This window comes from Salmo salar, chromosome 09 (assembly GCF_965601325.2).
Source record: "Salmo salar chromosome 09, fSalSal1, whole genome shotgun sequence".
Classification (NCBI taxonomy): Eukaryota; Metazoa; Chordata; class Actinopteri; order Salmoniformes; family Salmonidae; genus Salmo; species Salmo salar.
In genome coordinates, this window is record NC_138299.1 from 113,916,892 (window position 1) to 114,061,070 (window position 144,179).

General features: G+C 42.7%; 1 protein-coding gene and 1 long non-coding RNA gene across 4 annotated transcripts; one reads left to right on the forward strand and one right to left on the reverse strand.

Moving 5' to 3' along the window:
• Positions 1-19,859: 19,859 nt before the first annotated feature.
• Positions 19,860-104,277, reverse strand: masp1 (MBL associated serine protease 1). Of its 3 annotated transcripts, XM_014213411.3 has the most exons (11): positions 104,119-104,277; positions 103,488-103,716; positions 94,831-95,008; positions 94,331-94,462; positions 76,457-76,653; positions 57,840-57,987; positions 56,906-57,027; positions 38,540-38,618; positions 34,769-34,906; positions 21,939-22,013; positions 19,860-21,700 (listed from the first exon to the last, which is right to left on the reverse strand). In XM_014213411.3, the coding sequence occupies exons 1-11, from the start codon at positions 104,142-104,144 to the stop codon at positions 20,817-20,819; spliced, it is 2,208 nt and encodes a 735-aa protein (XP_014068886.1). In that variant the 5' UTR covers positions 104,145-104,277; the 3' UTR covers positions 19,860-20,816. The 3 variants fall into 3 exon arrangements, with proteins under 3 accessions (XP_014068886.1, XP_014068887.1, XP_045580255.1); XM_014213412.3 differs by lacking the exon at positions 94,331-94,462; XM_045724299.1 differs by lacking the exons at positions 19,860-21,700; positions 21,939-22,013; positions 34,769-34,906 and adding an exon at positions 36,352-36,622.
• LOC123744699 (uncharacterized) lies at positions 64,139-65,967 on the forward strand. The gene is made up of 3 exons (XR_014378848.1): positions 64,139-64,605; positions 65,040-65,111; positions 65,303-65,967. It is a non-coding gene; the product is annotated as an uncharacterized LOC123744699 (long non-coding RNA).
• Positions 104,278-144,179: the final 39,902 nt, after the last annotated feature.

Genomic DNA, 144,179 nt, shown 5'->3' on the forward strand with positions numbered 1-144,179 from the left:
TCCGCCAACTTCGGGGTCACCTAAACTCAGAATTACTATTAGAAAAATTGGATTACCTTTGCTGTTCTTCGTCAGAATGCACTCCCCAGGACTTCTACTTCAACAACAAATGTTGTTTTGGTTCCAAATTATCCATAGTTATGTCCAAATACCTCCGTTTTGTTTGTGCGTTCAGGTCACTATCCGAAGGTTAACGCGCGAGCGCATTTCGTGACAAAAAAATTCAAAATATTCCATTTCCGTATTTAGAAGCATGTCAAACGCTGTTTAAAATCAATTTTTATGTTACTTTTCTCGTAAAATAGCGATAATATTCCAACCGGGCAATGTTGTATTCATTCAAAGACAAAGGGAAAAACATGGTGAGTTCTCGTGACTGCGCATCTCCAGTCTCACTGTCCCCAGGCTGACCACTTACAAACTCTGCTCCTATACTTTGCCCAGAGACTGCAGACACCCCATTCCACTTTCTGGCGGCTTTAGAGAGCCGATGGAAGCCTTAAAGTGTCACGTTACAGCACAGATGCTGTAATGTCGATAGATGCAACAGAAGGACTTTAGGGTGTTTTCTATCCAAATCTACTAATTATATGCATATTCTAGTTTCTGGGCAGGAGTAGTAACCAGATTAAATCGGGTACGTTTTTTTTTATCCGGCTGTGACAATACTGCCCCCTATCCCAAAGAAGTTAACACATGTAGCTAGCTAGCTAGCTAAACAATGAACCATAATCCCAGTTACTACCCTGCATGAATCTGCAGGTATTTAACCAACCAGGTTCAATGTTAGCTAGCTAACATTGGTCTATAACTAGCAAAGCAAATGGCTCTGAGATACAAATAATAAAATCATACACGCAACGTTAGCTAGCCAGCAAGCTAACTAACAGTACACTAACTTGAAATGAAACCTTTGTGTGAAAAATTTGAATCTTGTAATATCTGAATGTAGCTAGCTAGACTATCTTACCCATATACATCATTGATGGACGCATCTCCTGTCAGATGCCATGGTTGCCCTTAGTTAGATGTTATCCAGAGACAGGTGCTTTCTGCTTAGACATCATACTCAAATTCAATTGATTTCAAAACTCGGTCCTCCAGAAAGTGGAGAGCAAACATCTATGCAGTTTTATTACCCAATAAAGAAATGTACCGCTGCGTTAAACAGGATTACCTAGACATACTGACCAGCTCAAATAGACAGAAGCGTGCTATATGGCAGACAAATCCAAATTAATCTCTCGGCATGTCCAGCCTACTCATTATCTCAACCAATCATGGCTAGTGGGAAGGTTGCTGACTTTCTGAGGCTAAACCAACTAGGCTTGTAAATGATCTCTTAAGGATCATAACCTATTTTTCAATTTTCACCTAAAATGACATTCCCAAATCTAACTACCTGTAGCTCAGGACCTGAAGCAAGGATATGCATATTCTTGATACCATTTGAAAGGAAACACTTTGAAGTGTGTGGAAATGTGAGATAAATGTAGGAGAATATAACACATTAGATCTGGCTAAAGATAATACAAAGAAAAAAACATGCATTTTCAAAAAGAAATGTTCCATCTTTGAAATGCAAGAGAAAGGCCATTATGACTTAGGAGTCTAGGCACAACTTAGAGTTTGGCCACTAGATGGCAGCAGTGTATGTGCAAAGTTTTAGACTGATCCAATGAACCATTGTATTACTGTTCAATGTTATCAAGTCTGCCCAAATGTGCCAAATTGGTCAATTGATACATTTAAGTATATAACAACAGAGAATATACAAAAATGATATTGTAATAAAACATTTAAGTTCACACACTCCCAGGAGTGTCATAAATGATGGATAATTAGCTTTCCTACAGAAAACACTAACCGTCTAGCCAGACACAGCAGGGGTTCAAACTGTAGAACCCAGTTCCTACATTTGAATATAAATTGATTTTATCAAACAAAACTATGCATGATTTTATCTCTGGGGCCCTCAGGATGACACATCAGAGCAAGATTACTGAATGTAAGTACATTATTTACCTTCAGAGGTGAATTTATCAAACCAGTTGCCGTGATACATTTTTTGTTGTTGTGCACTCTCCTCAAACAATAGAATGGTCTTTTTTCACTGTAATAGCTACTGTAAATTGGACAGTGCAGTTAGATTAACAATAATTTGAGCTTTCTGCCCATGTCCTGGGAAATGTACCTTCCCACAGGGGGGACACTGATCCCATAGAGGTGTTAACAATTGTATTCATCGATGGCATACAAGTTTGTTATTAAGGCACATGAATGTACACGTTTTTTGAAGGCATTTCTGCCAAACAAATGCATTTTGATAAAAATAAAAAAAGCTTACCTCGGCTCTCCTGTGAAGTAGTGACCAGCGACATACGCCTAGTTTCCTGAAATGGGTCACAAATAAGCATCAACCAGTGGGTCTTGCGACGACTATATAGAGATGAACAGTTTACAGATGAGTATAGTGATGTGTCCTATAAGAAGCATTGGTGGCAAATCTGATGGCCGAATGGTAAAGAACATCTAGCAGCTTGAGAGCACCCTTACCTGCCGGTCAATAAATTACGTCTCCGTAATCTAGCATGGGTAGCATGGTCATCTTAATCAGGGTTAGTTTGGCAGCTGGGGTGAAAGAGGAGCTATTATGATAGAGGAAACCAAGTCTAGATTTAACAGCTTTGATATGTGCTGAGAGGAGGACAGTGTACCGTCTAGCCATACTCCCAAGTACTTGTATGAGGTGACTACCTCAAGCTCTAAACCCACAGAGTCAATCACACCAAACCACATGACCTTTTGTTTTGGAGGTGTTCAGAGCAAGGTCAAGGGCAGAGTTTATTTTAGTTAACCGACTTATAGTTAAATAAAGGTTAAGAACAAATTCTTATTTACAATGACTACCCAGGCCAAACCCTAACCTGGACGAAGCTGGGCCAATTGTGCGCTGCCTTATGGGACTCCCAATCATGGCTGGTTGTGATACAGCCTGGAATCAAACCAGTGTCTGTGGTGACGCCTCCAGCACTGAGATGCAGTGTCTTAGACCACTGCACACCTCAGGAGTTCGACAAAATCTTGTATACATGGATTTTGTGTTGTAGATATGTGGTAGTAGTGTAGGGGCCTGAGGGCATACACTAGACATGTTGTGAAATCTGTTGTGAATGCATTGTAATGTTTTTCAAATTGTATAACTGCCTTAATTTTTCTGGACCCCAGGAAGAGTAGCTTCTGCCTTGGCAGCAACTAATGGGGATCCATAATAAATGCAAATAGTCAGCCAAGAGCAAGGACAGACTGGTATCAACAATGTGTCCAAATGGCACCCTATATAGGGAATAGGGTGCAATTTGGGACATATCCAGGTATTACAAGGATTAGCTCACCACCGCATGCCTCAAGGTCTTCAAAAGGACAAGCTAGGAGACTGACTTACAGTTTAGAAATCACTGTCACTAAACTCTATTGAAAAATATATCACATAATCTACTGACGAAGGGATAACATGTCAAAAGGGTACTAACTGAATGGACCTCCAGTTACAAAGTGTAATCGCATAATCGCAAAGTGTAATAGCATAATTAATATCTTTAAGCGCTTCACAGTTACACAGTGAACATTAAAGGAGAACATAAAACACAGGTGACATTCTGCATCCCAAATGGCACATTAATCCATAAATATGGTGCACTACTTTTGACCAGGGTCAAAATTAGTGCACTATGTAGGGAATAGGGTGCCATTTGGGATAGACACTTGACGACAGGTAAAACAGGAGGCAAAAACAGTGTTGTCTTGCTAATCCGATCATTCTCAACTTTATAAATTGTTCTGCCCACTCTTATACAGCAATGTAACAAAGCAAGTATGGGGTGTAAAACCCCTCATGAACCTCTCATTTTAATACAATTTCCATATCTACTTATGGCCAACTAACACCTTGCGTGTGGGCTGATTTATTTGTGACCAACCGGGTATCGAACCCGTGTTGTCTGGAGGGATTCAAGACTGTTATCCCATTAAGCTAAGGCCTACAGTTTTTACAAAAAAAAATACTGCATCTGTGCTGTCTCCACTGACCACACTGTCTTCTAACGTATATGTTGAAAGGATCCGTGGGGAAAAACACGTTTCGACACCTCTTGGTGCAGAAACTGACTCAAGCAGATGTTACGATATCTTCTTACATTCAATCAGTAAACCTGATTGACTATTCTTTTCATGATTTCTAGCCAGCTGTCTCTGTGTGAGAAACTTCCCTCTTTGGAGTCATGCAATACTGTAGCTAAGATTAACTTCTCTTGTCCTTCTCAAAACGAAAGCTTCTATGTGCAGAGTGGACTCTACTTCCGATGATACATGTTCCGCTTTGAGGGGGACTGAAACCCCTTACACCGAAACTAACGGCATCAATCCCACCACTGACCTGATGACTCCCACTGGTGAAAACTGTGCGATATTGCAGAAAGATATCCTCGTCTCAGTTCGCAGGGCCTGGAACGGTTGCCACGTGGACGCTGTGGTAACTGGCAGGCCACGACAGCCACTAGAGATGAGCGTACTGTGGTGCGAAAAGTGCAAATCAATCCCAGAACAACAGCAAAGGACCTTGTGAAGATGCTTTTTACAAGGATAATATGTCAGGAATTGTGAAAAACGGTGTATATGAACTTCCAATTTCAACTGTACAACTGAGATGTCACTGAGGTGTCCCACACGGGTCATAAAAGAAGTCCAGTGGACTTTTCACCTCCAAAAACAAATGGTAACAATCATTCCTTGCCATGTGTAGTCTCAACTACAATACAACTAGTAAAATGCTCTAATCATGTGTTCCGGTAGGACAACATTACGGAATAAATTGGTAGAATAGCTAGTCCCCTTGGGTACCAGTACCAACAACAGTCAGTCCAGCAATAATCAGTAAGAAGGTTAGAGTACTAACAATTCGAATTGTCCTTGATAACAGCGACAGAGGAGGTAGTAGTCACTCAGATTGCAACACGTGGAAGGGAATCTCCAAAACGGTCTTCTGATGGTTAGCACACGTTCCACTAATGAATATAACCCTCCATTCAGGTGGAAAGTTATTAGATCAAACCGCGTACGACTGGTTCAGTGCTTAGAGTACTTGCGTTGTGAGGTTAGCTCCTACACCACAGGTCCCCTTGGCATTTGGCTTGAGATCTGCACCGATTCTTACTGAGACATAGTCATTGACACGGAAATTATCTGATGAAGTCAGACTCATTCTGAACATGTTGCAGCCTACCAGGGTATTTGGTTTTCTTTCCCTTGGCATGTGTGCTTGTGTAAGCATAAACCCACAAGTACAACGGAACATTTAATGAGGATTTATACTAGGACCACTTAAGGGTCAGTGAAAAATATCAGCCTTGGTAAATTTGGAAATTTACCCTGACCCCCCCTTTGACTCTACAGCTACATTAATCACCAGTTTCTCCCCACAGGTCCATAGGTCATCCCTGTACACTGTCCGAAGCTAGTGCCTTACAGTTGAACACTATCATGTAAACTCAGCAAAAAAATAAATCCCTTTTTCAGGACCCTGTCTTTCAAAGATTATTTGTAAAAATCCAAATAACTTCAAAGATCTTCATTGTAAAGGGTTTAACTTAACCTTAAGGGGCAGTATCCTGAATTCCAGATGACTGACGTGCCCAAAGTAAACTGCCTGTTACTCAGGCCCAGAAGCTAGGATATGCACATAATTGGATAGAAAACACTCTGAAGTTTCTAAAAAAATTAAAAAATGTAAAAACAAAATCTAGAAAATGTCTGTGTATAACAGAACTGATATGGCAGGCGAAAACCCGAGGAGAATCCATCCGGAAATTATTTTGAGGTCACAGGCCATTTCAATGTAAACCTATGGGATATTCAAAAGAATTCCTTCCAGATTTCAATTCCTATGGCTTCCCCTAGATGTCAATAGTCTTTAAAGGATTTCAGGCTTGTTTTTTGAAAAACGAACGAGTAGTTTTTCCAAGGTGTCTCTCATTAGAAAAGTAGTCTTGTTGAGTGCATGAATGAGGTGCTTTGTTATCTTCCCTATTGAACATACTATTCTCCATCTTAAATGTTACCATTTTATTTAGATATTAGAGTACCTGAGGATTAATTAGAAACATAGTTTGACTTGTTTGGACGAACTCTACTGGTAACTTTTTGGAATCGTTTGTATGCATGTTGAACGAGTGGATTACTGACTGAAGTGCGCCAACTAAACGGACATTTTTGGGATATAAAGGAGTTTTTTGAACTACCATGTGTTGTGTAGCTGGGACCCTTGGGATTGCAAACAGAGGAAGATCTTCAAAGGTAAGTGATTTTTATTTTATCGCTATTTGTGATTTTATGACGCTTGTGCTGGTTTGGAAAAGTATTTTGGTGTGGGGCGCTGTCCTAAGATAATTGCATGGTAAGCTTTCGCCATAAAGCCTTTTTGAAATCTGACAACGCGGTTGGATTAACAACCGCGTTAAGCATTTAAATGATGTATGACACTTGTATTTTCATGAATGTTTAATATTATGATTTTTGTATTGTGCGCGCTCTGCAATTTCACCGACTGTTGTGGTGGGATGCTAGCGGGACACCTAGCCCAAAGAGGTACTGTTTCCCATGCTTGTTCAGTGAAACATGAACATGCACCTGTGGAAAGGTCATTTTGACAATAACAGCTTACAGACGGTAGGCAATTAAGGTCACCGTTAGGAAACTTAGGACACTAAATAGGCCTTTCTACTGACTCTGAAAAACACCAAAAGAAAGATGCCCAGGGTCCCTGCTCATCTGCGTGAATGTGCCTTAGGCATGCTGCAAGGGGGCATGAGGCTTGTAGATGTGGCCAGGGCAATAAATTGCAATATCCATACTGAGACGCCTAAGACAGCGCTAGAGGGTGATAGGATGGACAGCTGATTGTCCTCGCAGTGGCAGACCATGTGTAACAACACCTGCACAGGATCGGTACATCCGAACATCACACCTGCGGGACAGGTACAGGATGGCAACAACTGCCCTGATGTTACACTAGGAACACACAATCCCTCTATCGGTGCTCAGACTGTCCACAATAGGCTGAGAGAGGCTGGACTGAGGGCTTGTTGTAAGGCAGGTCCTCACCAGACATCACCGGCAATGATCGCCTTTGGGCACAAACCCACCATCGCTGCACCAGAAAGGACTGGCAAAAAGTGCTCTTCACTGTCGAGTTGCGGTTTTGTCTCACCAGGGGTCACGGTTGGATTTTCGTTTATCGTCGGAGGAATGAGCGTTACAAAGAGGCCTGTACTCTGGAGCGAGATCAATTTGGCGGTGGAGGGTCCGTCATGGTCTAGGGCGGTGTGTCACAGCATCATCGGACTGAGCTTGTTGTCATTGCAGACAATCTCAACGCTGTGCATTACTGGGAATACATCCTCCTCCCTCATGTGGTACCCTTCCTGCAGGCTCATCCTGACATGACCCTCCAGCATGACAATGCCACCAGCCATACTGCTCGTTCTGTGCATGATTTTCAGCAAGACTGGAATGTCAGTGTTCTGCCATGGCCAGTGAAGAGTCTGGATCTCAATCCCATTGAGTACGTTTGGGACCTGTTGGATCAGAGGGTGAGGGCTAGGGTGAGACCCCCCAGAAATGTGCGGGAACTTTCTGGTGCCTTGGAAGAGTGGGGTAACATCTCACAGCAAGAACTGGCAAATCTGGTGCAGTCTGAGGAGGAGATGCGCTGCAGTACTTAATGCAGCTGGTGGCCACAGCAGATACTGACTGTTACTTTGGATTTTGACCCCCACTTTGTTCAGGGCCACATTCAATTTCTGTTAGTCACATGTCTGTGGAACTGGTTCAGGTTATGCGTCAGTTGTTGAATCTTATGTTCATACAAATATTTACACATGTTAACCTGTTAGGGACAGACGTTCCGCTAATCAATGGTATAGAGTGGCGCGAATTACAAATACCTCAAACGCAACTTCAATTTTTCAAACATATGACTATTTTAAAGACGACTCTCCTTTATCTAACCACATTGTCCGATTTCAAAAAGGCTTTACAACGAAAGAAAAACATTAGATTCTTATGAGAGTACCCTGCCAAAAATAATCACACAACCATTTTCAAAGCAAGCATATATGTCACAAAAACCAAAACCACAGGTAAATGCAGCACTAACCTTTGATCTTCATCAGATGACACTCCTAGGACATTGAACAAAACATGCATGTATTGTAGAACAATCTAGTTCATATTTATATCAAAAAACAGCTTTTTACATTAGCATGTGATGTTCAGAACTAGCATACCCACTGCAAACTTCCGGTGAATTTACTAAATTACTCACGATTAACGTAAACAAAATACATAATTATTTTAAGAATTAGATACAGAACTCCTTTTATGCAATCGCGGTGTCGGATTTTAAAATGGCTTTTCGGCGAAAGCACATTTTGCAATATTCTGAGTACATATCACGGCTAGCTATTTTGACACCCACCTAGTTTGGCACTCACCAAACTCAGATTTACTATAAGAAAAATTGGGTTACCTTTGCTGTTCTAGTTATATCCAAATAGCTCCGTTTTGTTCGTGCGTTCAGGTAACTATCCGAAGGGTGGCGCGTTTCGTGACAAAATTTCAAAATATTCCATTACCATACTTCGAAGCATGTCAAACGCTGTTTAAAATAAATCGCATACATTTTCTCATAAAATAGCGATAATATTCCAACCGGGCGACGTTGTATTAATTCAAAGGGAGAAAGAAAAACATGGAGTCGTCTCGTGCACTCCAGTGTCATTGTTCTCAGAAGGACCACTCACAAAAACCCCTGCTGTTTTTCGCCCAGAGACTGGAGAGCTCTCATTCCACTTTCTGGCGCCTTCTGAGAGCCAATGAAAGCCTTAAATGTCACGTTACAGCACAGATGCTGTATTTTGATTGATGCACTAGAAGGAGAACAAATTGTCAGACAGGGCACTTCCTGTATAGAATCTTCTCAGGTTTTGGCCTGTCATATGAGTTCTGTTATACTCAGACACCATTCAAACAGTTTTTGAAACTTTAGGGTGTTTTCTATCCAAATCTACTAATTATATGCATATTCTAGTTTCTGGGCAGGAGTAGTAACCAGATGAATTTTTTTTTTTTTTTTTTTTTTTTTTTTTTTTTTAATCCGGCTGTGAAAATACTGCCCCCTATCCCTAAAAGGTTAAGTTTGCTGAAAATAAACACAGTTGACAGTGAGAGGACGTTTCTTTTTTGCTGAGTTTATATTTTGTACATCTTTTGTTTTTATTCATTTTTGTTTGATTTTCTTTGACACTTAAGTTATAGAGCCACAAACAAGTTTGTGTTGTGCGTTAATAACGTCTAAGTTACTGCCTTGATCCACCAGCCTGGACAACCGGACAAAGGTGCGGAACTACTATCCACAACCAGGACATCCCCTGGCCATTCTTGTGGTGGTAGAAATCCTGTAAACCACCAGAGGGGGGACTGTTACGATGACCCACAAGACGGGATATCCGGTGGTAATTTTTATGGTGGGTTGCAACTTGCAGAATCCTTCCAAGAGTGAACCCACCAGAGGCGGACTGTCATGACTGTCCTGTGAGGATTCAATAGGTCAGAGCAGCTTGCCAATGGTTGACAATAACCAGACCTCTCTCACCCACAGAAGAGGGGAGGAGGGAGCTGGTGGGGGTTGACAGTTCACACCCTGTCGTAAATTAAAGGGGACTCTCTCTTTTCCCCTCCAGTAAAATCCACCAATGAATGTTCTTTGTTGTCAGTCGGTTAGGGAACCTTTTTCACATGTTTTAAGGGTGTATGTTTATTCTGTGTTAGTTAGCTAGTAAATAAATAATTCAACCAATTTGTGTAGTACTAAATCATGAGTAAGGCTGGGTATTTTGCAGATGCATGAAGTTACGACTGTTCAGAATGATAAGAGGTTATGATTTAATATGTTGACTGTTTTATGGATATGATAGGTAAAGACCTTCAGTTTAATTCGGGAGATGGTAACTCTTTAAACAACCACTCTCGTGGTGCCCCAAATTCCTAATAAATTAATCATGTAACAATTAACTCATATCGAGTAACAATTAGTTGATTCAATAAATAAGTCATCAGATTAATGAAAGTAAAGTCAGGACAATGTACAGAGTATACTGTGTTTTCCTGTTAATTTTTTTTGTTGCTTATTATGGCAATGTGACCTCAACATGTTAGCCACTACCTCAGCTAAACCAGACTGATCAGTTTCACAACGCCCCTGACTGGCCAGTCAATGACATCACACACAATATTGTCAACGAACTACTCAACTCTACTAACATCTAGTACATGCTGTCACATGGACAACCCATTGAAACCACACACACACCACAATTCAACCGACTGAATAGATAGATACAGTTTGCAAATAAGTGAATGGATAGACCACAAGATAGTGCAATACTATGACAAACCGTCCTATTGTTTGCTTCTTTATGTATTTATTGTATGGTTATTTGCCAAATTATTTGTTTATATATGATAATTTTCAGTTATTTTGTGTTAGTCTCTTTTTTTAGTCACTTTTTTTCCCTTAGTCATAGGCTTGGACTGTGTTCTGTACATAAACTTTGAGATACTGTACCATAGCAGCTCTGTGACTTGGGGGTCTAGGTTCTTTCAGTATTCATGCGACGTTTTGGGGATGGCTGCTGGTCTGGGCCTGTGTGTCTGCGACAGAGCTCACTTCTGCTTCAGGCTCTGCCCCAAAATAGCCCTTCACTGGAGCCAGTGGCGACTTGTCATTCAGAGCCCCACCTGTTATTTTGGCAATTTGTGTCACATATCAAATAAAATGTATTTCAATCAAATGTATTTATAAAGCCCTTTGTACGTCAGCCGATGTCACAGCCGAAGCTATATAGAAACCCAGCCTAAAACCTCAAACAGCAAGCAATGCAGATGTATAAGCACGGTGGCTAGGAAAAACTCAGATGGGCAGGAACCAAGGGAGAAACCTAGCGAGTAACCAGGCTCTGAGGGGTGGCCAGTCCTCTTCTGGCTATGCCGGGTGGAGATTATAACAGTACATTCACCTTCGCACCCCTGGGCCAGACTACACTCAATCATAGGACCTACTGAAGAGATGAGTCTTCAATAAAGACTTAAGTCAAGACTGAGTCTGTGTCGCTCACATGGATGGGCAGACCAAAAATGTTTTAGCTCTGTAGGAGAAAGGCCTGCCTCCAGCTGTTTGCTTAGAAATTCTAGGGACAATAAGGAGGCCTGCGTCTTGTGACTGAGGTCTACTTGTAGGTATGTACGGCAGGACCAAATCGGAGAGATGGGTAGGAGGAAGCCCATGTAATGCTTTGTAGGTTAGCAGTGACTTTGAAATCAGCCCTAGCCTTAACAGGATGCCAGTGTAGAGATGCTAGCACTGGAGTAATATGATCAAATTTGTAGGTTCTAGTCAAGATTTTAGCAGCCGTGTTTAGCACTATCTGAAGTTTATTTTGTGCTTTATCCGGGTAGCCAGAAAGTAGAGCATTGCAGTAGTCTAATCTAGAAGTGACAATGGCATGGATTAGCTTTCTGCATCATTTTTGGAAAAAAAGTTTCAGATTTTTGCAATGTTACGAAGATGGAAAAAATCTGTTCTTGAAATATTCTTGATATGTTCGTCAAAAGAGAGATCAGGGTCCAGAGTAACACTGAGGTTCTTCAGTTTTCTTTGAGACTGTACAACCATCAAGAGATTAATTGTCAGATCCAACAGAAGAGCTCTTTGTTTCTTGGGACATTGAATTAGCATCTCTTTTGTCCGAGTTTAAAAGTAAAACATTTGTCGCCATCCACTTATGTCTGAAACACAGGCTTCCATGGAGGGCAATTTTGGGGCTTCACCATGTTTCATCAAGCTGTGTATCATCCGCATAGCAGTGAAAGTAGACATTGTGTTTCCGAATGACATCCCCAAGAGGTAATATAAATATATATATATTAGTGAAAACAATAGTGGTCCTAAAACGGAAACTTGAGGAACCCAGAAAATTACAATTGATTTGTCAGAGGAAAAACCATTCACAGATTAACTGATATCTTTCCGAAAGATAAGATCTAAACCAGGTCAGAACTTGTCCGTGTAGACCAAATTAGGGTTTCCAATCTCTCCAAAAGAATGTGGTGATCGACGGTGTCAAAAGCAGCACTAAGGTCTAGGAGCACGAGGACAGTTGCAGAGCTTTAGTCTGATGCCAATAAAAGGTAATTTACTACCTTCACGAGTGCAGTCTCAGTGCTATGATGTGGTCTTAAACCAGACTGAAGCATTTTGTATACATTGTCTTCTGGAAGGCAATTTTCGGTAAGCTTGCTTCAAGGCTTGGGTATTTTCTGTATACCAGGGAGCTAGTTTCTTGTGACAAATGTTTTTTGGTTTTAGGGGTGCGACTGCATCTAGGGTATTACGCAAGGTTACATTTAGTTCCTGAGTTAGGTGGTTAACCTATTTTTGGGTAGGTGGAGGGAGTCTGGAAGGGCATCTAGGAATCTTTGGGTTGCCCGAGAATTTATAACACAGCTTTTGATGATCCTTGGTTGGGGTCGAAGCAGGTTATTTGTTGCAATTGCAAACGTAATAAAATGGTGGTCCCCGAGTCCAGGATTATGAGGAAAAACGTTAAGATCCACAATATTTATTCCAAGGGACAAAACTAGGTCCAGGATATGACTGTGGCAGTGAGTAGGTCCGGAGACATGTTGGACAAAACCCACTGAGTCGATGATGGCTCCAAAAGCCTTTTGGAGTGGGTCTGTGGACTTTTCCATGTGAATATTAAAGTCACCATAAATGTGAATATTATCTGACTACAAGATCCGACAGAAATTCATGTAACTCAGTGAAGAACGCTGTATACGGCCCAGGAGGCCTGTAAACAGTAGCCATAAAAAGTCATTGAGTAGGCTGCATAGATTTCATGACTAGAAGCGTTTTTTGTAAATTGAATTTTGCTATCGCAAATGTTAGCAACACCTCCGCATTTGCAGAATGTGCGGGGGATATGGTCACTAGTGTAACCAGGAGGAGAGGCCTCATTTAACAAAGTAAATTCATCAGGCTCCAGCCATGTTTCAGTCAGGCCAATCAAATCAAGATTATGATCTGTGATTAGTTCATTGACTATAACTGCCTTGGAAGTGAGGGATCTAACATTAAGTAGCCCTATTTTGAGATGTGAGATCACAATCTCTTTCAATAATGTCAGGAATGGAGAGGTCTTTTTTACAGTGAGATTGCTAAAGCGAACACCGCCATGATCTAAACACCGCCATGTTTAGATCAAGGCACATGCACAATCTCAATGGCAATATCTGAGCTGACTCCACTAAGCTGTCAGGCTGGCCTGCACCCTGCTGCCTGGCCTGCTGCCTGGCCTGCACCCTGCTGCCTGGCCTGCTGCCTGGCCTGCACCCTGCTGCCTGGCCTGCACCCTGCTGCCTGGCCTGCTGCCTGGCCTGCACCCTGCTGCCTGGCCTGCACCCTGCTGCCTGGCCTGCTGCCTGGCCTGCTGCCTGGCCTGCTGCCTGGCCTGCTGCCTGGCCTGCACCCTGCTGCCTGGCCTGCTGCCTGGCCTGCACCCTGCTGCCTGGCCTGCACCCTGCTGCCTGGCCTGCACCCTATCTAATTGTGGAGCTAGAGAAGTTAGAGCCCTGTCTATGTTGATAGATAAGATGAGAGCACCCCTCCAGCTAGGATGGAGTCCGTCACTCCTCAGCATGCCAGGCTTGGTCCTGTTTGTAGATGAGTCCCAGAAAGAGGGTCAATTATCTACAAATTATATATTTTGGGAAGGCAGGAAAGTCTTCAACCAGCAATTAAGTTGTGTGAGACTGCTGTAGAGCTCATCACTCCCCCTAACTGGTAGGGGACAGAGACAATTACTCGATGCTGACACATCTGTCTAGTTAATTTACACGCTGAAGCTATGTTGTGCTTGGTGACCTCTGACTGTTTCATCCGAACATCGTTGGTGCCGACATGGATAACAATATCCCTATACTCTACACTTGCCAGTTTTAGCCTTAGCCAGCACCCTCTTCAGATTAGCCTTTACGTTGGTAGCCCTGCCCCCTGGTAAACAGTGTATGATCGCTGGATGAATTTTTTTAAGTCTAGTACTGCGGGTAATGGAGTTGCCAATGACTAGGGTTTTCAATTAGTCAGAGCTAATGGTGGGAGGCTTCGGCGGCTCAGACCCCATAACGGGTCGAGGAGAGACCAGAGAAGGCTCGGCCTCTGACTCCGACTCGATGCTTAATGGTGAGAACTGGTTGAACGTTTCTGTCAGCTGAATGAGTGACACCGGTTGAGCATTCCGACAGCATTTCCTTCCAGAATCCTTGAGAAAATTGTCCAGCTGCGGGGACTGTGCGAGGGGATTTATACTACTATCTGTACTTACTGATGGCACAGATGCTGTTTCATCCTTTCCTACTCTTAAATTACCACTGCCTAACGATTGTGTCTGAAGCTGGGCTTGCAGCACGGCTATCCTCACCATAAGGCAATAGTTTTCCTATGTATTATGAGTACAGCAACTGCAATTAGATGGCATAGTGTTAATGTTACTACTTAGCTTCGGCTGTTGGATGTAAAACCATGTCCAGATGAAGCGTTGAAAAGTTGAATCAAAAAATTTGAGCGAGAGGAAAAAAACTTAAGACATTGGTCAATATGTAAAATAAATATTTGATTAAATGGTTATTAAAAATGAAAAAGTAAAACCGTAAAGTTGGCAGGTAGCAAAGTACCAACAAAGTACCCAAACAATGTATAAAAAAAGTCAGTTGACAAAGCTGCATAAAAACTCTTTTTTTTTTTGTTGCTATTGTGAGTAAGGCAGCTCCAAAATCCAGATGTTTCAGGTTAGCTCAATGCTTTCTGTGGTGGTGGGGCAGCCAGCGGAAAATGCAGAGTGTAGGGCCACGAAAGACTGCCACGTCGCCTTCCAGTTCAAGTGAGCACAGCATATCAAGGTGAATCCAAAAATGTCTTGTATTCTGCTGCATAAATGATCTAATATGCCAGGGAGATATGTACATTTGGAAGTCGGAAGTTTACATACACCTTAGCCAAATATATTTAAACTCAGTTTTTCACAATTCCTGACATTTAATCCGAGTAAAATGTCCCTGTCTTAGGTCAGTTAGGATAACCACTTTATGGTAGGAATGTAAAATGTCAGAATAATAGTAGAGAGAATTATTTATTTCAGCTTGTATTTCTTTCATCACATTCCCAGTGGGTCAGAAGTTTACATACACTCAATTAGTATTTGGTAGCATTGCCTTTAAATTGTTTAACTTTGGTCAAACGTTTTGGGTAGCCTTCCACAAGCTTCCCACAATAACTTGGGGGATTTTTGACCCATTCCTCCTGACAGAGCTGGTGCAACTGAGTCAGGTTTGTAGGCCTCCTTGCTCGCACACGCTTTTTCCAGTCCTGCCACACATTTTCTATAGGATTGAGGTCAGGGCTTTGTGATGGCCACTACCTTGACTTTGCTGTCCTTAAGCCATAACTTTGGAAGTATGCTTGGGGTCATTGTTCATTTGGAAGACCCATTTGCGACCAAGCTTTGTTGCTTCAATATATCCACATGATTTCCCTGCCTCATGATGCCATCTATTTTGTGAAGTGCACCAGTCCCTTATGCAGCAAATCACCCCCACAACATAATGCTGCCACCCCCGTGCTTCACGGTTGGGATGGTGTTCTTCGGCTTGCAAGCGTCCCCCTTTTTCCTTCAAACATAACAATGGTCATTATGGCCAAACAGTTCTATTTTTGTTTCAACAGACCAGAGGACATTTCTCCAAAAAATACGATCTTTGTCCCCATGTGCAGTTGCAAACCGTAGTCTGGCTTTATTATGGCAGTTTTGGAGCAGTGGCTTCTTCCTTGCTGAGCGGCCTTTCAGGTTATGTCGATATAGGACTCGTTTTACTGTGGATGTAGATACTTTTGTACCTGTTTCCTCCAGCATCTTCACAAGGTCCTTTGCTGTTGTTCTGGGGTTGATTTGCACTTTTCGCACCACAGTACGCTCATCTCTAGGAGACAGAACGCGTCTCCTTCCTGAGTGGTATGACGCCTGCGTGGTCCCATGGTGTTTATACTTGCATACTATTGTTTGTACAGATGAATGTGGTACCTTCAGGCATTTGGAAATTGCTCCCAATTGCTCCCAAGCTAGTGTCTCAGTTATCGAAGCAAATAATCCTGGAAATAATGTTGAAGTTTTCCAGAGACATTGTTGCACGGAAAAGTTCTCTGCCAGTTCCTGCATCCCACAGGGATTTTATGGATTCCCCATTGGATCTGAAAACACCAGCAAGGATAAGAAACCCAAAGTATGCATGTAAATGAGTTTGGTCCATCTCCTTCCATCTCTCTCCAAAAACATGCCTTCCCTCCAAATGAATGCAGTCCAGAATGATTTTCTGGATGGTGTCTAGGATGAACAGTTCAAAAGAATACGATGTCCTGCACATGAGTAACCGCCATCCGCGTCGGCCCTGCTTGCATCCTTATCACATTGGCAGGCATGCGGCGTAGCTCATTCCTTGGGCAAGAAGACCATTCCATTTTTTTTTTTTACATTCATATTTCTCCTCCTGCTGGCTGCTGATAAGCTGGTTGCTGACGGGCTGGTCCTGAGGCTGGCTGAGGGTCAATCTCATCCTCTTCTTCCAACTCACTGTCAGACTCAGAGACATGATCCTCATATTCAGAAATTCTTAATCTTCCAAAGTGGAAGACAGTCCTTCCACATTAGCTTCTCTCTCTGCAAAAAATAATTCTAAGGCCCTCTAAGCAGAGATTCTTTTTTCCATACTGAATGACTGTGGTAAGGAGCCACACATACAAAGCTATTTATTTGTTGTGTCCCTCCCCCAATTTTCAACTCGCTGGGGTAGAGTGTGGGAAAATACTGCATTTTTCACAATGTATCGAAATAATGTATTGTAATAACATTGTGCAGGTTCTTGCAAGACATTGTGTGGTTTCACACACTACAAAGGGTAAAGAGTGTGAGAAAAGCAGGAGACAGGCAGACAGGCAGGGAGACAGACAGGTTCTTGGTGCTGTGTTAAAACTGCAGGCCTAGGGAGGAGGAAGACAGAGTGAAGGCACACAGCAAACCTTTTTAATTTTTACCTACACACACTTTTCCACACTTATTACCCTTCCGTCCAGTAGACCCGAACACAACATATGTAATATAAATGTGTAGGGGGGTGCACAGTGTGCACTCAATGAAAATGTGTTATTTTATATGTTCTTCACAAAAAAACGAGCCAAGGACAATGAGTTTTAGGTTTAACAAATTATTAATTCTATAATTTTCATTTTAGTAAACATTGAAAAAGATTTACCAGGTCATGCAATGTAATCTAATTTTTTGTCCAGGAGTGTGATTCAGTAAACACAAAGCTAATTTGAAATCCATTTTCAGTTTTCAAGTTTATTCAAATAAGATTGACGATATATTGAAATCATGTTTTAAAATATCCACTAGGATTAGACTGTTACACATAGAGCCAGTTTCCCAGACACAGATTAAATTTAGTCCAGGATTAAAAAGCTTTCTCGATGGAGATTCTCCTATTGAAATAATTTTAGTCCAGGACTAGGTTTAGATAACCTATATCTGGGGAAACACCATATACAGATAAGTGAAAGGTAAATGGTGACAGTTTATTTCCTCCATCACCTCGAACAGGAAAGTTCAGGAAAATTGCTGAACTGCCACGTAGGCGAGTGAGTGTTCCTATCGACCGGATCGGAGTGGGCCGTCTACCTAGCAGCTGTTAACTTATAACATAGGGCCATGTGACCTGACCAGGAACAACTCTGGGCCCTAATAATGGGCTATAAGGAGGAGCAGGTCACAAGGTCAGGAAAAACATGTTCATTCTTATAAATAGTGTAGCTACAAATAACTCCACAGTGGATCAGGCCAGAAATAACGTATTCCTACAACAATGTTTAGAAGACATGAAATTGAATACCAATCAATGTAATCTGTGTATTTTTTTTTAAATCCGCAGGGGATCCCACCACAGGTAGATGCATGGCAAGCACATCAATACCCCATGACCACCCCTCTTGCCCTACCAACCCCCACCTCACCCCCCATACATACACTATGACACAAATCACTTCCTCAATATAGTTCTGATGTAATGTAAGCTACCCCCCTTCTTTCCCACTGGCAATGGCCTTGACATTAAAAACTGATAAGACAACAACTGACTTAACCTGTTGTGGTATAGGGGGCAGTATTTTCACGGCCGGATAAAAAACGTACCCGATTTAATCTGGTTACTACTCCTGCCCAGAAACTAGAATATGCATATAATTTGTAAAACTGTTTTAATGGTGTCTGTGAGTATAACAGAACTCATATGGCAGGCCAAAACCTGAGAAGATTCCATACAGGAAGTGCCCTGTCTGACAATTTGTTGTCCTTCTGTTGCATCTCTATCGACATTACAGCATCTGTGCTGTAACGTGACACTTTCTAAGGCTTCCATTGGCTCTCTAAAGCCGCCAGAAAGTGGAATGGGGTGTCTGCTGTCTCTGGGCAAAGTACAGCAGCAGAGTTTGTAAGTGGTCAGCCTGGGGACAGTGAGACTGGAGATGCGCGTTCACGAGACTTCTCCATTTTTTTCTTTCAGTCTTTGAATGAATACAACGTTGCCCAGTTGGAATATTATCGCTATTTTACGAGAAAAGTAGCATAAAAATTGATTTTAAACAGTGTTTGACATGCTTCTAAGTACGGTAATGGAATATTTTGAATTTTTTTGTCACGAAATGCGCTCGCACGTTACCCTTCGGATAGTGACCTGAACGCACGAACAAAATGGCGGTATTTGGATATAACTATGGATTATTTGGAACCAAAACAACATTTGATGTTGAAGTAGAAGTCCTGGGAGTGCATTCTGACGAAGAACAGCAAAGCTAATCCAATTTTTCTAATAGTAATTCTGAGTTTAGGTTGTCCCAAACTTGGTGGGTGTCAAATTAGCTAGCCGTGATGGCCGAGCTATGTAATCAGAATATTGCAAAATGTGCTTTCGCCGAAAAGCTATTTTAAAATCGGACATAGCGATTGCATAAAGGAGTTCTGTATCTATAATTCTTTAAATAATTTATGTATTTTGTCAACGTTAATCGTGAGTAATTTAGTAAATTCACCGGAAGTTTTCGGTGGGTATGCTAGTTCTGAACATCACATGCTAATGTAAAAAGCTGTTTTTTGATATAAATATGAACTTGATTGAACAAAACATGCATGTATTGTATAACATAATGTCCTAGGAGTCTCATCTGATGAAGATCATCAAAGGTTAGTGCTGCATTTAGCTGTGTTTTGGGTATTTGTGATGCATGCTAGTTGCTTGGAAATGGCTGTGTGGTTTTTTTGTGTCTATGTACTCTCCTAACATAATCTAATGTTTCGCTTTCGCTGTAAAGCCTTTTGGAAATCGGACAACGTGGTTCGATTCAGGAGAAGTGTATCTATAAAATGGTGTAAAATAGTCTTATGTTTGAGAAATTTGAATTATGACATTTTGTGGTTTTAAATTTGGCGCTCTGATTTGTCACTGGCTGTTGAATAGTGTGGGACGATTTCGTCCCACCTCCCCTAGAGAGGTTGTGTTTTACACTCATGGTATAGGTGTTGTGATTGCTAACTGCTGACAGTACAGTTTACACACATACTTACAGAAGACTAAGAGTAAAGTTTAATTGATTATATTTTAATTCACAATTGACTAGATTTTAATCCACGATGTCGAAAGCACATGGACATTGTTAAATTGTCAATTCCACTGCAGAAAAATGTAATCTGACACCAACACTGGTAGCTATGGTCTGAGAGGGATCAAGAAGAACAGAACCTCAGTAACACAACAGCATTGCAATGCCTTCTCAAAAAATGTGGTTATTTCATTATCAATTTTACCATCCATGATAATGTCAAGGAAATACAAAATAATACTGGCCAATTCCATGTGCAAATTATAAAACCTCATTAGATGACATGTACAGTATGTCCCTACTCTTATACATTAGGGGTAACTTGTCAGATATACATGGCTACAGCATTATGAGTTTAGGAGTGCAGTTTGTATCTGAGAGCACATGAATGATACATTGGAGTTCATCATATAAGAATGCACAAGGATTTCAAGTCGAGTTTGACATGGAATTGCTTGTCATCGGGACGTAATTGACAATCATATAAAATATAAGGGCTTATGAGTGTGATAAGATGAAGTTGGAGTGCATTGTTGGAGTACAACAATTCATGATCAGCTATTCTGGTATCATGTGGGGACTGAGTTGGAGATAATCTTTCGAATTCACAATAGAAAATAAAAATATAACATTGGGTGGTGTCAATTGAAAAGTTTTAAAGAAATGGCACTTTTCGATCCTTAAATTGGAATGTCAACTCATCTCCTAAATAAAGCTGAATTTAAATGGACTTGATCCCCAACCCTGAAGAGAGGAGTTATGAAGGGGAAAGGGGATGAGGGTGCACAGGAGACCGAGGACATGAGATGGGGATAGGTTGAACAGAGGGGAATGATACATTGGAGTTCATCATATAAGAATCCACAAGGATTTCAAGTCGAGTTTGACATGGAAATTGCTTGTCATCGGGACGTAACTGACCCCCCCCCCTTATTCCCTCTCACCACCATGGCCCCGTCCCCAGTTGGCTCTGCAACCAATCGGCGTAGTTGGCCACCCGGGTGTAAACCCCATAAACCCTCTGGCTCCCACACTCCTCCGGGCCCCCCCATGACACCAGGCCTTGGGCCACCCAGCGCCCGCTTCCGGGCTCCTCCATCACGAACGCCCCCCCGCTGTCCCCCAGGCACGTGTCACGCCCACCCTCGTAGAAGCCGGCACAGAACATGTTGTCAGTGATGTTGTAGTTGATGGAGCGTGATGCATAGCTGGCCTTGCACTCCTCCTGCGCCACCACAGGCAGCTTGACATACTGCAGCACGTCCGACACCATGCCCAGGTCAGAGGAGAGCGCGGTGGTGTCGGCGGCCACAGAGGCATTGGGGTTGGAGATGCCCCAGCCGGCCACCAGGCCCAGGGTGTTGAGCTGGGGGCTCTGGGGCCTGTCTTTGCCCTGGGGAGGGGGCAGGCAGACGGGCCGCACTAGCTCCCCCACGGGCACAGCCTGACTCAGCTTGACCAAGGCGATGTCGTTGTTGTAGTTGCGAGGGTCAAAGTGAGGGTGGAGGATGACTTGTTCCACAGAGCGGTTGGTGGCGTTTTGCTTGGCACGGACGTCGTGCAGGCCCAGGTAGACTCGGATGTGTTCGGGCGCCACAGGCACTATGGTGGCGCCGCGGCGTTGGGAGCGCAGGACATGAGCGGCAGTGAGGACCCAAGACTCGGAGAGCAGGGCACCGCTTCCGAACCAGCGGTCCTCCGGGACACGGGACATGTCTTCTACGGTGAGGAGGACCTGCCAGGGGAAGAGACCTGGCACAGTGCTACGCCCCCCGACGATACGCTTAATCTGTGCTGGGAAGGGCTGGGACGGCTCCCCACATACTGAAACACACAGACAGACACACACACACAGGGTGTGAGTTGGACTCATGCTCTCGTGATGAGGTAGCCCTGTTTGCATCTTAAAACCAGTGGCACGCTCGGTCCAAGAGAGAATTTTGAAATAGTTAAGATGATGTTTTCCTGAACAGGAGACCGGGACTCGGATCTCTACAGATAGGATCCATACACTCTTACTGTACAAATTCTCAACAGTTAGGCCTGCAATAGTGAAGCTTACCTGGCAAACAGGTAGGAGTTTTAGTCCCATGTTCTGAGTTGGTCCACTCTCCCTTCTCCCCACAGGTGTACATACCTGCACAGAGAGTCAATAAATTACATACAGTTGAAGTCGGAAGTTTACATACACCTTAGCCAAATACATTTAAACTCCGTTTTTCACAATTCCTGACATTTAATCCTAGTAAAAATTCCCTGTCTTAGGTCAGTTAGGATCACCACTTTATTTTAAGAATGTGGAATGTCATAATAATAGTAGAGAGAATGATTTATTTCAGCTTGTATTTCTTCTGACCCACATTCCCAGTGGGTCAGAAGTTTACATACACTCAGTTAGTATTTGGTAGCAATGACTTTACATTATTTATCTTGGGTCAAACGTTTTGCCTTGCCTTCCACAAGCTTCCCACAATAAGTTGGGTGAATTTTGGCCCATTCCTCCTGACAGAGCTGGTGTAACTGAGTCAGGTTTGTAGGCCTCCTTGCTCGCACAGGCTTTGTCAGTTAAGACCACACATTTTCTATAGGACTGAGGTCAGGGCTTTGTGATGGCCACTCCAATACTCTAAGTCATTTTGCTACAACTTTGGAAGTATACTTGGGGTCATTGTCCATTTGGAAGACCCATTTGCGACCAAGCTTTAGCTTCCTGACTGAGATGTTGCTTGAATATATCCACATCATTTTCCCATCTATTTTGTGAAGTGCACCAGTACCTCCTGCAGCAAAGCACCCACGCAACATGATGCTGCCACCCCCGTGCTTCATGGTTGGGATGGTGTTCTTCGGCTTACAAGCCTCCCCCTTTTTCCTCCAAACATAACAATGGTCATTATGGCCAAACAGTTCTATTTTTGTTTCATCAGACCAGAGGACATTTCTCCAAAAAGTACGATCTTTGTCCCCATGTGCAGTTGCAAACCGTAGTCTGGCTTTTTCATGGAGGCTTTGGAGCAGTGGCTTCTTCCTTGCTGAGCGGCCTTTCAGGTTATGTCGATATAGGAATTTAAAGTTTTAAAGGGAATATAAATACTTTTGTACTTGTTTCCTCCAGCATCTTCACAAGGTCCTTTGCTGTTGTTCTGGGATTGATTTGCACTTTTCGCACCAAAGTGCGTTCATCTCTAGGAGACAGAACGCGTCTCCTTCCTGAGCGCTATGACGGCTGCGTGGTCCCATGTTGTTTATACTTACGTACTATTGCTCCCAAGGATGAACAAGACTTGCGGAGGTCTACAATTTTTTTTCTGAGGTCTTGGCTGATTTCTTTTGATTTTTCTCATGATGTCAAGCAAAGAGGCACTGAGTTTGAAGGTAGGCCTTGAAATACATCCACAGGTACACCTCAAATGATGTCAATTAGGCTATCAGTAGCTTCTAAAGCCATGACATAGTTTTCTGGAATTTTCCAAGCTGTTTAAAGGCACAGTCAACTTAGTGTATGTAAACTTCTGACCCACTGGAATTGTTGGAAAAATTATTTGTGTCAAGTGTAACAGTGTAGGTTCCGTCCCTCTCTTCGCCCCAACCCGGGCTCGAACCAGGGACCCTTGCACACATCAACAACTGGCACCCACCAAAGCATCGTTACCCATCGCGCCACAAAAGCCGCGGCCCTTGCAACGCAAGGGGAAACCCTACTTCAGGTCTCAGAGCGAGTGACGTCACTGATTGAAACGCTATTAGCGCGCACCACCGCTAACTAACTAGCCATTTCACATCGGTTACACAAGCACAAAGTAGATGTCCTACCTGACTTGCCAAAACTATAGTTTGTTAACAAGAAATTTGTGGAGTGGTTGAAAAACGAGTTTTAATGACTCCAACCTATGTAAACTTCCGACTTCAACTGTATATGCATATATGCAAATAAAAATATCAGCATTGGCTCAAATCATCATAACAAATGAAAGAAACCAGAATGTTTTCTGACTACTTGACTTGGGAAAAACTCTGGGCCCGGTTTCCCAATAGTGATGGAATTGAGGCTTACGAGTGTTTTAATGATGCATTGTAAGTCACACTTGACTCTGCCATTACAGGAGCTGTCCTGTGGTGAAAATTACTCCAGAAATAGGCTAAAGAAGTCACTGTAAATCTTAAATGTATTCAAAGTCATAATTTTTAAAAACATGTTTTACACAATACCATTTTTCCAACAGGAGAATAAATATTCTGTGAATTAAATCAAACTTTACTTGCCACAAGCGCCAAATACAAGTGTAGACTTTACCGTGAAATGCTTACTTACAAGCCCTTAACCAACAGTGTAGTTCAAGAAGAAGAAAGTATTTACCAAGTAGGCGATCTACAATATAAAGTAATAATAAAAAGTACACAATAATAATAACAATAACGAGGCTATATACAGGGGGCACCGGTACCGAGTCAGTGTACAGGCTAGAGGTAATCTGTACATGTAGGTGGGGGCAAAGTGACTGACTATGCATAGGTAACAAACAAACAGCGAGTAGCAGCCGTGTACAAGAGGGACTGGGTCAATGGAAATTGTCCGGTGGCGATATTTATGAATTGTTCAGCAGCCTAATGGCTTCGGGGTAGAAGCTGTTGAGGAGCATTTTGGGCCTAGACTTGGCGCTCTGGTACCACTTGCCGTGCGGTAGCAGAGAAAACAGTCTAACTAGGGTGACTGGAGGCTCTGACAATTGTATGGGCTTTCCTCTGACAACGCCTATTATATAGGTCCTGGATGGCAGGAAGCTTGGCCCCAGTGATGTACTGGGCCATTCGCACTACCTTCTGTAGCACCTTACGGTGATATGCCGAGCAGCTGCCATACCAGGCGGTGATGCAAACGGTCAGGCTGCTTTCGATTGTGCAGCTGTGGAACCTTTTGAGGATCTGGGGGCCCATGCCAAATCTTTTTGTTGTGCCCTCTTCACGACTGTCTTGGTATGTTTGGACCATGATAGTTCATTGGCGAAGTGGACACCAAGGAACTTGAAAGTCTCGATCCGCTCCACTACAGCCCTGTCGATGTTAATGGGGGCTTGTTCGGCCCGCCTTTACCTGTAGTCCACGTTCAGCTCCTTTGTCTTGCTCACATTGAGGGAGAGGTTGTTGTCCTGGCACAACACTGCCAGTTCTCTGACCTCCTCCCTATAGGTCGTCTCATCGTTGTCGGTGATCAGGCCTACCACTGTGGTGTCGTCAACAAACTTAATGATGGTGTTGGAGTCGTGTTTGGCTACGCAGTTCTGGGTGAACAGGGAATACAGGAGGGGACTAAGTACACACCCCTGAGGGGCCCCAGTGTTGAGGATCAGCATGGCAGACGTATTGTTGCCTATTCTTACCAGCTGGGGGAGGCCCGTCAGGAAGTCCAGGATCCAGTTGCAGAGGGAGGTGTTTAGTCCCAGAGTCCTTAGCTTAGTAATGAGCTTCGTGGGCCCTATGGTGTTGAACGCTGAGCTGTAGTCGATGAACAGCATTCTCACATATGTGTTCCTTTTGTCCAGGTGAGAAAGGACGGTGTGGAGTGCGATTGAGATTGCGTCATCTGTGGATCTGTTGGTTCGGAATGCGAATTGGAGTGGGTCTAGCGTGTCAGGGAGGATACTGTTGATGTGAGCCATGACCAGCCTTTCAAAGCACTTTATGGCTTCCGACGTAAGTGCCACGGGCCAGTAATCATTTAGGCAGGTTACCTTCACTTCCTTGGGCACAGGGACTATGGTGGTCTGCTTGAAACATGTAGGTATTACAGACTCGGTCAGGGAGAGGTTGAAAATGTCAGTGAAGACACTTGCCAGTTGGTCCGCGCATGCTTTGAGTACACGTCCTGGTAATCTGTCTGGCCCAGCGGCTTTGTGAATGTTGACCTGTTTAAAGTTTTTGTTCACATCGGCTTCTGAGAGCGTTATCACACAGTCATCACGAACAGCTGGTGCTCTCGTGCATGCCTCAGTGTTGTTTGCCTCGAAGCGAGCATAAAAGGCATTTAGCTCATCTGGTAGGCTCACGTCACTGGGTAGCTCGTGTCTGGGTTTCCCTTTGTAGTCCGTAATAGTTTTCAAGCCCTGCCACATCCGACGTGTGTCAGAGCCAGTGAAGTAGGATTAAATCTTAATCCTGTATTGACGCTTTGCTTGTTTGATGGTTCGTCTGAGGGCATAGTGGGATTTCCTATAAGCACCCGGATTAGTCTCCCACTCCTTGAAAGCGGCAGCTCTAGCCTTTAGCTTGATGCGGATGTTGCCTGTAATCCATGGATTCTGGTTGGGATATGTACGTACAGTCACGGTGGGATGACGTCATCCATGCACTTATTGATGAAGCCAATGACTGAGTTGATGTATTCCTGAATGCCATTGGATGAATCCCGGAACATATTCCAGTCTGTGCTAGCAAAACAGTCCTGTAGTGTAGCATCCACGTCATCTGACCACTTCCGTATTGAGTACTGGTACTTCCTGCTTTAGTTTTTGCTTGTAAGCAGGAATCAGGAGGATAGAATTATGGTCAGATTTGCCAAATGGAGGGCGGGGGAGAGCTTTGTATGCATCTCTATGTGTGGAGTAAAGGTGGTCTAGGATTTTTTTTCCCCCTGGTTGCATACAGTGGGGGGGGAAAAGTATTTGATCCCTTGCTGATTTTGTATGTTTGCCCACTGATAAAGAAAGGATCAGTCTATAATTTTAATGGCAGGTTTATTTGAACAGTGAGAGACAGAATAACAACAAAAATATCCAGAAAAATGCATGTCAAAAATGTTATAAATTGATTTGCATTTTAATGAGGGAAATAAGTATTTGACCCCCTCTCAATCAGAAAGATTTCTGGCTCCCAGGTGTCTTTTTTATACAGGTAACGAGCTGAGATTAGGAGCACACTCTTAAAGGGAGTGCTCCTAACCGCAGCTTGTTACCGGTAAAAAAGACACGGCAGCTGTGACCATTGTCACCAAGAAAACAATTGGTAACACACTACGCCGTGAAGGACTGAAATCCTGCAGCGTCCGCAAGGTCCCCCTGCTCAAGAATACATATATACATGCCCGTCTGAAGTTTGCCAATGAACATCTGAATGATTCAGAGGACAACTGAGTGAAAGTGTTGTGGTCAGATGAGACCAAAATGGAGCTCTTTGGCATCAACTCAACTCACCGTGTTTGGAGGAGGAGGAATGCTGCCTATGACCCCAAGAACACCATCTCCACCGTCAAACAGGGAGGTGGAAACATTATGCTTTGTGGGTGTTTTTCTGCTAAGGGGACAGGACAACTTCACAGCATCATTTGACTGGGCCATGTACTGTCAAATCTTGGGTGAGAACCTCCTTCCCTCAGCGGGGGCATTGAAAATGGGTCGTGGATGGGTATTCCAGCATGACAATGACCCAAAACACACGACCAAGGCAACAAAGGAGTAGCTCAAAAAGAAGCACATTAAGGTCCTGGAGTGGCCTAGCCAGTCTCCAGACCTTAATCCCATAGAAAATCTGTGGAGGGAGCTGAAGGTTCGAGTTGCCAAACGTCAGCCTCGAAACCTTAATGACTTGGAGAAGATCTGCAAAGAGGAGTGGGACAAAATCCCTCCTGAGATGTGTGCAAACCTGGTGGCCAACTACAAGAAACATCAGACCTCTGTGATTGCCAACAAGGGTTTTGCTACAAAGTACTAAGTCATGTTTTGCAGAGGGGTCAAATACTTATTTCCCTCATTAAAATGCAAATAATTTTATAACATTTTTGACATGCGTTTTTCTGGATTTGTTTATTGTTATTGTCTCTCACTGTTCGTATAAAGCTACCATTAAAATTATAGACTGATCATTTCTTTGTAAGTGGGCAAACGTACAAAATCAGCAGGGGATCAAATACTTTTTTCCCCCACTGTATGTGACATGCTGGTAAAAATTTGGTAAAACTGATTTAAGTTTGCCTGCATTAAAGTCCCCGGCCACTAGGAGCGCCGCTTCTGGGTGAGCATTTTCTTCTTTGCTTATGGCCTTATAGAGTTGGTTGAGAGCGGTCTTAGCGCCAGCTTCACTTTGTGGTGGTAAATAGACAGCAATGAATAATACAGTTGAGAACTGTTGGTTGATAGTGTGGTCGACAACTTATCATAAGGTACTCTACCTCAGGCGAGCAATACCTCGAGATTTCTTTAATATTAGACATCGCGCACCAGCTGTTATTGACAAAAAGACACACACCCCCACCCCTCGTCTTACCAGAGGTAGCGTCTCTGTTCTGCCGGTGCAAGGAAAATCCCGCCAGCTCTATATTGTCCGTTTATTCGTTCAGCCACGTCTCGGTGAAACATAAGATGCTACAGTTTTTAATGTCCCATTGGTAGGATAATCTTAATAATAGGTCATCAATTTGGTTTTCTCACGATTGCAAGGAGAATGGAAGGCATTGGGAGTTTACTCGCTTGCCTCCAGCTTCTCAGAAGGATCCCCGATCTGCGTCCCCTTTTCCCAGCGTCCTTTCCTCACGCAAAAGGCATGGATCTCGGCCTGTTCCAGTGAAAGCAGGATATCCTTCTCATCGGACTCGTTGAAGGAAAAGATTTTTCCAGTTTGTGGTGAGTAATCGCTTTTCTGATGTCCAGAAGTTATTTTCGGTCATAAGAGACGGTAGCAGCAACATTATGTACACAATAAGTTAAAAAAATAAGTTACGCAAAAAAAAAAATTATTGCACAATTGGTTGGGAGAATGTAAAACGTCAGCCATGTTCTTCGGCGCCAGCTTTATATTTAAGTTTTTGCATTATATGTTTGCCATGTGTTATGCATTCTAACACGGAACCCAAACCGGCTGCGAGCGTGTGCCATCGTGCATACATTTATTTTGTCCCCCCACACCAAATGCGATCACGACACACAGGTTAAAATATTTAAAAAAACTCTGAACCAATTATATTAATTTGGGGACAGGTCGAAAAGCATTGAACACTCATGGTAATTTAGCTAGTTAGCTTGCACTTGCTAGCTAATTTGTCCTATTTAGCTAGCTTGCTGTTGCTAGCTAATTTGTCCTGGGATATAAACATTGAGTTGTTATTTTACCTGAAATGCACAAGGTCCTCTACTCCGCCAATTAATCCACACATAAAACGGTCAACCGAATCATTTCTAGCCATCTCTCTTCCTTCCAGGCTTCTTCTTCTCTTGACTTCATATTGCGATTGGCAACTTTCATAAATTAGGTGCATTGACCTCGTTCGTCTTTCAGTCACCCACGTGGGTATAACCAATGAGAAGATGGCACGTGGGTACCTGCTTCTATAAACCAATAAGGAGATGGGAGAGGCAGGACTTGCAGTGCAATCTGTGTCAGAAATATAACTGATTTCTATTTTAGCCCTTGGCAACGCATACGCTTGTTGGCGCCTGTGAGCAGTGTGGGTGCAATAATTGAATAACATAGATTTCTACATTTATTTTGCAACGCTCACGCACGCGATGCGAGCGGTGTGGTCAGCCTGTAAGAATGTATAAAGTCAAAGCTGCTCGTTCCCTCAATTGCCATTTAGAAAATATCAACGTGACCTAAAAATAGCATATGATGATAATGATTTTCGGAATTGCGCAACAAAACAATGTAGCCTAATGGCAGGCAGGAATTGAGTTTCAAGTAGGCCTACAGATATTCCACTATTTGTATTTATTAAGGATCCCCATTAGCTGCTACCGAGGCTTGGGGTCCAGCAACATTAACAAAGTTATATACAGTTTAAAATATTACATTTCATAACACTATACCCAATACATTAAGTGTGTTCCCTCAGGCCACTACTCAACGATCACATATTTACAATACAACATACATGTGTACGTGTGTAGAGTGCGTGTCTTATCATGTGTGCCTGTGTGTGTCTCTTCACAGTCCCATAAGGTGTATTTTTATTTTAAAAATCATCTGATTCTACTGCTTGCATCAGTTACCTGATGTGGAATAGAGTTCCATGTAGCCATGGCTCTATGTAGTACTGTGAACCTCCCATAGTCTGTTCTTGACTTGGTGATTGTGAAGAAAACTTTGGTGGCATGTCCTGTGGGGTATGCATGGGTGTCCGTACTATGTGCTAGTTGTTTAAACACTTTGGTGCATTCAGCATGTCAAGCTCTCCTCCACTTTGAGCAATGAGAGATTTACATGCATATTATTAATGTTAGCTCTCCATGTGCATTTAAGAGCCAGCCATGCTGACCTGTTCTGAGCCAATTGCAATTTTCCGAGGTCCCTCTTTGTGGTACCTGACCACACAACTGAACAGTAGTCCAGGTGTGACAAAACTAGAGCCTGTAGGACCAGCCTTGATGTTAGTGTTGTTAAAAAGGCAAAGCAGTGCTTTATTATGGACAGGCTTCTCCTCTTATCCAGTGCTGTATCAACATGTTTTAACCATGACAGTTTACAATCCAGGGTTACTCCAAGCAGTTTAGTGCTTTTAGTTTTTGAAATATTTATGACTATCTTATTCCTTGCCACCCATTCTGAAACTGCAGCTCTTTTTTTAAGTGATTTAATTCTCTGTAGTAGCTGACGTGTATAGTGCTGAGTCATTTTCAAACATAGCCATATTTGCTTTACTCAAACCCAGTGACCTGCCATTAGTAAAGATAGAAAAAAGGGACCTAGATAGCTGCCCTGGGAATTCCTGATTCTACCTTGATTATATTGGAGAGGCTAAATAATTAAACATGTTAAGTGATGTTACCATAAACCTAATATAGAGGGCTTACAGTTGCTTCACAAATCACCTAGCAACAACACCAGGCACCATGTTGGTAGACCAGAGTCAGTCTTGTGGAAGTCCTCCGATCGTGAGAAACTGAGGACAGATAAATACAGCAACATAATATTCAGTGCTGTCTAATTTGAGTATAAAGCAGCCTGTGTCTTTGTGATGTTTTATGTCCTCAGATACAGAAAGCTGTGAAACCCTTTCTGCGTTTGCAGATGAAGAGGTGCCCATGAATGTCCCAAGAGAATAAGGGTACATCCTTGTATATCATGAGTTATATGTGTACCTATGTCAGCGTTTATTTTTTACAAAAAAATGTATATATATATTTATATATAAAACAAATATTTTTACAAAAATACTTATTACAACTGGAGCAGGTCAACCCTGCTGGGTGTGCAGGCTTCTGTTCCAGCCCAGCACTAACACACCTGATTCAATTTATCAAACCTAATGAGTTGATTATTAAGTGTGCTATTGCTGGGCTTGAATAGAAGTCTGCTCACCCAGTAGATCACGGATCAGTGGAGCAAGGTTGGCCACCTCTGGTATGGACTGAAATTATGCTTTATTAATAATAGCCTACTTGTTATTAAGATGTCCAACTAACCTTTACATTTGTGTTAGCTTGTACACTTTGAAATGATATGAAAGTGTTAATTATTTGAAGTGAAGTGTTTAAACTTGTTTTAATTGTTAAAACTATTATTCAAGATGAACTAGTGTCAATGTTGATTAATCCCAGGTCACAATCCTGCAATAAAGAGAGGAAGGGAATCTGTCTCTAATTTGTCTGTTTCTGTGTTTTATTCTCAAATGAACACTAACTTTTTGTTCAGTTGTAAGCTCTCCAATTAGTTTTATTTGATTATCACTCTTTTTTTCAGGATATCAGCCATGTGAACCCATTAAGCAAATGATATTGGCATGCAACGGCAATTCAGCCATAGGCCTACAGCAGTGGTTACCAACTCCAGTCCTCGAGTAACCCCACACATTTTTGTTGTAACCCCGGACAAACATACCTGATTCAACTCATTGAGGGGCTGATGATTAGTTGACAAGTTGAATCAGGTGTGCTTGTCTGGGGGTACAATAAAAATGTGTACTGTCAGGGATACTCATGGATCGGAGTTTGGAACCACTGGCCTACAGTATGATGGCATTTGCCTTATGGCCATTTGCAATGCATCCATTGACATTGTGCATCTGAAGCAAAGAATAGCTTAACTCACACATTGTTTACATAGTGTTGAGCTATATGTTCTCAATTTAAAAATGATACCAGTAGACAATGTATATGAGGCTAATCATTATACTAGTTTTTGTAAATGCATTGCGCTGACATGAAATTGTTTAGTGCAAATCCAACCTAACTACATAATGTAGTTAGTGAAATGTCTGGAAGCGGATGTTAGGCTCCTTAGTTTAAAACATACACACAACTACTACTACCACCAAGTTTAATGACAGATACTTTTCTCCCAGAAGGTCTCAGTGGCACTTGGAGTTGCCACTGTGACAATGAATATGGTTTGACTAATGTGTTTAAATTGTAAAGAAAGAATAGTTAGGCTATAAGAAATACATTTTATTCAATGGGGCAAGGAAAAGCAGAGATGACACAAAATACTTTTCATTTCACCCATACAACAATATAGCCTATTATTGAAATACAGTATGTTCACAAACTCATAAACAATAGTATTTTACATGTTCCAAATTACATGTTATATAGTCATACAGTTTAAGGGGGCATGAGGACAAGGTGAAGGTGCTTTGTACTCAAATGGCAGAACAGAATCATTTAGATTGACCAAAGCACAGCATATTACAACCATCTTGTATAATTGAGGGATGTCCCTTTTCATATCTGGAAAAGGAAAAAGTAGTAAACTGCTGCAGCATTGCTCATCTTCACAGTGGGAATCAAGTCGATGGGTGTCTTGATAGAGGTCAGCTGGTGAACCTACAGTACAAATGAAAAGCACACCTGATGTTAGAATATACTGTTAATTCATTAGGTAATCTATATTTATTTTTTTACCTTTATTTAACTAGGCAAGTCAGTTAAGAACAAATTCTTATTTTCAATGACAGCCTAGGAACAGTGGGTTAACTGCCTTGTTCAGGGGCAGAATGACAGATTTGTACCTTGTCAGCTCGGGGATTCAAACTTGCAACCTTACAGTTACTAGTCCAAACGCTCTATCCACTAGGCTACCCTGCCGCCCCATCAGGGCTCTTGATTGTTTGGTTGTGTTTAATTCATTCAGGTGTTTTAGTGTTATATAAAGATTAAATCTATTGCTGGAACAACCAATAGTCAACACAGCAGGTTGTCGTACCCCATTGAGGCCTTTTTCCTATGACTGTAATGTCCATACATTTCCCCTCTTATGAATAAAGTTCTCAACAAATTATCATTGGGTCAGTACCACTGGAGTCTTTTTAGACAATAATATCCTCTTCTAGGCTATTTGGACATCATATTGTAGAATTTGTTTCTCCCCTTTTCATGGTCATGGCTAGAAGGATCCAGCTTTTATCAAATGAACATCAAATTTGACTTTTTGTAGCAGGTTAGTAGAAATTACACAGCAGGTTAAGATAATTAGGTTAAGGTTAGGAAAAGGTTCAGCTGAAATGCTAAAAGAAATATACTTTTAACATTAATTTGACACAAGCTGGATCTCTTCTAGCCATGACCCCTTCTCATAAACCTAGATTGCATGGTTGCATCTAAGAAAAGGTTGTTTTATTGTTCTGTCAGCAGAGTAGGCCTAGGCTATCGTCATCTTAAAAAAGATTCTGCTCATGTCTCCAGTCATATAAAGTGTAGTAGAATTTCATTAAATGTTTATCAAAGGCCACATTTTTCCCATGCAAAGGAAAGAAACCGGTAAGCCTTTTCCACTACACACTCATTAAAATCCTAAATTATGACTATTCAATCTACTCATCACATTAGGAATAGTAGGCTTACAGTCTGCAAATGCGATGATACATGTATACAATCCTTCGTTATAAAGCTGCATTTTTATGGTAAAAAAAAATGCTTCCTGAAATACTTGAAACTCACTCGCCGCCTATGTAAGAGACATGGTAATAGCTAGACTACAAGCTATATAGCTAGCTAATGTTGGCTAATTTAGTCTTGTTCTTAACGCCTGTTTAGCATAACAGCTAAAAAAAAACAAAAAAAACAATCATACTTACCAGTGGGTTCAGATCTTCACAGGCAAAAAGGTTTCTTTGCTTTTCTGACAGTTCTTGAGACTTATTTAGTTGGTGTTTCATGATTGCAGGTCATCTGTAAAAAAAAAAAATAATAATCCTGTTGTCTTTCCTGCGTTGTTAGAGCAGCCAATTACTGCACAGAAATTGACCATGATGATGAATGAATTTATTTTAGGCACTGTTATCATGCAGCATGGGGTAGCCACTCGGCTGTAGTTGTCGAAATAATTGATGCGGTGGGCTTCCAACATGGCCATCAGGATGTGTCATACATCAACTGGCAACCCTCTATGTTGACCTTTAGATTATTGGTCAGCAGGCTACAGTGAAATGCATGAGCTTTCATTTAATAGTAGCCTATAGGCCTAATATACGAATATTGAAGCGGCTCAGGTGTAGCCTAATCCAATGGTTTAAAACTAGGTAGGTCTATCGATTGTACATACATATGAAAGTAATGTCAATATGTTGCCCGATCTAGCTATCATATAATTTGGTGCATTTTACATTTTGGTGCATCTTGGTGCATAGCAAATTTTTTAGGGCATTTATATTTAACAATTACGTTTTCAGCGGTCACAGAGCGACAGAAACATCTTCATTCTATGTTTAGCGGAAATCTAACGACGCACTTTGCTGTTCTAAGAGTGCTCTGAGGCAGGCGTTATAGTACGAGCGTTTAAGTGCAACGTTAATAGACGATTTTGGGAAGCGGCTCGGAAATTTTAAAGATTACCTTATGAAGGTTATATCGATGAACTTAGCCTTAAGATGCTTTTTGGAAACCGGGCCATGGCTCTTATAGGGACCAGAGTTTTTCCTGGTTAGGTTGCATGGTCAAGAAAACTTTGAGCCCTAAGATGGGAACATACTGTTGATCTTGGGGTGAATCTGGTACATGGACTCCCTGCAGGTGTACTGGATTATAGAACCGAACAGGGTGCTGTTGCCAGAGCTCTCGAAGATGACGTCACCCATGGCAACCTCCCCAGGAGTCCCACAATCCACCACTGAGAGAGGAAGGAGAGGAAAAAGAGTATTAGCAAGTACTGTATGGTTTGAAGAAATGGATCGACAACTGGACAAGGGTTAAAGAGGAAACATGGGACATGAGCAGCACAAACATGTCATTAGATGGGCGGATATAATTTATTCTCCATGTACTTGATAATATGAATGATTTTTTTAATGACTTCAGGGTTCGCCACTGTTTCTTTTTTTTTTAACACAATCAGTCCCACCGCTACGTCGGCGCGATTTGGACTTCTAACCCCAAATCTAAAAAGAAACTCTGTAGAGTCCGAAATGGTTTGTGCTACAAACTATTAATGAAAAGCAGACTCTCACGAACATTCACATGTAACTTTTAACAAGAAACACCTGTTAATTGAAATGCATTCCAGGTGACTACCTCATGAAGCTGGTTGAGATAATGCCAACAGTGTGCAAAGCTGTCATCAGGGGAAAGGGTGGCTACTTTGAAGAATCTCAAATATATTTGGATTTGTTTAACACTTTTTGGTTACTACATGATTCCATGTGTGTAATTTCATAGTTTTGATGTCTTCACTATTCTTCTACAATGTAGAAAATAGTAAAAATAAAGAAAAACACTTGAATGATTAGATGTGTCCTAACCTTTGACTGGTACTGTAAATTCATTTTTATTAGGTTTTTGCTTTGACTGACCTATTTTAGTCAATAAAACTCATGAATGTAACTGTATATGTAAAAATGTGTTTGTGTTCTACTTGGTTATCATGAAAATAAAATGGTAAAACACTTTGTGAGGCTAAATATAATGGCTGGAAATGCAGATAAATGAAAAGCGCCAAGGTTTTTGCATTTCTGAACACCTGTAACTGACATTTCCTTCTTCCAATTTTGACATGGTGGTGCAGCCAGTCCACAAGGTGACACAGCGCCTTTCTTAGATTCTTTGGGGAAAACCCGGACTATTACAGACTACTGAATGGATGGGAGTCTGATGATCACCAATAAAATGACTGATAGAAGAGAGATGAGCCAATGGGAGAAAGCATATTTTAGTGGCACTGTACCTCTCGTCATGTGCTCATGACGCTAAAGAATTCAGTCCACCATAGAGGTTGCAGATTCTCCATAATGCTAAATATAGCATGCTTCTCTTTCTGCTCTGAGATTCTATGTTCTAGGCTGTGGTTATTCAATTCAATTTGTATTGGGCTCCCGAGTGGCACACCAGTCTAAGGCACTGCATCTCAGTGCAAGAGGCATCACTACAGTCCCTGGTTCAAATCCAGGCTGTATCACATCTGGCTGTGATTGGGAGTCCCATAGGGCGGCGCACAATTAGCCCAGTGTTGGCCGGGGTAGGCTGTCATTGTATATAAGAATTTGTTCTTAACCGACTTGCCTAGTTAACTAAATAAATACAAATAAAGTATTACAGTGAAACAAACACAAACACACTGAATAAGAAAGATTCCAGAGTTTATTGCACTGTGTGATGTCACACTCCAGAGTCAACAGTACAGTGTGATAAGGGGAAAAGATTCCTTATGACTTCCTACAATTGCTCTTCTCTCCTTGCCAATGCTATAACCTTGTAATCTAGAGAAGCACTGAACTTAAAGACACCAAGTCTGTATAGGGATACTGGTTAGACATCACTGCATGGCTTTAGTACAGTATCTGATTTCTTAGAATGCTGGGCAGAGATCGACTGCTCCTCCGAGATTCCATTTCTGGATGGTGGTGGATGAGAGTAGGGAAAGAGGGAGAGAGAGAATATGGAGGGAGGGAAAGAGGAGACAGAGTACTGTACAATGCAAATACAGTATCTCACAAAAGTGAGTACACCCCTCACATTTTTGTAAATAGTTGAGTATATCGTTTCATGTGACAACACTGAAGAAATGATACTTTGCTACAATGCAAAGTAGTGAGTGTACAGCTTGTATAACAGTGTAAATTTGCTGTCCCCTCAAAATAACACAACACACAGCCATTAATGACTAAACCGCTGGCAACAAAAGTGAGTACACCCCTAAGTGAAAATGTCCAAATTGGGCCCAATTAGCCATTTTCCCTCCCCGGTGTCATGTGACTCGTTAGTGTTACAAGGTCTCAGGTGTGAATGGGGAGCAGGTGTGTTAAATTTGGTGTCATCGGTCTCACACTCCCTCATACTGACTGGTCACTGGAAGTTCAACATGGCACCTCATGGCAAAGAACTCTCTGAGGATCTGAAAAAAACAATTGTTGCTCTACATAAAGATGGCCTGGGCTATAAGAAGATTGCCAAGAACCTGAAACTGAGCTGCAGCACGGTGGCCAAGACCATACAGTGGTTTAACAGGACAGGTTCCACTCAGAACAGGCCTCACCATGGTCGACCAAAGAAGTTGAGTGCACGTGCTCAGCGTCATATCCAGAGGTTGTCTTTGGGAAATAGACGTATGAGTGCTGCCAGCATTGCTGCAGAGGTTGAAGGGGTGGGGGGTCAGCCTGTCAGTGCTCAGACCATACGCCGCACACTGCATCAAATGGGTCTGCATGGCTGTCGTCCCAGAAGGAAGCCTCTTCTAAAGATGATGCACAAGAAAGCCCGCAAACGGTTTGCTGAAGACAGGCAGACTAAGGACATGGATTACTGGAACCATGTCCTGTGGTCTGATGAGACCAAGATAAACTTATTTGGTTCAGATGGTGTCAAGCATGTGTGGCGGCAACCAGGTGAGGAGTACAAAGACAAGTGTGTGTTGCCTACAGTCAAGCATGGTGGTGGGAGTGTCATGGTCTGGGGCTGCATGAGTGCTGCCGGCACTGGGGAGCTACAGTTCATTGAGGGAAGCATGAATGCCAACATGTACTGTGACATACTGAAGCAGAGCATGATCTCCTCCCTTCGGAGACTGGGCCGCAGGGCAGTATTCCAACATGATAACAACACCAAACACACCTCCAAGACGACCACTGCCTTGCTAAAGAAGCTGAGGGTAAAGGTGATGGACTGGCCAAGCATGTCTCCAGACCTAAACCCTATTGAGCATCTGTGGGGCATCCTCAAACGGAAGGTGGAGGAGTGCAAGGTCTCTAACATCCACCAGCTCCATGATGTCGTCATGGAGGAGTGGAAGAGGACTCCAGTGGCAACCTGTGAAGCTCTGGTGAACTCCATGCCCAAGAGGGTTAAGGCAGTGCTGGAAAATGATGGTGGCCACACAAAATATTGACACTTTGGGCCCAATTTGGATATTTTCACTTAGGAGTGTACTCACTTTTGTTGCCAGCGGTTTAGACATTAATGGCTGTGTGTTGTGTTATTTTGAGGGGACAGCAAATTTACACTGTTATACAAGCTGTACACTCACTACTTTACATTGTAGCAAAGTATCATTTCTTCAGTGTTGTCACATGAAAAGATATACTCAAATATTTACAAAAATGTGAGGGGTGTACTCACTTTTGTGAGATACTGTATATACACAGAGGCAGAATACAATGAAAGGACCAGGTAGTTCCTATGTGATATAGAGGCCTCATTAAACATCACATTAATATGACACTCGGATTGAAATCCAATCTGCACTGAACCAAATTCAATGCCATACAACACACAAACACATGCGGGCATGCACGCACACATTATCACTTCTTACTTTCACAAATTGGGACAAAACTGCTCCATGAGCCATCTTTCTGACACTCGATCTGAAAGTGCTCCAGTTCCTCTCCATCCTTTCAGAAAGAGAGAGAGAAAAGAGAGAGAGGAAACATACAATTGATCAACAAAATGTAGCATTTTTCAAACAGCATTTTCCTGCATCACTATGCATAATTCTATGTAAAAAAAAAAAAAGTTTATATATATATATATATATATATATATACACACACACACACACACACACCTTTTTTTCTGCATATCTAAGCATATCTCTTGAGCTGTCTGTGTCCTCCTGACTGGTGGTTATTTTTTTTTAAGAAACGAAATACGCATCTACTAAAATCTGGGTAAAATACTGAAAGGAATGTCTTATTCAGTACATACAGTGGGGGAAAAAAGTATTTGATCCCCTGTTGATTTTGTACATTTGCCCACTTAAAGAAATTATCAGTCTATAATTTTAATGGTAGGTTTATTTGAACAGTGAGAGACAGAATAACAACAAAAAAATCCAGAAAAACGCATGTCAAAAATGTTATAAAATGATTTGCATTTTAATGAGGGAAATAAGTATTTGACCCCTCTGCAAGACATGACTTAGTACTTGGTGGCAAAACCCTTGTTGGCAATCACAGAGGTCAGACGTTTCTTGTAGTTGGCCACCAGGTTTGCACACATCTCAGGAGGGATTTTGTCCCACTCCTCTTTGCAGATCTTCTCCAAGTCATAAAGGTTTCGAGGCTGACGTTTGGCAACTCGAACCTTCGGCTCCCTCCACAGATTTTCTATGGGATTAAGGTCTGGGGACTGGCTAGGCCACTCCAGGACCTTAATGTGCTTCTTCTTGAGCCACTCCTTTGTTGCCTTGGCCGTGTGTTTTGGGTCATTGTCATGCTGGAATACCCATCCACGACCCATTTTCAATGCCTTGGCTGAGGGAAGGAGGTTCTCACCCAAGATTTGACGGTAGATGGCCATCATGTACCGTCAAATCATCTCTTTGATGCGGTGAAGTCGTCCATCATCCCTTTGATGCGGTGAAGTTGTCCTGTCCCCTTAGCAGAAAAACACCCCCAAAGCATAATGTTTCCACCTCCATGTTTGACGGTGGAGATGGTGTTCTTGGGGTCATAGGCAGCATTCCTCCTCCTCCAAACACAGCGAGTTGAGTTGATGCCAAAGAGCTCCATTTTGGTCTCATCTGACCACAACACTTTCACCAGTTGTCCTCTGAATCATTCAGATGTTCATTGGCAAACTTCAGACGGGCATGTATATGCATTCTTGAGCAGGGGGACCTTGCGGGCGCTGCAGGATTTCAGTCCTTCACGGCGTAGTGTGTTACCAATTGTTTTCTTGGTGACTATGGTCCCAGCTGCGTTGAGATCATTGACAAGATCCTCCCGTATAGTTCTGGGCTGATTCCTCACCGTTCTCATGATCATTGCAACCCCACGAGGTGAGATCTTGCATGGAGCCCCAGGCCGAGGGATATTGACAGTTCTTTTGTGTTTCTTCCATTTGCTAATAATCGCACCAAATGTTGTCACCTTCTCACCAAGCTGCTTGGCGATGGTCTTGTAGCCCATTCCAGCCTTGTGTAGGTCTACAATCTTGTCCCTGACATCCTTGGAGAGCTCTTTGGTCTTGGCCATGGTGGAGAGTTTGGAATCTGATTGATTGATTGCTTCTGTGGACAGGTGTCTTTTTTACAGGTAACAAGCTGCGGTTAGGAGCACTTCCTTTAAGAGTGTGCTACTAATCTCAGCTCGTTACCTGTATAAAAGACACCTGGGAGCCAGAAATCCTTCTGATTGAGAGGGGGTCAAATACTTATTTCCCTCATTAAAATGCAAATCAATTTATAACATTTTTGACATGCGTTTTTCTGGATATTTTTGTTGTTATTCTGTCTCTCACTGTTCAAATAAACCTACCATTAAAATTATAGACTGATCCTTTCTTTATCAGTGGGCAAACGTACAAAATCAGCAGGGGATCAAATACTTTTTCCCCCCACTGTAAGTTATTGCTTGATTTCTAAAGTCTACCAACCTTGTCAGCAGCCATGCCAGCTAAGATAGTTAGACAAGCTTGCTACTCTAACTTGATTGATAGCCTGAATGGCTTCTTGGTACCTAGTTATGAGCTGGGAACCTATCTGGGCTAGCTAAAGCCGACTTGCTAAAATTGCTAAGTTGCTAGTAGTATTACATAAGTCAAATCTGAGGGGGCCCCTGTGCACACCTCTGGTCATGGGGTCGATTCCTACTGGAGCCACCCATACGAAAATGTATGCAAGCATGACTGTAAATCGCTTTGGTAAAAGTGTCTGCTAAGTGGCATACATATACAGTTGGGTACAAAAATAATTATCACCCTTGATAAAGATGAGAAAAAAAGAATGTACAAAATAAATACAAATACTGAGCTATATTAAATGTTCAAAAAAGAAATGTGGGAATTTGTATTATTTATACTAATACAATTGCTCAGAGAAGGAGACACGTATTAAAAAACATCCATAAAAAAGGCACCCATATTTTCAATACTCCGCCACCTTCACCATGTGAGGACAACGGCACTGAGCCTTTTTCCTAAAAGGTTTTATGAGATTGGAGAACACATTGGGAGGGATCTTAGACAATTCCTCCATACAGAATACTTCCAGATCCTTGATATTCTTCGGCATGCGCTTATGAACTGTCCTCTTTAATTCAAACCCCAGGTTTTCAATGGGGTTGATGTCCGGAGACAGCCCAAAGGCTGGCAGATAGCGATATTGAGTAATTTCATCTAAACCTCCAAAGGGAATGTGTGCAATAGGATATCATAACCGCAATCGATAAAAGACAGTACTGTGCAGCCGTCTTCATCAACCTGGGCAAGGCTTTCGACTCTGTCAATCACTGTATTCTTATCGGCAGACTCAACAGCCTTGGTTTCTCAAATGACTGCCTCGCCTGGTTCACCAACTACTTCTCAGAGTTCAGTGTGTCAAATCGGAGGGCAGTTGTCAGGACCTCTAGCAGTCTCTATGGGGGTGCCACAGGGTTCAATTCTCGGGCCGACTCTTTTCTCTGTAAATATCAATGATGTCGCTCTTTTTGCTGGTGATTCTTTGATCCACCTCTACGCAGACGACATCATTCTGTGTACACCTGGCCCTTCTTTGGACACTGTTAACAAACCTCCAAACGAGCTTCAATACCATACAACACTCCTTCCGTGGCCTCCAACTGCTCTTAAATGCTAGTAAAACTAAATGCATGCTCTTCAACCGATCGCTGCCCGCACCCGCCCGACCAGCTAGAATCACTACTATGGACGGTTCTGACTTAGAATATGTGGACAACTACAAATACCTTGGTGTCTGGTTAGACTGTAAACTCTGACTATCCTACCAATCCTTGACCTGTATGATCTCGTTGGCTGGCCCTCGCTTCATATTTGTCGCCAAACCCACTGGCTCCAGGTCATCTATAAGTCTTTGCTAGGTAAAGCTCCACCTTATCTCAGCTCACTGGTCACCATAGCAACAGCCACCCATAGCACGCGCTCCAGCAGGTATCTTTCACTGGTCATCCCCAAAGCCAACACCTACTTTGGCCGCCTTTCCTTCCAGTTCTCTGCTGCCAATGACTGGAACGAATTGCAAAAATCGCTGAAGTTGGAGACTTATATCTCCCTCACTAACTTTAAGCATCAGCTGTTAGCGCAGCTTACCGATCGCTGCAGCTGTACACAGCCCATCTGTAAATAGCCCATCCAATCAACTACCTACCTCATCCCATATTTGTTTTTCTGCTCTTTTGCACACCAGTATTTCTACTTGCACATCTATCACTCCAGTGTTAATTGTTAAATTGTAATTATTTTGCCACTATGGCCTATTTATTGCCTTACCTCCTTACTTAATTTGCACACAGTGTATACAGATTTTTCTACTGTGTTATTGACTGTACGTTTGTTTATCCCATGTGTAACTCTGTTGTTGTTTTTGTCACACTGCTTTGCTTTATCTTGGCCAGGTCACAGTTGTAAATGAGAACTTGTTCTCAACTGGCCTACCTGGTTAAATAAAGGTTAAATAAAAAATAAATAAATACACTCATATCCAAGGACCGGTTTGTACATAAAACATTCTCCATTCAGACTGCAAAGGCTATAGTTTCCTCCTTAACCTGATTTAAAGGCAAGAAGGCCAGTGTGTTGCATACCGTGTTCAGTCAATCAGGTTTTCACCCCTGGTCTGATAAAAGTTGTCCTTACTGAACAATTTTTAATGAGATGTATTGGATTTGTTGGCATGAACTCATTAACAGAACATTATTCATAGTTTCACAGAAAGTGAAATTATAAAGTAGAATTCATATATTCTTTCACTCCAGATGCAATTAATGTAATGATTATTTGAACAGGTCTCTCTCTCTCTCTCTTTCTCAACTATGCAAGGATAATAAACAGAGAGTAGCAGCAGCGTAAAAATGGGGGTGGGGTGGGGACAATGCAAAGAGTCCAGGTAGCCATTTGATTAGTTGTTCAGGAGTCTTATGGCTTGGGGTTAGAAGCTGTTAAGAAACCTTTTAGACTTGTGCTCCCGTTACTGTTTGCCGTGCGGTAGCAGAGAGAACAGTCTATGACTAGGGCGGCTGGAGTCTTTGGCAAATTGGTATAGAGTTTCTGGACAGCAGGAAGCTTGGCCCCAGTGATGTACTGGGCCGTACGCACTACCCTCTGTAGTGCTTTGCCGTCGGAGGCCGAGTAGTTGCCATACCAGGCGGTGATGCTCTCGATGGATTGCATCATCTGTGGATCTGTTGGTGCGGTTGAAAATTGGAGTGGGTCTAGGGTTTCTGGGATAATGGTGTTGATGTGAGCCATGACCAGCCTTTCAAAGCACTTCATGGCTACAGACGTGAGTGTTACGGGTCAGTAGTCATTTAGGCAGGTTACCTTGGTGTTCTGTAAAAAATTGTAAACTTAATCAATATGTGGATGACACTACTATTTTTAAACGTCAAATCCATATCAATCCAAAATGACAAAGTATTTATATGCGGGAACATGTTCACTCATTAGATGGTTCTCCAATCGAACATGTAGTTCATCTGAAACATTATTATGAGAGATTAAAAACATGTATTTAGTTTTGCCAGTATTAAGAAAAAGTTTTAAATCTGTAAGGGATTCCTGTATAGCTATAAAATCTAACTGTAGTTTTGACAAAGCCAGATCAACAGTCGGGGTAATAGCATGTATAACAGTATCATACGCATATAAACTCAGCAAAAAAAGAAACATCCCTTGATCAGGATAATGTCAGTGAGTATAAAAGACCTGAAATAGCAGGCGAAACCCTGAGGACAAACCATAATTTTTAATTTTTTTTAATCAGCATACCACTGATTTCAATGCCTGGCACTTTTATAATAGGGCGAAATCATCCCCGATTGCAGTTCCTAGGGCTTCCACTAGATGTCAAGTCTTTAGAAAGAGTTTCAGGCTGGTTTTTGTAAAAATGAGGGAGAAGTTGTAGTTTTTCTAGTGGCTCCCATTTTGGCTGTAGTGTTTCCAAGCGCATGGCCGAGAGAGCACGTTCTTTTTGTTTATCTCCGGTAAAGACAATAACGATTCTCCGTCTTAAATTTTATTGTTTATTTGCATATTAGGGTACCTAAGGATTGATTATAAACGTTGATTGATTTGTTTGGATAAGTTTATTGGTAACGTTTGGGATTCATTTTGTATGCATTTTGAAGGAAGGAAACTGAGTGGATTATTGACTGAAGCGCGCCAGCTAAACTGAGTTTTTATGGATATAAAGAAGGAATTTAACAAACAAAGGGATCATTTGTAACGTAACTGGGACATTTTGGAGTGCCAACAGAAGAAGATGTTCAAAGGTAAGGCATATATTATATCGCTATTTCTGACTTTCGTGTCGCAACTCCCTGGTTGAAAATGATTTGTTATGCATTTGTGTGCTGGACGCTGTCCTCAGATAATCGCAAGGATTGCTTTCGAAGTAAAGCCTTTTTGAAATCTGACACCTTTGCTGGATTAACAACAAGTTAAGCTGTATTTTGATGTATTGCACTTGTGATTTCATGAAAGTTTAATATTTATAGTAATTTAATTTGAATTTCGCGCTCTGCCATTTCACCGGCTGTTGGCCAGGTGGGACGCTAATGTCCCACCTATCCCAAAGAAGTTTGAAGACACTAACAGCTTACAGACAGTAGGCAATTAACTTCAGAGTTATGAAAATTTAGGACACTCAAGAGGCCTTTCTACTGACTCTGAAAAACACCAAAAGAAAGATGCCCAGGTTCCCTGCTCATCTGCGTGAACGTGCCTTCGGCATGCTGCAAGGAGGCATGGGGACTGCAGATGTGGCCAGGGCAATGAATTGCAATGTTGTAACTGTGAGACACCTAAGACAGGATGGACAGCTGATCGATCGTCCTCGCAGTGGCAGACCACGTGTAACAACACCTGCACAGAATCGGTACATCCGAACATCACACCTGCGGGACAGGTACAGGATGTCAACAACAACTGCCCGAGATACACCAGGAACACACAATCCCTCCATCAGTGCTCAGACTGTCCGCAATAGGCTGAGAGGGCTTGTTAGCCTGTTGTAAGGCAGGTCCTCACCAGACATCACTGGCAACAACGCTGCCTATGGGCACAAACCCACCGTCGCTGGACCAGACAGGACTGGCAAAAAGTGCTCTTCACTGACGAGTCGTGGTTTTTGTCTCACCAGGGGTGATGGTCGGATTCGCGTTTATTGTCGAAGGAATGAGCATTACACCGAGGCCTGTATTCTGGAGCAGGATCGATTTGGAGGTGGAGGGTCCGTCATGGTCTGGGGCGATGTGTCACAGCATTATCGGACTGAGCTTGTTGTCATTGCAGGCAATCTCAACGCTGTGCGTTACAGGGAAGACATCCTCCTCCCTCATGTGGTACCCTTCCTGCAGGCTCATCCTGACATGACCCTCCAGCATGACAATGCCACCATCCATAATGCTTGTTCTGTGCGTGATTTCCTGCAAGACAGGAATGTTAGTGTTCTGCCAGCGAAGAGCCCAGATCTCAATCCCATTGAGCACGTCTGGGACCTGTTGGATCAGAGGGTGAGGGTTAGGGCCATTCCGCCCAGAAATGTCCAGGAACTTTCTGGTGCCTTGGTGGAAGAGTGGGGTAACATCTCACAGGAAGAACTGGCAAGTCTGGTGCAGTCCATGAGGAGGAGATGCACTGCAGTACTTAATGCAGCTGGTGGCCCCACTAGATACTGACTTACTTTTGATTTTGATCCCCCTTTGTTCAGGGACACATTACTCAATTTCTGTTCGTCACATGTCTGTGGAACTTGTTCAGTTTATGTCTCAGTTGTTGAATCTTGTTATGTTCATACAAGTATTTACACATGTTAAGTTTGCTGAAAATAAACACAGTTGACAGTGAGAGGACGTTTCTTTTTTTGCTGAGTTTAGATGAAGTTTACAATTATTTTTTTTACAGATTGACCAATGGTGTTTATATAAATAGTGAAGAGAACAAGTCCCAAAATCGAACACTGTGGTACACCTTTATGTACTTCAAGAAATTCAGACCTAACCCCATCAATCACGATGGCCTGAGTTCTGTAACTAACTGTAACGAAAGACGTTGGGAGACTAGAAGCATGTACAGGGTGTAGATTTAATAATAAATAGGCATGAAACAAAACAAGAACAGCGTCTGGACAGGAGAAACAGTATCAATGCTGACTCTGGAATGAGCGTAACGATGGTGGCAGGTGTGCGTAATGAGGGAACTGGTGTCCTCAAGCGCGGGAGAGGGGGAGCGGGAGCAGACGTGACACTAAGATAATCATGAAACTACAAACAGGCATCAGTGCTCAGGCCTATCGAGGACAACTTATTCTATTAAATAGCATGATCAACAGTATCAAAAGCTATAGACAGGTTCACAAACAAAGCAGCACATTTCATTTTAGTGTCTAAAGCATTGAGAAGATCATTAAGACCTAAAGAGTTTGCTGTAATAGTGCTATGCTAAGGCCTAAAACCTGATTGGTTTACATTCTAAATACATTTCTCAGACAATTAAAGAGCAAAGTTGTACATTCACCAAGGATTCAAAAATCTTAGCAAGACAAGGAAGCCTAGAAATGGGGCGATAATTATTACGATCAATACTATCCCTGCCCTTATGGAGTGACAGCACAGTGCTTATTTTCATACTTTTGAAATATTTCCTGATAACATTGTTAAAAACAAAATATGCGTTATTGAGCCAACATTGATGGGCACTACACACTTAAGCAGACCGGGATCCAATTGCTTACCCCCTGTGGACTTCTTGCTGTCTATTGCTAGCAAAGCATCCAGTGCTTCTTTTTCTGTCAATAATGTGATAGAAATTGTTATGTTTGTGATTTTTTAATAACCAATTTCTGTGTTATATCCATATGCTTTTCTAATAACCAATTTCTGTGTTCATGCAAATGACTGATTGAACGAATCCTCACTATCAGTATCTGCAATTTGGCAGTACGCCCAGAACCTTGTTTTGAGAAAGGGATATCTCAGTTTCAAGGTCTCAGCTTAGAGAGAAGAAGCCTTGTGAGGTATTGGTCTGTCACATGCATGACCCTGTATTGGTTGGTCACATGAATGAAGCAAATGTTAATGATGAATTAATTATGAATGACGAATAAGCTAAATCCTGGAAATATAACTTGTCTGTATATAAGAGAACTAACGGGACTGCCCGGGGAATTGCTCCTGATCGACATGTGTACTTGGTGCATTGAGTTGGTTGGAACCTCTCCAGCATGCTGATAATAAAGAATGATACATTTAAAATTGACTTCGAATGTCCCTATGTAGAATTTCCACAACAATAGTCTTAAAGAAAAGCTTTGACTATGATTTCTCTGATCATTCAGCAGGTTTCCCCTATCAGCATCCAGCCCAATATCATTGTGAATAGGCTGAAATAAAATGGTGATTAAATGCATCAATGATGGCTTTTTTCCACGTAATGAGACCAGTGTCTGAATTAATTTGTTGTGGCAGAGAGGAGGAAGTCAATCAGTTTTCCAGAATTTAGCCGGGTTCCCTTTACAATCCGAAAGAGCGGTTACATAATAATCAGTTTTAGCCTTTCTGATTTGTGACTCACAACCTGGATTTTGGTCTTATGTAGCAAAATGTGAAGTGGTTTTTGACATTGGATAAAAGTAGAGACTCAGAGAAACAATGGGAAAGTAATTCTGCTTTGAAAGTTGATCACCTTGTAAACTCACTTTTGAGAAATTCGCCTTTGAATGTTTTGCTATCAAGTGAAGAGATCTTCTTTGTCTACACCCATTCAGCGTTGTTCACACCCTCTTACGCTTTAGCCCCACCCATCTAGTTTCGCTCTCGGAGCGCACACTTGATGCTCTGGCCGATGATTTGTTTACCTCTGGACAACATGAAAATAGCCTAACCAGCTCTGCTGGCAACAATTTCATTATGCTTTTTGCAGACGTTTACTGACACCAGCCATATTCAACGGGTGTTGTACACAAGTCATGTAACATTAGCTAACGAGCCAGCCAGCTAACGTTAGATAGTTAAACAACAATGAACAAAGTGCCAACAATGCCTAACACTAGGCTCTAACTAGAAAAGCAAACAGCTCTGGGAAATGAATAATAACGTCCGCTAGGGAGCCAGCCAGCTAAAGTTAGCTAGCTAGCTAACAGTACACATTAGCTTAAGACATATAGCTAGCTAGTTAAACAACAATGAACAAAGTGGCAACAATGCCACAGTGCTGGGACCTAACCAACTAGGTCCAATGTTAGCTAGCTAACAATAGACTAACTAGAAAATATAACGGGTCTTGGAAACAAATAATAACATCAGCGAGGGAGCCAGCCAGCTAACGTTAGCTAGCTAGCTAACAGTACACTTTAGCTTGAAATGAAACCACTTTGTCAAAATTAGAAACATGTAATATTTGAAAATGTAGCTAGCTAACACTAGACTATCTTACCTGCATACATCAACATGCATCATGGACATGTTTCCCTATCAGGAATGCCATACCACAGTTGCCCTTAGTTTGAAGATGTAATCCAGAGACAGGTGTTTTCTCCATCTCTTTAGCTATCATACTCTAATTTCACTGATTTCAAAACGTGATCCTCCAGAAAATGGAGCAACACTTATGCAGCTCCACTACACAATAAATGTTTTTTAAAGTCGGGTTCGACAGGATTACCAACACAGACTGACGAGCTCAAATAGACAGACTCCTTCAATATGGCAGACCAGTCCAAACTCCTCTCTCGGCATGTCCAGCCCGCTCATTATCTCAGCCAATCATGGCTAGTGGGAAGGTTGCTCACTTATTCTGTGGCTTAACCAACAAGGCTCGTAATTTAACAATTGTATTCGTAATTACAGCTGGCATACATGTTTGTTATTAAGGCACATGAAATTTCACATGTTCGAGAAGGCATTTCTGCCAAAAAATGATTCCTTAGTTGCTTAAAAGCTTTCTAGTCTGGGCCTAAGCCTGTTTTCCTGGCTTTGACCCAAACATCATCTCTTTCATGAATGACTTCTGATAATTCCGGACTGTACCAGGCATTCGATCTACCTTTAACTCTTAATTTTTGGACGGGAGCATGACTATCCATGATTTTCCACAGTAGTAATGATATGTTCATAAAATTATGCAATCTGAATATCAATAAAACAAATTGGATCTGAATGCTCCCACTAATCACCCTATTTATCTCGCTCTATGCTTGAGGACACCTTGCCTGATCACTCCTGGCTCTGCCTGTCCCCAAATGGTCATGCTGCCTATCCCATGCTGTGGACTACCTGGCGTGCCCTGAACTGATCCTTGAGTACTATGCTCCTTACCACCACACCCACATACCTTGACTTCCTACAATTTTAAAAGCCATTTGACCTTACAGACTTGAAGTGTTTGCAGATAAGGTTGACTTACAAGATTTGTTCAAATAAATCCTTTCAATATGGGAACATTTTGGAAGGGCCAAAGTATACTGGACTTGGTGAGGAAATTGTTATATTGTGATGCTGATGATGGTTTTTGATATTATATAGTATATGAAAGGTTTTTATTTTAACAAATCTTTGGGCTAATCCAGAGACTGAGGTGGCCGTTGCAAAATCTTGACGTTGTGGTCAATTAACCATTTCTTTTTGGATTTCGATGTGTGTTGGGGCTATTGTTTTACAAGAAGATCCACTTGGGGCCAAGTTTCAGCATCCTGGCAGAGGTAACCAGGTATTTGGCTAAAATGTCTTGGTACTTCGTGAAGTTCCTGATTCCGTTTACCTTAACAATGGCCCTAGGACCAGTGGAAGCTAAATATCCCCATGACATAAAAGATGCACCACCATATTTTACAGTAGAAGTATGAGGTTATTTTCTGCATATGCAGCTTTCTCTTGACACCAAACCCACCACTGGCATGTGTCGCCAAATACATGTATTTTCATGTCATCTGATCATAGCACTGGTTCCAATTGAAGTGCCAATGGCATTTAGCAAACTCCTGGTGTTTACATTTGTTGGTTGCTCTCAATAAAGTATTTTTTTTCTTTCTGGCAACCCTTACAAAGAGCCTATTGGCATGGAGGGGGTGTCGAATTGTACATTTAGAGACTTGGTGACCTGAAGATGCGACCAAATTCTGTAAATCTCAACAGTGACCCTTGGACTTTTCTTTGCCTCCTGAACGATCTTCCTCACTGTGCGTGGGGACAAGAAACGCATGCGTCAAATACCAGGAAGATGAGGTGTGTGTGACCCGAGATAGAGATAGCCTGGAAGAGTTATGAACAATGCCTTATTGTCTCATCTTCCTGGCATCTGGGAAACTAAGCCGGGGGGTAAAACACCATCCTGTGTAGATAACCAAGGTGGCTTATGGGAAATGGAACCAGTCTAACTAAACATTTTCGGGTCCTATATAATATCAGTTTTTTAATTTTCAGTTAGGCTGCTCAGCTCAACAGGCAAGACTGTGACCAATGACCAAGTCTCTCTCAGTACTGAATTTCCACGACACACATCCGGCCGTGATTGAGAGTCCCATAGGTCGGCGCACAATTGGCCCAGCGTCATCTGGGTTTGGCCCGGGGTAGGCCGTCATTGTAAATAAGAATGTGTTCTTAACCTTTATTTAACTAGGCAAGTCAGCTAAGTAAAAATATATTAAATAAATTAGACAGGGCCTGCAACTGCCTATTGAACGTATTTTGTTTGAGTTGTAGACTCCATGTGACTTTAAAAATCACAAAGAACTTAGGTTGATGCATCTGAACATGAGGACCTTACTTCCTAGACTAGATAACATCAAGATCTGGTTTATGCAGATGAATCCGGACATTGAATGAAACTTGGATCTCTGGGGACATTCTGGACTGATATTAATATTGATGGTTATAATGTGTTCAGAACTGACAGACGGGGTAGAGTTGGTGGAGTGGCCCTTCTTATAAAACATTATTTATCTGTCTTATTACTGAAATCCATTTCCTTTGCCAAAATAGTTGATCTACTATCTTTAAGTCTTTGTCTGGGGAACAATGTATCCATAACTGTTACAGGGATCTACCGTCCTCCCTCAGCTAACCTTTGTGCAACAGAGGAGTTAACTAGTTTGTCGTCTTCTTTTACTAAATCCGAGTTATTATCCTTGGTGACCGCTTTTTGACACCTCACACCTGGTCGTTAATGTTATGCAGCAAAGGACTGTCAGACTCTCTAGTATGAACCAAAGGAATGTCTTTGTTCAGACTTTTGCCAGCCAAAAACTCTAACGTCCAAAAAGTTAACTTTGGAACAATATTTCTAACATCTGAATGTGGGAAATGGTCAGTGACTAGATGTAGAAATATCATGTCATATTGTTTTTCATTTTGTGAGGTCATTAGAAAGGTTAGAAAGGAAATATTGTAATTTGAAAAGGATTTATACTACAGGTATGAAGTCTCCATCCAATACGTTGTGTAGACAATGTGAAAAATGATGAAGACATTTGTGTTAATATGGGAATGTGATTTTAGGAGCCATAAGAGAAAATGCAAAAGATATGATTAGCCTTTTTGAAATCGGACAGTGTGGTTAGATTAACGAGAGTCTTGTCTTTAAAATGGTGTAAAATAGTCATATGTTTGAAAAATTGAAGTTTTAGCATTTTTGAGGTTTTTGAATAACGCGCCACGGGATTACACTGGCTGTTACGTAGGTGGGACGATTTGGTGACACCTACCCTAGAGAGGTTAATCTAACAACACTGTCCGATTTCAAAAAGGCTTTACAACGAAAGCAAAACATTAGATTATGTCAGCAGAGTACCCAGCCAGAAATAATCAGACACCCATTTTTCAAGCTAGCATATAATGTCACAAAAACCCAAACCACAGCTAAATGCAGCACTAACCTTTGATGATCTTCATCAGATGACACTTCTAGGACATTATGTTATACAATACATGCATGTTTTGTTCAATCAAGTTCATATTTATATCAAAAACCAGCTTTTTACATTAGCATGTGACATTCAGAACTAGCATACCCCCCGCAAACTTCCGGTGAATTTACTAAATTACTCACGATAAACGTTCATTTTAAGAATTATAGATACAGAACTCCTCTATGCACTCGCTATGTCCGATTTTAAAATAGCTTTTTGGTGAAAGCACATTTTGCAATATTCTAAGTAGATAGCCCGGCATCACAGGGCTAGCTATTTAGACACCCACCAAGTTTAGCCCTCACCAAAGTCAGATTTACGATAAGAAAAATGTTATTACCTTTGCTGTTCTTCGTCAGAATGCACTCCCAGGACTTCTACTTCTACAATAACAAATGTTGGTTTGGTTCAAAATAATCCATAGTTATGTTCAAATATCCTCTGTTTTGTTCGTGCGTTCAAGACACTATCCGAAGTGTAAAGAAGGGTGACGCGCACGATGCGTTTCGTGACAAAAAAATTCTAAATATTCCATTACCATACTTCGAAGCATGTCAACCGCTGTTTAAAATCAATTTTTATGCCATTTTTCTCGTAAAAAAGCGAGTTTACGTTCAAAGAGAGAGAAAATAAAAACATGGGATCCCCTTGTGCACGAGCCTCAGTCTGATGGTCCTCTGATTGGCCACTTACCAAAGGCGCTAATGTGTTTCAGCCTGGGGCTGGAATTACATCATTCAGCTTTTTCCCGGGTTCTGAGAGCCTATGGGAGCCGTAGGAAGTGTCGCGCTACAGCAAATATCCTACATTTTCAATAAACAGAGCCAAGAAGCCCAAGGAATGGTCAGAGAGGGCACTTCCTGTACAGAATCTTCTCAGGTTTTTGTCTGCCATATGAGTTCTGTTATACTCACAGACACCATTCAAACAGTTTTAGAAACTTTAGGGTGTTTTCTATCCAAAGCCAATAATTATATGCATATTCTAGTTTCTGGGCAGTAGTAATAACCAGATTAAATCGGGTACATTTTTTATCCGGCCGTGTAAATACTGCCCCTAGCCCTAACAGGTTAAATAGTTAGAAGAACTTAATCTCAACACGAGGTGAAGAAAATGAATTTACCAGACCACTGCCAGGCTGTAGTTGCGTGTATAAAGTGGTTTGGAACTTTGACCATCTACCCGAGGAAGAGGAGAAGAAAACTCCCCTCAGACAATCACTGGTACAGCTAAGTAGCTGTTCTTAGAAAACAGCCCATTGGAGACCGGACAACGAAGAAGAAGGACATTGTGACCTCTGGTGGACAATCAGAGCATGTACAAGTGGCCCACAGGAAAGGCTCACCAAACCAACATTCTTCCAGAGGGGGGCTAGTTCCGACAGAAAAACGGCGAACGGCATTCACACCTAAATACATTCATTACATTTTCCAAACGTGTATCCACAATAAATGTCCCTTTCTCTCACTTTTTTCCCCACCCCATCTCCATATGTGTAACAAGCTGTCATATCTTGTCAGTCCACTAGGGCCTTTGTCTCATGCAAGTGTATTCTGTGTTATTATTTAGTTAGTTCGTAAATAAATAATTAAACCAATGTGTGTAGGACTGAATGATGAGCAAAGCTGGGGTTCTTGCAGATCCAAGAAGATTACAACTGTTCAGAATGAGATTGATGAGGTAATGATTAATAAGTGACTTATTGATATAACTTATACATCTTCTAGAGTTTAATTCGGGAGATGGTAACTCGTTTAACAACTTCTTCCGTGGTGCCCCAAATCCTAATGAGTTAATTGTTACATGATTTATTTAATCGAAGTAACAATTAAACATAGTTAGTTGATTAAATAAATAAATAACAGTCATCAGATTAATGAAACACTTTTCTTTTAGGCTATTTACAGAAAAACAAGTCCTGGATGCTTTGCTAGCAGCAGACAACAAGAAATATACAGGGGCCGACCAACTGGATCCTGGTCTGCTTAAGTGTGCAGCACCCCATCATTGTTGGCTCAATAACCCATTTTTTTATATTTAACATTGGACATCAGGAAATATTCCAAAAGTATGGTAAATCAGCAGTGTTGGAAAAAGTACTAAATTGTCATACTTGAGTAAAAGTAAAGATAGCTGAACAGAAAAGGACTCAAGTAAAAGTGAAAGTTACCCAGTAAAATACTACTTATGATAAAGTCTAAACGTATCTGGTTTTAAATGTACTTAAGTACAGTGGCAGAAAAGCTACTAAAGTGTCATGCTTGAGTAAAAGTACAAAGTAAATGCTGTACATCAAATTCATCAAACTATTTTCATATTATTTTTAATTACGGACAGAAAGGGCACACCAACACTCAGACATAATTTACAAACACAGTAGTTGTGTTTTGTGAGTCTGCCAGAGGCAGTAGGGATGACAAAGCTTTATATTGAATGTAACGAGTTATTTTGTGTGTCAGGGAAAATGTAATGAGTAAAAAGTACATACTTTTACTCCACTACATTCCTGAAGAAAATGTAAACCTTGTCAAAAAATATAAATAGCAAAGTACAGATACCCAAAAAAACTACTTAAGTAGTACTTAAAAGTATTTTTACTTCAGTACTTTACACCAATGGAAATCAGCTCTTGTACTGCCACTCCATAATGGCGTGGATAGTAGTGATCTTAATAATTATCACCCCATATGAAGGCAATTACGGACTACAAAAAGAAAACCTGCCACGTCATGTACACCGACATCTTGCTTCCAGACAAATTACACACCTTTTCCAAGGATAATATAGTGCAACCGACGCGGCCCCCTGAGTAAGACGTTTAAACGTTTTAACCCTCGCAAGGTTCCCAGCCCAGACGGCATCCCTAGCCGCTTCCTCCGAGCATGCGCTGACCAGCTGGCTGGTGTGTTTACGGACATATTCAATCTCTCCCTATCCCAGTCTGCTGTCCCCACATGCTTCAAGATGGCCACCATTGTTCCTGTACCCAAGAAGGCAAAGATAACTGAACTAAATGACTATCGCCCAGTAGCACTCACTTCTGTCATCATGAAGTGCTTTGAGAGACTAGTCAAGGATAATATCTCCTACACCTTACCTGCCACCCAAGACCCACTTCAATTTACATACCGCCCCAAAAGGTCCAAAGACGATGCAATCGCCATCACACTACACACTGCCCTATCCCATCTGGACAAGAGGAATACCTATGTAAGAATGTTGTTCATTGACTAAGGCTCATTCAACACCATAGTACACTCCAAGCTCATCATTAAGGTTGAGGCCCTGGGTCTCAACCCCGCCCTGTGCAATTGGGTCCTGGACTTTCTGTTGGGCCGCCCCCCCAGGTGGTGAAGGTAGGAATCATCATCTCCACTTTGCTGATCCTTAACACTGGGGCCCCACAAGGGTGGGTGCTCAGCCCCCCCCTGTACTCCCTGTTCACACATAACTGCGTGGCCATGCACACCTCCAACTCAACCATCAAGTTTGCCGACTTCACAACAGTAGTGGGCTTGATTACCAACAATGACGAGACAGCCTCTCACAAAACAAAGGAGATGATCGTGGACTTCAGGAAACAGCAGAGGGAGCACCCCCCTATCCACATCGACGGGACAGCAGTGGAGAAGGTGGAAAGTTAAGTTCTTTGGCGTACACATCACGGACAAACTGAAATGGTCCATCCACACAGACAGTGTGGTGAAGAAGGCGCAACGGTGCCTCTTCAACCTCAGGAGGCTGAAGAAATATGGCTTGTCACTGTATCACCGCCTGTTGTACATTTACCAAGGATTAAAGAATCTTAGCTAGAAAAATCAAATCAAATTATATTGGTCACATACACAATGCTAGCAGATGTTAATGCGAGTGTAGCGAAATTCTTGTGCTTCTAGTTATTTTATACCATCTATTGCATCTTGCCTATGCCACTCGGTCATCGCTCATCCATAGATTTATATATCTTATTCCATCCCTTTAGATTTGTGTGTATTAGGTAGTTGTTGTGGAATTGTTAAATTACTTGTTAGATATTACTGCACTGTCGGAACTAGAAGCACAAGCATTTCGCTACACTCACATTAACATCTGCTAGCCATGTGTATGTGACCAATAAAATTTGATTCGATTTTTCTAGCTAAGATTCTTGAATCCTTGGTAAATGTACAACATTGCTCTTTCTTATCTGAGAAATGTATTTTGAATGAAAACCAATCATGTTTTAGGCATTAGCATAGCACTATGACAGCAACCACTTTGGTTGTTAGTGATCTTGTCAATGCTTTAGACACTAAAATCAAATGTGTTGCTTTGTTTTTGGACCTGTCAAAAGTTGTTGATACTGTTGATCATGCTATGTTATTGTCCTGAGATGGTTTGGGATGAGTTGGACCACAGAGGGAAGGAAAAGCAGCCAACAAGTGCTCAGCATATGTGGGAACTGCTTCAAGACTGTTGGAAAAGCATTCCAGGTGAAGCTGGTTGAGAGAATGCCAAGGGTGTGCAAAGCTGTCATCAAGGCAAAGGGTGATGACTCCCTCCCAAATGATTCCATGTCATAGTTTTGATGTATTCACTATATTTCTATAATATAGAAAATAGTAAAAATAAAGAAACACCCTTGAATGAGTAGGTGTGTCCAAACTTTTGACTGGTACTGTCAAACATGCAGTTTGTTATCTTTAAGAGTATAGTTTTTCTCACCATGGTGACTGGGTGGTTGCCAGATGGTCATCCCTTCATATAAATAAAGAGTATTGTTACAGTGGAGAACAAGACTTTAACAAGAGTGTATGGTCCCAACCTGTCTGTCAGTCTCACCCTTATCAGTCTGTATCCTGGGTCACAGGATACCAGGACATGGTCTTTGAAGGAGTACTGGATCTGGACCGGATCCAGCTGGCCATAGAGAGGCTTCACAGGGACGGGACACTGACTCCTTCCTGAAAACAAACAGGATACAGGCCAGATAATTAGATAACCAGGAAACTATTTCTTTGCTTACAACGGACATCATTAATTCATTGATTATTTAAGCTATTACAGTTTTATAGTTTCCGTTGTTGTATTCTACTTGTATTGCATGTGTGTTCATTTTCACGTGTTTTGTTGGGGTTACTAGACCAAAACCATCAGTGAAGTGGTATTTTCTTCAGAAATCCTGGTTGAACAACTCTGAATTTTCTGCTTATTCTCTCTAGTATTCTATGAATGTTCTGGAAAACCATGGAATTTTGTGAAAGTTACCTGAATTTTAGACAACACACAGGGTTCTATCTAGGCTAGAAAGATAAAAGCTTCCCCTATTTCCCAGGCTGTCCAATTCCGGTCCTGGAGAGCAGAAAAATACTTCTAGTTTTTGTTTCTACCTGGTAGTTAATTGCACTCACCTGGTGTCCCAGGTCTGAATCAGTCCCTGATTAGAAGGAGAGGCTGAAAACCAGAAGTGTTTCGGCCCTCCAGAATCGGGCAGCCTTGCCCTACGCGGACAAGCTGAAAAACCCTCTGAGTGTACCGCCTATCCAAACCCTTTTAGATTTACATAAATAACAAGTATGGGCTGCTGGTTAGTTGGGAGAAGTCATGGGCCCTGGTCAAAAATAGAGCACTAAATAGTGATTTGGGTGCAATTCTGTACGCAACTAATGTTTCCCCTTCTTCCTTCACACAAATGAAGACATTCAACAGAGTTAAAAAAGTTGCATTTTTGGAAAAGCCGACACAATGACATATGAATATTTAGAGTGAGGCTGACCTGAAGAGGTGTAGGAGAGCCTCCAGCCGATGTTCTCTCCAGAGTTATCACTGTGGAAGAACACCTGGACCTTGTTGCTCTCTGTCTGGATCCTGCCTGGTGGCCGGTCACCACAGAACGGACCATACTCCTTCTCTCCAGCCTGGATCTGCAGGTCAAACACACCACCACTTCATCATCATCAGAATTTATACAGTGCTTTTCAAAGAATCTCAAAGCGCTTCAAAGCACAAAAAATATACGTAATTTAGAAAAACAACATCACAACATCATGAGATGGACAGTCATTAGAAGGTTCATGCCTTGAGTGGTCATCTGAGGGAGGTGGTCAAGCGGGGAGAGAAAGTCCGGAGGCAGGCAGGAAGCGCGGTCTCATGAAGGTGTCTCGCTTTTATCATGATCATCATAGTCGTCATCACTACAATCTTCATCATGACTACAATCATCATTGTCATGGTCATCGATCCTCCTCCTCATCATTATTACACAACCCCATGACCAAATATCCTACTCAAACCCTTCCAAAGAAACACTCATACAGTAATCCAATCAGCTTTGGCTTGCAGTCACTCCCTCCCAAATCTCCTTCAGTTTAAGTTGATTAATTGTGTGCATGATGCGAGGTGACATTGACTGGCTTGGTTGTAAAATCTAAGCATTCCAGATTTTCCAAAGCTGTGGCTGTGGCTGAGGGTGACGATAGGAAAGCCCAATGTGACCCTGTCTGACTGGCCCTGGTCTGGCCTGGGCTAGCCTGGTCTGGTTGGTTATTCTTGGCAAATGGTATAACAGCTTTTAGGAGCAGAGGCTAAGCCAGCGGTATATGTGTGTGTGTGTGTGTGTGTGTGTGTGGTGTGTGTGTGTGTGTGTGTGTGTGTGTGTGTGTGTGTGTGTGTGTGTGTGTGTGTGTGTGTGTGTGTGTGTGTGTGTGTGTGTGTGCTGCCCACTGATGCTGTAACATTGGCCGGGATTTTATCTCATACATTTTCTGAATGGTTTGGCTAAATTGGCTCACACATACTCTATAGAGATCAGTGGGTCAACAAATGTATGTTAATTGCCTTCACATGGTAATTACTGATAAAACTGTGGTAGTGAATGGCTGTTGTTTACAGATAAATGATGTACCTAAATCTTAGTTTGAATGTTTGGTATGACCAGTTCAGTTCAGTATATCTTCATTGTCCCAGAAGTGCAATTTGAGTTAAATATAAAAAGGCAGGTATAAATATAAAACAATATAATGCTACAACATTGGAAAAGTGCAAGTACGATAAGCAGTGGTGTAAAGTACTTAAGTCGTTTTTTGGGGTATCTGTACTTTACTATTTAGATTTAGATTATTTTTATTTTTACTTCACTACATTCCTAAAGAAAATGATGTACTTTTACTCCATACATTTTTCCTGACACCCAAAAGTACTTTTTACATTTTTAATGCTTAGCAGGACAGGAAAATTGTGCAATTCACGCACGAATCAAGAGAACATCCCTGGTAATCCCTATTGCCTCTGATCTGGCGGACTAACAGACTCACAAAACACAAATTCTTTGCTTGTAAACTATGTCGGAGTGTTGGAGTGTGCACCTGTCTATCCATAAATTAAAAAGATTTGCTTAATATAAGGAATTTGAAATGATTTATACTTTTACTTTTCATACTTAAGTATATTTAAAACTAAATATTTTTAGAATTTAGTCAAGTTGTACTTCACTGGGTGGCTTTCACTTGAGTCATTTTCTATTAAGGCATCTTTACTTTTACTCAAGTATGACAATTGGGTACTTTTTCCACCACTGACGATAAGTGCAAAATGCAAGTAGTGCGAATGTACAAAGGCCAAAAGTCAATCAAGCAAGGTTAATCACACTTTAAAATTCACTGCAGCTATTGCCTTGGGGATCAAAGATGCTTGAGCTTTAGCAGTCTTAAGCATGGGTACTCTGTACCGGCTCCCGAAGGACGAAGCTAACAGTTCAAACTCACAGTACTGAGGGTACGATTGATAAGCCAAAAGAGAGGAAGCCTTGTGGCTGATGTGCTACTTGTATAGCTCAGCGAGGGCTAATTGTGGCACCCCTGTAATTCTACTGCAGATTTTGACCATATTTAGTAACTTGGATTTGCATCTAAGGTTAAGGTTAGAGAATCAACATATCTTGACAAAGGGTTGGGTAGTAACAGATGACATGTAACTTGGATTACATCTTATTTAGATTATGTAATCCAATTACACAAAAATATTAACAGTAATTTGTGTTTGTATTTGAATGTATTAGGGATCCCCATTAGCTGCTGCCTTCCTGGGGTCCAAACACATTAAGGCATTTACATCACACAAAACATAAAATAGTACATAATATAACATTATTATACCACTACATATCTACAATACAAAATGTATAATACCACCATACAACAATATTACAATGCACTTGTGTGCAGTGGTGGATAAAGTACCCAATTGTCATACTTGAGTAAAAGTAAACATACCTTAATAGAAAGTCAACCAGTAAAATACTACTTGAGTAAAAGTCTACAAGTATTTCGTTTTAAATATAACTTAGTATCAAAAGTAAATTGCTGAAATATACTTAAGTATCAAAAGTAAAAGTATAAATAATTTCAAATTACCTACATAAAGCAAACCAGACTGCAATATTTTCTTGTTTTTTTAGCCAGGTGCATACTCCAACACTCAGACATAATTTACAAACGAAGCATGTGTGTTTAGAGAGTCTGCCCGATCAGAGGCAGTAGGGATGACCAGGGATATTCTCTTGATAAGTGCATGAATTTAACCAATTTCCTGTTGTAAGAAGCACAAGTACTTTTGGGTGTCAGATAAAATATATGGAGTAAAGAGTACATTATTTTCCTTAGGAATGTAAATAGTAATAATGTAGTAATGTAAAGTACAGATACCCGCAAAAATCAACTTAAGTAAAAATAATTTAAAGTACTGCTTAAGTACTTTACACCACTGTGTGTGGTAGCGTTTGTGTGCGTATGCGTGTCTGTACCTGTATGTGTGTCTCCTCACAGTACCCGCTGTTCCATAAGGTGTATTTTTATCTGTTTTTTAAATCTGATTCTACTGCTTGCAACAGTTACCTGATGTGGAATAGAGTTCCATGTAGTCATTGCTCGATGTAGAACTATGCACATCCCCTAGTCTGTTTTGGACTTGGGGATTATGAAGAGACCTCTGGTGGCATGTCTTGTGGTGTATGCATAGGTGTCTGAGCTATGTGTTAGTAGTTTAAACAGACAGCTTGGTGCATTCGGCTTGTCAAGACTTCTTACAAAAACAAGTAGTGATGAAGTCAAACCTTTTTTGTAATAACATAGTATATGGGATTGATTAAGAAATGTGGATTAATTAATTTGATTAATATTATAGCGTTTCAATCGGTGACGTCACTCGCTCATCGATCGCTAGACCATAAATAGTCCGAAGTTTTTATTTTTTCCCTACTTTTTCATTACGCAGACATAAGCACAGTTGACACCATCGAGGTGCGGATGTTTACTTTCTACATCCACTGTGGAGCCCAGTTTCATAATATGATCATATTTCCCAGCATGTCTGTCTATTTCGCCAAATATCTCCCAAAGACTATATTTCGATTTTTTTCAAGTCGGGTGTAACCGGTGTGAAATGGGGGTGCGCACTAATAGCGTTTGTCGGTGGCGTCACACGCTCTGAGACCTGGAAGTAGTTGTTCCCCTTGCACTGCAAGGGCCGTGGCTTTTGTGGAGCGATGGGTAGGGGCGAGTAGAAGGTAGGGGCGAGTAGAAGGGACGGAAGCAAAACTGTTACACGGGCACCATTTTAAATTAGGAGAATATCCTCTTTGTAATTATATAAGCCTGGGCAGCGAGCTCGTTTGTCATAGATCGCTAGACCAGAAATAGTCAATGTTTTTATTTTTTCCCTACTTTTTCATTACGCAGACATAAGAACAGTTGACACCATTGAGGTGCAGATGTTTACCTTCTACATGAGTTGTTTTTTTTCCAGTTTCGTCCGACGAACAGATTGTAGTGGTAAAATATAAAGGGATACATTTTTTTATGTAATTCTAAGCATCACTCCAGTCAAAACAGGCTCATGCGAAAGTTCGATTCCATTCATTTGCTATGGGCTCGCGCTAGTGTTCCAGTTTAGCCAATGTTCTTCAGCCGTTTTGACTCGTTCTATTGTCCAGCGTGTAGACAGCCAGAGCGAATTTACGAAAGCACCCGAATGTCCATTGAGAAAGCACGACTATACCATTTAGCTAAACTAAGAATGACGAGAATAATCAAGTCAATAAACGTTGGGTAGTTAGATAGCCTATAGTTAATTTACTGGCAAGTTTGATGTATAACTACTAACGTTTGGAATGACGTTAGTAGTTATACATACTGCTGTAATGATGTGCTATGTGGTTCGCAAGGACAGCATAGCTAACAAATTGTCAGTCAACAAAATGTGTAAGGTTAAGGTAACTTATTTGAAAAGTCATTACTTTATTACATTGAGTAGCAAGCTACCCCTTGGTCATCAGGGCAAATCTGGTCTGTGATAGGAGTTTTTTTTTCACACCTAGCTCGGCTATTAGACTATTCTTTAGTAAAGGTTGAATTGTCTATTGTTCAGCTATTAGCCCTCCTCCCCAATTTGCAACAAATTGCTGTTCCCATCTCATTCTATTCCCTCTTCCACGCGTCATCATTCTGCTCCTGAGTGGGCGTGCTGGCAGGATATGGCAGCAGCTTCGGTTGTGCGTCAAGAATTCTGCATACAGTAGCACGTTCGTATGAAGGTATGGTTATTCACAGGCAAATTGTTATATGCTATGGAGGTACATGTGTCTTTCTGTCGAGAGCAAAACCTTTTTTTATTTTCTATCAAAAATAATTGTTCTGAAAGCAACTTTTTTTCCAACACAAAGGAAGTCAAAGCGGATCCCTACGAAGATGACATCTCAGGTAAGCAGCACTGGGCTGTATTGACCAGGGGCGGAAATCCCGGAGGGGACACGACCCCCCCATCCTGGGAAAAATATGATTTGTCCCCCCCAATATATCACTGAAACATAACTATGTAATTTAAATAATATTAATAATACGCAATGAAAGCAATTGTGCTGATTATAGACACTTAATAGCGCGTTTTTAAGTTTCAAAAGATTGCGACCCCCCCCCACCCTTTGCCACAATGGTTTGATCCACTGCCAGTTCCTTAGTTGGCAAGGTAACAGAGGGGTGGTATCCACTGTCTGAAAGGCACTCAATGAACGTAACTGACGTGAGGTTAATCCAGTCAATCGCGTGCACACACTAGCTGAATATGCAGAGCTAGCGGGCAAATATTAACTATCAAGCTAGCTAGTAATTATTCAATTTATGTGGCCTCCTCAAAGATGGAATCTTTGCTATCGTCAATTTATTCCAAGATCAGCATGCAGATGATGTAAGTTAGTGCTTCAAAGTCCCTGTGATAAGGTTAGCGATAAACTGAAGTCCAAACTGAACAGAACTACACTCTCTTCTACCATTGTCTTAAATAAATTTAATGGTCTCGTGCAAAAGCTAAATTGTCGCAAGGGAACTTTTATTTATTTATTTTATTTCACCTTTATTTAACCCGGGTAGCAAAGATTATAGCAAACACCACTGAAACGGAATTGGTGCTCGCTAGCTTTGCAAATTCAGCTATTGTTGGAAGCCAGCCAATATGAAACAAACTATTAAAATTACAAAAGGTTGCAGCATATGTTGTGTAAATGGTGAACTCATACAGCTGTCAACTCTTGTCATTTTAATCCGTTTCACATTTGCTAGCTACCTTTTAGATCGAAGCCCAAATAGAATGATAAAAGATAAGATGATAGAAGCCCATCTCCTGCTGTAAATAACCTACACCCTGGTGTGTGTGTAGCCAGCCAGCCATGTAGAAAAATGGCAGAAAAATAAAAGACGGACATCAGAGTATTTTTCAGTACACCAAAACGCAAAGTAAGAACCCTAGTAGCCTAATATCTCAAAGACTAGTTGATAAAATGTTCATAAGAAAGAAATGAAATTCTAATGGAAATGTTTCACAATGATGTCATTAGGCAGAGCAGGCAACAGATGGCACACAGACAGCAGAGTTGGGGACAGATATGCAGGGACAGACTGGCAGAGACAGGGAGTCTCAGGTAAGTTTGTTGAGTCATTGTTTGGCAACGTTATGAAAGGTTCTCAATTTTTTTTACTTGTAAAATAGGAACATAATTGGAAAATTCCATGGATACCCCCACTCTCAACTTAAACTGGTGACTGAACTAAGATTTGTTAAAGGCAATGGTATTGCTGTTGTGATTAGTTGTGTAGTTTTGGGTACCGGTAGTTAGGAGTACGGCACACACCTTATTTCTTTGGTTCCTCAATATACATTTACCATATTATAATGTAGGCTATGTGTTACAGCACTACTTTTGGTGTCCCCCTCAGGAATTGCTCTTGAGAAAATGTCATGTAATTGTCCCCTCCAAAGTTGATATCAGATTTTCGCCCCTGGTATTGACGTATCCTAAAAATGACATCTGCTGCTTTAGATTGAACGGTTAAATCTCAGTTATTGTTTTCATATCTATAAAAAAAAAAAGCTGTTTTCTTTACTTTCAGAGAGCGAGCTGACCAAGGGGTCGAAAATATAGATATTGCCAGGTGTTCACTGTCCCAGGAACAGGCCGTGGAAACTTTATTGCTGGCAAGTGTCCATAACCAGAGGTAATTAAACTGTTCTGTGTTCTTTTTCTCCATCTATGCCTGTCTTGTTTTACATGGAACCTGTCTCACATGCATTAATAAAAAAAAAAAATTCAGATGTCAGCTGCTAAATTACTGTTACTAATTTACACCACATAGTCCAGTGAAAATGGCTGTTTATCTGTTGCTGTCAAGTCATGATTTACCTAGGGGTTAGCCTTGCAATAACCAAGTGGTGAGACAGATAGCCCTCTATATTAAAATGTTTCAGGTACACTCCGATAGGTGTCTGCGTCACATACAGTATCTTCTATTGTTTGTCCTCATGTGTCTGTTTTTCAGCATAAAGTACTCTGTAGCCACTTAGTGTGGACACCAGGTGAGACCACACACACACAATAACAGTCTCTCTTCTTCACTTCATCCCTCTCACCCTTCTCCCTAAATCCTCTAAGTTATATCAGCTGTTTTGGTGAACCCCTCCCACATCTGAACTGGCTGACACAGAGGGCACAGCATGATCATAGGTGAGATGTCACTTGGTCGGGTCAACAGGAAGTATTATTAAAGAGATGCTTTACATTGAAATACAGACAGAGATGTAGTAGTCCCAGAGTTAATGATCCAAGGTCAGTTTTGCATTACACCTCCTGATTTAAAATGACTGACTGTGTTAGAATAAAAAAAACAAGGCTTAATCATGCTCTGTCGTCTAAAGGTATGTTTTGATGTGAGTGAGAGAGGAAGCCAGTCCCGTCATCGACACCTCACCCGCTCTTAAGATAACCTTCGGGCCAACTGGGGGCCCAAGGCTGGTTAGGAGACACCGCAATTGTGATGAACTGAGGGAATATTAGGGTAGCACTGTAATTCATGAGTTATATGCCTGTCACGTCCTGACCAGTAAAGAAGTTATTTTGTTATTATAGTGTGGCAGGGTGGTGTTTGTTTTGGGATTGATCTATGTTATCTATTTCTATGTTTTCCTTTCTAGTTCTATTTCTATGTTGTGTATGTTTGGGTTGATCTCTAATTGGAGGCAGCTGATCCTCGTTGCCTCTGATTAGAGATCATATTTAAGTAGGGGTTTTCCTTCATGGGTTTTGTGGGTAGTTGTTTCCTTGTATAGTCAGTGCACCTTACGGGACTGTTTTTGTGTTTAAGTGTGGTTCTTTAATAAATACGAAGATAAACACTTTATCCGCTGCATTTTGGTCCGATGATTCTTCCTCCTCAGACGACGAAGTATGTGACAATGCCGTCTGCCACTGTTCTTACTTCTTTCCCTTTCTGTCTTCTACACCTCTCTCCCCACCTCGTCTTTCTTCCTCGTTTTATAATGCACACCATATGTGCATTGAAGTACAGATTGAACTTGTATTTATAATATTACAATTATCATAATTATAATGCATTTATGTATTCATAACACCTGGATAATGAACTTATTTCAATAAAGCTTTTCACATTCTCCACTGGTTGAAATGAAGTATTTCATTGAAATACTATCCCGTGTCCTCAGATTAATGCAGATGAAGGGAGTTAGATATGCATAGTTTTTTTACTCTATATATGAATTGCAAATCACCCCCTTGTGGTGGTCTGGAGCAATGAAGCTGTGACACTGGGCACCTCTGTCCTGTGGTGTAAGCTCACAACTTTTAAAAGGAGGAACAACCGTATATAGATATGCTATCAAACTAAATCTGCCATTTCCAGCTACAATAGTAATTTAGAACACTAAAAATGTCTACACTGTATTTCTGATCAATTTGATGTTATTTTAAATGGACAAAAAAAAAGTGACCCCAAACTTATAGTATATATATATATATATATATATATATATACACACAGTTGAAGTCAGAAGTTTACATACAGTGGGGGGAAAAAGTATTTGATCCCTTGCTGATTGTGTACATTTGACCACTTACAAAGAAATGATCAGTCTATCATTTTAATGGTAGGTTTATATGAACAGTGACAGACAGAATAACAAAAAAAATCCAGAAAAACGCATGTCAAAAATATTAGAAATTGATTAGCATTTTAAAGAGGGAAATAGGTATTTGACCCCTCTGCAAAACATGAGTTAGTACTTGGTGGCAAAACCCTTGTTGGCAATCACAGAGGTCAGATGTTTTTTGTAGTTGGCCACCAAGTTGGCACACATCTCAGGAGGGATTTTGTCCCACTCCTCTTTGTAGATCTTCTCCAAGTCATTAAGGTTTCGAGGCTGACGTTTGGCAACTCGAACCTTCAGCTCCCACCACAGATTTTCTATGGGATTAAGGTCTGGAGACTGGCTAGGCCACTCCAGGACCTTAATGTGCTTCTTCTTGAGCCACTCCTTTGTTGCCTTGGCCGTGTGTTTTGGGTCATTGTCATACTGGAATACCCATCCACGACCCATTTTCAATGCCCTGGCTGAGGGAAGGAGGTTCTCACCCAAGATTTGACAGTACATGGCCCCGTCAAATGATGCGGTGAAGTTGTCCTGTCCCCTTAGCAGAAAAACACCCCCAAAGCATAATGTTTCCACCTCAATGTTTGACGGTGGAGATGGTGTTCTTGGGGTCATAGGCAGCATTCCTCCTCCAAACACGAGTTGAGTTGATACCAAAGAGCTCCATTTTGGTCTCATCTGACCACAACACTTTCACCAGTTGTCCTCTGAATCATTCAAATGTTCATTGGCAAACTTCAGACGGGCATGTATATATGCTTATTGAGACTTTGTTTAGCCTTGTAGCTAGCTAGGTAGCTAGTTAGCTCAACAATGAACTGGCATAATCCCAACTCATACTACTACCAATACAATCATTGTCATAGCTGTAGTACGAATCTGCAGGTAGCTAAAGCTAACATACCAGGTTCAATGTTAGTTAGCTATAAGGCTATAACTGATTTGGCAATATAAAGCAATATATTCCAGAGACGCCTTCAAGATCGCCAAGCGGAACACAAGTACGCCATACGGGTAGGCAATGAAGACTACCCCATGGCAAGGCACTACAAGTCCTTACACCATGGCAACCCTGCCTCCCTACAAGCTATGGGTATTGATCATATCCCGGCCTCTATTAGAAAAGGGGACCGTCTTAAACAGTTAAACCAAAGGGAAAGTTTTGGGATTTACAAACTACAGGCCACTAAATACCCAGGTTTAAATGAAGATATGGATTTCTCACCCTTCCTGTAGGGTTGTGATGGGTCCATTTGCTGTCATCTATTGGACATTTTGCTCAATTGCCCTCAGCTATGTTTAGACTCTTGTTGTTCATGTTTTGCTGTGTTCTAGTGTACTATGGAATATATTGCTTTCTTATTCTTGACACTTCTCCCAGCCATATTTAAGGTTAGAACTACCTTTCTAAGTGTTCTGATACTTCTAGCTTGGAGTTACATTTTTATGATAACATAGCTACTTCACTTTAAAGTGTGTACAGTATTGCTTACTGGGTGTGTCCAATCAATTTTAACCACTCCCTCTTCAAATTAGGGTTAATTGGAAAAGCTGTTAAAAAGAGAACATTGTATTATTTCTTTGTACTCCCTGACAAAGAACATGCAGCCGAAACGTGTCGGAACATTGTTTCTATTGAACATGCCATACTAATAAAGGCATTTTAATCAATTATATGAAGAGTGCCTTGGTCCTCCTTTCTTTTTGATGACCAACTCACCCCTTTTACCAAAGAGCACCTTCTGTCTACCAACATTTACTATTGTGTACCTTAGTAGCGCTTCCCTTCCTCCTCTTTATACACTTCGGATGTGTTTGGAAATTCAATCTGGAGTGCCAGAGTGCGCTTAAAGTGCGCTCTGGGCGTTCGTAAATTCAGAGCGTTAGTTCGGAAATTCATAGTGTTTCACTCTCGGGGGAAATTCAGAGTCAACACTGGATGCTCTGGCCGAGAAGTAGGGTAGATGCGAGCATTCTGACCTTACAACAGCAGTCAAGCACCCAAGCTAACTGGCTAACGTTGGCTAGCTTTCGAGCTACTTCCAGACACAAATGAGAGAACACCTCACTCTGACCATTTTACTCGCCCTAGCATAGCTGGTTCGGCTGTTTTCATGTTTTCCATACTGTTGATGACTAACTGTGCCACTGGCAACAATTTAATTACGCTTTTTTGCCAATGTTTACTGACATCGGCCATGTTCAACAGGTGTTGAGCATTCGTCAATTTATCAGTTATTCTGCGCTCTGGCACACTCAGATGAGAGTGATCTGAAATTGGAGTAGATAGCCAGTGTGAATTTATGAAAGCACCCAAATTAACAATGTCCATTGAGAACGCGCAATGACTATACCACTTAGCTAAGCTAAGAATTAAGTGAATAATCAAGTCAATAAACATTGGGTAGTTTGTTAGATAGCATATAGTTAATATACTGGCAAGTTCGTTGTATTAGTAGCCAACTAACGTTAGGTAGCTAGCTAACATACCGGTACATGCTGCTGTAATGGTATGCGGTTTTTAAGGATAGCGTAGCTAATAAATTGTCAGCCAACATAACGTGTAACATAACTTATTTGAAAAGTCATTACTTCATTACATTGCTCAACATTTGTCATAATTAGTTAAAGCAATGAATTTGTATCCACTCGTTGGGCTTCGGCTGCATATTTACCACCATTTTCTTAAATCTGAAAATGTTGTGAAGCCACGCCCTTTTTGCATTATGGGCCCTAAAAGCACGGAAATAGTGTCCACTGCTTGTATACTTCGAATTTTGGCAAATTTAGTACGACATCCGGGAACTATTGGCATACTAACTATATCCATACTAAGACCAATAAGCATACTACATACGTCACAAATAGTATGGTTAGTGCTGTTAGTATGAGTATTCGAACACAGCTTTTGTGATTAGAGTGAAGCTGATTGGTTTGGGTAAGGTAATGCAGTGAGAAATACACAGCAGGCAGACGCAATCCCACACAAAGCTTTAGAACAAGCCTTAAATAATCTGCCACATTGATTGTTGAAGGCTTGCACTAAAGCTCTGTGTGGGATTTCTTCTGCCTATTCAATAGTGGAAATGTAGTTAGAAATGCAACGATCAGAACAGGAATAGTTCTCAGAACAGGCAAATAATCAGAACACACAATGTTGCATCCCAGTGAATATTCCAAAGTTATTCCCAAATATGCTTACAAAGTTTAGCAGATAGGGAGGCGTAGAAGTAGATGCCAGATACGAGTAACAGAAAACAGAAATAACCTACTACTGAAAGTATTATACCAAATTTGAAGACTGTACAATATCCCTTAAAAAAAAGCAAAAATAGAACAGAAAGGGAGGCCTCAAGGGCTGTGGAAACTCCGGAGAGGGGGCTAGGCACCTGTTGGAAAACAAAATACATAAAAACAAGGTTCTCCAAAAAGAATGTAAGAGGGGCGCTGCGTCACCTTGTAGACTGGCTGTTACACTATGTCTTTTTATTTTTTTTGTAACTTTATTTCTCATAAGCCTGGCTCTAAATTGCAGGAAATGGCAGTTACAGGTATTAAAAAAAAACACAAAACTCTCAGAGTCTAATGGGGGGCAGAGCCCCCATCCGGCATTTCCCCTGCTTACTCATGAGCACAACCACTTAACAAAGAGCTGCAGTCAGTTTCAGAATGGGTGTCAAGAAAAAAGTTAGTCTTAAATATTTCAAAAACTAAAAGCCAAGGCAGCAGCTACTCTTCCTGGGGTCCAGAAAAAAAGGCAGTTATACCATTTTAAAAACATTACAATATTCACAACACATTATGTGTGTGCACATATCTACAACACAAAATCCATGTGTACATGTGTGTATGTTATCATGTGTTTGTATGCATGTGTCTGTGCCTATGTTTGTGTTGCTTCACAAGGTATTTTTCTCCACAATTTTGTGATATCCAATTGCGATTCAATTACGATTTTGTCTCATCGCTGCAACTCCCCAACAGTCTCGGGAGAGGCGAAGGTCAAGTCATGCATCCTCTGAAACATGACCCGCCTTACCGCTCTTCTTAACAACCACCCGCTTAACCCGGAAGCCAACTGCATCAATGTGTCGGAAGAAAGACTTCAGTTGACGACCAAAGTCAGCCTGCAGGCGCCCTTCCCGCCACAAGGAGTCGCTAGGAGTACGTTGAGTCAAGTAAAGCTTCCCCAGCCAAACCCTCCACTAACCCGGATAAAGCTGGGTAAATTATGCACCACTCTATGGGACTCCCGGTCACGACCATTTGTGACACAGACTTGGATCGAACCTGGGTCTGTAGTGACGCCTCAAGCACTGCGATGCAGTGACTTAGACCGCTGCGCCACTCGGGAGGCCCCATAAGGTGTTTGTTCTATCTAATTTTACTGCTTGCAAGAGCTACTTGATGTGAAATAGAGTTCCATGTAGTCATTGCTCTATGTAGTACTGTGTGCCTCCCATAGTCCTTCCTGGTGGCATCTCTTGTGGGGTATGCATGGGTGTCTGAGCTGTGTGCCAGTAGTTCAAACAGACAGCTCGGTGCATTCAACATGTCAATACCTCTCACAAATGCAAGTAGCAATGAAGTCAATCTCTCCTCCACTTTGAGCCAGGAGAGATTGACATGTATATTATTAATGTACATCTAAGAGCCAGACGTGCTGCCCTGTTCTGAGCCAATTGCAATTTTCCTCTTTGAGGTAGTCCAGGTGTGACAAAACGAGGGCCTGTAGGACCTGCCTTGTTCATAGTGCTGTTAAGGCAGAGCAACGCTTTATTTTGGGACAGTCATCTTAACTTGGGTTGTAAAATGTCATGATCAAAACATGTTGACTCAACAGTAGCTAAGATGGGGAGAAGTTTGTCCATAATAAAGCACTGCTCTGCATTCTTAACACTATCAACAAAGCAGGTCCTACAGGCCTTATTTTTGTCATACCTGGACTACTGTCCAGTTGTGTGGTGAGGGCACACAAAGACGGACCTAGGAAAATTACAAGTGGTTCAGAACAGGGCAGCACAGCTGGCCCTTAAATGTATACGGAGAGCTAACATTAATAATTTGCATGTTAATCTCTCATGGCTCAAACTAGAGGAGAGATTGACTTCATACCAGTTGTTTTGTAAGAAGTATTGACATGCTGAATGCACCAAACGGTCTGTTTAAACTACTAGCACACAGCTTGGACACCCATGCATACCCCACAAGACATGCCACCAGAGGTCTCTTCACAATCACAAAGTCCAGAGCAGACGACTATGGGAGGCGCACAGTGCTACAGTGAGGGAAAAAAGTATTTGATCCCCTGCTCATTTTGTATGTTTTCCCACAGATAAAGAAATGATCCGTCTATCATTTTAATGGTAGGTTTTTTGAACAGTGAGACAGAATAACAACAAAATAATCCAGAAAAACGCATGTAAAAAATGTTATAAATTGATTTGCATTTTAATGAGGGAAATAAGTATTTGACCCCTCTGCAAAACATGACTTAGTACTTGGTGGCAAAACCCTTGTTGGCAATCACAGAGGTCAGACGTTTCTTGTAGTTGGCCACCAGGTTTGCACATATCTCAGGAGGGATTTTGTCCCACTCCTCTTTGCAGATCTTCTCCAAGTCATTAAGGTTTCGAGGCTGACGTTTGGCAACTCGAACCTTCAGCTCCCTCCACAGATTTTCTATGGGATTAAGGTCTGGAGACTGGCTAGGCCACTCCAGGACCTTAATGTGCTTCTTCTTGAGCCACTCCTTTGTTGCCTTGGCCGTGTGTTTTGGGTCATTGTCATGCTGGGATACCCATCCACGACCCATTTTCAATGCCCTGGCTGAGGGAAGGAGGTTCTCCCCAAAGATTTGACGGTACATGGCCCCGTCCATCGTCCCTTTGATGCGGTGAAGTTGTCCTGTCCCCTTAGCAGAAAAACACCCCCAAAGCATAATGTTTCCACCTCCATGTTTGACGGTGGGGATGGTGTTCTTGGGGTCATAGGCAGTATTCCTCCTCCTCCAAATACGGCGAGTTGAGTTGATGCCAAAGAGCTCCATTTTGGTCTCATCTGACCACAACACTTTCACCCAGTTGTCCTCTGAATCATTCAGATGTTCATTGGCAAACTTCAGACGGGCATGTATATGTGCTTTCTTGAGCAGGGGACCTTGCGGGCGCTGCAGGATTTCAGTCCTTCACGGCGTAGTGTGTTACCAATTGTTTTCTTGGTGACTATAGTCCCAGCTGCGTTGAGATCATTGACAAGATCCTCCCGTGTAGTTCTGGGCTGATTCCTCACCGTTCTCATGATCATTGCAACTCCAGGAGGTGAGATCTTGCATGGAGCCCCAGGCCGAGGGAGATTGACAGTTCTTTTGTGTTTCTTCCATTTGCGAATAATCGCACCAACTGTTGTCACCTTCTCACCAAGCTGCTTGGCGATGGTCTTGTAGCCCATTCCAGCCTTGTGTAGGTCTACAATCTTTTCCCTGACATCCTTGGAGAGCTCTTTGGTCTTGGCCATGGTGGAGAGTTTGGAATCTGATTGATTGATTGCTTATGTGGACAGAGTGTGCTCCTAATCTCAGCTCGTTAACTGTATAAAAGACACCTGGGAGCCAGAAATCTTTCAAATTGAGAGGGGGTCAAATACTTATTTCCCTCATTAAAATGCAAATCAATTTATAACATTTTTGACATGCGTTTTTCTGGATTTTGTTGTTGTTATACTGTCTCTCACTGTTCAAATAAATCTACCATTAAAATTATAGACTGGTCATTTCTTTGTCAGTGGGCAAACGTACAAAATCAGCAGGGGATCAAATACTTTTTTCCCTCACTGTACATAGAGCCATGGCTACATAGAACTCTATTCCACATCAGGTAACTGATGCAAGCAGTAGAATCAGATAAAGAAATACAAATAAATACACCTTATTGAACAGCGGGGACTGTGGACACACACAGATGATAACACACGCACTCTACACACACACATGGATTTTGTATTGTAGATACAGTACTTGGTAGTAGAGTAGTGGCCTGAGGGCACACACTTAATGTGTTGTGAAAAGGGTTATGAAATGTAATGTCAAGTAATATTTTTTATTGTATATAACTGCCTTAATGTTGCAGGACCCCAGGAAAAGTAGCTGCTGCCTCCAGGGAAGATACTATGACAGAAAGGCATCTTAGGCTTTTTTTCTGCCTCCAGGGAGGATAATAAAATTTAAGTAATCTAGTACAGTTATTGCTACCTCAGATGAGGTTACTAGAGTAGAATTGCTACGTTGAAAACACTGCTGCCTCTGAGGAAGGCTATGCTATAGAATAGACAATACTTTTTGTTTTGTTGCCTCAGAGGAAGATTCATTTGGAGAGGAGTAATGCAATTGTTGTTCTGCATTGGAGAAAGTTATGGCAGAATGAGTGATACTGTTGGCTTTGCTACCTCAGAGAGAGTAAGGTTGAGGTGAGTAAGCAATGTTCTTGCTACTCTGAGGGCAGATGTACAGAGAAGGTATGAACTGTGCTGCTTCCAGGGAAGATACTATGACAGAAAGGCATCATGGGCTATTAGCTCATGCTATCTATACAATGCAATTAATAGTCTGATTTTTAAAAATGTAGTTACCCTTTTCTTGCGAAACAGAACTTTGCTAAATGTGGTTTCCCCAATTAGCCTGCTAGATTGCTAGCTAATGATGTGGCTATGTTAGCAAAATGATTGCTATAATCAGAATACAGCAACAATACTTTTTGCTAATAGCATCTAGCCAGTTTGCTAGCTAACAAATCTTACCACCACCAGCTAGGCAGGACAGTTAGTGAACAAGATATAAAATGTTCACTTTATTTGTGAGATTAGAATAGAAACAACTTTCAAATGAGAAATACAATTATCTATAAAACCATAATCATGCAATAAATCACTTATAAATGCTCACTCACTGTAAAAGCAGACTGGTCAAATGTCCTCTCAGAGCATGCAGCCTGTTTAAAATGGAAGCTCCGCCCTCCCTATTAAATCAATCAATCACATAATTCTCCCTTCAAGGCAGAGCTGCCTCCAGCACAAGATTTATGACGAAAAACGCTAACCTGTGAGGGGCAAGTGTGTTCTGATAGATGAGACGTCAAGGATTAAAATAAATACAGCTTTGAGTCCAAAGTGCTCTTTACTTTTCCATATAACAAAACGCATGTAATTTACAGTAGGCCTATCGACATTCATGATCGCTATTTCACAGTTACAGGGATGACATTGCATCATAACCCCAGGTTGTTCTGAACAGAATGTTCTCCACTATGGTGGAGTAAATTAACAGTAGAAGACTCCATTCTTGGCACACCAAAAGCACTACCAAAAGTGTATTTATCTGAAGCGCCTTGTGAAAGTAAGATTGTATTTTATATTTAGCTCAGGAATGGGCAACTTTGAAGGGGGTGGGGACCACAAAAAATTACTATGGGCCTCAATGGCTTGCGGGTCTGCGTACCCACATCCATACCCACACATGCAGTCAGAGCCGGCCCTAGCCTTTTGGGGGCCCTAAGCAAAATCACCTTGCCAGCAAAACATTTTTCCTCTTGACCACAAAGATAAACAAAATAAGTTTTAGAGCAGGGATGGGCAATTTGGATGGGGGTGGGGCCAACAAATCTCAGAACTCATTATGAGGGGCTGCAGTGGCTCACTGGTCTGTGTACCCACATCCATACCCAGTCAGAGCCCTAGCCTTTTGGGGGCCCTATGCAATTAAAAAAAAAAATGTAAATAAGTTTTAGAGTTCATTTCCTGCAGTTCTACACATTTTTCCATCAGGCGTAGAGAACATGTTGCAGTTTTAAAGGAAGCTTGCTGAAATTCTACATGTTTTGCCATAGGGTGGAGATAAATATTAGCAGTTTTTAATAAGATACCTGAGTGAGAGTGACAAACAAAATAAATGGGGGCCCGCCGGTGGGTAATTTGACCATGATTAATGCAAGTTTAGATAGCTGGCCAGTTGAATAACTTAGCAGTCTCAGAAATGTTTGCTGACATGGGCTAATTGAGTGACTGATGCACAACCACATTTTTTTTTTTTTAAACTACTATGCTAACTCTCAACAGAAGGTTGATAGCCCGACTTAGTTCCATTATTTCAATATTATTATTTTTTTATTTGGGGAAATTGATCCACGGGCCTACACAGGCAACCAGTTGCCCATCCCTGACTTAGCTAGTCATGTTGCCAATAAAGTTAGATTTCAAATGACGCCGACCTGAGCCAGTTTGCGATTTGTAATGGAACGTTTTTGGATTGTGTAAAATAAAACAGTGGGGATGGAGGGTTGTGTTCCAAACAACACACTACAAGTGTCCTCGCTTCAGTTCCTTAACGGCACAGCAAGAGAGCACAAAAAAAGCACCTAATAGTTGAAAGCTCTTTCCTTGAGTCATAAAAGTGTATTGAAATTACTTAGGAACTGTGCACACTTTGGAGAGGTGTGTGGCCACTTGAAGACATCCGTTGCCTTCTGTTCATTTACACGGCTTCTAACATACAGAAGAACAAAATACCTCACTCACTCCCAGGAATGGCTAATTCTTGATATTCCTTTTGTTGCTACTGATCTAGGTAAAATGCCCTTTAGTTTTTACGCACCACATACATGGAACGAATTTCAGGACACAGATTAGATTTCCTAGTGCCTTCTGGTCACTTAAGGGCATTTTAAAACTTTTATTGTCTTGTTGGGGTGGGAAATTGGGAAACTGTCTGATTGTTATTACTATTATTATTTATTGATACATTTCATGTTTAATATGTGTATTCTTGTACTACTGGGCTCATTTGGAAAAAAGACATGTCTCAATATGACTCCCTTTAAATAAAGGTTGAATACAAATCAAAATAAATAGAAAAACCTTGACATAGTCGTAGGGACAGGTGACATCAGGGTGGTCCTCAATGTCGAAGGTGTCGTCGAACTCCAGGCTGAGCAAGAATCCATCTTCCAGCTTAATGTGGTACAGGCAGTCAGAGCTTTTGGGGTAGGGGTTGGGGAAGTCGGAACTGGAAAGCACCCCCGACCGCTCCGTAAACACATTATCACTGCACTCCACTGGAACACACACACACACAATTAATCAATCAATACATTCTATGCACACATTAATAAAATAGGATTTATGATAATGTGTGATAAATACTCCACAAGTTTCATGAAAATCCACCATACACACAACATACTGTAATAACCCATTTATAGACACAGTGCATAGAACACACACGTCTTATTTCCAGTGACAGTTTTGAACATGCACAGTGAACCAACTGGAGCAGTAAGAGAAGATTATAGAATCTGCAACACATACTCTAACTCTCTGAACTAAACAGACATTTTTCACATATCTTCAGCTGCTTGAATGTAAATATTTGTCATCAATCAGTGACGGCTATCAGTGAGATAGAAAGAGGGGAGTGAATGGATACAAAACAGACCTTTCTAACTATCACACAATCACTCACGCATTCATGCACAAATGCATGTGAGCGGGCGCGCACACACACACAGGATTTGGGTGCGTTGAAGGTTGCTTAATGTCCCAGAGGTGCCATAGAAGGGTGATGACGTGGTCAGTGATGGTCCACAATACAACCAGTTCACTTGGTCTTGTGGCACAGAACAAGGAATCTAGCACTAATAGTGTGGAAAAGGCTCTAATTTTTCTCACACTTTTTGTTAACTGTCCCTTTGAATGCAGGTGCCTCTAAGCCATAGAGATGTGTAGAAATCACTACGTATCAGTCCTCAAATAGCGCTTCCCATGTTTTACAGGCTTTTGGGCACTAGAGATCTCAATACATCTCTATGCTCTGAGCACACCTTCAACCAATTTCCCTTGTTAAATACCTGAGTTCCTTTGTCTTTTAGTTCTGTGACAAACAATCCAGGCAGTTGTAAAGAACCTCTCCAGCATTATCAATTTTATTTATGTTATCTGTGTGTCCAATACCCTGTGGATGATTTAAAGGCATTAAATAAATGGGAGTTCAAACACAACCTAAATTCTCTCTCCCTATCCTTGTCCTGTAACCGGGACACCTGCACCTGAATCAGCTCCTACCTCACCCAGTGCATTCAAAATAGGCAAGCTGCTATAACAAGTGGTTCTTTGGCCGGATATGGAGTGGGATACAGGTGTTCCCATGGATGGGGACCTCAATGGCAAACCTCAACCTGACTCTCCCATAGCTAGGCCTTGCACATGTGAGCTGCAAGCAAGTGGAACCTTCACTGTCTCACAGTCAAGTGCAGCAAACAAACATCCAGCAAGAGCTATGCCTAAAGAGGAGCCGGTTTTGGGTGGAAAGAGCTGGATGGGGAAACAGCCCTCAACCCATTTGAGAGACAATGAGGTTTACCCCCACATAACCGATCTCAGAAGAGATTATCCAAACAACCACAGCAGCTATCTGGCTCAACACTCTCATTTACATTTACATTTAAGTCATTTAGCAGACGTTCTTATCCAGAGCGACTTACAAATTGGTGCATTCACCTTATGATATCCAGTGGAACAACCACTTTACAATAGTACATCTATATCTTTTTTTTTGGGGGGGGGGGGGGGGTTAGAAGGATTACTATATTCTATCCCAGGTATTCCTTAAAGAGGTGGGGTTTCAGGTGTCTCCGGAAGGTGGTGATTGACTCCGCTGTCCTGGCGTCGTGAGGGAGCTTGTTCCACCATAAGGGTGCCAGAGCAGCGAACAGTTTTGACTGGGCTGAGCGGGAACTGTGCTTCCTCAGAGGTAGGGGGGCCAGCAGGCCAGAGGTGGATGAACGCAATGCCCTTGTTTGGGTGTAGGGCCTGATCAGAGCCTGAAGGTACGGAGGTGCCGTTCCCCTCACAGCTCCGTAGGCAAGCACCATGGTCTTGTAGCGGATGCGAGCTTCAACTGGAAGCCAGTGGAGAGAGCGGAGGAGCGGGGTGATGTGAGAGAACTTGGGAAGGTTGAACACCAGACGGGCTGCGGCGTTCTGGATGAATTGTAGGGGTTTAATGGCACAGGCAGGTATCCCAGCCAACAGCGAGTTGCAGTAATCCAGACGGGAGATGACAAGTGCCTGGATTAGGACCTGCGCCACTTCCTGTGTGAGGCAGGGTCGTACTCTGCGAATGTTGTAGAGCATGAACCTACAGGATCGGGTCACCGCCTTGATGTTAGTGGAGAACGACAGGGTGTTGTCCAGGGTCACGCCAAGGTTCTTAGCACTCTGGGAGGAGACACAGTGGAGTTGTCAACCGTGATGGCGAGATCATGGAACGGGCAGTCCTTCCCCGGGAGGAAGAGCAGCTCCGTCTTGCCGAGGTTCAGCTTGAGGTGGTGATCCGTCATCCACACTGATATGTCTGCCAGACATGCAGAGATGCGATTCGCCACCTGGTTATCAGAAGGGGGAAAGGAGAAGATTAATTGTGTGTCATCTGCATAGCAATGATAGGAGAGACCATGTGAGGATATGACAGAGCCAAGTGACTTGGTGTATAGCGAGAATAGGAGAGGGCTTAGAACAGAGCCCTGGGGGACACCAGTGGTGAGAGCACGTGGTGCGGAGACAGATTCTCGCCACGCCACCTGGTAGGAGCGACCTGTCAGGTAGGATGCAATCCAAGCGTGGGCCGCGCCGGAGATGCCCAACTCGGAGAGGGTGGAGAGGAGGATCTGATGGTTCACAGTATCAAAGGAAGCAGATAGGTCTAGAAGGATGAGAGCAGAGGAGAGAGAGTTAGCTTTAGCAGTGCGGAGAGCCTCCGTGACACAGAGAAGAGCAGTCTCAGTTGAATGACCAGTCTTGAAACCTGACTGATTTGGATCAAGAAGGTCATTCTGAGAGAGATAGCAGGAGAGCTGGCCAAGGACGGCACGTTCAAGAGTTTTGGAGAGAAAAGAAAGAAGGGATACTGGTCTGTAGTTGTTGACATCGGAGGGATCGAGTGTAGGTTTTTTCAGAAGGGGTGCAACTCTCGCTCTCTTGAAGACGGGAAGGGACGTAGCCAGCGGTCAAGAATGAGTTGATGAGCGAGGTGAGGTAAGGGAGAAGGTCTCCGGAAATGGTCTGGAGAAGAGAGGAGGGGATAGGGTCAAGCGGGCAGGTTGTTGGGCGGCCGGCCGTCACAAGATGCGAGATTTCATCTGGAGAGAGAGGGGAGAAAGAGGTCAGAGCACAGGGTAGGGCGGTGTGAGCAGGACCAGCGGTGTCGTTTGACTTAGCAAACGAGGATCGGATGTCGTCGACCTTCTTTTCAAAATGGTTGACGAAGTCATCCGCAGAGAGGGAGGAGGGGGGGGGAGGGGGAGGAGGATTCAGGAGGGAGGAGAAGGTGGCAAAGAGCTTCCTAGGGTTAGAGGCAGATGCTTGGAATTTAGAGTGGTAGAAAGTGGCTTTAGCAGCAGAGACAGAAGAGGAAAATGTAGAGAGGAGGGAGTGAAAGGATGCCAGGTCCGCAGGGAGGCGAGTTTTCCTCCATTTCCGCTCGGCTGCCCGGAGCCCTGTTCTGTGAGCTCGAAATGAGTCATCGAGCCACGGAGCAGGAGGGGAGGACCGAGCCGGCCTGGACGATAGGGGACATAGAGAGTCAAAGGATGCAGAAAGTGAGGAGAGGAGGGTTGAGGAGGCAGAATCAGGAGATAGGTTGGAGAAGGTTTGAGCAGGTTTGAGCAGAGGGAAGAGATGATAGGATGGAAGAGGAGAGAGTAGCGGGAGAGAGAGAGCGAAGGTTGCGACGGCACAATACCATCCGAGTAGGGGCAGAGTGAGAAGTGTTGGATGAGAGCGAGAGGGAAAAGGATACAAGGTAGTGGTCGGAGACTTGGAAGGGAGTTGCAATGAGATTAGTGGGAGAACAGCATCTAGTAAAGATGAGGTCAAGCGTATTGCCTGCCTTGTGAGTAGGGGGGGGGGGGGGAGGTGAGAGGGTGAGGTCAAAAGAGGAGAGGAGTGGAAAGAAGGAGGCAGAGAGGAATGAGTCAAAGGTAGACATGGGGAGGTTAAAGTCACCCAGAACTGTGAGAGGTGAGCCATCCTCAGGAAAGGAACTTATCAAGGCGTCAAGCTCATTGATGAACTCTCCAAGGGAACCTGGAGGGCGATAAATGATAAGGATGTTACGCTTGAAAGGGCTGGTAACTGTGACAGCATGGAATTCAAAGGAGGCGATAGACAGATGGGTCAGGGGAGAAAGAGAGAATGTCCACTTGGGAGTGATGAGGATTCCAGTGCCACCACCCCGCTGGCCAGATGCTCTCGGGGTATGCGAGAACACGATGGTAGACGAGGAGAGAGCAGTAGGAGTAGCAGTGTTATCTGTGGTAATCCATGTTTCCGTCAGCGCCAAGAAGTCGAGGGACTGGAGGGTAGCATCGGCTGAGATGAACTCTGCCTTGTTGGCCGCAGACCGGCAGTTCCAGAGGCTGCCGGAGACCTGGAACGCCACGTGGGTCGTGCGCGCTGGGACCACCAGGTTAGAGTGGCAGCGGCCACACGGTCTTCCTTAGAGCACTCTTCCTTAGAGCAGATGGATGCCCCAACACATGAAGGCCTGCTATTTCACCAGTCTCTGGAAGACACCTCATGGAAGAGGCACAATGGGGGATCAGAGCAATGTTCTGTTAAATCTCTAAGATCCACTAAATCATCTCATTCAATGAGTATGGAGGGCCTCTCTTCATACCAGTCATCTCAGAGCTGTGGGAGTGCATGGGGTGGAGTCCCATCAGAGGCCCTGAGTAACTCAAGCTGCTGCTCTCAGGAAGTGTATGATGCTCCTTGAACTAGAGGTCAACGCCAAATCATAGAGGACACTCAAGCTGATTAAGAGTGTAGGCATTTGGACACTCAAACATGACAAGCCTTTGAAGCACGTGAAACCATAGCCAAACGTCTAGAAAGACAGCGACGTCTACTGCAAGCTGAAAGGGATCTGGAGGATGCTCGGATGATAGCAGCCTTCATAGAAATGAACCAACAGGAAAGCCGTGAACCTGATCCAGCGCAACAACCACAAAGGGTTGTGCCTGACCCCCACCATAGAGCTCATGGCCCTCTTCAACAGCGGGAGGAGGGGCTTACAGGAGCAGGCAGAGCATCACAACCTGTCATGTTGTCATTCTCCTCTTCCAGTGAGGAGATAGAGGGGGAGTCACAGGTTCAAGATCCAGGTCCGGATCAGGAGGAGTTCAAGATGAGTCAGAGATGGAGGTTCAAGATCCGGATGGATCACAGTATCAGTCACCATCACCACGATCTCCTTCACCATCACCTTATCGGCCTCTTCCTACACCTGCCCCGAAACCACCTCCTCGTCCACAGACTAATGGGTTTCAAACCCAAACCCCAATTTCCCCTGCGCCATACCCGGCTCCTTATGGTCAGCACCGACAAACCCAAAATGGGGGTCCTCTACCTTGACTGCCCAAACTGCTCACCACAAGTTATTTTAAGCGATCAGTCATCCTACATCATGGTGAGGAGGCAATAGAGACATTTGGCTACCAGCTTTCTGAGATTGTGTCATTATGTGTATGAGAAGGATTTATGTTGTAAAATGTGCTGAAGTGAATGTTTTACTGTTTATTTTTAGCACATAAGTCAATGGAATTAAATGGATGATTTTTAATGGGAGAAAATAAATGGGAGCTAAAACTCTAAAACGCAACCTCAAGTCTCTCTCTCTATCCTTGTCTGGGACACCTGCACCTGTATCAGCTCTTACCTCACCCAGTGCACTCAAAAAAGGCAACCTGTCATAACAAATAGCCTAGTGGAAGTAGCCTTGTCCAAGCCAAAACAGCCCATAGGGCAGGAATATATCTCCTGTTTCTGTAGTGTGAGGCAGCTTGGTGTAGAAGTACACCCTGGACAAAATGCTAGTTTAAAGCAGGGCCTTACCCCCAATCCATGTCCTTAATGCTGAGTGCTAAGCATAGAGGCCTTAGTGTAGTGGCCTATAACGGCAGAATTGGGCCCAATCAAGGGGTGGGGGGGGACGGCAATAGTCTGGGTAGCCATTTGATTAGCTATTCAGGAGTCTTATGGCTTGGGGGTAGAAGCTTTTAAAAAGCCTTTTGGAACTAAACTTGGCGCTCCGGTACCGCTTGCCATGCGGTAGCAGAGACAACAGTCTATGATCAGGGTGGCTGGAGTCTGACAATTTTTAGGGCCTTCCTCTGACACCGCCTGGTATAGAGGTCCTGGATGGCAAGAAGCTTGGCCCCAGTGATGTACTGGGCCGTACGCACAACCCTCTGTAGTGCCTTGCGTTCGGAGCCGAGCAGTTGCCATACCAGGCAGTGATGCAACCAGTCAGGATGCAATCGATGGTGCAGCTGTATAATTTTTTGAGGATCTGAGGACCCATGCCAAATCTTTTCAGTCTCCCGAGGGGGATTAGGCTTGGACCATGTTAGTTTGTTGGTGATGTGGACACCAAGGAACTTGAAGCTCTCAACCGGCTCCACTACAACCCCGTTGATGAGAATGTGTGCATGCTCGGTCCTTTTCCTGTTGTCCATAATCATCTCCATTGTCTTGATCATGCTGAGGGAGAGGTTGTTATCCTGGCACCACACGGCCAGGTCTCTGACCTCCTTCCTATATTCCGTGTCATCGTTGATCAGGCCTACCACTGTTGTGTCGTCTGCAAACTTGATGGTGTTGGAGTCATGCGTGGCCATGCAGCGAGTACAAGGAGTACAGGAGGGGACTGAGCACACACCCTTGAAGGGCCCCCGTGTTGAGGATCAGCGTGGCGGATGTGTTGTTACATACCCTTACCACCTGGGGGTGGCCTGTCAGGAAGTCCAGGATCCAGTTGCAGAGGGAGGTGTTTCGTCCCAGTACCTTAGCTTAGTGTTGAGCTTTGAGGGCACTATGGTGTTGAACACTGAGCTGTAGTCAATGAATAGCGTTCTCACATAGGCATTCCTTTTGTCCAGGTGGGAAAGGGCAGTGTGGAGTGCAATAGAGATTGCATCATCTGTGGATCTGTTGGGGCAGTATGCAAATTGGAGTAGGTCTAGGGGTTTTGAGATAATGGTGTTGATGTGAGCCATGACCAGCCTTTCAAAGCATTTCATGGCTGCAGACGTGAGTGCTACGGGTCGGTAGTAATTTAGGCAGGTTACCTCAGTGTTCTTGGGCACAGGGACTATGGTGGTCTGCTTGAAACATGTTGGTATTACAGACTCAGTCAGGGACAGATTGAAAATGTCAGTGAAAACACTTGCCAGTTGGTCAGCGCATGCTCGGAGTATAAATCCTGGTTATCCGTCTGGCCCTGCGGCCTTGTGAATGTTGACCTGTTTTAAAGGTCTTACTGTTACACCCTGATCTGTTTCAACTGTGTTTGTGCTTGTCTCCACCCCCCACCAGGTGTCTCCCATCTCCCCTCATTATCTCCTGTGTATTTATACCTATGTTCTCTGTCTGTTGCCAATTTGTTTTGTTCGTCAAGCCTACCAGCGTTTTTCTCCTTGCTCCTGTCTTTTTTATAGTTCCTGTTTTCTAGTTTTCCCGGTTTTGACCATTCTGCCTGCCCTGACCCTGAGCCTGCCTGCCTGCCTGCCGTCCTGTACCTTGCCCCACCACCCAGGATTACTGTCCTCTGCCTGCCCTTGACCTGTCATTTTGCCTGCCCCCTGTTCTAGTTATAAAATGTTGTTACTTCGACACTGTCTGCATCTGGGTCTTCCCTAGAACGTGATACTTACTCACATCGGCTATGGAGAGCGTGATCACAGTCGTTCGGAACAGCTGATGCTCTCATGCATGCCTCAGTGTTGCTTGCCTCGAAATGAGCATTGAAGGCATTTAGCTCGTCTGGAAGGCTCGTGTCACTGGACAGCTAGCGGCTGTGCTTCCCTTTGTAGTCTGTAATAGTTTGCAAGCCCTGCCACATCCGACGAGCGTCGGAGCCGGTCTAATACGATTCAATCTTAGTTCGTCGGAGGGCATAGCGGGATTTCTTATAAGCTTCCGGGATAGAGTACCGCTCCTTGAAAGCGGCAGCTCTACCCTTTAGCTCAGTGCGGATGTTGCCTATAATCTATAGCTTCTGGTTGGGGTATATACATACAGTCACTGTGAGACGATGCCATCGATGCACCTAAAGGCTTCACCTACCGCTTTCAAGGAACTGGAACTAATCCGGGCGCTTATAAGAAATCCCACTACGCCTTATGACGAACCATCAGACAGGCACAGCGTCAATAAAGGACCAAGATTGAATCTTACTGCACCGGATCTGACACTCGTCAGTTGTGGCAGGGCTTGCAAACTATCACAGATTACAAAGGGAAACCCAGCAGTGAGTTGGCCAGTGACGCAAACCTATCTAAAACTAAATACCGTGTATCATGTATGCTTGCTTTGAGGCTAGCAACACTGAAGTATGCATTAGAGCACCAGCTGTTCCGGACGATTGTGTGATCACTCTCCGTAGCCGATGTAAGACCATTAAACAGGTTAACATTCACAAGGCTGCAGGGCCTGACGGATTACCAGAACGTGTACTCAGAGTATGCGCTGACCAGCTGGCAAGTGTCTTCACTGATATTTTCAACCTCTACCTGACCCAGTCTGTGATACCTAAATGTTTCAAGCAGACCACCATAGTCCCTGTGCCCAAGAACACCAAGGAAAACTGTCTAAATGACTATCGCCCTGCAGCACTCAAATCTGTAGCCATGAAATGCTTTGAAAGACTGGTCATGGCTCACAACATACCAGTAAGACAAAGGATCTGATCGTGGACTACAGGAAAAGGAGGGCCAAGCACGCCCACATCCATATCAAAAAGTTCTACAGCTGCACCATTGAGAACATCTTGATTGGCTGCATCACCACTTGGTGTGGTAAATGCTTGGCATCCGACAGCAAGGCGCTACAGAGGATAGTGCGTACGGCCCATTACATCACTGGGGTCAAGGTCCCAGCCAGACCAGGCGGTGTCAGAGGAAGGCCATAAAAATGGTCCAAGACTCCAGCCACCCAAGTCATACTGTTCTCTCTGGTACCGCACGGCAAGCGGTACAGATGCACCGAGTCTGGAACCAACAGGACGCTGAACAGCTTCTACCTCAAACCAAAAGACTCCTAAATAGTTAACCAATAGCTACCCGGACTATCTGCATTTGATGAGTCTTTTGACTCAAATGCGCTGCTGTTACTGTTTGTCTATCCTGTTGCTTAGTCACTTTATTCCTACCTACAGTATATGTACATATCTACCTCAATTATCTCGTACTCCTGCACATCGACTCAATACTGGTACCCCGTGTATATAGCCAAGTTATCCTTACTAGGTGGCAGGTAGCCAGTAGCCCAGCGGCAGGTAGCCTAGCGGTTAAGAGCGTTGGGCCATTAATTGAAAGGTTGCTGGTTCGTATCCCCAAGCTGACTAGGTGAAAAAAAATATCTGTGACCTTGAGCATGGCACTTAACCCTAATTACTTCTGGATAAGAGCGTCTGCTAAATGAGTAAAATGTACTCATTGTGTATCATTTTTATATTATTTCTAGTTTTTTTCTCTGCATTGTTGGGAAGTAAGTAAGCATTTCACTGTTAGTCTACACCTGTTGTTTAAGAAGCATGTGACATAACATTTTATTTAATTTTTAAGTCTCCTTTTTCTGCCAAAAAGTCATGTTTTTTCAGGGCAGACCTTGTTGATTGAGGACCTCTATGTAGATGAATGTGATTGCTTTGGTTTATTGTTTGCTGAATTATACTGTTTTATTATTCTGCTTTTATTGTAATGTAGACAAGGCTCTCTTGTAAAAAAAAAATAATAATAATTCTATGTTTTTACCCAATTATGTTGATGACATCCTGAAAATGTGTCAGTCTGTGCGTGTTCCCTTCATATAAATACTTATGGATTTAAAAAACATAGATGACCTGGTAAAGAAGCTAAGATTTAAAAGTTGCCTTTTTCTTCAGAAACAGATCATGCCTTTCTCTAATCAGTAGGTAGCAGATTAAACAGTCAACTTTTATCTGTTCTTAATTATGGTGATTATTATTTATCGAAGTCAAGCTGATAATTCTCTTAAAACCTTTGGAAGCCATCTACTGTAGTGCCCTTAGTTTTGTTACAGGTGACAGTTTTGATTCTCATCACTGCATCCTGTATTAAAAGGTTTGCTGGACTTCGCTAAAGACCCGTAGACCTCTACATTGCTCCCTTTTTGCTGACAAGGCCCTACTCCATAAACTTCCGTCTTATCTAACTTTTCTGTTTAAGTAAAGACACTTGAGTTGCCCAACCCGTTCACAGGATTGGTTAACGTTTGAGGTTCCTAGGGTCTCCAACAAGCTAGGTGATTCTTAATGTTCTTAATGCCGTTCGGGAAATTTAAAGTATTCATTGGGGACTTATTTGTGGAGGAATGTAGCTGTTTTTCTGGGTGATTAATTTGTGCTTCCCACAACTGTTTTTAATAATACAACAAACACAATATACCCAAACGATATATTACAGTACCAGTCAAAAGTTTGGACACACCTACTCATTCCAAGGTTTTTCTTTATTTTTACTATTTTCTACATTGTAGAATAGTGAAGACATCAACACTTGGCAATAACACAAATGGAATCATGTAAACTCAGTAAAAAAGAAACGTCCTCTCACTGTCAAATGCGTTTATTTTCAGCAAACTTAACATATGATGAAATGGCAGCAGTTTTACGGGCGCCCAACCAATTGTGCTATTATGTGGGGTTTTTTCGCGTTATTTGTAACATATTTTGTACATAATGTTTCTGCAACCATATCTTATGGCAAAAAAGAGCTTCTGGATATCAGGACAGCGATCACTCACCTCAGATTAGACAGATTTTTTTCTACAACAAAGACGACGCACAAGACATTCTCCAAACACCCCACAGGACCGACATCCCTGTTATTTGCAAGAGGAAGCGACGCAGGTACAGAGGACAAAGAGCCGGATGCCTGGTCATGACCCAGCGGAGGCGACTGGGACAGCTGCCGTTACCGTCAATACTACTCGCCAACGTTTAATCATTGGACAATAAATTAGACGAGGTACGATCACAAATATCCTACCAACGGGACATCAAAAACTGTAATATCCTATGTTTCATGGAATCGTGGCTGAATGACGACATGGATATTCAGCTAGCGGGATATACACTGCACTGGCAAGATAGAACAGCACACTCCGGTAAGACGGGGGGGGAGGGGGGGGTCTGTGCATATTTGTAAACAACAGCTGGTGCCCAAAATCTAAGGAAGTCTCTAAATTGTTAGCCACACTACTTGCCTAGAGAGTTTTCAACTATACTTTTTGTGGCTGTTTATTTACCACCACAGACAGATGCCGGCACTAAGACCGCACTCAGTCAGCTGTATAAGGAAATAAGCAAACAGGAAACCACTCACCCAGAGGTGGCCCTCCTAGTGTCCGGAGACTTTAATTCAGGGAAACTTAACCTGTTAGGGCTAGGGGGCAGTATTTGCACGGCTGGATAAAAAAAATGTACCCGATTTAATCTGGTTACTAATCCTACCCAGTAACTAGAATATGCATATACTTATTATATATGGATAGAAAACACTCTAAAGTTTCTAAAACTGTTTGAATGGTGTCTGTGAGTATAACAGAACTCATTTGGCAGGCAAAACCCTGAGACATTTTCTGACAGGAAGTGGATACCTGATGTGTTGTATTACCTTTAAACCTATCCCATTGAAAAACACAGGGGCTGAGGAATATTTTGGCACTTCCTATTGCTTCCACTAGATGTCACCAGCCTTTACAAAGTGTTTTGAGTCTTCTGGAGGGAGATCTGACCGAACAAGAGCCATGGAACGATGATGGCCCATTAGACACCTGGCGCGCGAGTTCATGTTGGGTACCCTCGTTCCAATACGTTATAAAAGAGTATGCATTCGTCCACCTTGAATATTATTCATGTTCTGGTTAAAAAAGGCCCTAATGATTTATGCTATACAACGTTTGACATGTTTGAACGAACGTAAATATATTTTTTCCCCTCGTTCATGACGAGAAGTCCGGCTGGCTTAGATCATGTGCTAACAAGACGGAGATTTTTGGACATAAATGATGAGCTTTTTTGAACAAAACTACATTCGTTATGGACCTGTGATACCTGGAAGTGACATCTGATGAAGAGAATCAAAGGTAATGGATTATTTACATAGTATTTTCGATTTTAGATCTCCCCAACATGACGTCTAGTCTGTATCGCAACGCGTATTTTTCTGGGCGCAGTGCTCAGATTATTGCAAAGTGTGATTTCCCAGTAAGGTTATTTTTAAATCTGGCAAGTTGATTGCGTTCAAGAGATGTAAATCTATAATTCTTTAAATGACAATATAATATTTTACCAATGTTTTCTAATTTTAATTATTTAATTTGTGGTGTTGACTTGACTGCCGGTTATTGGAGGGAAACGATTTCCTCAACATCAATGCCATAGTAAAACGCTGTTTTTGGATATAAATATGAACTTGATAGAACTAAAAATGCATGCATTGTCTAACATAATGTCCTAGGAGTGTCATCTGATGGAGATTGTAAAAGGTTAGTGCATTATTTTAGCTGGTTTTATGGTTTTGGTGACCCTGTCTTTGAATTGACAAAACATTACACACAACTCTTGTAAATGTACTGTCCTAACATACTCTAAATGTATGCTTTCGCCGTAAAACCTTTTTGAAATCGTAAAACGTGGTTAGATTAAGGAGATGTTTATCTTTCAAAGGGTGTAAAATAGTTGTATGTTTGAAAAATTTGAATTTTGACATTTATTTGGATTCAAATTTGCCGCTCTTGAAATGCACCTGCTGTTGATGGAGTGCACCACGGGGGGGACGCTAGCGTCCCACCTAGCCCATAGAGGTTAAATCAGTTCTACCAAATTTCTATCAACATGTTAAATGTGCAACCAGAGGGAAACAATTCTAGATCACCTGTACTCCACACATAGAGACGCGTACAAAGCTCTCCCTCGCGCTCCATTTGGTAAATCTGACCACAACTCTATCCTCCTGATTCCTGCTTACAAGCAAAAATTAAAGCAGGAAGCACCTGTCACACCCTGACCATAGAGAGCCCTCGGGGTTCTCTATGGTGTAATAGGTCAGAGTGTGACTGGGGGGTTTCTAGATAGAAATATACTATGTTGGTGTATGTGTATGGTTCCCAATTGGAGGCAGTTGATAATCGTTGCCTCTAATTGGAGATCATACTTAGTGTGTTCAATTTTCCCACCTGCGTTGTGGGATATTGTTTTGTATGTGTGCTTATGTGCGCTACGTATTTCACATCGTTATATCTTTGTTGTTTTGAGAAGTTTCACTATCATTAAAATGTGTAACTCTACTCACGCTGCACCTTGGTCCAATTATTTATATGATGATCGTGACAGCACCAGTGACTCGGTCCATAAAAAAAGTGGTCAGATGAAGCAGATGCTAAACTACAGGACTGTTTTGCTATCACAGACTGGAACATGTTCCGGGATTCTTCCGATGGCATTGAGGAGTACACCACATCAGTCACTGGTTTTATCATTAAGTGCATCGAGGACGTCATCCCCACAGTGACTGTACGTACATACCCCTACCAGAAGCCATGGATTACAGGCAACATTCGCACTGAGCTTAAAGGGTAGAGCTGCCCCTTTCAAGGTGCGGGACTCTAACCCGGAAGCTTACAAGAAATCCTGCTATGCCCTGCAATGAACCATCAAACAGGCAAAGTGTCAATACATGGCTAAGATTGAATCATACTACACCGGCTCCGATGCGCGTCTTATGTGGCAGGGCTTGCAAACTATTACAGACTACAAAGGGAAGCACAGCTGCGAGCTGCCCAGTGACACGAGCCTAACAGGCGAGCTAAATCACTTCTATGCTCGCTTTGAGGCAAGCAACACTGAGGCATGCATGAGAGCATCAGCTGTTCCGGACGACTGTGTGATCACGCTCTCCGTAGCCGACGTGAGTAAGACCTTTAAACAGGTCAACAAACACAAGGCTGCGAGGCCAGACGGATTACCAGGACGTGTGCTCCGGGCATGTGCTGACCAACTGGCAGGTGTCTTCACTGATATTTTCAACATGTCCCTGATTGAGTCTGTAATACCAACATGTTTCAAGCAGACCACCATAGTCCCTGTGCCCAAGAACACAAACGGAACCTGCCTAAATGACTACAGACCCGTAGAACTCACGTCTGTAGCCATGAAGTGCTTTGAAAGGTTGGTAATGGCTCAAATCAACACCATTATCCGATAAACCCTAGACCCACTCCAATTTGCATACCATCCCAACAGATCCACAGATGATGCAATCTCTATTGCACTCCACACTGCCCTTTCCCACCTGGACAAAAGGAACACTTATGTGAGAATGCTATTCATTGACTACAGCTCAGCGTTCAACACCATAGTACCCTCAAAGCTCATCACTAAGCTAAGGATCCTGGGACTAAAATACCTCCATCTGCAACTGGATCCTGAACTTCCTGACGGGCCATACCCAGGTGGTGAGGGTAGGTAACAACACATCTGCCACGCTGATCCTCAACACTGGAGCTCCACAGGGGTGCGTGCTCAGTCCACTCCTGAACTCCCTGTTCACCCATGACTGCATGGCCAGGCACGACTCCAACACCATCATTAAGTTTGCAGACGACACAACAGTGGTAGGCCTGATCACGGACAATGACGAGACAGCCTATAGGGAGGAGGTCAGAGACCTGGTCGTTTGGTGCCAGAATAACAACCTATCCCTCAACGTAACCAAGACTAAGGAGATGATTGTGGACTACAGGAAAAGGAGGACCGAGCACGCCCCCATTCTCATCGACGGGGCTGCAGTGGAGCAGGTTAAGAGCTTCAAGTTCCTCGGTGTCCACATCAACAAGAAACTAGAATGGTCCAAACACACCAAGACAGTCGTGAAGAGGGCACAACAAAGCCTATTCCCCCTCAGGAAACTAAAAAGATTTGGCATGGGTCCTGAGATCCTCAAAAGGTTCTACAGCTGCAACAGAGAGCTTCCTGACTGGTTGCATCACTGCCTGGTACGGCAATTGCTCGGCCTCTGACCGCAAGGCACTACAGAGTGTAGTGAATATGGCCCAGTACATCACTGGGGCAAAGCTGCCTGCCATCCAGGACCACGGTGTCAGAGGAAGGCCCTAAAATTTGTCAAAGACCCCAGCCACCCCAGTCATAGACTGTTCTCTCTACTACCGCATGGCAAGTGGTACCGGAGTGCCAAGTCTAGGACAAAAAGGCTTCTCAACAGTTTTTACCCCCAAGCTATCAGACTCCTGAACAGGTAATTCAATGGCTACCCAGACTATTTGCATTGTGTGCCCCCCCCAACCCCCCAAACCCTCTTTTTACGCTGCTGCTACTCTCTGTTTATCATATATGCATAGTCACTTTAACTATACATTCATGTACATACTACCTCAATTGGGCCGACCAACCAGTGCTCCCGCACATTGGCTAACCGGGCTGTGTCCCGCCACCCACCACCCCCTCTTTTACGCTACTGCTACTCTCTGTTCATCATATATGCATAGTCACTTTAACCATATCTAAATGTACATACTACTTCAATCTGCCTGACTAACCGGTGTCTGTATGTAGCCTCGCAACTTTTATAGCCTCACTACTGTATATAGCCTGTCTTTTTACTGTTGTTTTATTTCTTTACTTACCTATTGCTCACCTAACACCTTTTTTGCAATATTGTAATATGTAAGTAAGCATTTCACTGTTGAATTTCACCTGTTGTATTCGGCGCACGTGACAAATAAACTTTGATTTGATATGTAAATATTTGTATGAATATAAGGTTCAACAACTGAGACATAAACTGAACAAGTTCCACAGACATGTGACTAACATAAATGTAATAATATGTCCCTGAACAAAGGGGGGGGTCAAAATCAAAAGTAACAGTCAGTATCTGGTGTGGCCACCAGCTACATTAAGTACTGCAGTGCATCTTCTCCTCATGGACTGCACCAGATGTGCCAGTTTTTGCTGTGAGATGTTACCCCACTCTTCCGCCAAGGCACCTGCAAGTTCCCAGACATTTCTGGGGGGGAATGGCCCTAGACCTCACCCTCCGATCCAACAGGTCAAAGACGTGCTCCATGGGATTGAGATCCGGGCTCTTCGCTGGCCATGGCAGAACACTGACATTCCTGTTTTGCAGGAAATCACGCACAGAACGAGCTGTATGGCTGGTGGCAATGTCATGCTGGAGGGTCATGTCAGGATGAGCCTGCAGGAAGGGTACCACATGAGGGAGGAGGATGTCTTCCCTGTAACGCACAGCGTTGAGATTGCCTGAAATGACAACAAGCTCCGTCCGATGATGCTGTGACACATCGCCCCAGACCATGATGGACCCTCCACCTCCAAATCGATCCCGCTCCAGAGTACAGGTCTCGGTGTAACGCTCATTCCTTCGACGATAAACGCAAATCCGACCATCACTCCTGGTAAGACAAAACCGTGACTCGTCAGAGAAGAGCATTTTTTGCCAATCTTGTCTGGTCCAGCGACGGTGGGTTTGTGCCCATAGGCGACGTTGTTGCCGGTGATGTCTGGTGAGGACCTGCCTTACAACAGGCCTACAAGTCCTCAGTCCAGCCTCTCTCAGCCTATTGCGGCCAGTCTGAGCACTGATGGAGGGATTGTTCGTTCATGGTGTAACTCGGGCAGTTGTTGTTGCCATCCTGTACCTGTCCCGCAGGTGTGATGTTCCAATGTACCAATCCTGTGCTGGTGTTGTTACATATGATCTGCCACTGCGAGGACGATCAGCTGTCCGTCCTGTCTCCCTGTAGCACTGTCTTAGGCGTCTCACAGTATGGACATTGCAATTTATTGCCCTGGCCACATCTGCAATCCTCAGGCCTCCTTGCAGCATGCCTAAAGCACGTTCACGCAGATGAGCAGGGACCCTGGGCATCTTTTTTTTTTGTGTTTTTCAGAGTCAGTAGAAAGGCCTCTTTAGTGTCCTACGTTTTCATAACTGTGACCTTAATTGCCTACCGTCTGTAAGCTGTTAGTGTCTTAACGACCGTTCCACAGGTGCATGTTCATTAAATGTTTATGGTTCATTGAACAAGCATGGGAAACAGTGTTTAAACTCTTTACAATGAAGATCTGTGAAGTTATTTGGATTTTTACGAATTATCTTTAAAAGACAGGGTCCTGAAAAAGGGATGTTTATTTTTTTGCTGAGTTTATGAATGTGCAATACATTTTACTCGAAGATTAGATTCCACGTGGTTTTTGCTGTTAACACATTGGGGGAAAGATCCGATAGGCCAATACATTGGAATCGTACTGCCTTCATAAATACATTCATATTTCGCAGAGCATTAGCGGCTAAACACTTTGTTTCCCCCTCCCGAAATGTATTGTCGACACACAATAAAAATGTCAACATCAAAAACAGTTGGCATGTAGGGAAGGAGGTTGGAATGCACTCAAAAAAGGGCTTGGAATGGGGAATCTTCAACATATAATGCATCATAATTGACAGTTATTCACAAATACAGTTAGGTCGTGTGTGTAACACAGCGCTTTATCGTCTCCTAGTGAGAGCGTGTCATAGAAAATATACTCTTTAGTGTCCCCAACTATACTTTGCAAAGATGAAAAGCCTAGAACCTGCGGCTATGAGTTTGGGGAGAAGGTAAACAATACCTCGACAAGTCCTGTTGTCAGAGTGCAGCAGGTAGCCATAGCGACAGGAGCAGTAGTAGCCACCGATGTAGTTGTGGCAGAAATGGTCACAGGATAGATCCTCATCGTTCCTGTCCCTACACTCATCCACGTCTAGAGAGAGAGAAAGAGAAACTTTTTGCTCAACCCTGCACTAACATACCTGATTCAACTAATCACCTAACCCTTGATTAGCTGAATAGCTGTGTTAAAATAGAATACAAATGAACTTTTATTAACTATTATATCCTATTGGTGCTGGGCTAGAAAAAAAGCCTGAACAACCTATGGGTCTAGCCTGGCCCAGTATTGAAGAACACTGATTAACAGTGTTAGATGGTTCCTCACCCTAAAAGTAGTCTATGGGCCATAAAAGACTGTCATCCATGGTCCGGTTTCCTTTAAACAGCCACTACAAACTTCAGCTAACTTTAGTGACCATTAGCTAACAATGAATGGAAGTGATAGTACAGGCCGCTCACCGACAGCGTTGTAGTGGGACTCGAAGCCCAAGAAGCGTTCCTCATTGGAGAAGTCGGACCGGAAGGAGACACTGAAGGAGCTCCTAGGGGAGCTGATGACCTGCTCTCCTGGGACCTGCTCTGTGTCACTGTCCTCGCGCCCACAGAACACTGCCAGCTCCTCTCCATTAGCCTCCACCTGCAGAGAAAGAGTAGAATAGACGTGTGAGCACAAAGTCACATACAGCTGCACGTATGCAGACACACACAAAAATATGTAGGCCTACAGTACATGGCATTGACATGAATTGCCACCTTTATCAGCTATTGACTTGATTTTCTCATGTAAAGCTTTTCATAAATCGCATTTCAGATTAATATTGGAATGTTTTAATGAATATTTTTGTTTAAGTTTTCTAATGATTACCGATAAATGGCCCTTTTTTCAACTAATTAATCCATTCCAAATATCTCCCCCGTTTCTCACCATCTCGTCTGTGTGTGTGTGTGGTGTGTGTGTGTGTGTGTGTGTGTGTGTGTGTGTGTGTGTGTGTGTGTGTGTGTGTGTGTGTGTGTGTGTGTGTGTGGTGAAACAGATGTACGCACAAACACTTTTTAGAACACCAGTCTTATCTGGGTCTCTGATAGCATGTTTACTCTGAGTGTGTCAGTGAACGGTCGGTTAACCCCAGCTACAACAGAGCAGCATGTGGGAGATTAAGAGACACTTTTGTGCAAGCATAGCCACACTGGCCACAGCCCCAATACCACACAACACTATAACATTTCTACAACTACAAGCAAAGCACCAATCACAGTTATACCACAGATATTATAAAACACTTCCATTGTGTGCTTATTCACTCTGATGTAAATGTGCAAGCATACATTCACACACACTCACAGATCAGCATCAGACATATACAGTACATCTTCATTCAAGGAGAGGACAACACAATGTTATCTGTGTCGGTCACTGGTCGCAGGACTGAGAACTGTGGGTAGATGAGTAGTGTTGTGTGTGTGAGCGTCTGAGTGTGTGTGTGTGCGCATGCACAAGGATCCCTATGCATGCTGCACCCCAGGGAGTGGGGGTCTGGACAAAGTGGTTGAATTCAAGCAGACGCCTCACAATGGAACCAAAAGAGCCTCATTGATGAGCTGTGAATTTGGCGGTGGGAATTGGGAGGCTACTTATGCCGTTATTAGAGTTTGGACGCGCTCTGGGGTAAAGTTTCCACTAGATACAGATCCAATTCTAACCTTAGCCATTAGTGGGAAAAATGCCAAACTGACCCAAGATCAGCATCGAGTGGCAATGCATAAAAAGGTAACATTTTGGAGGGGCATTGGAACACGTGATTTCAGAGATAAATAATGTGTGGCGTGGCAGTGACGGTAATGATCAAGCCTTACAACAAACATAAAAACAAGCGCATACACACAATCACCACCCACCCAGACACAAAATCACCCCCTTGTAAAACACAGACAAGAATGCATTGCATTGTGGAAAAGCAGTCATCTGGTTCCTCTATTGTCCTTTTGTGTCTGGCTGCTGGTGTGGCGCTGGGTGCATTGCGGTGGTGCCCTGTAGGGTTATTTGAATATGAATATGAGCTTGGTGGGAAGTGAATGCTTCAGAGTCACAGTGGAATGAATGCTAATAACACCATTGGCAGGACACCAGCACGCTGACCTGCCTGTCTGTCATACACACAGCCTCTCAGTCTCTCTCACACACACACACACACACACACACAGCCCCTCAACATTAGTGTAACTTGATTACCCCCAGCGGGAGATTGGTTCTGCAGAAGAATTATCCATACAATTTGCCACTCTCTCTCAGCTATTTTCTGGTTCTCATAGGGGATGTAATGACAGTCTGGTTGTGTTCCAATTCTCTACCCTTCACTTCCTCATGCATTGAAAAGCATTTGATTGGTGCTTCTTGAAAAATGTCCTTTCCTCCAAGAAAACGTTAGACCATGTGTTCGCATATCTTATAGTGGTTGAAGTACTGTATTGCAAACAGGTAAGTATTTTGTGCAAATGGGGGATATGATGACACGCTTCATAAAAACATAAGATGCAGCCATTTGTCGTTACTGAGAAGAACAAATCAAGGAATTTATTTCCAATACATTTAATTTTTATAACCATTGCGGAATAAATTTCTCACCTTTTCTGGCAGTGATGGGTTCATATTTCTGAGGTAACCATACAACAAATTACCATACGCATCTCTCATTTCATTGGGGCTATGTAAATACAGTGCCTTCAGAAAGTATTCATACCCCTTGACTTATTCCACATTGTGATGTGTTACAGCCTGAACTCAAAATGGATTAAATATAAAAACAAATCACCTATTTACACACAATACCCCATAATGACAAAGTGAAATCATGTTTTTAGAATTGTTGCAAATGTATTGAAAATGAAATACAGAAATCTAATTTAAGTATTCACACGTTCGAATCACTTTTGGCAGCGATTACAGCAGTGAGTCTTTCTGGGTAAGTCTAAGAGCTTTGCACACCTGGATTGTACAATATTTGCCCATTATTCTTTACAGAATTATTCAATCTCTGTCAAATTGATTGTTGGTCATTGCTAGACAATAATTTAAGTATTGCCACAGGATTTTCAAGCAGATTTAAGTAAAAAACTAACTTGGCCACTCGGGAACATTCTTCTTGGTAAGCAACTCCACTGTAGATTTGGCCTTGTGATTTAGGTTATTGTCCTGCTGAAGGTGAATTCATCTCCTAGTGTCTGGTGGAAAACAGACTTAAATAGGTTTTCCTCTAGCATTTTGCTTGTGCTCCATTCAATTTTTTTTTTTTAATACTGAAAAACTCCACAGTCCTTAATGATTGCAATCATACCCATAACATGATTCAGCCACCACTATGCTTGAAAATATGGAAAGCGGTATTTAGTAATGTGTTGTATTGGATTTGCACCAAACATAACTTTCTATTTCAGGACAAAACATTACCGTAAATTCCGGACTATAAACCGCAACTTTTTTCCCAGCTTTGAACCTCGCGGCTTAAACAATGACGCGGCTAATATATGGATTTTTCCCACTTTCAATTTTTTTTCTCTCAAAAAAACACATTCTGTGACGTGCTCAGTTTTTTGGCGGCATGAAGCTTTCATTGGACCAATGAAATTGCCGAACGGGTTAGGGTCAAACAACTTTTTTGTTTACTGTTTAGATTAAATCGAGCGCTCTCAAACTTCCGATCATTCTGATTACGGTAGTCATTTTGTCACCCTCATCATGGCAAAGACACGGAGAAATGCATATGATGCAGCTTTCAAGTTGAAGGCGATTGATCTGGCTGTTGGAAAAGGAAATAGAGCTGCTGCACGGGAGCTTGGTCTTAATGAGTCGATGATAAGACGTTGGAAACAGCAGCGTGAGGAATTGACTCAGTGCAAAAAGACAACTAAAGCTTACTGCTAATTTTTTATTTTTTGTTACAAGCCGTGTTTCGTTAAAGCCTATTTATTTTTGTTACAAGCCGTGTTTCGTTAAAGCCTGTGTAAAGTTCATTTGTTTCAATGTACCGGTAGGCAGGCACCTGCGGCTTATAGACATGTGCGGCTTGTTTATGTTCAAAATATATATCTTTTTTTTAATTCAGTGGGTGCGGCTTATATTCAGGTGCGCTTAATAGTCCTGAAATGACGGTAATTGCTGTGCCACATTTTTTGCAGTATTACTTGAGTGCCTTGTTGGAATACTTTTGTTCTGTACTGGCTTTCTTTTCACTCTGTCAATTAGGTTAGTATGGTGGTGTAACGACACTGAACAAAAATATAGGCGTAACATGTTTAATGAGCTGAAATAAAATATCCCAGAAATGTTCCATACTCACAAAAAGCTTATTTCACTAAAATTTTGTGAAAAAAAGTTAATTGTGCATTTCTCTTTTTCCAAGATAATCCATTCACCTGGCAGGTGTGGCATATCAAGAAGCTGATTAAACAGCCTGATCATTACACAGGTGCACCTTTTACTGGGGACAATAAAAGGCCACTCTAAAATGTGCAATAGTCACACAACGTCATAGATGTTTCAAGATGAGGGAGCATGCAATTGGTATTCTGACTACACGAATGTCCACCAGAGCTGTTTCCAGATAATTAAATTATAATTTCTCAACGTCGTTTTAGAGAAATTTACAGTTTGTCCAACCGACCTCGCAACCGCAGACCACGTGTAAACACAACTCCACATCCGGATTCTTGAAATTGATGAAATTGTGGAAGAATTTATGCAAACTATCAGAAACCATCTCAGGGAAGCTCATCTGCATGCTCGTCATCCTCACCAGGGTCTTGACCTGACTGCAGTTTGGCATCCTAACTGACTTCAGTGGGAAAATGCTCATCTTCGATGATGACTGGCACATTGGAGAAGTGTGCTCTTCACGGATGTATCCCGGTTTCAACTATACCCGGCAGATGGCAGACAGTGTGTATAGCGTCGTATCGGCGAGCGGTTTGCTGATGTCAACATTGTGAACAGAGTGCCCCATGGTGGCAGTGTGGTTATGGTATGGGCAGGCATAAGCTACGGACAACGAAGACAATTGATCTATGGCAATTTGAATGCACAGAAATACCGTGACGAGATGCTGAGGCCCATTGTGTCATTCATCTGCCGCCATCATCTCATATTTCAGTATAACGCACAGCCTCGTGTCGCAAGGATCTGTACACAATTCCTGGAAGCTGAAAATGTCCCAGTTCTTCCATGACCTGCATACTCACCAGACATGTCACCCATTGATCACATTTGGGATGCTCTGGATCGATGTGAACGAAAGAGTGTTCCAGTTCCCGCCAATATCCAGGAACTTCACACAGCCATTGATGAAGAGTGGGACAACATTCCACAGGTCACAATCAACATCTTGATCAACTCTATGCGAAGGAGACGTGTAGCGCTGCATGAGGTAAATGGTGGTCACACCAGATACTGACTAATTTTCTGATCCACGCACCTACCTATTTTTTAAGGTATCTAATCAACAGAGGAATCTCTTTATTTCCAGTCATGTGAAATCCATAGATTAGGGCCTAATTTATTTCAATTGACTGATTTCCTTATATGAACTGTAACTTAGTAAAATCTTTGAAATTGTTATTTTGCATTTAGATTTTTGTTGATCCATCCTCAGTTTTCTATCACAGCCATTAAACTGTTTTAAAGTCACCATTGGCCTCATGGTGAAATCCCTAAGCAGTTTCCTTCCTCTCCGGCAACTGACTTAGAAAGGACACCTGTAGATTTGTAGTGACTTGATGTATTGATACACCAATCCAATGTGTAATTAATAACTTCACCATGCTCAAAGGGATATTTAATGTCTGCTTTTTGTATTTTTACCCATCTACTAATAGGTGCCCTTCTTTGCAAGGGATTGTAAAAACTCCATGGTCTTTGTGGTTGAATATGCGTTTGAAATTCACTACTTGACTGAGGGACCTTACATATGATTTTATTTGTAGGGTACAGAGATGAGGTAGTCATTCAAAATCATGTTAAACACTATTATTGCACACAGTGTGAGTCTATGCAATTTATCATTTGACTTTTTAAGCACATTTTTACTCCTGAACCCATTTAGGATTGCCAAACAACGAGGTTTAAAACTCATTTCAGCTTTACATTTTTTTTAATTTGTTACTTTTCTTTTAACAATTCCACTTTGACATTATGTAGGCCAGTGACAAAAAAACATTACATTTAATCAATTTTAAATTCAGGCTGTAACAGAACAAAATGTGAAAAAGTCAAAGGGTGTGAATGATCCCATAGGCAATGCATCATGAAAGTGTATATTTTACTTAGATGTATGCATGTTACTACTCTATGTAGCCTACTGTAATTTCAATTTGTTTTTAGTAGCCTAGACAATGTTTCAGAACTCGTGGGCAGTCCAGCATATTGAGGTTGGGGGAAAAGTCAATGTAAAACATGGTTTCAGTTGTAACGCCCTGGCCATAGAGAGGGGTTTTTTGTTCTTTATTTTGGTTAGGCCAGGGTGTTACATTGGGTGGGCGTTCTATGTTCCTTTTTCTATGTTTTGGTATTTCTTTGTTTTGGGCCATGTGTGTGGCTCCCAATCAGGCACAGGTGGTGCTCGTTGCTGCTGATTGGGAGTCACACATAAGGAGCATGTTTTTCCTTTGGGTTTTGTGGGTAATTGTTTCTTGTTTAGTGTGGTTGCACCTGACAGGACTGTTGGCTGTCAGGTTCCTTGTTTTTGTTTTTGTATAGTGTTCTTTCCAATTAAATTGAAGGATGAATACTAACTCTGCTGCATTTTGGTCCTTTCCTGAAGACAGCCCTTACATCAGTCAAACGTTGTGCTGACAGAATGTGCCATTGGTTTCTCTTTCAGAAACTGTCACAGTCCATAAATTACTGAATACTTTTTTTTAACATTCTGCCAACACAGTAGATAGACTGGTAGCTTACAGTATGTAAAATATTTGACAGTACATGTAGGCTACAGTATTGCTGTGCAATAGGAGTGCAACATAATAAACCCATTTAATCTCAGAGCCTATACCAAGACAGGACATAGAAACACAAAAATCTATAGATAAACAAAATATTAAAACAACAATTCATTGTTTGCATATAAATGTGGGCTGTAGCCTACTTTTAAATTGTTTCCAATATACAATCAATCTTGAAGAATGTGTGGACAGGGTAGGTAACAACACATCTGCCATGCTGATCCTCAACATGTGTGCTCAGTCCTCTCCTGTACTCCTTGTTCATCAATGACTGCATGGCCAGGCACGACTCCAACACCATCATTAAGTTTGCCGACGACACAACAGTGACAACGATGAGACAGCCTATAGGGAGGAGGTCAGAGAACTGGCCATGTGGAGCCAGGATAACAATCTCTCCCTTAACATGATCAAGACAAAGGAGATTGTGGACTACAGGAAAAGGAGGACCGAGCACGCCCCCATTCTCATCGACAGGGCTGTAGTGGAGCACGTTGAGAGATTCAAGTTCCTTGGTGTCCACATCACCAACAAACCATCATGGTCCAAACACACCAAGACAGTCGTGAAGAGGGCACGACAATGCCTATTCCCCCTCAGGAGACTGAAGAGATTTGCCATGGGTCCTCAGATCCTCAAAAAGTTATACAGCTGCACCATCGAGAGCATCCTGACTGGTTGCATAACTGCCTGGTATGGTAACTGCTCAGCATCCGACAGCAAGGCACTACAGAGGGTAGTGCGTACGGCCCAGTACATCACTGGGGCCAAGCTTCCTGCCATCCAGGACCTTAATACCAGGCGGTGTCAAAGGAAGGCCCTAAAAATTGTCAAAGACTCCAGCCACACTAGTCATGGCTTCTTAAAAGCTTATACCCCCAAGCCATAAGACTCCTGAACAACTAATCAAATGGCTACTCAGACTATTTGCATTGTATCCCCCAACCCCCTCTTTTACACTGCTGCTACTCTGTTTATTATCTATGCATAGTCACTTTACTTCTACCCACATGTACATATTACCTCAATTACCTTGACTAACCTGTGCCACCGCACATTGACTCTGTACCGGTACCAACTGGCATATAGCCTCGCTACTGTTATTTTACTGCTACTCTTTAATTTTTGTTCTTTTTTTACTTAACACTTACTTTTCTTAAAACTGTATTGTTGGTTAAGGGCTGTAAGTAAGCATTTAACTGTAAGGTCTACAACCAATGTATTCGGCATTTGTGACATAAAATTTGATAGGCACTTGCTATGTTTAGTTTGAAAAGGTCACTGCAAAATATCGAAACATTCTGCCCACACCTACAGAAATGTGATCAAATATGCCATTGCTCTTTCTTTTACAAACTGCCGTGGCCTAATTCCAATATTGCCAAATTACACAGGAAATAAAGAGTGCTATAGTGACTACAAAAGGCAAATGGAGTGCATTTTCCAGGTGGAGTTAATGCGCACAGTTTTACAACAGATCATAAAGTATAGAAGAGCACACTTCATTAGCACATTTTGGGAAAAGGGTAGAATCGGACCATGGCCGAAGATACTGTGTCAGACACAGCAGAGAGACAAAAGGGACAGGAGCATTTCCCCCAAATGCTTTGCTGCAGTAAGAGCACTCCACACTACAGTTCCATGCTGCTTATACTGTTGCTATGCTAAACCCTGTTCAGAATTCCAACCATTCTGGCATAACTCTGGTTCCTAGAAATCAAAAGATGGGTCAGGCACCAAAGCCTGGCAAACCAACCCGAACTGGCACCAGCTCCGACCAGGCTCCTGCGCCAGTGCCGCCTGGCACATCATCCTTCTCTTCACTGGCATAGCCTATTACACTGACCCATGCTGGCACACTGACATCTTTGGCTGGCTAAACCCATACACCTTCTCAGGAACAAACTAATGCCAAATAGTTTAGCAATATGCCAGGGTCTATTGTGCCAGGCAGGCAAATATTCTATTACAAAAAAAAGCTCTTCAAAGAATAAAAATGTTTGTCATAAGAGTTGAAAATGAATTTAAATTCATAATTGAATTGACTGAACTAAATCCAGGTGGGACATGTGAAATGTGTCCCTTTTCGAGGCATTTACTCACACACGCAGTCACTATTCACTTACCTTGACATAGTCGTACTCACAGAGGTAGGAGGGTTCTAGGTCGAAGTGCAGAAAGTAAAGTCTGATTTGGAACCCGTCGGGAACGCTTATGTTCCAGCGGACCTCGGACTCTTTAGGGTAGGGTTCTGGAAAGTTCGGAGAGTTGATCGTGCCATACATGTCACTCAGAGAAATTACCTGAGCTCCAGCGGGGACCATGGACAGTAGGTCTAACAGGAACGGTATTACTCTGGAGAGAGAGGTATTATGATAAATCTATCTTTATCGACATGTTATAATAAAAACTAATTGTCTCAAAGGAAAGTAAATCGCAACTCAAATGACTATGACATAGATGGAAAAACTTTCGTTTTGGGGTATATTTTTCTTAACGTTATTTCTGATCGTTTCCCCCAACAAAATGTGTATCCTAGTTTAAGACTAAAGTAGGCTAAATCACAAAGCTTGTTCGATACAGCAATTTTGAATTCACAACCCCCCCCCCCCCCCCCCCCCCAATGCAGCGACAGAATAAACAGTTATTCATTTAAAACAAACCACAACAATAACAATCCCATAAACATTTTAGGTTATTGCTACTGTGGGTTACTTTAGAGGACAATCTGAAAAGTATATACGAGCCTACACCTACCCCATCATTGCCGAAGTTGCAGCCATGTCCCGCTTACTGTGCGAAACAGCTGAGCTTCTTTGAACACGACATCCCTGCACAAACACGAACACACTTTCCGAACCAGTGATCACGTCACTTCTACCAACCGCATGCGCAACATTCAGAATGGAAACAGCTGGAGATTGGGACAACACCGCAGTTGTGTAACCAATATTCCACTTCTAGCAGAGGCAGTAGTCTATTGCTTTAAATAAGCCTATCAATTTTCCTTCAAATACGATTGCATTTACAAGATTCCTGGGAGGAAGGACCTGCATTGTTTTTGTTTTGCTTTGCTTTATCTTCGATGTCTAGTATTTGCACTGGTTTTGTTTGGATAGTATGTCTTTGTGATGACTGGATTAATCCAGGGATTTAGGCGCCATTGTTTTAGCCCGCTGACCTAAAGCCTAGACATTACCTTGGAGCTAACACAAGTCTGCAGGTCTCAGGCTCAACTGTAGATGACATCCACTTCCGTTGCAAAAGTTGTCAAGGACTCAGTTGACTAGGCATTGTATCCTCTTGAGTGTTTTTGATGACACCTCCCTTCATATCTTTACCCCATCACTCTACCCGCTTTCTCTCTCACACAAACATACTTGTGAGGCAAAACTCTATTTCGTATTCATATTCAATAGACGTCAAACAGAGGAAAACTGACTGAAATAAGGAGGGACTTTCTGAACTGGGGATAAAAAAAATATCTACTGGCTACATCTGTCTGCTAATACAGGACTAGTAAATGCCCAGTGCACTACTTTTGTGAATAAATAAATATAGTATTTGCAGTACCAGTCAAAAGTTTGGACACCTACTCATTCAAAGGTTCTTTATTTTTACTGTTTTCTACATTGTAGAATAATAGTGAAGACATCAGAACTATGAAATAACACATAGGGAATCATGTAGTAACCAAAAAAGTGTTAAACAAATCAAAATATATTTTAGGTTCTTCAAAGTGGCAACCTTTTGCCTTGACAGCTGTGCAGACTATTGGCATTCTCTCAAACAGTCTTGAAGGAGTTCCCACATATGCTAAGCCCTTGTTGGCTTCTCTTCCTTAACTCTGCGGTCCAACTCAACCCAAAGCATCTCAGCCTGGTTGAGATTGGGTGATTGTGGATGCCAGGTCATCCGATGCAGCACTCCATCACTCTCCTTAGTCAAATGCTCGGTCACTGTCCTGTTGGGAAAAAAATGATAGTCCCCCTAAGCGCAAACCAGATGGGATGGCGTATCACTCCAGAATTCTGTGGTAGCCATGCTGGTTAAGTGTGCCTTGAATTCTAAATAAATCACTGACAGTGTCACCAGCCAAGCACCATCACACCAACTCCCCCATGCTTCATGGTGGGAACAACACAAAAGCGGAGATCCGTTCATCTACTCTGCGTCTCACAAAGACACATCGGTTGGAACCAAAAATCTCAAATTAGGACTCATCAGACCAAAGGACAGATTTCCACCAGTCTAATGTCCGTTGCTTGCGTTTCTTACACCAAGCAAGTCTCTTCTTCTTATTGGTGTCCTTTAGTAGTGGTTTCTTTGCAGCAATTCAACCATGAAGGCCTGATTCACGCAGTCTCCTTTGAACATTTGATGTTGAGATGTGTCTGTCACTTGAACTCTGTGAAGCATTTATTTAGGCAGCAATCTGAGGCTGGTAACTCTAATGAACTTAACCTCTGCAGCAGAGGTAACTCTGGGTCTTCCTTTCCTGTGGCAGTCCTCACGAGAGCCAGTTTCATCATAGCACTTGATTGAAAGTTTCTTCAAGTGCAGTCACAAAAACAAAGTTCTTGAAATGTTCCAGATTGACTGACTTAAAATATACATCTATGATTCTGAGGGTCAATTACCTTGTGTCATGCTATGGAAATGTGATAAGCATGATGAGTTTGCCATTTGTGAAGAGAATAAAACATTTTATTCTATCAAGACATGAGAAGTGTGCATGACAAGGACAGCTGGAGGGCACAACATGAATAGTCATTGAAAATGGTGATAAACATATGCTACTACATTCCCATTAAAGTGAGATGAGAAATGTATGGTTAATATAGCTATTTTGTGATCATTTTAGTACAATTAATATTGTAAGGCAAAATATTGGGGTTGTGCAACATTGCGATGTTGACGCATGGTTCATTTTCATAAATTTCGACCCTATAGCATTCATTACTCAAAATCGACAAAAACATGAAATTATGGCTGATAACTTGTTACTTTCAACAAATGTACTAAAACCAGAAATATGGAGATAAGCCAGCTGTTACTTCCGTCCCAAGGCTGTGTCCATCTGTGCTACCGGCAGGAACAAAAGTAACATTGCAGTAGTTCTGTTCTGTGTATTTAATTTCAACTAATTTACCCGATAAATTAAATTACAGTTGCTAATGGTAGAAGACATAAGTTGTTTGTCATAGAATGTTGTCTCAAGCTCTCTTGATTTCTGAGTAATATAAACAACTAAAAGTGTTACCTTTGTCCCGGTTCTCCCATACTTCCCAAAAATCTAAAAGCATTGGATTGGTGGAGGCAGGGGCTAGAGAGTGGGCTTAGTGGGCTCGTACTGTACCAGTAATTTCCTTTCAAATCAATGAATGGAAGTGAAAAAGTGGTTCCGTCGTTGTCATGGCGCCATGAGGTTACCTAAGCAGAGAGCTCCTGTACATTTTGTAAATATTTGTCATAATTGTTTTTATAGCATTTTTCCCTGCAAACTTTATTTTATTAATGAACTGTCCGCTGAATAGTTTCTAATCCAGTACGTTTAAGACTGAAGTTGACGGTTGGTTTTTGGCTATCCAGCTAGCTAATATTAGCTGGCTATCATGCAATGGTTTGATTTAATTATGCCTACTGCCCGGAGGTTGAAGATGGAGAGAAGCCCGAGTACATACAGTTGAAGTCAGAAGTTTACATACACTTAGGTTGGAATCATTAAAACTCGTCTTTCAACCACTCCACAAATTTCTTGTTAACAAATAATAGTTTCGGCAATTCGGTTAGGACATCTACTTTGTGCATGACAAGTCATTTTTCCAACAATTGTTTACAGACCGATTATTTCACTTATAATAGACTGTATCACAATTCCAGTGGGTCAGAAGTTTAAGAGTGTACCTTTAAACAGCTTGGAGAATTCCAGAAAATAACAACATGGCTTTAGAAGCTTCTGATAGGCTAATTGACATCATTTTAGTCAATTAGAGGTGTACCTGTGGATGTATTTCAAGGCCTACCTTCAAACTCAGTGCCTCTTTTCTTGACATCATGGGAAAATCAAAAGAAATCAGCCAAGACATCAGAAAGAAAATTGTTGACCTCCACAAGTCTGGTTCATCCTTGGAAGCAATTTCCAAATGCCTGAAGGTACCACATTCATCTGTACAAACAATAGTACGGAAGTATAAACACCATGGGACCACGCAGCCGTCATACCACTCAGGAAGGAGACGCGTTCTGTCTCCTAGAGATGAACGTACTTTGGTGCGAAAAGTGCAAATTAATCCCAGAACAACAGCAAAGGACCTTGTGGAGATTCTGGAGGAAACAAGTACAAAGGTATCTATATCCACAGTAAAACGAGTCCTATATCGACATAACCTGAAAGGCCGCTCAGCAAGGAAGAAGCCACTGCTCCAAAACTGCCATAAAAAAGCCAGACCATGGTTTGCAACTGCACATGGGGACAAAGATTATACTTTTTGGAGAAATGTCCTCTGGTCTGATGAAAAAAAAATATAACTGTTTGACCATAATGACCATCGTTATTTTGGGAGGAAAAAAGGGGGATGCTTGCAAGCCAAAGAACACCATTCCAACCATGAAGCACGGGCGTGGCAGCATCGTGTTGTGGGGGTGCTTTGCTGCAGGAGGGACTGGTGCACTTCACAAAATAGATGGCATCATGAGGCAGGAAAATGATGTGGATATATTGAAGCAACATCTCAAGACATCAGTCAGGAAGTTAAAGCTTGGTCGCAAATGGGTCTTCCAAATGGACAATGACCCCAAGCATACTTCCAAAGTTGTGGCAAAATGGCTTAAGGACAACAAAGTCAAGGTATTGGAGTGGCCATCACAAACCCCTGACTTCAATCCCATAGAAAATGTGTGGGCAGAACTGAAAAAGCGTGTGCGAGCAAGGAGGCCTACCAACCTGATTCAGTTACACCAGCTCTGTCATGAGGAATGGGCCAAAATTCACCCAACTTATTGTGGAAAGCTTGTGGAAGGCTAGCCAAAACGTTTGACCCAAGTTAAACAATTTAAAGGCATTGCTACCACATATTAATTGAGTGTATGTAAACTTCTGACCCACTGGGAATGTGATGAAAGAAATAAAAGCTGAAATAAATCATTCTCTACTATTATTCTGACATTTCACATTCTTAAAATAAAGCGGTGATCCTAACTGACCTAAAATGTCAGGAGTTGTGAAAAACTGAGTTTAAAAGTATTTGGCTAAGGTGTATGTAAACTTCCGACTTCAACTGTAGGTGTACAGAGTTGAAAGATGAGCATGACTATATGGAGGACTACGTAATAAGGCTACTTCTGAAGTACTATAGAAGTGTGGTGTGCTTTCTGGCGCCTCGTGACTGCCGTAGCATTACCAAAGTGGGTGCTGCATTTTGGTAGTAGTGAAGAGTAGCTAGCTAGCTAGTCCAGTGGCTGGTACGGAACTCTAACTTCATCTGACTGAGTCATGCTATGAACCCACAGACAGCGTGGATGGCGATACACCGTGATGACAACGTGCTGCCTGCCTGCTCCCATCTCGCCCCTTTTACCATCTCCTCCCTCCGCTAACCTCAATTAACCCGTTAACTTTCTCAACCTTCAGTCTCTTGACCGTAGATATACTCATGTTTTAAATTGCTTGTTTTTTGTTGTTGCTTTACAGTGCTTTGAGATGTCTTTATGTAATGGATAGAGCTATCAAAGTTGAATAAATTATTATTTACAAGTGCAAAATTTGGGAGGGAGATGTAATTTACATAGACCCAGCCTCAGTACTGAGCTATTGACCAACCCAGCCTCTTAGTTTAGTCTCAGCATGACAGAGTAAGTATGTGTTAATTAGCCGATTAGCCTTCCTGCTTTGCAGTCCTGAGTCCTGTGTGTTTAGAGAGGTAGTCACATGAAACAGAAGTCAAGTAGTTATTTTTAATTTCACCTTTATTTTAGAAGAGAGTCCCATTGAGACCAAGACATATTTTACAAGGGAGCCCTGCATGAACACAATTTATAATATGTAGAACATAGCAGGTCAATAGCTCAGTACTGAGGCTGGCTGAACATCACGTTTTGGGTATTTGTGATGCATGCTAGTGGCTTGGAAATGGCTGTGTGGTTTTTTGTGTCTATGTACTCTCCTAACATAATCTAATGTTTTGCTTTCACTGTAAAGCCTTTTTGAAATCGGACAATGTGGTTAGATTAACCTCCCTGGGCAAGGTGGGACGTCAACAGCCAGTGGATTCGCGTGGTGCGAAATACAAACTCCTCAAAAATGCTATAACTTCAATTTCTCAAACATATGACTATTTTACACCATTTTAAAGGCAAGACTCTCATTAATCTAACCACATTGTCCGATTTCAAAAAGGCTTTACAGCGAAAGCAAAACATTAGATTATGTCAGGAGAGTACCCTGCCAAAAATAATCACACAGCCATTTTCAAAGCAAGCATATATGTTACAAAAACCAAAACCACAGCTAAATGCAGCACTAACCTTTGATGATCTTCATCAGATGACACTCCTAGGACATTATGTTATAGAATACATGCATGTTTTGTTCAATCAAGTTCATATTTATATCAAAATCCAGCTTTTTACATTAGCATGTGATGTTCAGAACTAGCATACCCACCGCAAACTTCCGGTGAATTTACTAAATTACTCACGATTAACGTTCACAAAATACATAACAATTATTTTAAGAATTATAGATACAGAACTCCTTTATGCAATCGCGGTGTCAGATTTTAAAATAGCTTTTCGGCGAAAGCACATTTTGCAATATTCTGAGTACATAGCCTGGCCATCATGGCTAGCTAATTTGACACCCACCAAGTTTGGCCCTCACCAAACTCAGATTTACTATAAGAAAAATTGGATTACCTTTGCTGGTCTTCGTCAGAATGTACTCGCAGGACTTCTACTTCAACAACAAATGTTGTTTTGGTTCCAAATAATCCATAGTTATATTAAAATACCTCCGTTTTGTTTGTGCGTTCAGGTCAGTATCCGAAGGGTGACGCGCGAGCGCATTTCGTGACAAAAAAATTCTAAATATTCCATTACCGTTCTTCGAAGCATGTCAAACGCTGTTTAAAATCAATTTTTATGCTATTTTTCGCGTAAAATAGCGATAATATTCCAACCGGGCGACGTTGTATTCATTCAAAGGCTGAAAGAAAAAAATGGGGAATTCACCTGAACGCGCATCTCCAGTGTCACTGTTCTCAGCCTGACCACTCACAAAATCTCCTGCTGTTTTTCGCACAGAGACTGGAGATACGACATTCCACTTTCTGTCGCCTTCTGAGAGCCAGTGGAAGCCTTAGAAAATGTCACCTTACAGCAGAGATGCTGTATTTTCGATAGAGATGCCACAGAAGGAGAACAAATTGTCAGACAGGGCACTTCCTGTATGGGATCTTCTCAGGTTTTGGCCTGCCATATGAGTTCTATTATACTCACAGACACCATTCAAACAGTTTTAGAAACTTTAGCGTGTTTTCTATCCAAATCTACTAATTATATGCATATTCTCGTTTCTGGGCAAAAGTAGTAACCAGTTTATTTCGTGTACGTTTTTTATCCGGCCGTGCAAATACTGCCCCCTAGCCCCAACAGGTTAACGAGAGTCTTATCTTTAAAATGGTGTAAAATAATTGATTGTTTGAGAAAATTGAATTGTGGTATTTTAGTTGGTTTTGTATTTCGCGCCATGCGATGGCATTGGCTGTTGGCTAGGGGTTCCGCTGGCGGAACGGGGTTCCGCTAGCGGAACGTCTAGATGCAAGAGGTTAAGTCAAACGACACCGCTGGTCCTGCTCACATTGCCCTACCCTATGCTTTGACCTCTTTCTCCCCTCTTTCTCCAGATGAAATCTTGCGACTTGTGACGGCCCGCCGCCCAACAACTTGTCCGCTTGACCCTATCCCCTCCTCTCTTCTCCAGACCATTTCCGGAGACCTTCTCCCTTACCTGACCTCGCTCATCAAATTATCCTTGACCGCTGGCTACGTCCCTTCCGTCTTCAAGAGAACGAGAGTTGCGCCCCTTCTCAAAAAACCTACACTCGATCCCTCCGATGTCAACAACTACAGACCAGTATCCCTTCTTTCTTTTCTCTCCAAAACTCTTGAGCGTGCTGTCCTTGGCCAGCTCTCTTGCTATGTCTCTCAGAATGACCTTCTTGATCCAAATCAGTCAGGTTTCAAGACTGGTCATTCAACTGAGACTGCTCTTCTCTGTGTCATGGAGGCTCTCCGCACTGCTAAAGCTAACTCTCTCTCCTCTGCTCTCATCCTTCTAGACCTATCTGCTGCCTTTGATACTGTGAACCATCAGATCCTCCTCTCCACCCTCTCCGAGTTGGGCATCTCCGGCGCGGGTCACTCTTGGATTGCGTCCTACCTGACAGGTCGCTCCTACCAGGTGGTGTGGCAAGAATCCGTCTCCGCACCACGTGCTCTCACCACTGGTGTCCCCCAGGGCTCAGTTCTAGGCCCTCTCCTATTCTCGCTATACACCAAGTCACTTGGCTCTGACATATCCTCACATGGTCTCTCCTATCATTGCTACGCAGACGACACACAATTAATCTACTCCTTTCCCCCTTCTGATAACCAGGTGGCGAATCGCATCTCTGCATGTCTGGCAGACATATCAGTGTGGATGACGGATCACCACCTCAAGCTGAACCTCGGCAAGACGGAGCTGCTCTTCCTCCCGGGGAAGGACTGCCCGTTCCATGATCTCGCCATCACGGTGGACAACTCCATTGTGTCCTCCTCCCAGAGTGCTAAGAGCCTTGGCGTGACCCTGGACAACACCCTGTCGTTCTCCGCTAACACCAAGGCGGTGACCCGATCCTGTAGGTTCATGCTCTACAACATTCGCATATACGACCCTGCCTCACACAGGAAGCGGCGCAGGTCCTAATCCAGGCACTTGTCATCTCCCGTCTGGATTACTGCAACTCGCTGTTGGCGGGGCTCCCTGCCTGTGCCATTAAACCCCTACAACTCATCCAGAATGCCGCAGCCCGTCTGGTGTTCACCCTTCCCAAGAACTCTCACGTCACCCCGCTCCTCCGCACACTCCACTGGCTTCCAGTTGAAGCTCGCATCTGCTACAAGACCATGGTGCTTGCCTACGGAGCTGTGAGGGGAATGGCACCTCCGTACCTTCAGGCTCTGATCAGTCCCTACACCCAAAGAAGGGCACTGCGTTCATCCACCTCTGGCCTGCTCGCCTCCCTACCTCTGCGGAAGCACAGTTCCCACTCAGCCCAGTCAAAACTGTTCGCTGCTCTGGCACTCCAATGGTGGAACAAGCTCCCTCACAACGCCAGGACAGCGGAGTCAATCACCACCTTCCGGAGACACCTGAAACCCCACCTCTTTAAGGAATACCTGGGATAGGATTAAGTAATCCTTCTAACCCTCCCCCCCCCTACCCTCCCTCCCAAAAAAGATATAGATGTACTATTGTAAAGTGGTTGTTCCACTGGATATCATAAGGTGAATGCACAAATTTGTAAGTCGCTCTGGATAAGAGCGTCTGCTAAATGACGTAAATGTAAATGTAAATATGTTTCTAAAAGTCTCATCCCCTTGGAACGAGCCCAATCAAAACGAAACTCATCTCCAATACGGAAAAACATGCAGTCAAAATAAATTGTGAGCCAGGGCAACACACTGGCTGAACACAACTTATTGACTGCCCACCCTTGATCGACAATCAGCAACCAAGTTGTCCTCACCACAGACATGTCTGATGTCAAGGGGAAACTCCTGAAATTTGAGACTCCATCGAAGGAGTCAGCGGTTTGTGGACCTCGTCTTTTGCAGGAAAATGAGAGGGTTATGATTGGTAAAGACCACCAGGTGCTCAACATTGTTATCTTTCTGTAGGAGCATAGCCCCTGCTCTTACATTGTCTTCTCAAAAGCCTCCTGACAGTCGGGGCTCCAGCGGAAAATTACTTTCAGACTGGCCAAATCTGTAAGTGGTGCAAGAACCCCGGCACCCCTCCCATTATTCCAAAAAGCCTGGTAGCAGCCAAACATTCCCAAAAATTGGCTCAGTCCCTGGCGAGAAGTTGGCACTAGAAGGTTATTGATGGCCTCCACTTTTACCAGGACCGGTTGGACGTTCCCTTGCCCCACCACCTTGCCGAGATATTTCATTGTTGCTCTGGCAATTTTGGTATTTGACAGGTTAACTGTCAGGTTGGCAGCTGCGAAACGCCTGAACAGACTCCTAATATCCTGAAGGTGATGGAGCCAGGTGGTGCTAAATACGACAAGATCGTTTAAATATGCCTCAGCATTTTCCAGGCCAAGTAGCACGATGTGCACCATCAGGACTGACAAAAAGCAGACAAATCTTTGGCACGCTCAGTGAGAGGGACCTGTCAATATCCCTTCAACAGATTGAACTTGCTAACATACTTAGCAGCACAAACATGGCCCACACAATCATCAAACCTGGGCAAAGGGTCGAGTCCGACTTAGTAACGGCATTGAGTTTCCGAAAATCGTAACAAAACCACAGTGACCCATCCGCCTTAGGTACTAACATAAAGGGCAAACTAATTATACATTTGAGTCATTTAGCACTCTTATCCAGAGCAACTTACAGTAGTGAGTACAGTTGTGGCCAAAAGTTTTGAGAATGACAGAAATATTAATTTCCACAAAGTTTGCTGCTTCAGTGTCTTTAGATATTTTTGTCAGATGTTACTATGGAATACTGAAGTATAATTACAAGCATTTCATAAGTGTCAAAGGCTTTTATTGACAATTGCATGAAGTTGATGCAAAGAGTCAATATTTGCAGTGTTGGCCCTTCTTTTTCAAGACCTCTGCAATCTGCCCTGGCATGCTGTCAATTAACTTCTGGGCCACATCCTGACTGATGGCAGCCCATTCTTGCATAATCAATGCTTGGAGTTTGCCAGAATTTGTGGGGTTTTGTTTGTCCACCCTCCTCTTGAGAATTGACCACACGTTCTCAATGGGATTAAGGTCTGGGGAGTTTCCTGGCCATGGACCCAAAATATCGATGTTTTGTCCCTGAGCAACTTAGTTCCCCGAGCCACCCCGAGCCACTTAGTTTTGCCTTATGGCAAGGTGCTCCATCATGCTGGAAAAGGCATTGTTCGTCACCAAACTGTTCCTGGATGGTTGGGAGAAGTTGCTCTTGGAGGATGTGTTGGTACCGTTCTTTATTAATGGTTGTTTTCTTAGGCAGAATTATGAGTGAGCCCACTCCCTTGGCTGAGAAGCAACCCCATACATGAATGGTCTCAGGATGATTTACTGTTGGCATGACACAAGACTGATGGTAGCGCTCACCTTGTCTTCTCCGGACAAGCTTTCTTCCGGATGCCCCAAACAATCGGAAAGGGGATTCATCAGAGAAAATGACTTTACCCCAGTCCTCAGCAGTCCAATCCCTGTACCTTCTGCAGAATATCAGTCTGTCCCTGGTGTTTTTCCTGGAGAGAAGTGGCTTCTTTGCTGCCCTTCTTGACACCAGGCCATCCTCCAAAAGTCTTCGCCTCACTGTGCATGCAGATGCACTCACACCTGCCTGCTGTCATTCCTGAGCAAGCTCTGTACTGGTGGTGCCCCGATCCCGCAGCTGAATCAACTTTAGGAGACGGTCCTGGCGCTTGCTGGACTTTCTTGGGCGCCCTGAAGCCTTCTTCACAACAATTGAACCGCTCTCCTTGAAGTTCTTGATGATCCGATAAATGGTTGATTTAGGTGCAATCTTACTGGCAGCAATATCCTTGCCTGTGAAGCCCTTTTTGTGCAAAGCAATGATGATGGCACGTGTTTCTTTGCAGGTAACCATGGTTGGCAGAGGAAGAACAATGGTTCCAAGTACCACCCTCCTTTTGAAGCTTCCAGTGTGTTATTCGAACTCAATCAGCATGACAGAGTGATCTCCAGCCTTGTCCTCGTCAACACTCACACCTATGTTAATGAGAGAATCACTGACATGATGTCAGCTGGTCCTTTTGTGACAGGGCTGAAATGCAGTGGAAATGTTTTTGGGGGGATTCAGTTCATTTGCATGGCAAAGAGGGACTTTGCAATTCATCTGATCACTCTTCATAACGTTCTGGAGTATATGCAAATTGACATCATACAAACTGAGGCAGCAGACTTTGAAAATTAATATTTGTGTCATTCTCAAAACTTTTGGCCACGACTATACGTACTGGTCCACCACGGGAATCAATCCCACAACCCTGGCATTGCAAGCGCCATGCTCTACCAACTGAGCTAAATGGGGCCAGACTGTTGCAATGTTGTGTTCAAACATGAACTCCTCCTCACTGCAGAGCTTCTCTCTCTTTTCAGGGTTCACTCGATAGGCATGTTGTTTGATCATGTAAGAGTCCTCAACGTAAATGTCATACTATAGTACATTTGTCTGAGTTGGCACATCTGAGAATAAAAATAGATTCTAAATGCAGTGCAACAATGACGCCTTTTTCCTCCAGAGACAAGTATGCCAAAAAGACATGAAGGTTTTCTAGAATCTCTGAATTACTCAGCTGTCCCACAGGCACCAGGGATACTGGGCTTTCCTCGTGTTTTTGAGGAAGACTATAGTCAACGGTGACAGCAGTGGCCATAAGCAGAACATCACTACCTGACCGTAGCAAAGTATGGTTTCAACATGTTGAAATGACACAGCCAGGTTGGTTCCCTGCGCTCCAGTGTGGAAATGATATAATCCAGATGACCAGTTTTTTTCACTATGGAGTAAGGGCCTGAAAAGCAAGCTTCCCAAGGTGACCCCAGAACATGTAACAAAACCAGGACTTGGTCACCAACCTCAAAAATGTGGTTTCGAGCTTTTATCATACCAAACTTTAAATTTAGTTTTGTGCCTTCTCCAGACTCTCACTGGCAAACTAACAGGCACAGAGCAATCTGTACTGAAAAGCGCTAACGTGCTCCAACAGATTTATTTTTGTGTTTAAGGTGTCGCCCTGCAACAACAACTCTCTCAGCAAGCTCAAAGGACCTCTGACATGATGTCCAAACGCAAGCTCATTCGGACTGAAACCAAGATTCCTGAACCTCCCCCTGCGCTACAAACAGCACAAGAGGGACCCCTTCATCCCAGTCTTTCTCAAACTCAATGCAGTAAGCTCTCAACAGACTTCAGGGCTTATGATCTCTTAAGAGCACCTTGAGACTCTGGGTGGTAGGCACTAGAGGGGCAGTGGGTTACACCCAACTGCTGTAGTACTTGCTGTTCATACAAGTATTTAAACATGTTAAGTTTGCTGAAAATAAACACAGTTGACAGTGAGAGGACATTTCTTTTTTTGCTGAGTTTAGTACCCACAAAACACCAGTCTCAACATCAACAGTGAAGAGGCTACTCCGATATGCTGGCCTTCTAGGCAGGGTTCCTCTGTCCAGTGTCTATTATTTTGCCCATCTTAATCTTTTATTGGCCAGTCTGAATTATGGCTTTTTCTTTTCCAAGAACAATCTGTCTTGGAACACAGGAGTGATGGTTGCTGAAAATGTTATTTTCTTTCAAAAACAAGGACATTTCTAAGTTACCCCAAACTTTTGAATGGTGGTATGTATATTTATTTTATTTAACTTTTATACATACATATAGTTCCAACCAGAGACTTAATGTGCTGGAGTGCTCCCACAAGAAAAATCTAAATATTCTGTTTCAATTTAGGACACAGAGACAATGTGTCCTTTCTCATGGCAGGAATGACAAACTGGCAGATACAAAAAAAATATGATTTCTGCAATCTTTGTTTGTGCACTGCAGAAAAGGACTGAAACCTTGCAGTAGGTGGCGAGTTCGCTGGATTGCTTTTTGCGTAGGGATAGCTCCAACTAATCACTGTTGCTCCAATTTTGCATGTCTATAGGACTCACCCCACTACCTGTAGCCCGCTTTTAATCATTCTCCCTCTCGGGAAGCATTTCCTCCTCCACCAAAGCAGTATAGACTACTGCTTTTGAGTCGGCATTTGCAACTTTGATGTCATAATGCTTTGCAACGATGAGCAGATTCACCGTCATACATTTATCTAACATCTCCCATGTTGGGTTTTCCACAAATGCTTCCATCCAGTCCATGGCTTTTTTATGCAACTTTCAAAATGACTTAACCAATCTTATAACCCCTCAAAGTTGATTTCAGTGACAAACTCAACCACAAAAGTGTATTTTGAACACTCAAATAACTGGGCACAGCAGAGCTTCAGAGTAGGTGATCAGAACGAATACCATACTCATGGGAAACAATATCTCGGATGAGCCCCCATTTTGTTACTTCGCCAGCAAGATAAAATAATGTCGCTCAAACAGAAGAGTTTGTGCGAGTCACTGGCCACAACCAGAGTCACTAGCCACAACTAAAATGAAACAGGTGGTTTTAGGATGGGTTCTGAAAGACACCCACTGAAAATGTACTAGCAACAACAACTGGGACCTAAAAGATGCCCAACATGGTCGCCCAGTAAACTTACCCAAGAACAGGCAAACAAAAGTAAAACACACACCACACTCAAAGACAGGAAGTAAACCAACAGGTGGATCAAAATAAAAACAGGAAAGATAAAATAAAGAACTGTTGGTCTAGAAATCAAATATGGCATGCATAGTTTGTGTATCGGTGTGCGACGGGAATACTTTACCCAGGTTATTTTGTACTTTGGTTGTGGAGTTTGTTTTTAAACCCATTAAACCCATTTAATGGTGTCAGACCGAGGCTCTGCATCTGTCCTCGTGCTCGCTAGAACAGAGAGTAGTAAACAGAGAGTAGTAAATTTGGTTGGCGTGCCATATTGCATAGTCACTTTAATTTACTACTCTCTGTTCATCATATATGCATAGCCACTTTAACCATACCCACATGTACACACTACCTCAATAAGCCTGACTAACCGGTGTCTGTATATAGCCTTGCTACTCTTATTTTCAAATGTCTTTTTACTGTTGTTTTATTTCTTTACTTATTTTTGTATTATGTTACTTAGATTGACGAAACGGTGGGTCAATCAACTCAAGGGGGTTAATTCTGTCCCTTTTGTCAGCTTTCACCAGGTGCAACATACGCCTACCTGGGAGCCCGGGCCAGATTAATCGAGTGAGATAGCTCTGTGCATGACTTTTTTTTTCTTTCTGGAGAAGCCATAAACATGTGATCAGTTCCAATGAGGTTGCACAGTGAAAGAAGAACGCTGGTCAAGGCCTGCCCAGTACTATCCAATGAGGTTGGGCGGGCCCAACGGCTCATTGGAACCTCGATGCACATGTACACACAGCAGAGAGAGAGAGCATTGACATGGTACACATACAGTATCTGCACATAGATACCAGTCAAAAGATTGGACTCACCTACTCATTCACGCAAAGCTGTCATCAAGGATAAGGGTGACTACTTTGAAGAATATAAAATATATATTTATTTAACACTTTTCCGGTTACTACATGATTCCATATCTGTTATTTCATAGTTTTGATATCTTCACTATTATTCCACAATGTAGAAAATAGTAAAACATAAAGAAAAACCGTGGAATGAGTAAGTGTGTCCAAACTTTTGACTGGTACTGTATGTGACCAAATTTGGTTCGTGAGTGCAACTTTTAGAATTTGAAAGATAGCTTTTTGTCAATCCAGATACCCAGACATTTATAAACGTGGGCACCATCCAAATACATATGCAATAATCATCAGATACATTTTTCAGCTTTTTGGAAATCAACATGTAGTTAGTTTTACCTGCATTAAGTACTAATTTCAGTTCAACAAAAGCTTTTTGCAAAGCAAAAAAGGAAGATTGTAGTTCTGAAAGAGGCTAATCAGTGCTTTGCATTATTGTTTGTCTGTGTGTGTGTGTGTGTGTGTGTGTGTGTGTGTGTGTGTGTGTCAAATCAAATGTTATTGGTCACATGCAGATGTTATTGCGGGTGTTGCGAAATGCTTGTGATTCTAGTTCGACAGTGCAGCAATATCTAATAAGTAGTATCTAACAATTTCACAACATAAGGTTCTGTAATTATTTTCTTAGTCAACCTTGTGTTCTGTTTCGTTGTGTTCTTGAACTTAGCCCTGTTCATTGATTTCACCTGTGTTAGTTACTTACCTGGTCTCATCAGCTCCTTAATTAGTTCAGTTCATTCTGTTTGTGCCTTTGTGAGGTATTGTTAGTTTTGACTCTACTAAGCCTTTTCTTAGCTTGTTTGTGAGAACCAGTTATAGCCTTCAGTCCTAGTTTTGATTCACCTGCCTGTTTGCCTACCTGTGTATGACCATTGCCTGCCTGTGACCACGATTCCTGCGAAATAAACACCTGCCGTGCGCTATGCGCGTGAATCTACACCTTTTTCCTTAATAAGTATTCATTACAATACACACATCTAAGTAAGGAATGGAATTAAGAATATATAAATATATGGACGAGCAATGTCAGAGCGGCATAGACTAAGATACAGTAGAATAGTATAGAATACAGTATGCACATATGAGATGAGTAATGTAATATATGCAAACATTATTAAAGTGGCTAGTGTTACATTTATTAAAGGGGGCAATGATTAAGTCTGTGTATATGGGCAGCAGACTCTCTGTGCTAGTGATGGCTGTTTAACAGTCTGATGGCCTTGAAATGGAAGCTGTTTTTCAGTCTCTCGGTCCCAGCTTTGATGGACCTGCACTGACCTCGCCTTCCGGATGATAGCGGGGTGAACATGCAGAGGCTCGATTCGTTGTTGTCCTTGATGATCTTTTGCCTTCCTGTGACGTCGGGTGCTGTAGGTGTCCTGGAGGGCAGGTAGTTTGCCCCCGGTGATGCATTGTGCAGACCGCACTAGCCTCTGGAGAGCCTTGCGGTTGAGGGCAGTGCAGTTGCCGTACCATGCGGTGATATAGCCCGACAGGATGCTCTCAATTGTGCATCTGTAAAAGTTTGTGGGTTTTAGGTGACAAGCCAAATTTCTTCAGCCTCCTGAGGTTGAAGAGGCGCTGTTGCGCCTTCTTCACCACACTGTCTGTGTGGGTGAACCCTTTCAATTTGTCAGTGATGTTTACGCCGAGGAACTTAACTTTCTACATTCTCCACTGCTGTCCCATCGATGTGGATGGGGGGATGCTCCCTCTGCAGTTTCCTGAAGTCCACGATCATCTCCTTTGTTTTTTTGACGTTGAGTGAAAGGTTATTTTGCCGAAATGAGGGAGGGGGAGGGCCTTGTATGCATCCCAGAAGTTGGAGTAACAGCGGTCTAGTATTCTGTCTCTCACTGTTCAAATAAACCTACCATTAAAATTATAGACTGATAATTTCTTTGTCAGTGGGCAAACGTACAAAATCAGCAGGCGATCAAATACTGTTTTCCCTCACTGTATATGGTTTCCAGTTTGCATAAATTTCAGTGATGTTCCTTGAGGGCCGTCGTGGTATTGGCTTGAGGGGGGATATACACGGCTGTGACTATAATCAAAGAGAATTCTTTTGGGAGATAATATGGTCGGTATTTGATAATGAGGTATTCTTGGTTGGGTGAACAGAAGGACTTGAGTTCCTGTATGTTATCACAATTACACCATGATTTGTTAATCATGAAACATACACCCCGCCCTCCTTCTTCCCAGAGAGATGTTTATTCCTGTCGGCGTGATGAACTGAGAATCCAGATAGCTGGACCGACTTCGACAGTATATCCCGAGTTAGCCATGTTTCCGTGAAACAGAATATGTTACAATCCCTGATGTCTCTCCGGAAAGAAACCCTTGCCCTGATCTCGTCAACTTTGCTATCCTGAAACTGAACATTAGCAAGTAATATACTTGGAAGCGGTGGGTGGTGTGAGCACCTCCTAAGTCGGATTAGAAGATTGCTCCGATTCCCTTATTTCCGCCGGCGTTGTTTTGGATCGGCCTCTGGAATCAGTTCAAATGCACTGCGTGGTGCGAACAAAGGATCCGCTTCTGGAAAGTTGTATTCCTGGTCATAATGCTGGTTGTGCTGGTGAGTTACAGCCGCTCTGATATCCATTAGTTCTTTCCGTCTGTACGTAATAACACAACATTTTCTGGGCTAACAATGTAAGAAATAATATATATAAAAAAATAATGTGTGTGTGTGCATGTGCTTTCTTGTGCGTGCGGATATACACAATGTATTTCAAAGAGCATTTTCTTGCATTTTCTGGGAATTTCTGGGAATAAGACTAAATAGGACTGTCTGACGATACAGTTTCCTGTTAGGTGTGAGCTCAGTGTGAGTTTGTGTGTGTGTGTGTGTCAACAGCATAGATCTCTTGGGACTAGCGATTAAAAAGTTGATCCTATGAATTAAATATTACCCTATGAATGATTGTGTACATTCCATTTAGAAAAGGTTCATGATTGTTATAGTAAAGAGAAAGGACATGCACCTTGGTAGATAGAGTACATCTGTGTTTGAATCACTAGGGGGTGCTGTTCATCCTCTGTGCAGCGGTCTGTGCCTTGAGGTTCCTATCGTCACTGCTAGGCTGCACAACCTAATTCCCTACCATTCACCTTGAATTGTATGCCAATTGTAGGGGGCCCTCGAGCGGTAAAGGAGCAGTTTTTTACATTAAAGCAGCTGTTAAGTGGTCAATTCTGAGGAATCCCGGGAGGCTTCGGCATATGACCAGGGTGGAATTAAAATGCTTTGATTGAAGTACTAAAAGGACAAAAAAAGATACTCTCTCTCTCTCTGCTCACCCTTGTCTACCTGGGTGTCTCCCAATCCCTCACTTTTCAACACCATCGCCATGAGTAAGGACTGTGTTCCATCTTGCATGACTTTGTTATAAAACAATGGGAGAGCTATTACTCTTTGCACATTAAGAGTATGCTCATTCTCGTTAGCTTACCCCACTAATCAATACATGCTTAATATGAACCACTGCCGCCCCTCGCAACCCAATGGACCATTTACTTTGGTCGGCTTCTCAACAACAAACCTCAACACTAATGAGGGAGAAAGAGAATTTGTTAAGTAAATTAACAAAACAATGAATCCGGCATTAGTCAGATATTAACTTCTGATCGAATCATACACAAAATGAACATCGATCAGATTTGTCCGTCTGTTACAACTCATGCAAGTACTTTGCATGACTCTACAGTATCTGTCAGTCTGATATTGAAATGTTACGGTGACATCAACTTCTGGCAGACACATCTAATAAGCTGTTTGTTTTGGGTTTGTGTATTTACTCTGACAGGAAAGTGCTTCAGTCTTGTCTGTTAAGTGTAATGTCAATGTGGTTAGTCAGTTTTTAGCACAGTGTCTGGTTGTATAATGGGCCCATTCTATGCATTCTCATAGTATCTTGCCCATAAAGTGACAATCAGCAGTTGAAACAATAACAAAGTGTTTGCCTGCCACTGTTTCGCTAAAAAGCTGAGGGATAGGCCTGGAGAAATGTAACCACTCTCAAAGCTATGGATGTAGGAACTGACCATCCATGATATCAAAAGTATAGTACTAATCATGTTTTGAGCCTATATAGTGATTGTTTACATTTACTTTGTTTACAAACATTGGAGTAAAAAAAGCTTATATTTTGGGTTTTGACAGTTGAATGACAGTTGAACCAATGGGTACATATCGATAATGGATGTACAGTGAGGGGAAAAAAGTATTTGATCCCCTGCTGATTTTGTACGTGTCACGTCCTGACCAGTATAGGGGTTATTTGTTATAGTAGTTTGGTCAGGACGTGGCAGGGGGTGTTTGTTTTATGTGGTTCAGGGTGTGTTTTGTGTATGTGTTTAGGTAGAGGGGTATTTGATTTATTAGTCCGGGGTTTGTTAGTCATTGTTCTATGTTAGTATATTTCTATCTAGTCATTTGTATTTCTATGTTTAGTTTATTGGGGTTGGACCTTCAATTGGAGGCAGCTGGTTATTGTTGCCTCTGATTGAGGGTCCTATAATTAGGAGTTTGTTTTTCATGGGTTTTTGTGGGAGATTGTGCTTGTTTAGCTGTGTTCCTGACAAGACTGTCCAGTTCGTTTGTATACATTTATTGTGTTTCCCTTCTTCACTAAATAAAAAGAAGATGAGTATATATTTTCCCGCTGCGTCTTGGTCTTTACCCTACGACAACCGTGACAGTACGTTTGCCCACTGACAAAGAAATGATCAGTCTATAATTTTAATGGTAGGTTTATTTGAACAGTGAGAGACAGAATAACAACAATAAATTCCAGAAAAACGCATGTCAAAAATGTTATAAATTGATTTGCATTTTAATGAGGGAAATAAGTATTTGACCCCTCTGCAAAACATGACTTAGTACTTGGTGGCAAAACCCTTGTTGGCAATCACAGAGGTCAGACGTTTCTTGTAGTTGGCCACCAGGTTTGCACACATCTCAGGAGGGATTTTGTCCCACTCCTCTTTGCAGATCTTCTCCAAGTCATTAAGGTTTCGAGGCTGACGTTTGGCAACTCGAACTTTCAGCTCCCTCCACAGATTTTCTATGGGATTAAGGTCTGGAGACTGGCTAGGCCACTCCAGGACCTTAATGTGCTTCTTCTTGAGCCACTACTTTGTTGCCTTGTTGCCGTGTTTTGGGTCATTGTCATGCTGGAATACCCATCCACAACCTATTTTCAATGCCTTGGCTGAGGGAAGGAGGTTCTCACCCAAGATTTGACGGTACATGGCCCCGTCCATCGTCCCATCGATGCGGTGAAGTTGTCCTGTCCCCTTAGCAGAAAAACACCCCCAAAGCATAATGTTTCCACCTCAATGTTTGACGGTGGCCAGGGGCGAAAATCTCATATCAACTTTGGAGGGGACAATTACATGACATTTTCTCAAGAGCAATTCCTGAGGGGGACACCAAAAGTAGTGCTGTAACACATAGCCTACATTGTAATATGGTAAATGTATATTGAGGAACCAAATAAATAAGGTGTTTGCCGTACTCCTAACTACCGGTACCCAAAACTACACAACTAATCACAACAGCAATACCATTGCCTTTAACAAATCTTAGTTCAGTCACCAGTTTAAGTTGAGAGTGGGGGTATCCATGGCATTTTCTAATTATGTTCCTATTTTACAAGTCAAAAGAATTGAGAACCTTTCATAACGTTGCCAAACAAAGACTCAACAAACTTACCTGAGACTCCCTGTTTCTGCCAGTCTGTCCCTGCATATCTGTCCCCAACTCTGCTGTCTGTGTGCCATCTGTTGCCTGCTCTGCCTTATGACATCATTGTGAAACATTTCCATTAGAATTTCATTTCTTTCTTATGAACATTTTATCAACTAGTCTTTGAGATATTAGGCTACTAGGGTTCTTACTATGCGTTTTGGTGTATTGAAAAATACTCTGATGTCCGTCTTTTATTTTTCTGCCATTTTTCTACCTGGCTGGCTACACACACACACAGTGTGTAGGTTATTTACAGTAGGAGATGGGCTTCTATCATCTTCTATCATTCTATTTGGGCTTCGATCTAAAAGCTAGCGAGCAAATGTGAAACGGATTAAAATGACAAGAGTTGACAGCTGTATGAGTTCACCATTTACACAACATATGCTGCAACCTTTTGTAATTTTAATAGTTTGTTTCATATTGGCTGGCTTCCAACAATAGCTGAATTTGCAAAGCTAGCGAGCACCAATTCAGTTTTAGTGGTGTTTGCTATAATCTTTGCTACCCGGGTTAAATAAAGGTGAAATAAAATTAATAAATAAAAGTTCCCTTGCGACAATTTAGCTTTTGCAACGATACCATTAAGTATATTTAAGACAATGGTAGAAGAGAGTGTAGTTCTGTTCAGTTTGGACTTCAGTTTATCGCTAACCTTATCACAGGGACTTTGAAGCACTAACTTCCATCATCTGCATGCTGATCTTGAAATAAATTGACGATAGCAATGATTCCATCTTTGACGACGCCACATAAATGGAATAGGTACTAGCTAGCTTAATAGTTAATATTTGCGCGCTAGCTCTGCATATTTAGCTAGTGTGTGTGCGCAATTGACTGGATTAACCTCACGTCAGTTACGTGCATTGAGTGCCTTTCAGACAGTAGACAGACCCCTCTGTTACCTTGCCAACTAAGGAACTGGCAGTGGATTAAACCATTGAGGCAAAGGGTGGGGGGGTCGTAATCTTTTGAAACTTAAAAACGCGCTATTAAGTGTCTATAATCAGCACAATTGCTTTCATTGCATATTATTAATATTATTTAAATTACATAGTTATGTTTCAGTGATATATTGGGGGGGACAAATCATATTTTTCCCAGGATGGGGGGGGGTCGTGTCCCCCCCGTCCCCCCCGGGATTTCCGCCCCTGACGGTGGCGATGGTGTTCTTGGGGTCATAGGCAGCATTCCTCCTCCTCCAAACACGGCGAGTTGAGTTGATGCCAAAGAGCTCCATTTTGGTCTCATCTGACCACATCACTTTCACCCAGTTGTCCTCTGAGTCATTCAGATGTTCATTGGCAAACTTCAGACGGGCATGTATATGTGCTTTCTTGAGCACGGGGACCTTGCGGGGGGCGCTGCAGGATTTCAGTCCTTCACGGCGTAGTGTGTTACCAATTATTTTCTTAGTGACTATGGTTCCAGCTGCCTTGAGATCATTGACAAGATCCTCCCGTGTAGTTCTGGGCTGATTCCAAACTGTTCTCAAGATCATTGCAACTCCACAAGGTGAGATCATGCAGGGAGCCCCAGGCCGAGGGAGATTGACAGTTCTTTTGTGTATAATCGCACCAACTGTTGTCACCTTCTCACCAAGCTGCTTGGCGATGGTCTTATAGCCCATTCCAGCCTTGTGTAGGTCTACTATCTTGTCCCTGACATCCTTGGAGAGCTCTTTGGTCTTGGCCATGGTGGAGAGTTTGGAATCTTATTGATTGATTGCTTCTGTGGACAGGTGTCTTTTATACAGGTAACAAGCTGAGATTAGGAGCACTCCCTTTAACTTTTTATGGATAGGGGGCAGTATTTTCACGGCCGGATAAAAAACCTACCCGATTTAATCTGATTATTACTCCTGCCCAGAAACTAGAATATGCATATAGTTATTAGCTTTGGATAGAAAACACTCCAAAGTTCCTAAAACTGTTTGAATGGTGTCTGTGAGTATAACAGAACTCATTTGGCAGGCCAAAACCTGAGAAGATTCCAAAAAGGAAGCTGACTATTTCTTGGCCTTCTTGATCATCTCTATCCAAAACAGGGGATCTCTGCTGTAACGTGACATTTTCTAACGCTCCCATAGTCTCTCAGAAGGCGCCAGAACATTGAATGATGACTTTGCAGGCCATGGCTGAAAAACAGTAGCGCATTTGGTAAGTGGTCGATCTGAGAACAATGAGACTGGCGCGTGCGTGCACGCGAAGAGTCCATTTTAGATTTTTAGTCTTTGAACTAAAACAGGGTTTCCCGGTCGGAATATTATCGCTTTTTTACGAGAAAAATCGCATAAAAATGGTTTTAAACAGCGTTTAACATGCTTCGAAGTACGGTAATGGAATATTTTGACATTTTTTGTCACGAAACGCGCCGGGCGCGTCACCCTTCTTTACCCTTCGGATAGTGTCTTGAACGCACAACAAAACGCCACTATTTGGATATAACTATGGATTATTTGGAACCAAACCAACATTTGTTATTGAAGTAGAAGTCCTGGGAGTGCATTCTGACGAAGAACAGCAAAGGTAATCCAATTTTTCTTATAGTAAATCTGAGTTTGGTGAGTACCAAACTTGGTGGGTGTCAAAATAGCTAGCCATGATGGCGGGCTATCTACTCAGAATATTGCAAAATGTGCTTTCACCGAAAACTATTTTAAAATCGGACACCGCGATTGCATAAAGGAGTTCTGTATCTATAATTCGTAAAATAATTTATGTTTTTTGTGAACGTTTATCGTGAGTAATTTAGTAAATTCACCGGAAGTGTTCGGTGGGAATGCTAGTTCTGAACGTCACATGCTAATGTAAAAAGCTGGTTTTTGATATAAATATGAACTTGATTGAACAAAACATGCATGTATTGTATAACATAATGTCCTAGGAGTGTCATCTGATGAAGATCATCAAAGGTTAGTGCTGCATTTAGCTGTGGTTTTGTTTTTTGTGACATTAAATGCTAGCTTGAAAAATGGGTGTCTGATTATTTCTGGTTGGGTACTCAGCTGACATAATCTAATGTTTTGCTTTCGCTGTAAAGCCTTTTTGAAATCGGACAGTGTGGTTAGATAAAGGAGAGTCTTGTCTTTAAAATGGTCATATGTTTGAAAAATTGAAGTTTTCGGATTTTCGAGGAGTTTGTATTTCACGCCACGCCTATAGTTGGATATTGGAGCAGGTGTTCCGCTAGCGGAACGTGTAGATGTAAGAGGTTTTAAGAGTGTGTTCCTAATCTCAGCTCATTACCTGTATAAAAGACACCTGGGAGCCAGAAATCTTTCTGATTGAGAGGGGGTCAAATACTTATTTCCCTCATTAAAATACAAATCAATTTATAACATTTTTGACTTGCGTTTTTCTCAATTTTTTTGTTGTTATTCTGTCTCTCACTGTTCAAATAAACCTACCATTAAAATTATAGACTGATCATTTCTTTGTCAGTGGGCAAACATACAAAATCAGCAGGGGATCAAATACTTTTTTCCCTCACTGTAGCTACTGCAGATTACCCCTTTAACATGTAATCCTTGTTGAAATGATCAGTGTTGTCTCAGTGCACATTAAGTGGGATTGGGTTTTGGAGGCTCACAGTTTGGGAGGAAAGTTAATGCTGTGTATTTATGCTGTGGCGTTCACTGTTGTACTGTGTCGTGGCTGTATGGCCAGTGTATGGGACTCTGTGTGTGTGGTGTGTGTGCGTGTGTGCAGGCTGAAGGCTCAGGGGAGTTGTTGGGTTATTGTAGAGGGATTGTCAGGCCGGGGATGGGAGGGTTGTTACTGCGTAGTCCAGGGGTTTAGGGGGTCCACTATCTACACAGACCATATTCCCTCTGCTGCTTTGTTTTCCTGATTGACAGAATTAAGAGACTTTGTGTCCTTTGTGTTGGTAATGGCCTCATTCATACAGAGAACAATAAACCAGAAAGCCGTTTATCAATCTCTCCCTTAATTTATTCATCCTTTATTATTTCTTCTTCTGCCTGCTCTCTCCATCAGGGTATACCACAAGATATTACGGGACAGTAGGGACTCCCTCTATCCCAACCTCTCTTACATCTTCGCTCCTCATCCTCCTTTTTGCTCATGTCCCCCAAGGCAGTTAAACCCTTGCACTTGTGGCCTCTTCACATCTCTTTGGGATTTTAACAGGAGACCAAAGTCAAAAGCTGCCGGTGTGTGTGACCTGATGTCCTTTAGCACCTTCCGAGAGTTGATTGAGCGAGAACAGAGGTGGGAGAAAAAGAGGGCCAGGTAATCTCACATGAGCATCTTCAAATAAATCCCTTCGGGGGGATGTGGCGTCCAATGCAATGCCTATCACACTCTCTTCATTCACTTCATCCTTAGAGCATTGTGAACTGCAGTAGCGAAGTGGTCTGAGTTTCGACACTGCGCATCATGAGTTCACGCCCAGTGCCAGGCAATTATTTGGAGCTCCCGAGTGGCGCAGCGGTCTAAGGCACTGCATCGCTGTGGTAGAGGTGTACAGACACCCTGGTTCGATTCCAGGCTGTATCACAAGCGGACGTGATTGGGAGTCCTATAGGGTGGCGCACAAGTGGCCCAGTGTTGTCCGCGTTTGGCCGGTGTAGGCCATCATTGTACATAAGAATTTGTTCTTAACTGACTTGCCTAGTTAAATTAAAGGTTCAATAGTTTCTTTTAAAATATCCTCACCGCCAGGGTTTCGCTGTCATTATAATCGGAGAAGCATCTTCAGATGGGGAGGGATAAGGCCATGATCGATTGGCTCCTCTCTCATCAAGGGTTGGGAATGAGTGACATCATCGGGCGCTGTAGTATAATAAATGAGGATGTGCTGTGGGAGGTCAATGGTAAATAATGTAAATTGAGGTTCTTCAATTCATCTCATCACCTGTAAGTAGGGTGGCGACTCTCTCACTCTGTTAATGCTCTGAAACACACACACATACACATTTGTTATGACTGTCCATTGATGTTGATGATGACCTTGCTCCCAGTTGTGGTAATTGAGAGTGATTGAGTTTATGCCATTGCAAGACCTGCATGGTTTGCCATATGAGGGGCAGATGAATTCTCCACCAGAGATGGGTGCCCCTGTTGCATGCTGGTGTCATTGCACATGCAATTCTAGTCTCCTCTCTGTGGTTATGTCCTGGAGGTGTGTGACACACAGGTGGCAGGTGGAACGCCAGGTATGGCGGTGGTTGCTAGGCTCTCCAGGTTTAAAGGCTGGATGCCACACAGCTTCAGTATAGTCTTGATGTGGTTCTTGAAGCGCTTATTTTGTCCCCCAGCAGACCTCTGTCCATTCTTCAGCTGGCCAAAAAGGATTTGCAGAGGGAGGAGCTGAGGAGGCATGTGCACCAGCCACCACAGGTGTCTTTGGGCAAGGAGTGCATCAATGCTGATGGATTGTGTTCAGTTGTAGCTTTCTCATATGTTTATACTGTATACCATACTATTCTACGGTATCTTAGTCACTTAATGTTTACATATCTGGCATTACTCATCTCATGTGTACAGTGGAGCAAAAAAGTATTTAGTCAGCCACCAATTGTGCAAGTTCTCCCACTTAAAAAGATGAGAGAGGCCTGTAATTTTCATCATAGGTACACGTCAACTATGACAGACAAAATGAGAAGAAAAAAATCCCGAAAATGACATTGTAGGATTTTTTATGAATTTATTTGCAAATTATGGTGGAAAATAAGTATTTGGTCACCTTCAAACAAGCAAGATTTCTGGCTCTCACAGACCTGTAACTTCTTCTATAAGAGGCTCCTCTGTCCTCCACTCGTTACCTGTATTAATGGCACCTGTTTGAACTTGTTATCAGTATAAAAGACACCTGTCACAACCTAAAACAGTCACACTCCAAACTCCACTATGGCCAAGACCAAAGAGCTGTCCAAGGACACCAGAAACAAAATTGTAGACCTGCACCGGGCTGGGAAGACTGAATCTGCAATAGGTAAGCAGCTTGGTTTGAAGAAATCAACTGTGGGAGCAATTATTAGGAAATGGAAGACATACAAGACCACTGATAATCTCCCTCGATCTGGGGCTCCACGCAAGATCTCACCCCGTGGGGTCAAAATGATCACAAGAACGGTGAGCAAAAATCCCAGAAGCACACGGGGGACCTAGTGAATGACCTGCAGGGAGCTGGGACCAAAGTAACAAAGCCTACCATCAGTAACACACTACGCCGCCAGGGACTCAAATCCTGCAGTGCCAGACGTGTCCCCCTGCTTCAGCCAGTACATGTCCAGGCCCGTCTGAAGTTTGCTAGAGAGCATTTGGATGATCCAGAAGAGGATTGGGAGAATGTCATATGGTCAGATGAAACCAAAATATAACTTTTTGGTAAAAACTCAACTCGTCGTGTTTGGAGGACAAAGAATGCTGAGTTGCATCCAAAGAACACCATACCTACTGTGAAGCATGGGGGTGGAAACATCATGCTTTGGAGCTGTTTTTCTGCAAAGGGACCAGGACAACTGATCCATGTAAAGGAAAGAATGAATGGGGCCATGTATCGTGAGATTTCGAGTGAAAACCTCCTTCCATCAGCAAGGGCATTGAAGATGAAACATGGCTGGGTCTTTCAGCATGACAATGATCCCAAACACACCGCCCGGGCAACGAAGGAGTGGCTTCGTAAGAAGCATTTCAAGGTCCTGGAGTGGCCTAGCCAGTCTCCAGATCTCAACCCCATAGAAAATCTTTGGAGGGAGTTGAAAGTCCATGTTGCCCAGCGACAGCCCCAAAACATCACTGCTCTAGAGGAGATCTGCATGGAGGAATGGGCCAAAATACCAGCAACAGTGTGTGAAAACCTTGTGAAGACTTACAGAAAACGTTTGACCTGTGTCATTGCCAACAAAGGGTATATAACAAAGTATTGAGATAAACTTTTGTTATTGACCAAATACTTATTTTCCACCATCATTTGCAAATAAATTCATAAAAAATCCTACAATGTGATTTTATGGATTTTTTTTCTCATTTTGTCTGTCATAGTTGAAGTGTACCTATGATGAAAATTACAGGCCTCTCTTATCTTTTTAAGTGGGAGAACTTGCACAATTGGTGGCTGACTAAATACTTTTTTGCCCCATTGTATATACTGTTTTCTATATTATTCTACGGTAACTCATTCACTTAATAATGCTTACATATCTTGCATTACTCATATATATATATACTGTTTTCTATACTTTTCTACTGTATCTTAGTCCGTTGTGCTCTGACATCGCTCGTCCATATGTATATTGTCTTAATTCATTCTGACTTAGATTTGTGTATTGGGTATATGTTGTGTAATTTATTAGAAATTACTTGTTAGATATTACTGCACAGTTGGAGCTAGAAGCACAAGCATTTCGCTACACCTGTAATAACATCTGCTAATCACGTGTATGTGACCAATGCAATTTGTTTTGATTTGATTTGTAGGGTACCCTGTCCTCCCATTTTAGGCCCAGAATCCATTGTGGACATCAGATGTTAAAGGCCTCAAGATTTTGATGTACCTTCTGTACAGTGTCCAGGCTTCAGGTTGATATGCACACTGCCTTGTATAATGGAGGGTATTGTCAGTTTCCTGTTCTGGAATACCCTGGACTTGAGGTGAAGTGAGGCACATCTTTGAGTTGTGGAATGTCGATCTGGAAGGTGGGCAATTCTTGATGGGGGGTGAGTTGTTGCACAATGATTTGAACCTTCTTGATGTTGATGGTGAGGCCGATGGAGTTGTAAATGGAGGAGACCACGTTTAGTTAGTGCTGCATGGAGAGGGGAGCACAGTCATCTGCATATTGTAGATTAACACTTAACAAAGAGCTGCAGTTAGTCTCAGAGTGGGTGGCAAGGAATAAGTTAATCCTAAATATTTCTAAAACTAAAAGCATTGGGGGCTGTTTTGGGACAAATCATTGACTAAATATTTTAATAAATCATGTGGAAATTGAGCAAGTTGAGGTGACTAAACTGCTTGGAGTAACCCTGGATTGTAAAATTATATTCCACAATGTATAAAGTAGTAAAAATAAAGAACAACCCTTGAATGAGTAGGTGTTCTAAAACTTTTGCCCAGTAGTGTATATTTGTCTTTAAACAACAAAATATTGTTAAATAGGAATATATCATTTAAGCTGCTAGCTACTTATTTACCTCAGCCAGACAGTTTTATTTAGCTAATGTTATCTAGCTTGCTAACTGTTATTGTTGCTGCTTTCTGTTTATCTAGCTAGCTAACTGTTATTGTAGCTGCTTACTGTTTGTATGCAGCTTGAACTTTAACTTCTTTGGGATAGGGGCAGTATTTTCACGGCCGGATAAAAAACGTACCCGATTTAATCTGGTTACTACTCCTGCCCAGAAACTAGAATATGCATATAATTAGTAGATTTGGATAGAAAACACTCTAAAGTTTCTAAAACTGTTTGAATGGTGTCTGTGAGTATAACAGAACTCATATGGCAGGCCAAAACCTGAGAAGATTCCATACAGGAAGTGCCCTGTCTGACAATTTGTTGTCCTTCTGTTGCATCTCTATCGAAAATACAGCAGCTTCTATTGGCTCTCTAAAGCCGCCAGAAAGTGGAATGGGGTGTCTGCTGTCTCTGGGCAAAGAATAGCAGCAGAATTTGTAAGTGGTCAGCCTGGGGACAGTGAGACTGAGATGCGCATTCACGAGACTACTCCATTTTTTTCGTTCAGCCTTTGAATGAATACAATGTTGCCCGGTTGGAATATTATTGCTATTTTACGAGAAAAATAGCATAAAAATTGATTTTAAACAGCGTTTGACATGCTTCTAAGTACGGCAATGGAATATTTTGAATTTTTGTCACGAAATGCACTTGCGCGTCACCCTTCGGATACTGACCTGAACGCACAAACAAAACGGAGCTATTTGAATATAACTATGGATTATTTGGAACCAAAACAACATGTTGTTGTTGAAGTAGAAGTCCTGGGAGTGCATTCTAACGAAGAACAGCAAAGGTAATCCAATTTTTCTGATAGTAATTCTGAGTTTAGTGAGCCCCAAACTTGGTGGGTGTCAAAATAGCTAGCCATGATGGCCGAGCTATGTTCTCAGAATATTGCAAAATGTGCTTTCGCCGAAAAGCTATTTTAAAATCTGACACCGCGATTGCATAAAGGAGTTCTGTATCTATAATAATTAAAAATAATTTATGTATTTTGTCAACGTTTATCATGAGTAATTTAGTAAATTCACCGGAAGTTTGCGGTGGGTATGCTAGTTCTGAACAACACATGCTAATGTAAAAAGCTGTTTTTTGATATAAATATGAACTTGATTGAACAAAACATGCATGTATTGTATAACATAATGTCCTAGGAGTGTCATCTGATGAAGATCATCAAAGGTTAGTGCTGCATTTAGCTGTGGTTTTGGTTTTTGTGACATATGTTTGCTTTGAAAATGGCTGTGTGATTATTTTTGGGATGGTACTCTCCTGACAATCTAATGTTTTGCTTTCGTTGTAAAGCCTTTTTGAAATCGGACAATGTGGTTAGATAAAGGAGAGTTTTGTCTTTAAAATGCTGTAAAATAGTCATATGTTTGAGAAATTGAAGTTTTTGTATTTTAGAGGAATTTGTACTTAGCGGAACACCTGCTCCAATATCCAATGATAGGCGTGGCGCGAATTACAAATTCCTCAAAAAAACCCAAACTTCAATTTTTCAAACATATGACCATTTTTCACCATTTTAAAGACAAGACTCTCCTTTATCTAACCACACTGTCCGATTTCAAAAAGGCTTTACAACGAAAGCAAAACATTAGATTATGTCAGGAGAGTACGCAGCCAAAAATAGTCACACAGCCATTTTCAAAGCAAGCATATAATGTCACAAAAACCCAAACCACAGCTAAATGCAGCACTAACCTTTGATCTTCATCAGATGACACTCCTAGGACATTATGTTATACAATACATGCATGTTTTCTTCAATCAAGTTCGTATTTATATCAAAAACCAGCTTTTTACATTAGCATGTGATGTTCAGAACTAGCATACCCACCGAAAAATTCCGGGGAATTTACTAAATTACTCACAATTAACGTTCACAAAATACATAACAATTATTTTAAGAATTATAGATACAGAACTCCTTTATGCAATCGCTATGTCCGATTTTAAAATAGCTTTTCGGCGAAAGCACATTTTGCAATATTCTGAGTACATAGCTCATCCATCAAGGCTAGCTATTCAGACCGCCAACGTCGTGGCAGCCTAAACTCAGAATTACTATTAGAAAAATTGGATTACCTTTGCTGTTCTTCGTCAGAATGCACTCCCAGGACTTCTACTTCAACAACAAATGTTGTTTTGGTTCCAAATAATCCATAGTTATATCCAAATACCTCCGTTTTGTTCGTTCGTGCGTTCAGGTCACTATCCAAAGTGTAACGCGCGAGCGCATTTCGTTACAAAATTTCAAAATATTCCATTACTGTACTTAGAAGCATGTCAAACGCTGTTTAAAATCAATTTTTATGCTATTTTTCTCATAACATAGCGATAATATTCCAACCGGGCAACGTTGTATTCATTCAAAGAGTGAAAGAAAAAAAATAGTGAGGTCTTGTGAATGCGCACTGTCCCCAGGCAGTCCACTTACAAACTCTGCTGCTGTACTTTGTCCAGAGACAGGAGACGCGTCATTCCACTTTCTAAAGGCTTTAGAGAGCCAATGGAAGCCTTAGAAAGTGTCACGTAACAGCACAGATGCTGTAATTTCGATAGAGATGCAACAGAAGGACTACAAATTGTCAGACAGGCCACTTCCTGCCTGGAATCTTCTCAGGTTTTTGCCTGCCATATGAGTTCTGTTATACTCACAGACACCATTCAAACTGTTTTAGAAACGTTAGAGTATTTTCTATCCATATCTACTAATTATATGCATATTCTAGTTACTGGGCAGGAGTAGTAACCAGATTAAATCGGGTACGTTTTTATCCGGCCGTGAAAATACTGCCCCCTATCCACAACAGGTTAAAATCTTAAATATTGCCAGGTTGGTTTTCACAGCTGTTTCATAAGGTGTTCATTATTATATTGGTATATTTCAATGGTCATCACCTGTAACGATCGTCTGACAGAGGAGACCAAGCTGCAGCTTGGTAAGTGCTCATATTAACTTTAATGACACTTTAAATATACAAGAAAACGAAAGCCAACAGTTCTGCCAGGTGAACACACAAGACAGAAAACAACTACCCACAAAACCCCAAAGGAAAACAGGCTGCCTAAGTATGGCTCCCAATCAGCGACAACAATGTGCAGCTGTCCCTGATTAAGAGCCATACCAGGCCAAAACAAAGAAATACAAAGCATAGAAAAAAGGACATAGAATGCCCACCCTAGTCACACCCTGGCCTAACCAAAATAGAGAATAAAACCCTCTATGGCCAGGGCGTGACACCCCCAAAGCCAACTCCTCCTTTTGGCACCTTCATTAAGGTACTCTGCTGCCAATGACTGGAACGAATTGCAAAAATCACTGAAGCTGGAGACATATATATTTTTTTAATTTCAACTTTTTTTAACCAGGTAAGCCAGTTGAAAACAAGTTCTAATTTACAACTGCGACCTGGCCAAGATAAAGCAAAGCGGTGCGACATAAACAACAACAGAGTTACACATGGATTAAACAAACGTACAGTCAATAACACAATAGAAAAAGTCTATATACATGGTGTGCAAATGGCGTAAGGAGGTAAGGCAATAAATAGTAGCAAAGTAATTACAATTTAACAAATTAACACTGGAGTGATAGTTGTACAGATGATGGTCTGCAAGTAGAAATACTGGTGTGCAAAAGAGCAAAAAAGTAAATTAAAACAATATAGGGATGAGGTAGGTAATTGAATGGGCTATTTACAGATGGGCTGTGTACAGCTGCAGTGATCAGTGAGCTGCTCAGATAGCTGATGCTTTAAGTTAGTGAGAGTGATATAAGTCTCCAACTTCAGCGATTTTTGCAATTTGTTCCAGTCATTGGCAGCAGAGAACTGGAAGGAAAGGCGGCCAAAGCAGGTGTTGGCTTTGGGGGTGACCAGTGAGATATACCTGCTGGAGCGCATGCTACGGGTGAATGTTGTTATGGTGACCAGTGAGCTGAGATAAGGCGAGCTTTACCTAGCAAAGACTTATAGATGACCTGGAGCCAGTGGGTCTGGCGATGAATATGTAGCGATGGCCAGCCGACGAGAGCATACAGGCACAGTGGTGGGTAGTATATGGGGCTTTGGGGACAAAACGGCTGGCACTGTGATAGACTGCATCCAATTTTCTGAGTAGAGTGTTGGAGGCTATTTTGTAGATGACTTCGCCAAAGTCGAGGATCAGTAGGATAGTCAGTTTTACGAGGGTATGTTTGGCAGAGTGAGTTATTAAGGAGGCTTTGTTTTGTGAAATAGGAAGCCAATTCTAGATTTAATTTTGGATTGGAGATGTTTAATATGAGTCTGGCAGGAGAGTTTACAGTCTAGTCAGACACCTAGGTATTTGTAGTTGTCCACATATTCAAAGTCCGAACCGTCCAGAGTAGTGATGCTAGTCGAGCGGCGGGTACGGGCAGCGATCAGTTGAAAAGCATGCATTTAGTTTTACTAGCGTTTAAGAGCAGTTGGAGGCCACAGAAGGAGTGTTTTATGGCATTGTTTGTTAACACAGTGTCCAAAGAAGGGCCAGATGTATACAAAATGGTGTTCTCTACGTATAGGTGGATCAAGAAATCACCCGCAGCAAGAGCAACATTGTTGATATATACAGAGAAAAGAGTCGGCCCGAGAATTGAACCCTGTGGTACCCCTATAGAGACTGCCAGAGGTCCGGACAACAGGCCCTCCGATTTGACACACTGAACTCTATCTGAGAAGTAGTTGGTGAACCAGGCGAGGCAGTCATTTGAGAAACCAAGGCTGTTGAGCATGCCGATAAGAATGTGGTGATTGACTGAGTTGAAAGCCTTGGCCAGGTCGATGAAGACGGCTGCACAGTACTGTCTTTTATCAGTGGCGGTTATGATATCATTTAGTACCTTGAGCGTGGCTGAGGTACACCCGTGACCAGCTCAGAAACCGGATTGCACTGCGGAGAAGGTACGGTGGGATTCGAAATGGTCAGTGATCTGTTTGTTAAATTGGCTTTCGAAGACTTTAGAAAGGCAGGGCAGGATCGATATAGGTCTGTAACAGTTTCGGTCTAGAGTGTCTCTCCCTTTGAATAGGAGTTAGGGTTAGGAATCTCGGATGATACGAAGGAGAGGTTGAACAGACTGGTAATAGGGGTTGCAAAAATGGTGGCAGATAATTTTAGAAAGAGAGGGTCCAGATTGTCTGGCCCATCTGATTTGTACGGGTCAAGGTTTTGCAGCTTTTTCAGAACATCAGCTGTCTGGATTTGGGTGAAGGAGAAGCAGGGGACGCTTGGGCAAGTAGCTGCGGGGGGTGCGGAGTGGTTAGCCGGGGTTGGGATATCTCCTTCACTAACTTTAAGCAACAGCTGTCAGAGCAGCTTATCGATCATTACACCTGTACACAGCCCATCTGTAAATATCCCACCAATCTACCTCATCCCCATACTGTTATTTATTTTTCTGCTCCTTTGCATCCCAGTATCTCTACTTGCACATTCATCTTCTGCACATCTATCACTCCTGTGTTTAATTGCTAAATTGTAATTATTTTGCCACTATGGCCTATTTGTTGCCTTACCTCTCTAATCTTACTACATTTGCACACACTGTATATAGACTTTTCTATTGTGTTATTGACTGTACGTTTGTTTATCCCATGTGTAAGTCTGTGTTGTTGGTGTCGCACTGCTTTGCTCAATCTTGGCCAGGTTGCAGTTGTAAATTAGAACTTGCTATCAACTGGCCTACCTGGTTAAAAAAAGGTGAAATAAAAAATAATTATTGTAAGTTATAAGGTATCCTTTTATGGTACTTATTTGTTCCACATTATTCATTGTTCTATCCTAGGACCTACAATAGATACATATATATTCAACCACTGGGGCGCACTAATGAGCTATGCGACATAGAAAAACATTAATCATAGAGGACTACTGAAATTATATTATTTCATTATAGATAAGGGAAGGGCAGGTTAAAATAAAAACATGACAGCCAGACAAGCCAGTGTATGAATCAAATGGATTTGCATATGAATGGAGTGGAAATTAGCTGACTTCGTCATCTGTAAGGTAAGTAACTTTAAAGTGTCAAGTAGAATACATATTTTCTTTGCAATTTTCGAAACGTAGCAACGTATAAGGCCTGGATTTCATGTTGTAATGTTAACAAGGTACCCAAAAGTAGATAGAATTAATGTTTTCATTTTATTAGCAAAACAAACTTGTTTAACAGCGAAATTGTTGTGGAAATCAGCCTTGTTTGCATAGCCATGATGAAAAGAACATAATTTAGGCTGTAATGATCTCCAAAATTCTAATATAGCAACGGACGCTAATAGTTTATCGAATCCCATTGTGACGTAGAGGGGGACACTATTTTCCGGGGGACATTATTTGGCATGACAGGCCCTGGAGTACAGTTGGGGCCCACGGGCCTTGAGGGTGTTGACTTGATTAAAGACCCTTCTCACGTCGGCCTTGGAGAGCAAGATCACCCAGTCCTATGGGTTGGTGACGGCCCTCACACCCGGCTCGATTGTTGTTTTTGTCAAAGCGTGTTCAAAACGCTTTGAGTTTGTCTGGTAGAGAGGGGTGGTTGGGCAGATCACGGTTGGGTCATCCTTTGTAATCCATAATGGACTGTAGCCCCTGCCACATGTGACGGGTATCGGAGCCTGTGCAATATGATTCCACCTTATTCCTATATTGTCCTTTTGCTTGTTTGATGACTCTGCGAAGGAGGTGGTTAGCTTCTCGATGTTATCGGCGGAGTCTCGAAACATCTTCCAGCACTAGCAAAGCAGTCCTATAGCATACCTTCTGATGCTGGTGAACATTACTCAACAGAGCAAATCACGGGTACTTCCTGTTTCAGCTTCTGCTTGTCAACAGAGAGTATGGAGTCAACAAGAGTATGGAGTCATGATCTGATTTGCCAAATGGCAGACGAGGGAGGGCCTTGTATGTTTGCTTGTGGGTAGAATATTAGTAGTCGAGGACTTTATCGCCCCTAGTGATATTGGAGACGTGTTGATGGAAGTTGGGCATCTTAGTGACGCTGAATTAAAATCACCAGCAACAATAAATGCAGCCTCTGGGTGTAGGGTTTCCTGCTTGTTTATAGCCTTGTACATTTCGTTAAGCGCTAGCTTGTTGTTTTTATTGTCCTGAGGTGGAATGTATACCGCAGTCACAATAACTGTTGAAAACACCCTCGGGAGGAGAAGGGTATTTGACCATCAGGTATTCCAAGACAGGTAAACAGTGTGTAGACACTTCCACCGAGCTGGAATTAGCACACTAGTTGGAGTTCATGAAGAGACAAACCCTTCCCCCCCTCCATTTCCCCATCTCCCTTTTCTGTCCACCCGGTGAATGGAGAATCGATCGAGTTGGATAGCCATGGGGGGTATATTGTCTGAGAGCCCTTTTTCTGAAAAGCAAACAATATTGCAGTTCCGAGAATCCCGTTGGTAACAGATCCGTGATCGGAGGTCATCCATCTTATTATCAAGTGACTGTACAGTACATTAGCCAGTAGAATGGAGGTAAGAGGTGACCGGTTTTCCCTTCACCTTAATCTCACCAGGATCCCCTGTCACGACTTCTGCCGAAGTCGATGCCCCTCCTTGTTCGGGTGGTGCTCGGCGGTCAATGTCACCGGTCTTCTAGCCATCACTGATCCATTTTTCATTTTCCATTGGTTTTGTCTGGTTTATCTACACACCTGGTTTCAATCCCATTCATTACATGTTGTGTATTTAACCCTCTGTTTTCCCTCATGTCCTTGTCCGAGATTGTTTTGTTTGTTATCGGTTTCGTGTATTTTGTATTGGTGAGCTACGGGTATTTTTTACCCATGTTATTTTTATGTACGTTGGTTTTGGAGTTTGTGTTTGTTTATTCTTTATTAAATAACTCGTTATACCAAGCTGGTTTCTCCTGTGCCTGACTTCCTTGCCACCTACACACATGTCGATGACAGAATCTCAGACCAAAATATGAAGTCAGCAGGAGAGGGTACCCTGAACATGAAGGTGGAGGAGCGCGTCCAGGAGAATGCGGAGAAGCTTCACCATCTATGCGCCACCATGGATCGCGTTGTCCAGAATATGGACCGCTGGGAGAGACAGGGAGTTTTTCCAGCGCCTCCACCAGCCCAACCGGTGTCTATCATGAGCGCCCCTTCTCAACCTGAACCCGGTGGCATTCGTCTATCCATGCCTCAGGGGTACGACGGAAGTGCTGCTACCTGCCGGGTTTTCCTACTCCAATTAGACCTTTTCCTGGCCACGATCCACCCAGTTCCATCAGGGCCCTGATCGACCATTACTGCTGTAGTCTGTGTGAGGACGTCCGTCGGGAGCTGGCCTGCAGAGACACCACCCTCACCTTCGACCAGCTGGTGGATCTGTCCATCTGGCTGGACAACCTGCTGGCTGCTCGCGGACGTCCAGATCGGGGTCTGGTTGTTCCATCCTCCCGCACCCCCTCTCCTAGACCCAGGGAACTGGGAGAGGGGGTGCACAGGGAGACCGGAGGGGGTTCCCGCTCGCGCATCATCTGTGGCCGCAGAGGTCACACTGCTGGTCGGTGCCGGGTAAGTTCCTCTGGGAATCGAGGTAACAGGCAGGGCGCTCTGGCGCCACCCCAGGTGAGTAGGCATCATTCTCATCCAGAGCCCTCTGTTGCACTTATGTTTGTGTCTGTTACTTTTCCTGATTTTTCCCCACGTTCCCAGCATAAGGCGCTAGTAGATTCAGGCGCGGCTGGGAATTTCATTGATCAAGCTTTTGCTCATAGTTTAGGTTTCCCCATTGTACCCGTGGATGTGCCTTTCCCCGTTCACACGTTAGATAGTCGACCATTATGGTCAGGGTTAATCAGGGAGGTCACAGCTCCTTTGAGAATGGTGACGCAGGGGAATCACAAAGAAAAAATTAGTATTTTCCTTATGGACACTCCTGCGTATCCCGTGGTGCTGGGTCTACCTTGGTTGATTTGTCATAACCCTACTTTTTCTTGGCCACAGAGGGCTCTCACGGGGTGGTCGTGAGAGTGCTCAGGTAGGTGTGTAAAGGTTTCCGTTGGTGCTACTATGGTGGAAAGTCCAGACCAGGTCTCCACCGTGTGCATTCCCCCCGAATATGCCGATTTGGCTCTCGCCTTCTGTAAAAAGAAGGCGACTCAATTACCACCCCATCGACAGGGGGATTGTGCGATAAATCTCATGGTAGACGCTGCACTTCCCAGGAGTCACGTGTATTCCCTGTCGCAAGTGGAGACGGTGGCTATGGAGACATATGTCTCCGAATCCCTGCGTCAGGGGTACATTCGGCCCTCCATTTCACCCATCAACTCGAGTTTCATTTTTTTGAAGAAGAAGGATGGAGGTCTGCGCCCATGCATTGATTATCGAGGTCTCAATAAAATCACGGTGGGGTACAGTTACCCGCTACCTCTGATCGCCACAGCGATTGAGTTAATGCACGGGGCACGCTTTTTCACTAAACTGGATCTCAGGAGTGCGTACAACCTGGTGCGTATCCGAGATGTAGATGAGTGGAAGACAGCATTTAGTACTACCTCAGGGCATTATGAGTACCTCGTCATGCCGTACGGGTTGAAGAATTCTCCATCAGTCTTCCAATCTTTTGTAGACAAGATTTTCAGGGACCTGCACGGGCAGGGTGTAGTGGTGTATATCGATGACATTCTAATTTACTCCGCTACACGCACCGAGCATGTGTCCCTGGTGCGCAGAGTGCTTTGTCGCCTGTAAGAGCATGACCTGTATTTCAAGGCTGAGAAATGCCTGTTCTTTCAACAGTCCGTCTCCTTCTTAGGATATCACCTATCCAGGTGTGGAGATGGAGAGTGACCGCATTGCAGCCGTGCGTAATTGGCCGACTCCACCACGGTTAAGGAGGTGCAGCGATTTTTAGAGTTTGCCAATTACTACCGGAGGTTTATCCGGGGTTTTGGTCAAGTAGCTGCTCCCATTACTTCACTGCTGAAGGGGGGTCCGGTGTGCTTGCAGTGGTCAACTGGGGCGGACAGGGCTTTTAGGAAACTGAAGGCTCTGTTTACCTCGGTTCCTGTGTTGGCTCATCCGGATCCGTCTTTGCAATTCATAGTGGAGGTCGACGCTTCTGAGGCTGGGATAGGAGCTGTGCTCTCTCAGCGCTCGGGTACGTCACCTAAGCTCTGCCCCTGTGCCTTCTTCTCAGCCCGGCGAAGCGAAACTATGATGTGGGGGACCGGGAGCTGTTGGCTATCATCAGGGCTTTGAAGGCGTGGAGACATTGGCTTGAGGGGGCTAAACACCCTTTTCTCATCTGGACTGACCACCGCAATCTGGAGTACATCCGGGAGGCGAGGAGACTGAATCCTCGCCAGGCAAGGTGGGCCATGTTTTTCACCCATTTTGTGTTTACCCTGTCTTACAGACCAGGTTCCCAGAACGGGCAGATGCACTGTCCTGGCTGTATGACACAGAGGAGCGGTCCATGATCCCACTCCCATAATCACAGCCTCTTGTTTGGTGGTACCGGTAGTGTGGGAGCTGGACGCGTGCAGAGCCCGTTCCCCCTCAGTGTCCAGCTGGGCGTCTGTACGTTCCGTCTGCTGTCCGCGACCAATTGATCTACTGGGCTCACACGTTACCCTCCTCTCGTCATCCTGGGATTGGTCGGACGATGCGCTGTCTTAGTGGGAGGTACTGGTGGCCCACCTTGGCTAAGGAAATGAGGGTTTATGTTTCCTCCTGCTTGGTGTGCGGCCAGTGCAAGGCTCCTAGACACCTACCCAGAGATAAGCTACAACCCTTACCTGTTCCACAACGGCCGTGGTCACACTTGTCAGTGGATTTCATAACCGATCTTCCACCACGATCCTGGTCGTTGTGGATCGTTTTTCTAAGTCCTGTCCTCTCCTCCCTTTGCCTGGTCTCCCTACGGCTCTACAAATGGCAGAAGCTCTGTTTACTCACGTCTTCCGGCACTACGGGGTACCTGAGGATATAGTGTCTGATTGGGGTCCCCAGTTCATGTCAAGGGTCTGGAAGGCGTTCATGGAGTGTCTGGGGGTCTCTGTCAGCCTTACCTCAGGTATTCACCCTGAGAGTAACGGGCAGGTGGAGAGAGTTAACCAGGATGTGAGTAGGTTTCTGAGGTCTTATTGTCAGGACCGGCCGGGGGAGTGGGCGGCGTTCGTGCCCTGGGCAGAGATGGCTCAGAACTCGCTCCGCCACTCCTCCACTAACCTCTCTCCCTTTCAGTGCGTGTTGGGGTATCAGCCGGTTCTGGCTCTTTGGCATCAGAGTCAGACCGAGGCTCCTGCGGTGGACTACTGGTTCCGGCACGCGGAGGAGACCTGGGACGCCACTCACATCCACCTTCAG

Excerpts from the sequence above, each read along its gene's own strand:
- masp1 (XM_014213411.3), bottom strand. The coding sequence starts at position 104,144 with ATGGCTGCAACTTCGGCAATGATGGG. Across the intron at positions 95,009-103,487 it reads GTGAGTACGACTATGTCAAG|GTGGAGGCTAATGGAGAGGA; the intron begins GTAAGTGAATAG and ends CTTTCTCTGCAG. Across the intron at positions 94,463-94,830 it reads GTCCCACTACAACGCTGTCG|ACGTGGATGAGTGTAGGGAC; the intron begins GTGAGCGGCCTG and ends CTCTCTCTCTAG.